Source organism: Hippocampus guttulatus, chromosome 9 (genome assembly GCF_054856545.1).
Source record: "Hippocampus guttulatus isolate MCC_2025c chromosome 9, RoL_Hgut_1.0, whole genome shotgun sequence".
In the NCBI taxonomy this organism is placed as follows: Eukaryota; Metazoa; Chordata; class Actinopteri; order Syngnathiformes; family Syngnathidae; genus Hippocampus; species Hippocampus guttulatus.
In genome coordinates this window covers 2,452,232-2,574,127 of record NC_141269.1, presented here as the reverse complement: position 1 = coordinate 2,574,127, position 121,896 = coordinate 2,452,232, and the positions used below count along the sequence as shown (strand labels likewise).

Sequence of the window (121,896 nt, the reverse complement as noted above, 5' to 3'; positions counted from 1 at the left end):
ATTTGTGAAGCAATCAATCAGAGGAAAAGGGGCTTGTCTCCCTTCGCAGTTTTCCACCCGAAATGTGGGTATTGCAAAAGCTGCGTAATGCGGTCCGGCTGCAAATTATTGGCGATTTAATTTGTGTGTGTGTGTGTGTGTGTGGGGCACACCGCCTGTGGAAAATTTGGCTCTCCTCCCTACATTTGTGGAATCTCTGCGTTTTCTGCATCTGGTAATGTCTGCATAAAATTGTAACGTCCCACATTGAAAACTGTTGAATCATTTTATAATGTTCCACATTTTGGGATGTCGGCCTGAAACTGCCCTTGAGCGAAGCCACACAACAAAAAGCGACAGAGCGGCGTGAAATATATCTCGCTTTATTTTGCATATTATGAACAATTCCTGATATCCATGCATACAGTATAATGAGATCACAGGATGGCCTGGTTTCTAAAATATATGTTCCACATCATGAATGGGGGCGGGGAGCTTGTATTGCAGGGCGTAATAAGAATAAGACAGCACTTCATTAAGTGTTACAATGTCACAAATGAGCTTATTCTTCAATGTTTTGTCTTGGCGTGGCTTGGGTGGAACCTGATGTATATAGATATATTCATATATACTGCATTACTAATATAGCTACATAGAAAATAAATATGATGATACCATCAGTGTAAACAAAAGGTTGGACATATGTTGACCGGACTACATCTACAAAGCAAAAAGTGCCTGATAAGATCAGAAAAGGTGAACCCTGTTGTACCACCGGAGGCGGGGCATCAGAAGTTGCTTCTGATCAATAGCAAATGCTAGCGGACTTCTAGAAACTGCTATGATAGTGGACCGCCTGTAGTTGCTACACCACCAGGAGTTCGTGCAGACTACTAATCGACTTCTAGTAGTTGCAAGCAGGCCACTGGAGGTTTCTAGAGGACCACCCGGACCTTCCCCAACATCGAGAGTTGCTAGAAGATCACTAGGAATTGCTAGCAAACAACTAGAAGTTGCGAGTGGACCATCAGGAGTTTCTTGTGGACCGCCAGGAGCTGCTTCAACACTCAGAGTTGCTAACAGACAACTAGAAGATATTAGTGATCACCAGTGGTGGCTAGTGCACCACCAGATCTTTGTACACCACCAAGAGTTGCTACAAGACCACGAGGAGTTGCTTGCAATCCACTTGCGGAGGAGCCGTTTCAACTCTCAGCGTTGCTAATAGCTAGCTAGAGGATAGCAGTGATCACCAGCAGTCACTAATGGACTAGCTTGAGTCGCAACAACATCAGGAGTTGCTAGCAGACTACGAGCAGACCACCAGGAGGTCCAAGAAACTACAATACAATGACAATGAGTGTGAACTCCTACTAAGAGTTGCTTGTGGACTACTAGCGGGCCTCGTAGACCACTGGGAGTTTCTAAAAGATTACTAAGGCTTGCTAGTTGACCACGAGTAGTTACTAGATGACTTCAAGGATGTGATATCCAACCACTCGGAGTTGCTCGGAATGTCAGAAATTGCCTACAGACTACAGGGAACTGTTAGTGGTGCACCAGCGCTTACTGGCTGACTTATAGAAATTGCTAGCAGACTACTGGCTGTTGTTCACAGGCTAATAGCAGATAGAAGGACCTAGCGCAATACCAGGAGTTGCTTGTGAACAAATCGAAGTTGATAGTGGACCACCGGGAGCTTCTACATGGCCAGGAAATAGTAGTGGACCACTAGAAGCTGCTAGTCGACGACTAGCCGCCACCCAGCTCCCAAAGCAGACCACCAGAAGTTACTAGCTGACGTCTCGTAGTTGCTGCCAGACTCCAAGTGTTGTTTGCAGACTACAAGCTGACCACTTGGGAGCTCCTGGCGGACCAGCAGAAAATTGGGTCCAGCAATCATCCAGCTTCAAAGCAAAGTGTCTGATAATAAGATAATATAATAATATGCACCGCTGTTGTAGTGATTGTGGAGGTCAGATTAGCACCGTGTCACAGTCACTTGAGGCTTTTCCATTATTTCATATTTGGTTATTTTTTTATTTTTTTCTCATGTCCATTTTTTCATACCGAATCCACCTTGACGCGGTTATTGTTTGTCGTAAGCGGCGAGGGCTTGCTCTTGAGCCTGTCGCCGCCAGCGCCGGCCTGGTCGTTGGAGCTGTCCTGGAAGAAAAGTCTGGCGGTGCAAAGCGACACCACGATGCGCTTGTACTCGCGGCGGAAGTTCTGGTTGAGCACGCCGTAAACGATGGCGTTAAGGCAGCTGTTGAAGTAGGCCATGAAATAGCTGGCCACAAACAGCCACTCGGGTACCAGGGGCAGCGCCACCTCGGGCCGGATGGCCACCGCCAAGCCGATGAGGTTGAGGGGCGCCCAGCACACGGCGAAGAGCACGAAGACCACAAACATGGTGACAAAGTTGCGGACGTCGTGAGGCGTCAGCTTGGGCCGGTTGTCGGGTTTGACTCGGCGTCGCACCTGGATCACCAGGATCCAAATGCGCAGGTAGCAATAGGTGACGATCATGATGGGCAGGATGAAGTGGAAGAAGACCACGGCGATGGTGTACGCCGAGCTGGCCGACTGCTCGAAGGTGCACGAGTAGACGCGCGGGTCGTAGCGCAGCGAGCCCACGAACAAGTTGGGCACGATGGCCACCACCGTCAGAGCCCAGATGAGCACCACGTAGCACAGCGAGTTCTTGTCGCTGTACAGCTTGTCGTACTTGAGGCTGTGGCAGATGTAGCAGTAGCGGTTGAGGGCAATGCCGGTGATGTTGAAGATGGAGCCGATGACGCTGACGCCCGTCAGGAAGCCGCTGATCTGGCAGTGGGCGTAGCCCAGGTTCCAGCCGTTGTGGAAAATGGAGGCCAGCACCAGCGGATACGGGTAGATGGCCACCACCAGGTCGGCCACCGCCAGGCTCACCACAAAGACGTTGCCTGTGCCGCACACGGATACAAAGCGCGAGTGAGCGATGGCTGTGCAATTCACACACGTTACTTTTTCCCCAGACACACTGTCCAGACAATACGACTTGTTGAAAAATAAATATATATACTGTATACTATGTAATAATATCACCCAGGCCAGCGTTATCTCCAGAGCGTCAGGAAAAAAAGCACGATGCGAGCAGGCCATTTCATTTGTGCGGCATATTTATTCTTTTAATTTAGTTTGGATTAGTTTTAATATTAGTTTTTCATTTTTGCATAGTGTTTGTCAAGTGCAAGATTCAAAATAAAAAAAGCCAATCAATATTGTGTCATTAAATCCACGAAAATTATGAAATGATCTTTGGAACTTCTTTCTTCTCTATGGGCGTTCAGCAGTACTGAAATAAATTCGTTTAAAATGAATCCTGAAAGCTCACGCATGATATTAGCCGACAAAGATGAAAACGAAGGACGATTGTTATTTTTAGTCAATTTATGAACCTAAATTGCCATTTCAGTTAGTTTTTGATTTTTCATTTTTATTTTATTTTGGTCATGAAATACCCCCCCCCCCCAATTTTTGTTGTGGTTAATGTGGGGTTTTTTTTTTTGCTACTTATAATAACCTCGGTCTGGACACGCATACGCAAGTGAAAGGTCTCGATCTGTCCGTTCACATATATTCGTATTGTAAACATGTCTGTCCATTCGCATAAATGCATGTTCACATCAATCAGTCTCAGCATTCACATGCACGCGTGCACACACACACACACACACACACACACACACAAAACCAAGTTTTGGTCACGCGCAGAAGAATCTTCCAGTTCGGATGCTGACGCTTCGACAGCGACAGCATCAGTGCTGGAAGCGACTTACGCTGACTGTCCATGCGTCTGTCAGCAAGCCCGCAGCTAATCTGTGGCGACACACTAATAGCTGAGATCTCGATCTGCTTTCACGACTGGTCTTCTCCCGGGGGCGGGCCCGGCATCGAAACGCTACACTGGATTGTTGCAGTTCGCCAGCAGCCTTGACCTTGGCAAGGATACGAGCGGCTAGCCCTTTTAGCTTTTCTTTAGCGCGAGGCTAACCTCTAAAACCAAACCATTTATCTCACATTGTCATCAAGATTAATCTGCTTGTGATTGTTAAAAAAATAAAAATAAATATATGCCAGGAAGACCGTGAAAAAAAATGATCGCTTATCAAATAATATTGGAAGCTGCAGGGGAGGAATGACAAATCAAATTTTCAAATCGTTCAGCCATGTGTTCAGGCTAGCCTGTTTGCTAGCGCACGCAAAGTGTCCGTTCACGCTCCAAAGAATGACAACATTAAGTCTCGTCACTCGCATCCCCGTATGAACCGTGGTCTACCGATCCCCCGTATGAAAGATTGAAATGAGGCGCTTTTATTTTTTTGCTCAGTCGAGAACAACGTGAGACAACAGCGGGCAGCAACGCGGTGGCCTTTCAAAATGTTCCTTTTTTTTCTCCGTTCTCCCTGGGATTTACTGAGTCATCCGAAGGCTGCTGTCACTTCTGGGGCATCCCCCCCCCCCCTCCCCCCAGATGAGCCGACGGCCTCCAACATAGCTTGACCGTCGCCGAGAAATATCCGCACCGATAAGCGACAACTACGCTGTCCATATTTATTCGGCCAGCGTGTAGCTTGGGTTTGCTCATGTTCAAGGCAATTTCTGTAGTTTCTAATAAATTTCCGTCTGGATTTCCGCTAACATTTCATTGGCATTTGAAGAGCCAATTCCATGGATGTTTTTCCAACTTTGATAAAGTGCAAAAATCCCGCAAGCCTGTGTGTGTAGCTAATGCCATGAACATCTTCGCCTGCATGCGTTCTCGTGACTCGGGTCCATCGATTTGCGACGGCGGCATCGCCAGCCGTTTAGCATTCATGGAAATCCAAGAATCAGAGACACACAGAGGACACTCCACCACTCTCTGTCCAAGACGTGCACAAAAATGTCCCGAAAGATCAACTCCGACGTCACTTAACTCAGCAAACTTCATGTGGCGTTGTCATTTAGGATAGGCTGCCTTTCCTTAAAATAAAAAAAATAATAAAATAAAATAAAATCCCAAGGTCGATGAAGGACAAAGTTGTTGCTGTCGGGGTGGAACATGGTTTCTTTTCCAAAGTTATTTCAAATGGCGTCCAACATGGGGCCCCAAAATCCCCAAACCTCAGTTGAGGTACTTCCGGTGGACATAGAAAGCTGTTGTCTACAAAGCTCATAGTTTAAAAAAAAAAAAAAAAGTGGAAACATTTGGATTCAGATATGCACAAACTTCAGTTGAATAGTTAAAAATAAATAAATAAATAAAAAAGAAAAGATACCCAAACACACCAATTCAATGTTCAGCAACTTCCCGATCCTCCAAATCTCAACTCAGCTACTTCCCAAGAGCACAACGTGGTACATACCCGTATAAAAATATCCTGGTAAATATTCTATTTATTTATTGATTTATTTCGAATGGAACAACCCCCCCCCCTAAAAAAAAATCACAATAAATTTCGATTTGGCACAAACCCGATCCTCCAAAATACCTGGTTGTGTATTTCCCCGAAAGACAGAAGAAAATAGTTGATTAAAAAAAAAAAGTAAATTGATGGAACACTCCGCCAATCTGTCTGTGGTTACTTCACGCTGCAAAACATCCCCACAAAACTTCTGCGCATCATCAGAAATCGTGGCTGGTATCGATGTCGAGCGCACGCCACGTGACGCGGTGCTCAAATGTGCTTTTGGACTTGGCGCAAGAGTTCTTTCAAAAGCAAAACATCTCCAGCCACCTGTCAAATCTCTGTTGGGCCATTTCCTCAGCCTCCAAATCCCAGCTCAGGCACTCACCAAGGACAAAAGGACACAGTTGGTGTTGTTGGAAAGCTCACACTGCAAAATGCACTCGGGAAACTTTTGAGAGCTTTACCGCAACCTTCATTTCATCGTCTCCAACAAAACCCCCCAAAAGTCTGTCCAATCCATGTTCAGCTACTTCCTGATGCCCAACAACGCAGTCCGGGTTCTCCCTAACGGGCAAAAAAAAAAAATGGGGCTCATAAGCGCATTCGGTTCTTGACCAAATTTCCTTTTCAAAGTGAATTTTACCCCACAAAAGGGCCAAATTTGACTACTTGCTCATCTTGAAAACCAAAGTTTGGGTTCAGGTGAGGTACACAGAAGAACATCCGGAAGACGCTCCCTTGTAAAACAGAAATGCAGCCCAAAACCTGCCAAGTATGTGCAGGATTCCTTTTCCGATCCACAAAAACAGCGCAGGTCCTGTCCTCACGTCAGAGAAGGTGTTGGGTAAGGTTTGAAAGGCTGCAACGAAAACATGCTCAGCACGTACCTCAGACGAAACTGAGTTGCGCAACCTAAGCCAACAAACGCGCGTTGGACCACTTCCCCCGGTCCCCAGTCGAGGCGCCTCCCCAGGACACGGCAGGACCGTCAGCGTCGAAAAAAAAACCCCCACCAAAAAAACCAAAACAACAACCAAATCATCTGCTGCCAAAATCCCTGTTTGGCCACTTCCCAATTTTCAAAATCCCAGCCTGAGCACTTCCCAATGTCGTCGACGGACGTGACCGCTACCGCCTCAAAGCTCGCGTCTCAAAGTCTGCGGCAAATCTTCCGTTTGATGACTGCCGACCTTCCTTTCAGAGTGACTCCCAAAACGGAACGATGGCCCCCACCAAAAACCATCGCTTGCCATTGTCCGAAATTCCACTTCGCAAGGACACGGCGGCTATTGTTGGAACTGCTCACACCTCTGGAATCGGAGAACTATTTGCTCCATCCGTGCGCTGGGTTTTATTTACCTTGGTCAGCTACTCTGTGGCCCCGCTGTCATTGTGACCTCCCCCAAGGAGACCAACGCCAGCCAAGAGCCTAATTGGACATTAGCTCTGAACGAAGCGTAAGCCAAAACGGCATTTTACGCTTAATCCTGGCCGCTTTCGTTTCATTAGCGGTCGATCTGCACCGAGTCAGTGACTTGGCTGTACAGCTGAGGGGGGGGGAAATAAATAAAGTTCACACTTGGCTGAGTTTAGCGTGTTGAGAAAGGGTATGAGACGGCCACCTCGGCGCGTCTCCGCGGGGATGTTGTTTCGAACGCCGCTGAGCTGTCTCCTTCCGCTGGACCGCGCCGCATCATAACATCGTTAGGCGGGGGGCGCTCGCCGCCGGGAGTCGTGCGGTTTTGCCCGCCGCGGTGACTCGCCGGCGTTCGCATCCGGAGCATCCCAAGTTCAACTTTTGGCTGCTCGTTTCGGCGTGATTTTGGTTTGGAAACAAGAGCAGCTTGACGAGGTTGATATGACGCGGCCGTCTGGGAAGGGGGGGGAGGTGTCGACCGGATTCAGGGCGAGGCCTTGAGTCATTCCAACGCAATTTGACAAGAACATCCGCCGGATTAGAGTGGCTTGCAACTTCACATGGGGGGAAACAGCGACTGAGGAAAGCAGCCATCGTCATTGTCGTCGAGCAGAGGTGAGACTTTTACAAAGCAGGCATTTAATTGTGTTTTTAAAATACCGTACTTCCTTATAAATAAGGCTGAGCAAATGTATGGCTCGAAACCAGGGGTGTCAAACTCATTTTTGTCGCGGGCCACATTTTAGTTACCGATTCCCTTGGAGGGCCGTTAGGACTGAAATCAAATTTAAAAAGTCAATAATTATGGTTTATTGTTTAAGTTGCTGTAATGAGGGGTTTGGTTCCAAGAAAATGCTTACATTATGTCTCTTATTTATTACATATGCGAATTTGAAATTTTGGAAGAGATTTTAGCAAGCATCATGCAAGCTGACATGCTTGATCTGCTTCCGCGGGCCACATCAAATGACGTGGCGGGCCGGATCTGGCCCCCGGGCCTTGAGTTTGACACCAGTGCTCTAAAACGTCACTTCTGAGTGACTTGATTGTCTTATGGCTTGAAAATGTATCCTCACAAGGGTCGCGGGGGCTGCTGGAGCCTATGCCAGCCGTCTTCAAAACAGTGGGCGGGGGACACCCTGAACCGGTCGCTGGCCAATCTCAGGGCACACAGAGACCAACAACCATCCGTGCCCACACTCATGCCGAGAGACAATTTAGATCGTTTAATCAGCCTGCCATGTCTTTGGGATGTGGGAGGAAATTGGAGTACCCGGAGAAAACCCACGCAGGCACGGGGAGAACAAAGCAAACTCCACACAGGGACCCGCGACCTCTGCACTGTGAGGTCGACCACTCGCCCATCAGGCCCACCACAATCTATGAACGCATTTTATGGCTTTCAGACACAAAACAAATCATTATTTAAACAATTTGGATGCTATATTTCTATATCATATTGGTGATTCCCATAAGTGTGCCGCGAGAGGTCTCACGGTGTGCCAAGGGGTAATGATCGAATGTCACTTTATTGGTGAGAAAATGATTTACCAATAACAAACAGAGTCTCTTTGTGCCTCTTTCTACGCCAGCAACTTTGAGTGACAAAAAGAACAAACCAATCATCCTCTATTAGAGGGCAAAAAGTACGAAATTGACAACCCATATCCTTTTTTTGCCTCGGCTCAATAAATCACTGCCTCAGACTACCCCGACGACTTCTGATACGACGAACGCCCGACATCAAGTCTCGTTGGTGGATTAGGAAGGTACAAAAATGAAAAGTGAAAAGTAAGCCCCCCGCCTTCATCATCTCCTGGGCAGAATTTATCGCCAACGGTTCTTTTCATGCATGCTACTGTGCGCGGGAGAAAGTGCACTCCAGCTGTATGAATCCATTTGTGCCCGAGCTTTATATGTTAAATGATTTAAAAAAAATAAATGACACGTATATAATGACAATGTCAGGGCTGGTTTTCGAGAACGTCTGGAGACTCTGAAGGAGTCCCGGGAATGTCGAACAGTTCACAGACCGGGTATGATTTTCAAGTCTAAAAAGACTTTCCGAACACAGTTTCATGATTATTATTTTAGAGGTGCGATGAGTGATCAATTATCGATTGTCAAATTTGTCGCGAGTAATTGTCGATCATAAATAAATCGTTGAGATGAAAAAATGCTCGGAATTTCAGGTTTTTGACGGTATACAGTTTGTTTTTTTTGGGGGGGGGGGGCGTTGTGAAAGCAGATTGCTTTTTGGAATGAATCATCATAAAACATTTGCATTTGTTTGGGAACATTATTTTTGCCAATTTTTGAACCGGCAAGCAAATGATCATTAACTTATTTTGGGGCACTTGCTGCACTCTCGATTTGAAATAATGTCTTTTTTCTTTTTTTTTTTAATGAAGGAATTGGAAAACAAAATTTGAAAAAACAATTTTTAATGAGATTCGTCGATGAATCGATAAAGTAAATGACAGATTGATCATGATTAAAAATTTTGCATTAGCCGCAATCCTCAAATATTTATTTTGATTTTTTTTCTGTTTGGTTTCACTCAAAAACATTCTTTTCACGCTGGCTCCACAAAATAATACACTTTGCGTTTTGGTGATGTGGATAAAGAGATGTTTTTAAAGAGATTTTAGGTAAAAGCCGCAACGTTCCACATGCCGCCTGACCGAAATGGCCCCTGAGATCGGGAAATCCCGAGTAGGAGCAACACGGCGAGGGAAATGGACGCGGTTTGGGAGGGATGACGGTCACACGTTTTGAAAATTGTGTTTATTTATTTTTAAATCATACACTGGTGCCTTGTGATTCGAAGGACCCGAGTTTTTCGAGGTACGACCGTCATTCGGCAGATTCTTGGAGAATTTACGCGCTGTGTCTTTGAAACGTCGCTTTGCCAGAAGGAGCAACATGACGAATGAGACCGAAGTGAACTTCATTCTACCGTCTCTAAACTTTTGAACGGACATGTGCAGGTGTTCAGGGCGGAAATGAACGACAACCACAACAACAACATGTTCAAGGACGTCCACTACTGTGCCTTTCTGTGACTCTTCCAGTCTTTCCGTCTCGCCCTTGCTCCCGACACCGTCACACTCGAAGCTCCGTGGCACTGCGGCATGCCGCTAAAATCATTTCCTATCGCGATTGTCGTAACCAAAATCTTAATGATTTTCTTCGGCATCCAAAGCAACTTTCAAGTGCCCTCGTCCAGTAACTCGCAGGCGCAACAAAAAACGATTCGCATCAGAAAACCCTCGTTTTGATTTCAAAGATGCGAGTGCACCGCCATTCGATCCTCACTCGCAATCCCGAAGGGAACCGAAAATCGAACATTGCAACCCCCCGAGTGAAAAATAAACAAACAGAAATGAATGAATGAACACGCAACGGCTTTCATGACTTCTTGGCGGAGAGCGATCGAGTTCGGCAAATCACACGGCGCGCTCACGGCCCGCACGAGGCGAAGAGCCAGCGCGGGTGCCGGCGTCAGCAAAAGAAGCCAAGCGCTGCCATATTAGCGACAGTTTGACAGAGCCGCACGTCAGCAGAAAGCCTTTCGTCGCGCTCCCCTTCAGACGGGGAATTGCCACGTCGATGTTGTCCTACTTAAGCAAAAAGGACAAAGAGGATGCCTGGCGGACTTTTGCGGTCGCTACGGCGGAAGATGACTCGCGTGACCGGGGAGCAGCTGGACTGACTGGAGAATGTTTGCAGCCACGGTACGCATGCTTCAGCCCAGCCGAGGGGGGGGTGGGGGTTCCGTCCAGTGTCCCACTCGCAGTGACCTTCTGCTCACTGAGACAATAGCGCCATGCTAAAGACAGAGCAAGAGCTTCCGACATGCAAAAATACGGCGACTTACCGACGGCTACAGATGAATACGATTGAAGATGCACTTTTTCAAGCACCAAATTGATCTGATCTATGCACTGTATCGATGAAACAGAGCCGTGACTAATGAGGATTTTACTTCTTAGTCATCGATTATTCTGTCGCTTATTTTGCCGGTGAATCATCGTTTCAAATCGGCGGTGCAAAAACTGCACAAACACGAATTATGACTCAGTTACACCTTTGGTCTGTAACCGCTGGCAAAATGTTGATGAGTGTTTTCCAAAGTAAAAGCAGATAATGCACATATCTTATTTTGGAGAAAAAAAAAAGACAATGGATATTCTTTAAAGGAATATGACAATATTAATTGAAAGGTTGAATAAAAAAAAAAAGGGGTGTGTTTGGGAGATGGAAGGATTTCAGAAGCGAGTGATGTGAATTACGAATGTGGTCACAGGACCAGTTAAACTCGGAAGTCAATTATCATTATTTATTTATTTATTTTTTGTACAACCTGTTCGGCTGGTGCTTGTCGACACACTGAAAGCGTGGAATCAGATTGACAACATGACATGGGACAAGTTTGTCCGGGGGGCTTCCTCTGCGAGACGTGACTGGACCTGTCAGGCTGTCAGACCACCGGCTGTAGGGGTCCGGATGAAATCCGGCGTGGCACCACCGGTGGTGGTTTGTCATCTCGGTGGCCTCGCCGGGGAGAGCGAAAGCCTGTCAGACAGGTACTTTGGAAGATTTGCCCGCAATTACTCACGAGTTGCAGCTACGCCAAGGTTAGCGCACTGAATGAAAATTGAAATTGAAGAAAACAATTTGTTCGCAAAAAAAAAAAAAAAATACATAACTTTTTTTTTTTTAACTAATCGGTCAAAAACTCCAAAACTAATTCCAGCAAAAATGACCATTTTTTGTCAATTAATATTAATAAACTTTTACAGTTCAATTTTAACGCATTTATTGTAGCTTACTAAATAATACTTAAAACTAAAACTAATAAAATCTAAACTGAAACGAACCATTTGAGAGAAAGAAATGCTCTAAACACTAATTAAAAATAAGTGGATTAAAAAAAAATCGAAACGAAATAAAAAGTAGCTATAATGAAAAATCCAAAAGTCAGATTACCCCGAGCTACGCTTCCATCCGTCCAACGAATAAAGCGGAAACTTTCCTGGGGCACGAATTTCGGGCCTTCACCAGGGGCTTGGAGCTCCCGAATGAGACTCGTTTTCCTACCCAAAATTTTTGGGGCCGTGTGGGGTCTGGTAGGCCGCTTGAGGTTAGGGATTACTGGAATTGATTAGGGTTCGGATTTACGTTTTAATATGGGACAGGGTAAGGATTCGGGGTTGCAGCTGGTCAGGGTTGGATTGCGACGAGTGTCATTCATGGTCATTGAAGAGTCAGAGCAGCTCAAGTGTGGAACCGAAACCGTATGTCTCCCTTTTAGTGAAGAGGAGCTTCTATTCTTACCAAATAATTGTCTTTTTATCCGAGTAATCGCCGGGATTTGGTCGTGACAGTCACGGACCACCCCAAAAAAAACAAAAAACCTCACCGGTTCAGTGGATCCAGACAGAACGTGCCACATCGTTAGTCGTCGGAATCAAAGAAAAACACCTCAATCTTTGCTCGCTGCCAAGTGCAAAGCTGAGATTTTCTTCTGCCTGATCGACGCGCACGCAACGGGAAACATTTCGAGCCCACTTGTGGGATGTTTTGACGGGGGCCTCGGTTTGAAAGGCGGCGGCAGGGTAAACGGAACGGGGAAAAGACGCCCGCCCCCGGGGAGACCTGTTTGAAGGCGAGCCTCGGGCGACGGGACCCGCGACATCCCCGGCCTGTCAACCACCTCTCACTGTACCCCCGCGGGCTGATAGCTTATGGATACGGAAACTCGGAGTGTTCAAACCAAATTCATTTGGAAATGTGAAACGCATGCCAAGTCACACCGTGGAAATATTCTTTTTTTTAAAAACCTTTTTAAATAAAAAAGACGGTGTCCCTGTCGCTTTTCTGTTGCTGGCAGAAGATCTCTCTTTTCGGAAACGTACTTGAGAAAAGAGCAAGGCGGAACCGGTTGCTCGCTCCCTAATTGCTATCCAGCGGCGCCTCGAGATTTCAGTTTAATTTGCTCCAATCATCTTTCCCCAAAGATCTCGGATATCTTGATGAACTTGTACGTCGGCTCACTCAAGGGGACTCGAGGTCATTCCCTCATCAGTGAAATGAAAACGAATGACCGAGCCTCGAATCAACCGATGCGTTTCCTTTCTGTGACTCCCCCAGTCTGTCTTTAGTTCTCTTGCAATCTGCCGGCGTCACAATTCAAGTTCAAGTTCAAGTCAACTTTATTGTTAAATGTGCTACATGGGTACAGCACGGATGAAATTTCTTTTCTCTCAACCACATGAGAGAGAGGAGCCGCTGCGGGTGCCCGCGCCGCCATCAAAAGAAGAGTTAACATAAAATGACAAAATAATACAACAATGTCCAATGATGTCCACTTCTGTGCCTTTCTGTGACTCCTCCAATCTCTCTGTGTGTCTCTGTTGCGAACCGAGTCCAGCCAGAGACAATACCAAGACTTTCAAAATTGTGCAAGACCGATTTTGAGTGTTCCAAAAACAAATTGACAGTGTACACAAACAATCAAAAAGCCCTCAAGAAGCAACAGTAGAGCGCAAGGCAAAAAAATAAAAAATGAAAAATGGCCACATTGTGCTTCGAATGCGTACTCACTTTTTCCAGCAGGTTTTCTCCTCTGTTCAGTAACACGAGTGAGGGCGACTTGAGGGGAAAAAAAAGCGCCCATCACACACCAAATTGTCAAACATGATGAACGGGGGGATATGAATTGGGGTTTTTGGGCCCCGCGGTGAGTCGGAGAGAGCAGAATAAGGCACGGCGACACACAATGCAGAAAAATTATCTGCTGAAAACAGACTTTTCATGCTCGTCCTCACCCGGCTGGCCCGACGGAAAACATTTCATCCCCGTTTTGCACACCGTCTCGCTATTTGACGGCCAGGTCGGAGCGTGGCCTGTCTTGAAAGGCCGAGGCCTGGCGGGGGAGGGGCTTACGGGCTGACCCAGTTAGGAGCTCGCTCTGCCGTTGACCAATGATTCGGCCTTTCAAAAAGAATACCCAACGAGCCAACAAATTCCAGTTTCAACAACAACAAGCGATCAAACGAGTGCGTCAACCAAGAATCAATTGTCGACGAGATTATCCTGAGTGATTATCCAGTGGTGTGCGAGGGGTGATTTTTACTCCCCGATCTGCTCAGACAACGAACAGGGCCAAAATTCTGAGATGTAAGATTCCGTCAATATTTAGAAATCGCAAATCCAAATCAATGTGCGATGAGCCGATTCTTAACCTCTTTGGGACATTTTTTCACGTTTGTTTTACAAATCTGGGCATTCGATCCCAGGCTTTCGATCCCAGGCAAGCATTTTGTTACGGCTGCAGCGGTAGTGAAAGCGCTATATAAATAAAGCTGTATTGTATTGTATTCCTTTTATCGTCGCTCCATCTAGTGGATGCATAACGCAACCGCAACCACTACTGTGGCTTCTATTTTATGTGCCTTATAATTGGGTGCGCCCAATATATGAAAACAGTTTCAAAATATGCCATTCATTGACGGTGCGCTTTATACTCCGAAGCGCCTTATAGTGCGGAAAATACGGTACTGAAGTGCAGCCAAGAGTGGCCAAATTTATTTTTATTTTTTCGCTCTTTGTGTGGTGCGCCTAACTAACTCGCAATCATGCCGATTCACCGCTGATATGGACAAAAGTGAGTACTACGTAGCGCTCAGTACAGAAAAAGAATAGATGACTGGGGGAAGAAAAAAAAATGGGATGAAGTGAAGGCTTTGTGGTCCTGTGACAACTGCTGCTTAATGAATGGAAAAAGAAAATCAGCCCGAGGGAGTGTTTCTCCAACTGTTACATAAACAGCATGTTGTACAAGACACAGTTTGAGAAATATCACGCACCGATGCTTTACTTGAGTACCCCCGTGATCTTTTGCTGATTACAAGTGCTGTAACTGCCAACCAGCCGGTCACCAGTCCCCCGAGTTGACCGACTGTGATTTGAACAACACCTTTTAGAAGAAAAAAAAAAACTCACCAAACTCAGAGATGCAATACAAGACATTGTGGCAGCGGTCACTTGCTCTTGCTTTTGTGAGACACGTTCACAAAAAGAAGTAGGCTGGATTTTTTTTTTAAAGCGTCACAAAATGACGGCGAGCAAGCCATAAATCAGCAAGAGAAAAAGAAAAATGCAGAAAACAGTTTACTCTTAGAAAAATAGATAAATAAATAAATGAATCGAATCTAATCTAATCTTAAATCCGCTGCCTTGGATTACACGATAACATGATTCAAGAAACATATATATTTTTTTCACTACCATAATGTCTTGGGGATGATTCTTGTCAAAAATAATCAATGTGGACACAATCCAGTCGCATCGCGCCAGTGACTCTGCGACTGCCGCCATTTCTCGTAACCCTGTAACCTTGAGCGGTGCACCAATGCCCCCGGTGGCGACGTCACACCGCAATCATTAATTAAGTGTGTGAATGAAACGACGTTGTCGAACAGCTTGGAGTTCATTGACGGTAGAAAGAACAAGAACAGTCCACTAATGAAGCCAGTTTTCATTTTTACCCTTTACGACTACCCAATCAGCCATATCCGAGAGATCTCACTTATATTCTCGAATCTCCCAAAAAAAATAAAATAATGAAGCTCTGAAGATGGTAAGGCCACTAATACACACACACACACACACACACACACAATGAACGACTGTCTTGGACTCCCATTTTGCAATTAGCGAGCAGTTTGATCCTGTCAGAAGATTGGAAGCATCCCATTTATGTCATTCGGGTCCCAGGATGGCGAGAGTCTAATGAGGAGCAACTGGCGCTCATTACAGAACGAGCACACGCATACTCGTTGGGCTTCAAGGTTACGGAGGTTAACGCGCAGCGCAAGCGAGCCTACGACTCATTTTTGGAACGCAGGGCTGCCAAATGGAGAAGTGCTTGCAAAAGGAAGGTGCGAGTCCGAACATGGGAGCCCCCGGGACATGAAATTTAGCCCGTTTTAAGTCGTGGGAATGAACCGAACCCGACCAGGGGCGTCGAAAACCACAGCCGTCAGTTTGTGACCGTTAGCAACATTAGCATTACAAGAAGGCAGCCGTTCTAAGTTGGACGTTCGGTGTGGCGGAAGATGAATAGAGGCCTTAAAAACCACAGGGGTCAGTTAGCAAATGAAGAAGGGAAACAGTAGGGAAAGAGTAAAAGCAGACCAGAGATCTTGAAAACCACAAGTGTCTGTCATCGAACATTAGCAACATTAGCCTTACTGGAAGGGAGCCTCATTGCATGAAATGTTAGTCTGCTTTAAGTGGAGGGAATGAACAGAAGCTCACTTCGAAGCCTCTAAAGTCAACAGGTTTTTGTTAGCCACCGGTAGCGACGTTCGCATTGCTAGCAGCAGCAAGTCTCTGGAGCTCATTCAATGTTGGGATGTATGAAATTGAATGTGACTCACGTTGAAGCTGGCGATTTAAGAGTCGCAAAAGTCCAACGAAAATGCGAAAATTTGCGTTATGTTCGGCTGGTATTTAGTGTGCAGCTCATGCGCGACCACATCCCGTAATTGTCACCAAAAGGATTTCCTCGAGGATGGGACAACTAGGGCACATTTATGTGAATGTAAGAAAAATCAACAAGTGCGATCTTGTCCGATTAGAATTTTATGTCTGACGGGCCAACTGGGACAACGACAAGAGCAAACAATCAATGTGATAAGGTATTCATTCAGTATGCGACTGATAAGCAAGAGCATGCCGTACTATCCGCACGAGCGTGTTTGACCAAAGTACACTTGGAGCCAACAGGGGCCCTTTGCCTTCATCAAATTGTTTTTTTTTGGGTTTTTTTTTTAGTGTGCGACTGAGCATCAGCCACACGTCATAATATCCACCGTGTTGTTTAAGAAATGAACATTGTGAACCGACTGGGTCGCCTTGAATGCGCCGTGTTCAGCTCGTGGGGCCGGGACCCCCGCACCGCTGCACAGCTGATGCCCGGCACGTGTTGTTTGTTTTGCCCCACTTTTCTGGTGTGACAGATGTTGGCAACTTGGCCGCTGCGCGTTGTAGGTGAAATGTTAGTGAGCGCTCGTAGCAAACATGAATCAGGCCTTTTTTTCCCCTGCCATCTGTCTCTCACTCCCTCAAAATATGTCAAGTTTGATGACGCATGCCGAGAATGAACAGGATTCATTGTAGATGAGTGCATGTATCCCCTCTTCATTTAGTCCAGGGCCTGAACAAAACTGTGACAAAAGGACAAGAAGAAGCCGGGTGAGGGAATTTCTGGCAAGTGTTGGCAATGTCCTTCACGTGACAGCAATCTCCTGAATTCGTCTTATAGGATGTCTTCGCAGTGGGGGTGGTTGTCACAAAAGCGAACCTGGTCAGAAAGGCTGTGAAGATGCGAAGATAAACGCGGCATGTGCTGGAAGATTTCTGGCAAGTATTGGCAACGTCCTACATGTGACAGCAATCTCCTGAATTCATCTTACAGGATGTCTTGACTGTGGGGTTAGCTGTCACAAAAGGGAACCTGGTCAGAAAGGCTGTGAAGATGTGAAGATAAACGCGACATGAGCCGGAAGATTTCTAGCAAGTATTGGCTGTCGCCTATGCAACACCATAACCCGACCGAAGAGGCGCCGTATTGTCGCAACTCGACTCAATTTAGCTCACCAAAGGCCCATCCCAGGCCTTCGCTAAATTTTGACAAAGCCGTAATGCGGAATCGCTGGCTGTGCATGGCATGTGCTAACAAGCTCCTATATACTCCATATCTGTCTTGACTTCCCAAGATAAAACTTCCTGACCCGACGAAAGCACCCATCTGAGTGATCATGGCACTAATTCTCACTCGAGTACAGCTATAAGCGAAAGAGTCACATCATCGGAAAAAATGGTGGCCTATATGTCGATGTGATATTAAAATGGAGGTCAGGCGGTAATGGAGGTATGACTACCGTGTGCCGCTTTTGACCCCAAGTGACTGGGAAAGGGCTCAGCATATAATCTTTTTACGCTATAGTTAGGATACGGCTGACTTAAATGCTTTTACTCTGTTTTCAGGGCATACATACTGTAGCGTCGCAAAGGCCCCGAACATGATGAGGCGCATGTTATTGCGGCGCTTATCGTGGGCTTAATCTCACATTATTTGTCAGCAGGAGCGTCGGCTTTGGACGCGCTTTCTAATTTCCTATTTTGGGGCGGTAACTGCTAGGGCTCAAAGTCGGGGGAAGGAACGACTGACGATGTCTTATGCGTTCGTAATCCCTTTATTGAGGAAAAAAAAATGTTAGAATCAGCTGCATCATGCCTTTGTTATGTTAATCTAACAAGATCAAACGTGTGACGCACATCGCAAAAGTGCATCGCGTGTCAACGCAACAGCTGGCAGACAGACGTCAATCTCCCGGGCGCTCGCAGACAATCTGCGTCTAGCCTAAAACGATGTTAATATCCGTCGGCTGCGACGGCCAACTGCTGCTCGGCGGACTCGCACGCCGCCGCTACGCTCCAAGGGCGCTTTTGTTGGCTTTAATTGGAGTCTATGGCATTTGAAGTTGATCCGCAACCGGTCGCAAATGATGTCGGCCGAAAACGGCAATTGAAATCTTGACGTAGTTGCTCCGTCAACATTTTATAAGTAGTCTAGAGTCTTCAATTAACCTTGACACAGACATTTGGGGAAGGTGGGAGGCTTCGTTACTGACAGCCGAAGGGTTTGGGGACACTTGTGGCGCCCGGGAGTGCCTGCAACCAATAACAGTAGTCGGACTACCGTATTTTCCGCACTATAAGGCGCTTCGGAGTATAAGGCGCACTTTCAATGAATGGCCTATTTTAAAACGGTTTTCATCTATATCGCGCAGCGCATTATAAGGCGCATAGAATAGAAGCGACAATAGCGGCTGCGATTGCGCTATGCATCCACAAGATGGAGCTATGCTAAAGGCAATACAATACAATACAGCTTTTATTAATATTCGCGACTGCTGCAGCTGTAAGAAAATGCTTTACAGAACATTTAAAATACTACGTCCGAGAAATCAGAATATTGATCCATGTATCCAAGGCCCATCGGATTATAAGGCGCACTGTCGGCTTTTGAGGTAATTGAACGCTTCTTGAATGCATTACAGTGCGGAAAATACCTTAATTACTAGCATTATTGACTTGGAACGTGTTTTTTGAGCTTTCCTTACTAGGGGTTGACCGATCAATTGGCCAGACTATTTAATGGACGGACATTAGCTCATTAATAATCGGCAGAAATTGGACGATTTCTTTATTTTATTTTATTTTTATTATTTTTCCCCCCAATTGTTTTTGTTGGTTTATTTTATTTTGATTTTTTTAACAGATTTAAGGGTTTGACAAAAATAATGACCAGAAGGAAGAAGGGTCCAAAACAAATGTTCTTTGATGAATTCTGTATTTTTTTTAATTAATAGGCCTATTACTCAATTATTGGAATTTTAATCTGACACATAACAGAATCGGACCCCCCCCCCCCAACAAAATAAAATAAACTTGTGCCCTGTTCCTTGCATATGTCCTGTCTTTCTTGTCGTTGCAGCCTTTGTCCTGAGATTGTAGCAACTTCAGCGACATGTCATTTAGCACTTCAGGAAATGAAATTCTTGGTAATCGTATCCCAAAGCCCCCCCCCCCCCCACACACACACACAAGGTTGAGAAGCGTAAACCCATTTAAGATCCAATTCCCTATGCACAGAATCAGCGAGGGTTACGTCACGCCGTGCATTGGTTGACTAATTGAATTCATTTTCAGAACGTGTCGGGTAATTTTTGCTTTCACAACAAATTGAGGCACAGCCAGACATTGTTCACACTCAGCGGGGGGGAGCTGTTCACATCCGTGATCGTAGCGCACCGCTTCCTCGAGGTAAGTCACTAAAAATGCAACAGCGGACGAGGAGATTCAGGAAAAGTTCTGGATATTTTGCAAACAGTTCCGTCTCGAATTCATCGGAAATAATCACCCACGTCAATTTTAGATGGCATACTGTATCTGCCATGTTTTTTCTTTCACTGCTTCGATTTTGCATTTTCAACTTCTATCACATTGGGTATGATAAGAATACAAAAAGTGAACGTTTTCTATTTCGACAGCTACTTTTCCCTCACTTGCTTATCAACTCCGCGACTTCTGTCCAATGTTTGATCCGAAAGCTTCTGGGGTCGAAACTGAAAATTAATTGCTCAACCGCGGCGGTGGGAGAGTCAGCAAAGCGCGTTTTGTGTTCGGTGCCCCACTGCTGTCAGTGAAATCTCTCCATTAATTATTATTATTATTTATTTTATTTTTTTAAATCATGCCAGCGTACTATTTTCCCACATTGGAAGTCACCGAAATGCCACTCCCACGTGTGAGCATCGTACGCGGTAATCACGGCGTTTATGGGCCGGCACAAATGATGCGGCATGCGTAGGGCTCTTCTAATTATTTTTACAAACGTGACAGGTCGACTGGAGCGTGTCATCATCGGGGCTCCTTGGGACACCACATGACAAACTATTTTTCTCCCCTTTCACCTCACTCCTGGCCTCCAAATCGAACCCTGAACGCTAAAACCCCAAATCCTAAAGCGAAGCCTAACATTGACCCTGCCACTGCCAAATATCTCAAACCTGTTCTTCCTCATCGAGTGAGTCTTGGTTCAGATTGTGGGACCAGCTCGATGAAGACAACATGAACTTGCCCCTGCCTTTTTTTTTTTTAAATGTCAGCTAATTCCGATGGCGTGCGAGCCAGGCCGAGGCCAGAGACGCTCACTCCGCCCGGCTAAATGGAGCTCCATTCATTGGAATGGCATCAAATGACATTCACGTGTCGACCAGAATAATCGTCATTACACACCGTTGTGATTCACCACGCCCTCTTCTCGGGCCAAGTGATGGGGCTGGCTGACAACTGCACTCCAACTTACTGCAGCGCTATGTGACAAACGAGGTCATGTTGCAATCTTAGCCACACTGGACTGGATGGACAGATGGAAAAGAAAAGTCAACTATCACACAATAGCGTCAGTTGAGGGTGTTCGTAGTTTGGGGAATGGATGGCAAAAAAGAGAGATGGACTTCGTTTGAACGCAGCTTTTATTTTTTTTCTAACGTCTGCGCCGCAAGTCCCGAACGAGAACACACTTCTTTCCGGCAACGAAAACACTTCAGCCAATCAGACGCAAGCAACACAAGAATGTTTCAGCAATTGTTAAACAGAATATAATTTCGGTAAACGTAACATAAAAGAATATAATGCTCAAATATAAAATTAAAATAATAATTCAACACAAGATTACAATAACATTAAGTAAACTCTCGCACTATAAATATGTTTTTTAAAATTCAACATTTACTCTTGTGATAAGATTGGATGTTTCATTTTGTTTTTGGGTTAAAAAGGTAAACAAACATCAATCACGGATTTGGGCTACGACTGCAGACCGACACACTCACGATGGTCTGCAATAGCTACAAAATAAGTCTAAAATGAGTGACGGCTTTAACGAGTAAAAACTTTAACATCTCACCGAAAACGAACGCCATTATTTTTCGTGTATAATTAACAGTTTTAAAAGCACATTTTGCCAGCGCTGTGAAGTAAAAATGACACCACAAGTAGCCCAGCCGACGATCAATCGAGGCTCAGCTAGCGAACCTCACACGTGCCGCGATTGGTTGTTACCTGAGCACGTGTGACGTCATTATCAGTCGGGCAGCTGTTTTGAATGGTGGTTTTTTTTTTTTTTTGCTCACTCAAAATGTAGACACAACAACATCCACTTGCGTCCATATTTTTCCGGAAAATGGTGCGTTGCCGCTACTACACGCTAAGTAGTAGCCATGTGGAAGTATTGTGTTGAACATTCTACGGCCGGCAAAACCGACTGCATATTTTTCCCCATGAGCGCGCGGCTTTAACAGTTATGCAATGTGACGCATTCGCAGCTGGAAGCCGCTGAAGAGCGCACGCACTCTTCTTTTCTCCACTGCCGGCCGCCGAGTTGCCGGCGACCGACTAAGTGCTTCGTTCAAGGGCACCTTGGCAAAATAACGTACCGGGTGGCGTTGCCCGTTTGCTGGAAGGGGGGAAAGCGCAGGGGGGGCGGGGGATTCAAACCGGCGCCCTTCTCGCCACGTCCCGCGGCCAGCTGCTAGAGCCGTGCGCGCGCACGCGATGGAGTCGTTAGTTAGCGCTCCGCGGTATGCATGCGTGATGCAGAATTCCCCTTGGATGAGCATCGGCTTCTTACTTGATCTCACTGCCCTGAGCATCGGCAACGTGCGTCATGCCGAGCTCCCATCAGGCAGAAACAACTTTTCACTGTAGAGTATTGTAAATACATAAAAATAGCACAGCAGACAGGAATGGTGGAGGGTGGGGGGTGTGGGGGGGGGGTGTTAGGAGTAAGTGTCTGTTCACGCTTTTATGTATGCTTTTTAAATGTGATTTAAAAAAAAAAAAAAGATTTGAGTCAAAGACAATGAGACTAAAGGAGGGAAAAAAGCCGATGGGGTGGGGGCGGGGGTGGGAGTGGGGTGGGGGGTCGCCTACGTTGAAGAGCCTGTTGTCACAGCAGGACTGCAAACGCCTCACCCGGATGCCAATCCAAAAAATATATATATGTGACAGAACATTGCAGCAAAGCATGTCATTTGGCCATTCCTGTTTTCTTGAGTTTATTCCAATAAGACGGACTGCCCCATAAATCCGAGCATCCAAGGTTTAACCCTGTTGTGTGTTTGGCTTTTTCTTCGACCGGAAGCAAAATATAAATAAAATTTAAAAAAAATTTCAAACATGCTTGAAATCATCATCGGCCAATATAATCCTCCAAGACACTTTCATTGAGCTCGCACCCTAAAATCTGGCGGGTGTGTTGTCTCACCAAAAAGTCTCAAGAAAGCCACGCCCGAAAAGAAACGGGAAGTCAGTCGGCCAGTTTGGTTGGAAGCAGCCGTCTCAGGAGGAAAATTCTCACCCCTGTGAAAGGCAAACTTCTCACAAGTCGACTCAAACATGATGACCGATTGTCTTGCCAATGATGAGGTTCCCCACCCCGACGAGACTGATGGGCGCACCCCCAATGGCAGAAGCGAACGGGCTTCGGGCAAAGGATGGTCGAGTTTGATGCAAAGCGCTCGCGTCAAGGGCTCCTCCGCAGGTATGAGGCCTGACACCGTGAGATCTTTGGACCGCAGCGGGGGGGGGGGGGGGGGGGGGGGGGGTTGGAACAGCGCGATGCAAACCGACAGCGTGTCATGTAATATGAAGCCGGCGAGGTCAAAAGGGAAAAGGAAGGCAGCGGCTGGAAAAAAATAAGAGAAGGGGCGGCGGGGTGAAACTCTCAGCAGAATGTAAAACCATAAAAAGATAAAAGCGGGGAAAAGTGAGGCGTTCTCTCGCTGCCGATATCTGGGGGAGGGGCGCATCACGCGTAATATCGCGGCGGGTGCGCAAAGCATATCTTAAAAAGGGATTAGCGCGGGCACGCGGCGTGTACAGATAATCCGGAAAATATGAGAAAAATCATTAAATGGTCTGAGAGCTGAGAGGAGCGTTTGCTTTGCCTGCCGAGTCGACCTAAAAAAGTAAAAAAGAAAAAAAAGAAAAGAAAATTAAAAACGGGAGAGGTGTGTGGGGAGGGGGAAGGGGGGGGGGGTGACAGGCCAACGTGCTCGGGATTCTGCTGTCAAACGGTGAAAAGCCAGCAGTGACGTCACAGTCTATTCCTCAGCATTTAAGTGTGATGCTGCGACCCCCCCCCCCCAAAAAAAAAAAAATGTTGCCTGTGGTGAACATCTTCTTTCCTGTGATTTACGGCAACACCAGAGCTCAACGCTTTCAACTCAACCAAGGAACACAAATGCATGACTCACTGGGACAAGTCAGCTTTTGTTTACTCACTTTAGCTCACGTCTCAAATTTTCTTGTCTGCAGGCTCAAGGAGTCGCATTTATTTAGCCAAAATGTGTACTTTGGTCAAATAATTGAGTCTTTTCATGTGGTATTCTTTTCCATTTTAGTTCAATGCGTTTCCAATACCTGTCTATTTATTTGTCATTCGGGCTGGACGATTCATGGAAATTGGCATCGCAATCTATCAATCCATCCGTCAATTTTCCGATCCACTTTATCCTCACAAGGGTCCCGGGGGGGGGTTGCTGGAGCCAATCCCAGCCGTCTTCGGGGAGTAGGCGGGGGACACCCTGAACCGGTTGCCAGCCCATCGCAGGGCACACAGAGATGAACAACCATCCGCGCTCACACTCACACCGCGGGACAATTTTAGAGTGTTCAATCAGCCTGCCATGCATGTTTTTTTTGGAATGTGGGAGGAAACCGGAGCACCCGGAGAAAACCCACGCAGGCACGGGGGAGAAAATGCAAACTCCACATAGGGAGGAATCGAACCCTGCACCTCTGCACAGTGAGGTCGCCGCACAAACCACTGGCCCACCGGGTCGCCTCATGGCGGTCTGGTAGAAGGCAATTTTCAAATTGTTGGAATTTGATTGATTGTTTATGCCCCCTCTGTAAAATCTGTTCCTGGGCTAAAAAGTAGGGAAACATCGGCTGTCTCTTACTAACACCTCCAAAAAATGTCCCCCCGATTGCACCGTGTTGATTTGAACTCCTCTCCGCTTTCACAGCGCGCGTCTCTTTTCCCGTAGACAAGGTTGTCCAAACAAAAGATAGCATCAAGCAGCGCGGGGAACTGTTACGCCAGAGATCAGCTACCTAATTAGATCTTTGCCTTATCGACAACATTTTAATCCCTGAGACGGTGTCGCTAGGCACGGACGGACGTAATTAGCGACCAACCGCTCGCGCGTTTTTGGAATGCCGCAGGAAGGTTATCAGGTCCAAAGACATTCAGAACCATCAGCAGCCAAGGGGCTGTTCGCAGATCTGTCGTTTGGAATTAAAGGCCCTCGGGGGGGGGGGGGGGGGGGTAAAGAAAGACCGAGCTCCTTATCGTGGCTCTCCCACTTGCCGGCAAACTATAAATTAATTGTCAAGTCATGACCCGCGGCTCTTGTGGGCTCCCTAATTAGTCTGGAGTTTCGTTTTTTTTTTTTCAGTCGTTGGGCCATCTCCCGTCTGAGGCGTCGCCGTTGAGGCACCGCGCCGATGCTTATCGTGGCATTCAGCAGCGTGGTGGGGCCGACCCAGCGAGCATGGCCTCACGAACAGCGGGTCTAAGTGGCCAAATATGCACTTTTAATTAAATAACACCTGCGTACCTTCTGTTTATCCTACCGAGAGCTGGCGGATAAAGACACGCGGCGGTATCATATTCCCGACCGATACTGCGGGATTTGCAGCCGCGCCGTTGTGCTTATTTGGCCAGTCTGGCATGATAATGTGCTCCAAACATAGAGCGGATACATTCCTACTCGTACAAATGTTAGCGTCAAACTGCGTACTTTGGTTTGCTGATGGAAAATACTCGAAATACTGGACTTAGTTTTCATGACCTTTTGGCGCTTCATTTTGAAAGCACAGCACAATATACCATATGGCGATTGAATGACAATAGTATGTATGGAGCAAGTGTCACAAGAGTATCATGATATGACAATTTCAAAATGGTACTGTATGATGACATGTGTCTAAATAGTAAATGGGGAAAAGCCTTGCAAAAAAACCCCAAAAACAAATCATAATCTGGCACGTTTGACAATTTGATGATGGTTTGACAAAAGTATACCGTAACGATAATTTCCTTATACGACTGTGGATTGACAATATTATCACAATATCGTGATCGATTCACAACAGAATCACGATAAGGCGGTAGTATACCCGGACAGATCAGCAAGAATATCATAATAAAGCAATTGTTTCACAATAGTATCACTATACGGCGACAGTGTGACAGTATCACAGTGTGGCAAAGTGATTCACGATACCGTGTTAGTTTGATATTACCAGAGTGATATTCGGCCATTAGTATCATGATACAGTGCTAGTTTGAAATTAGCATACAGTGATAGTTGCCCAACAGTATCACGATACGGTGTCAGTTTGATATTAGCATACAGTGACAGTCGGCCAGTCGTATCACGCACGATACGGTGTTAGTTTGATATTGGCATACAGTGATAGCTGGCTAGTAGTATGACATTTACAGCAAAGGTTTTATCAGTAACCCGGCAATAGTTTGACAATAACATCACAATGTAGCTCTAGTTTAGTTCATGCGAGTTCTGCCTCATAGCTAGCTCACTCATGCAACCGAATTTCCGAAATCAACTCTGTGTTAAATTAACACTCAATGACTCAATCAATTGTTACTTTTGAGAATATTGCTGACAGAATGTGAGAATGTCTCTCGGACTGTTCTTAAATGCTTCCGTGCCAATCGGAGGTTGCCAGTCTTTTCTGAACGTCCAGGGGAAAAACTGAAGGGGGGCTCAGCCGGGCTGACAAAAGAGGCAGCCCTTGTCAGCACAGCACAAGCGCCCCCACTGCCCCCCCCCCCACCCATCCCTCTTGATACCACTACTGCTGGCACCATGCCCGGTGTGCAGCGAAGCTGAACAATGGCTGCCAGGCTGTTCAAACACAAATTAATATTGTCCACGACGAGGTTTATGCGACTGGGACAAACTTAGAAACAGGTGTCTGCTTCCTGAATTCTTTTTTCCAGTTAAATATTTTATTGGAGGCATTTTCTATTGATATCAATTATGTGTCTAGTACGATACATACTGATATTTTACTGATCACCCAACCCTACTGTGATAGTTTTGCAACAGTGTCACACTACAGCAATAGTTTGATAATAATATACGATACAGTCATAGTTTGACAGCAAAAATTTGACACTTGGTATAATGAGAGACTGACACCTTCGTTTCAATAGCAACGTGATGCTGCGATAGTTTGACAATGGTGTGACTATATTATTATGACGTTGCAATAGTTTGATTAAGATTCGCAGGTAGATTAGTTTCCCGATCATTTGACAATAGCATTGCAATGCGCCGATACTTGATGCAGTGATGGTATGACAACAGTATCACGATACGATGCATCTAAATTATGTGTTCTCTCACAGTGATATGTATATATTTTTTGTAATCTGCTAATCGAATAAAATAAAATGTTTGGAAAATGTGACCTACTTGGTGGAGGCATTAATAATCAAAAAAAAAGCCAGAACCTTCAGCAAGGAAAAAAAAAATCTGTTCCATCCTCGAAACTCACACGCGTGCAAAATGGATTGACGTGATAAAAATCAGGTGTAATGGCTGAGTGTTCCTCACAAAGCCTTGGAAATACCTCAAGCAGGAAGCTCACGTTGGACACAAGAGGATTTGTTTTCCTTTCACTCATCCATTTACGCTTTCGTGATCCCATTTCCGTTGAGGATCTTCCCAAAACAAAGCCACTGGATATTTAGAAAACCCTGGAACCTTCCATTTTCAATAGGAGACGTCGTCAAATGCCGCATAATTCCGCATGACTGTTTTTCTTTTTTTTTTTGTGAGTGTGCATGTGTGAAATATTCATTACGCCGAGAGCGACGAGAACGTCAGAGTTTTTTTTTTCTTTTTTAATGAATGGGAAACGGCCGGAAATAACATCTCAGCCGGCACACCGCCAAGTCACGCAATAGCTGAGAGGGTTGAACTTGCGTGTCACATCCAAAACAGTCCAAGGCGACGCCCGAACAACAACAACTAACTCCAAGCTTTGTGTTTTCCTTCGCGCAAGTCGAGCACGTGAACACATCATTTTTGTGTCTTCACTTCTGAATGGCTGGCTTTTGTGAATGATTAGCGCAAACAGATAAAAATGTGTACATTGAGTTGATTGTTAAATTCAGTCAAAGGACATTTCGACTCGCATGTTTATTTGACAATCTTTAACACGGGATATTTCAAATCAGTCAACTAGCGCTAGACGAGATGGGGAAAAAAATGTATCACGATATTGGCCACTTTATATCACGATCATGATATACCACGATATATTTTCAGGTATTTTATTTTAAAAAATGTGTAGAATACACCGACACCTTTACCCAATTTTAAAGTGACAAAACATTTACTGTTTTGCTGTTTATGACGTATTTTTTGTAATAATTTCCTCTCCGGAAAACACTTCTGAAATTGCCTGCTGTTTTGCTGATCAATGGTTGATATGTGCCGCTTTGACGCGGTTCCAGCGAGACCTCTGTGAAGTGTACTCAGTCCCCCAAGAACCTTTGATTCCAGTCTTTCACGTTGACATTACATTAGCTTAGCAGTTAGCATGGCTTCTCTGGATTTCCCTCTGTTAATCACTCCTCGTAATCTCTTGGTAAGAACAATACTTGTAAGGAGTGTAGGGGTTTTTTTTCGCCCCCATGCCGGCGAATTGATGTGGCTGCTGAGCAAAACCGCAACGCGTTTAGTCGGCAGTAATAACCAGCCGAAGCTCGTTGCTGAACTTGCTATCGCTAGCTGCCGCGGCGTCTCGCCTCAATCCTGCCGACAATCTACCCCCCACCCCCCCCCCCCCCACCCCCCGGCTGCAGGTGACATCAGTAGCCCATCGAAGCTATTTGGAAATTCCCCGGCATTTTTGTACTGAACAGCCAGGAAAGATTTGAAGCCTCGCAACATTTCTTTAAGTCCAGCCCGACGGCGGTGGTTGCGCTCAAAATGAGAACGGTTCGTCTGAATGAGATGTTTTGCCAACGTGGAGCGCTTACAGCTGGCCAGCAGTTTGTTTCCACGCCGCTAAATCGCCTCCAATGTACCTGTCAGGCAGCAGATAAGGACTTCACCGATCCGAGTGTAAACGGGAGTAGAAAAATCTACAAAAGATGCCGAGGCTCAGCCTATTTCCGGGAATGTCGCGTGCAGATTGGTGACATTAACGCAGGTGTCAGTCATTTGGATGCTATCTCTGTCTGCTAACTGTGACAGAAAAGGCTTTCCAATTATGTAGGGTTTTTTTTCTTTTTTGAAAGTGTCTGCACAATAATGTGACGCATACTATTGGCAGTATTAGACCAGGAAGAGAACCCATCTGAGAATATATTTCATTTTGCAAAAGCTTACCCGTGTAGCAATAGTTTCAGAGTATTAGTATGTTCTGGCAATAGTTAGCCAGTCAGCCCCTGGCCCTACCTAATAAGGTAGCTGAGGAAGGCACCCACAAAAGTATTCAATAAGAGACAGAAAGTTTATAATTGTACCGTGCCCATCAGAATTTTGGTACGGTATGTTCATGTAGAACATTTTGGTGTTTAAATACACAGTGTTTAATTCTCTCTTGTTGTGTTTGAGGCTGTGTTGCATAAGGAGCAGTTGTTTGAAAGCTTCGAATTCATCTAACATTTATGCTAATTTATGGGAGCCATCTAATGCCGTTTTGCACTCTGTGTTAGCATTAAGATAGCACACCTTTCTAATGATATAGTTTGGTTGAGCATTTTGGTGGTTCAATATAAAGTTTTAATTTTCGCGATGGGCAATTACAGATGCCAGGCTTCGGTATCGGGCCAATATGGCCTTATAGTAAAGCACTGGGTACTCGTGGAGGGTGATTATACCAGCCACCGATACTTAAAGCGAAAAAAAATCTGACATTAAGTCCTCCTCGGCAGTAGTTGGCGCTGTCCGGTGGCACATCAGATCAGATTGGTGAATTGTCACCTGCTCGGTCACATTTTTCTTTGTCTTTGTGTTCAATGAAATTTTTATTCATCAAAAGTACTCAAGGTATCGGTAAGCACTCAAAAAGTGAGTACTTGGAAAAAAAAACTTTTTGTACAATGTTGAATTTTTTTTGGTTTATGGGTCACTTAAACAGCAAACTTCAACTGGAAGTGCCAAGTCAACAACTTGAAGCAAGCGCGCTTGGTCTCTCATTTGGCAAAGTGTGTGAGCAAGTCTTCTTTACATTTCCTCATAGTGATGTGATACGTTAGGCTGAACAGGGTGAGAACAGGGACTAAGGTATGCTTGTTTGTTGAGTAAAGTATGCTTTAAGATTTGTAAATCATGAAGGAGATGTACAACTAAATAAAGAAATGAAGAAATAAATGAATAAATACTTGTATCCGTCTCTGTTGGAATTTTCCACCAAACACAATTGGTCTTACTCGCCTCACCTGCAATGGAAAGGAGATCAATGCACCGCTTATTCTTTCCTTGAAGACACCGCGGATCCACTGAAACAACCTCTGAGGCAAGCGTGGCCGAAAACTATGTCAATCTATCCGTCTGCCAATTTGCATCCAAATCCCCATTCCCAAACAGACAAAAAAAAACAAAAAAAACTGGGCTCGCCGTCGGTTAGGCACGCGTGTCGCCCACCCGATCTGCGATTGGAGAGCGGCACCTCGGAGGCACGGCATCCCGGGACGGCGCCCGCCGCGAAACATGATTAAACAATTACTCAATCGCTTGCTGGAGAGAGATGGAACTTTTCCATGCTGGGGCATTTCATTATTGCCAAGTTAACTGCGTGCGCGGCTGAACTCTGGCGGAGAAGGCGGCTGCATTTAAGACCCCCTTGCATGTAATTAGCCGTAATTAATGGTACTACTTCAAAGAGGCCATTCCCTCTATGTACCTCTTGTACCCCCCCCCCCCCCCCCCCACCAATCTTCCCCCTTGCGGCACACTTCAATGCCTTAGTGCTGGGTTAAGACTCAAGGCTGACAAGCGCATATATCGCGGTGCTGCAGTACTAACGCAAAAAGAGCATGAGGTGGTTGTTTCACGGTGAGACCAGGAGGGCAGCAATGTGGACTCGAAGGAGCTCGACACACTGTGGACACATGATAGACTGTTTTCAGGATTCAAAGCAAAGAAATTGCATATTGTGTTTTCTAAATTTTAATTGAATCTGTGTGACATTTTTCTTTTGTTAGCTTTAGCATTCTGACTCCATAGACTTTTGAAAAGAACACTCACAAAATAATCACTAACTGCCTTCATCTCAGTGTGTAGCTAGCGGGTCGTCTCCGTGAGAACCTAGCTCAATAACCAAAGAGAACATTTGGACTCCGATCTTTAACAACTGAGACAACCAAAGAGCAAAGTTTTTGGGCAGAAACTTGATGACCAAGTCGCATGACCGAATTAGCCATTCGACGATGAATGGTGCAGGGCAAATCTTCCCAAAGAAAACTGTCACGACTTAGTTGCCGTAGATGTGGAAAACGTCCTTTTCTGTCATTATGAGCTGACGACGCACTAAATTCCATCAAAGAACAGTTGCTGGGGGCCACCAATTTTTCACTGAACACTCAAAACCAACTCAGAAGACAATTCAGTCCCTCGAAAAATAAGACGACGAATGTGGAACAACGTTATGAGATCAGACCCCAAAGCTCAGATCTTTCCGGGCGGGTGGTGAACGTCACGGGGAGCATTAATGCCCGGATGCGGCGGGCTTCCCCTTTGGCTTCAGACCGCCAATAATTACTTCAGTTGTTGCTCTTTGCTTGGCCCCGTGCGCTCGCTCACTCGCTCGCTTTGGGGTCATCGAAATTACCTCCGCTTCAAAAAGTAGGCTTCGGCCAGTCCACGCGAGACGCTCGCCACAAAAAGGCCAAATATACACAACAGTGACGTCTCCAACTGGAAGGTGACGAGTGAAGTGGGGGTGGAAATAAACAAAGAGAATAAAACACAACGGTAGAATAGCGAGCTTTGACGGCTCTCTTAGTGGCAAAGAACGTTACGAGATCAGCTTGCGATAAATCGCAACAAATCACAACAAGTAACTGCTCACCGCAACGGCGTTCAGGTCAATATGTCTTTTCAAATCGGAAATGTTTTCAAACATGGCCTTTCTTTTTTTTTTTTTTTTAATAGAATTATAAAAGAGCAGCACAGTTGTACTACCAATTTTAATTTATAACACACAAAAAGGACTGCGTCATTGACCTGAACTGGTCGTCAAACTTCGTTTGAACATAAAAATGATCACATTAAAACGTCAAATTTATCACAATAAAATGGAGGTCATCTTGACAAACGTGAAATCTATCACGTGAAATTAAGAACTGTATCACGTTTAAACATTAGACTTATCACGTTCTCACTTGATGTTGACCCCCCCCCCCCCCATTGGCAGCAATGCACTTTTGTTTTTTTTTCCTGTCTTTCGAGAACATTCAAAAATTAATTGGAAAAATTATGCCTTTCGGCTTACGCTCAATTTACTTGGCGATGAGTCAAATTGAAGGTAACATCCGTGAAGCCTTTAACCCAACAATCCTTAACTGGATCTCAAACGACAGCGACGGCGAGTCAAGAGTCGTCACCTTCTTGCAAACGAACCGATTCATTAAAAAAAAGTGTTCAAATGATTGTAACAAAGTTTTTGTGTTTCGCTCCAATTGCGCGAGGTGTTCCGGAATGCGCCTCACCTGCGTTCCGGAGCTTTTTGTTCCGATAGACGGAGAAGATGACCAGCAGGTTGCCCAGGATGTCCACCACGATGGTGAAGATGAGGAAGCAGCCCAAAGTTGTGGTGACCCACGGCGGGCGGTTGAGAACGGCGGCGGCGGTGTCGTCGTCGTCGGGGTCCGGCGCGGTGCTGTTCAGCTCAGACCCATTTGTGACCATTGTACAGGGAGGACGAACTTGTTTGTCCCGTAAGTGAGCGAGCGTGCCGAGGGGCCGGCCGGCGGGGGGGGGGGGGGGGGGGGGGGGGGGGGGGGGCACGGCGAGCTATCGGCGGGACCCCGCTGCCAACGCCGGGACTCGGTTGCCTGGCGCGGCTCCGGTCCTCATCCTCCACCGTCTCCTTCCTCGCCCTTTCCCGGCTTGAGTGACGGCGAGTCGACTTGTGTTTTCTCCCTGCACCATCCCCTATTGTCCTAATTCATCCCTCGCCCCACGCGGCGCGTCTCTCCTCTCCGGAGTCCACGCGTGTTGTGTGTGACAACTTCCACAAGCCAGAAGCACCACGTTGGGGTTCTCCAACGGTAGTGTGGGGAGGGGCGAAGGGGTGCGGTGGATTTGCGGGCCGAATACTCCCACCCTAAGACCGAGCGGGGGTACTACAGGCTTCATTCATGGTGCCTCAGCCATTCATGTTTTCTACGATGGCGCCTTCTTCATTCAAGTTTTTTCCCCTTCTCTTTCAAGAAAACAGTCAATACAACATCATGGGACGCTGTCCACATTCTATGTCTCATTCAACTCTCCCAGCTCTGTAAAACGGCTACAGAAAACCACTTTAATCCTGGTCGAACTCACAAACTTGGTTTGTTTACATTTTTGGAGCACTATTTCCCGAGGGGAATGAACACTAACGTGAAAAAAAAGCACTTCAGACTGTGACTAAAATGCTTTATTGAAATGTGAAAAAAGCTTTCCGGTCATGCCTGAAAAGTGTGATCAGTCATACCACAAAAATTTGAAGACATCTCTCCTCGGGCCCACGTAAATCTCTGAGGATATCAAAACGATCGGCCCAATTTCCCAAATATTTTGGATTTTATGTACGTTAAGCTTTCTCCTCTCCATTGACGCAATTTTGGATGTAATGGATGTTAGGCCTTTTCCTTTATTGATGCTCACTACAGAGAAGAAACTTAATGTCAGAAAACCGCAATCAGTCATCACCAAATATATGTGGACATCTGTACTTACCACTTCCTCTTCTGAGGTTATTTGAACAATGATCCCAATACTTTGGACTTTACGGAAGTTAAACATTTTCATCATTAAGTGAGCTTACTTCATAGCTTCTGTAGTGAGCTTGCAAAGAGCGATTGAAGTGGACACAAGCAGACAAACTTTGGTGCAGATTGATCATAGCTTTTGGACATCAAGCGACGTTAAGCTTTTCCTATGGGGGGAGACCCATATATAACTATTCATTTCTTTCCCTGCAGTCTACGATGAGCTTTTTATACCGTGTCTTGTGTCGCCATCCTGTGGTTTAGATGCAGTACTACATTCTGACGGCCACTGAGATGAAGCGGTTATTTAACAAGACCTTAAATAATAAAATCAGCATATGAACCAGTGACCCCTCGACAGGAGGCCCTTTTCAAGATTTTGCTTAACTAATGCTTCATCGGTGTTTTCACGAATGACCCAGAAGTTATGACGAAGCCATTAACATCGCATCTCATGAATACAAATGCATTTTCGTTTTAAATTCTCAACTTTGGAGGTCACTGTGTCATCACGCCTCCACCAACTCCATGTCACCTCCGAAGGGAACCAAATCCATCCATCCATTTTCCGAACCGCTTGATCCTCACTAGGGTCGCGGGGGGTGCTGGAGCCTATCCCAGCCATCTCCGGGCAGTAGGCGGGGGACACCCTGAATCAGTTGCCAGCCAATCGCAGGGCACACAGAGACGAACAACCATCCACGCCCACACTCACACCTAGGGACAATTTAGAGTGTCCAATCAACCTGCCATGCATGTCTTTGGAATGTGGGAGGAAACCGGAGCACCCGGAGAAAACCCACGCAGGCCCGGGGAGAACATGCAAACTCCACACAGGGAGGCCGGAGCTGGAATCGAACCCGGTACCTCTGCACTGTGAAGCCGACGTGCTAACCACTGGATACCGGGCCGCCCGGGAACCAAATCATAAATTAAAAATACATTTTGAGGTATGATCGAGAATGGAAAAAAAAATAGATCGGAAAGCTTTGATTTATTGTGATTATTTCAAAATGTTAAACTAAATATTTAAAGAAAATATTTCAATTTATTTGACTTAAAAAGATTTGAGTACAAAGGCTTACACTTTGAAATATCCAGAAATATAAAAACACATGTTAAAATAATACAAGACTTATCTCCATTTATATACTACTGATAATATGTACAGGCATTGTTTTTAAGACAGAAATAGTCACACACCAAAAAAGAAATATGTACATAAGAAAGACACAAACCGCAAAATGTATTTTTTAGGAATAATTTATTGCCAGTAGGAAAGCGTGAGCTGGTGGCAGTAATTCAATAAAAACCTAAACAAGACCGATGCGTCGCTCACGCACACACTTACACACATATACAGAGACATGGGCTGTATCCATGACGACCATAAATATCATCGGGTACCGTTTCCTTGATGGAAAAATAAAAGAGGTTCCAACGTCAACATGTACAAACATTAAAAAAAAAAAGAAAAGAAAAGGAAATCATGACTAATGCAGTCGTTCACCGAAGACCCCGTTTTTGTACTTTTAACAACACTTTTTTCCCCCATATGAACGTTAGCACAGTAAGGCCGATCATGTCACACCGTTTCTTCAAAATAAAAGCACTGAATATCTACAAAACCTACTTTGAAATCAAAACTGTACAATGACATTTACACTGAAAATCACCACTTGTAGAAAATGTTCTATTGATAGAAACTGTTGCGGATTTCTCTTTATTATTCTCGTTTTCTTTTTCATTCCCTCTCCGACTGTTGAAACGGACACTACACTTCCTGTGAGTCGGGTCTTAAGTCTTTTTTTTTATCCACTTGCAAACCATACTTGCCAATTTTCCCCATTAAAAAAAACAAAAAAAACGTCACTTTTAATAACGCAATAAATGGCAAAACAGTTGAAGAGACAACTATTTACTGGCTTCTAATTTCAAAATTACCTAGCCGTGAATTTGTCGTGTAGATCATGTAGAAACTACGCGCATCATAATTCTTCATGGGGTCACAGGCAGGGAAATCGTAACTCTGATATGGCCCACAACAAAAACGAGCTTGACACCCCTGGTCTAAATTCGCTAACTAAACCCGTCTCGGGTGAAATTGCAAACTTTTGGCAGCACAAAAAATACCGGAAAAATGGAAAATGCGGAATATGTGGTCAAATCGGAAGGGTGACGGAATGTTCCTTAATGTTGCGGGTATTAACCCACAGGCTGTTTGCAAAACTTCAATTTAGCGAAAATATCTGTTTTCCTGGAAAAAGAAAAAAACGGAGGGTTACAGAAGCTCGCAAGTAGTCCCAAATTCCGTTTGCATATTATTATTATTATTTTTTTTTTGCAATCGCAACCATCAGGAGGAATGTGAAACTTGTCGTAAGTCATAGAATACGGCAGGGTTGTAAATCCCGCGAACACCTGGTCTCAAGTAGCGAGCGAATACAGCGAAACTTTTGGCAATCTTTTAACAAGAGAAATGAGGCGCAGTAAAATCTGCAAAGATTGGCAAGTATGCATCGGTCCGAACATCCCCTTGTGGACTCAGATCGTACCAGCAAAACAAACAAACAAACAACAACAACAGCAACAAAAAAACCACGAGAGCGGCTTCAGGCACTTTTTGTGGGGATCCAGTGTCAGACTTCAGTGTGCTGTTGGGAGCCCAGCGGCGGGATGGACAGACAGTCAAAATGGCTGTCGTCGCCGCTCTCGTAGTCGCTGATCATGGCCTCGGACTCCTCGCAGCACGCCGACATGTCCGAGCAAGAGGCGGTGGACGCGTACAGCGACAGCGACATGTCGTCAAAGTCCCGACCCGGAGGGAAGTCGGCGGTGGCCGCGGTGGACGACGGCGGGGCGGAGTCGCCGTCGCCCCGCGGGGCCATGTACCGGCCCAGGCTGTACAGTTCCGGCAGGGCGGGACGGCGGCGGATCCCGTCGGTGGTGGTGGACCGCAGCGTGTCGCCGTACTCGGGCGGCGGCGGCGGCAGCGGCAGCTCGTCGCTGGACGGGAAGTCATCGGGCGGCGGCGGGAAGTCGCTCTCGATGTCGTAGCCGCCCGGGTAGTAGTCGGTGTCCATGGCGCTCGGGTCGCTGTACAAAGTGGTGGGAGGTGACTCCACCAGTTCGTACTGCGGGAACTCCTTGATTCCCGGGAGCTGGACACTCGGCATCCAGTCGGATGTGTCCCAGTGGTATCCTGTATGGGAGGGGTGGGGGGTGGGGGGAAATACACATGCGTGAACGTTCTGATGCCAACTTTTCGTTCAGGTTGAAAAGCATGCAACCGCACACCACTTGTTGATGAATACTTGACGACATCGCGAGTAGAACGACATCGGGTCACACCACACAAAGAAACAAAAAAAAAACAAGATTCCGATAATTCTGTAATTCGCACAGTATGCACTTTAAAAAAAAATGTCGAATGACAAACTACAATGAAAATAATTTTGGTTCACATTTGTATTTGTGTTTTTTATTGTTATGAATTAGTCCTAACGTTTCCGATGATTCGGTCAGTTCTGTTTGCATTGGTAGCAAAAATAGCTTCTGGCATCTTGCTGTCTTGATGATTGGTTCACATGGGGAGATTCCGGAACAGTTTTTTAAAATGACATCAAGATTATGTATGAGGAGGAAAAAAATGATTGCTTTTTGGGTTTTTTTCCTTTGTGCACTAGGTTTTATTTTTACATTTCTATTGTCAGAAGATGCAAATGTGCAGAATAAGTGACATCGATGTACCAGCGTGCTTTCGATTTGGGCACATTCAGCCTCGTTAAAAGATGGAGCAACATTTAGAAACAATTTCATGAACTCTTCACATATATTTCTGCTTTGTTGAAATGTGAGGCGGCTAATTCCTTCGTGCCCGGACAAGCCAGCTGTTTAGTTTTGAAAGTGAACTACTGCCCCAGTGGTGGAAACGTGGCAAACAACGAAAAAAATAAATAAAAAAGCATGGGGTTTGCAATTTTGTTTTGTTTACTTTTTGCTAACTTTGGAAAACATGCAACCACAAATTGACTTGTGTATTAATAATACTTGATGACATCCTGAGTGCAACTGTGATGACATTTCGTCATACAGCACAAAAACAAACAAAAAAAAACCAAGCTAGTTTCCGACAAAGCGTGTTTTTTTAAACAATTTTTGAAAACAATAAAAAATTTCTTTTTACATTAAACAATGTCCCATGTTCATAATTTTTTCTTTTCCATGCTATTTTGATGGTATTATAGTTTCTTAACTGACAGTACTGCTATCCCGCCAACGGCCTAGCTCACATTTCAAGTTTTTTTTTTTTTTTTTTGTAGTAGTAACCCGAACTGTAAAGTTTAGCGGCGAAAAAAAGAAACAAAGCAACAAACAATTAGATACCAAACAGAATTCTTTGAAGATCACAAAACCATGCACGGGGAAGGCTAATAAATCTTGACATCACACTTTGGCTTCCAAACCAGAATAAAACAAGCATAACAAGCTCTCGGTGTTAGAGTCGGGTTAGTGATTAGCAGCGTCACACCCACAAAAACACAGACACCAAAGAAAAAGTCACCTCTTGTGTTCTTGAGCTCACGAGCCATAAAAGACTCTTTAATAAGAGTCCAGGAAGAAGAGGAGGAAGAGGAGAAAGAGAAAACACGTTAAAAAAAATGGATGCTAACCAAGCTAACAAAACAGGAGTTTATGTCAAGGCGGCAAAACACGTGGAGGGCTAATTTGGCAGTGTTTCCATTTTCCTAATGAGTGCTTGAGTTTTTCTTTTAATTTTATTGTACGTGTTAGCGAGCTAGCTAAGAAAATGGCGACTCTGCTAGGCACAGGACAACAGCAACAAAGAGAAAAATGGTACCTTCTTCTTCCACCGTGTCAAGCACAGAGTTGACAAAGTGGATGACAGTCACTATGGAGGCTTGCAAGAGGAGAGATGATCCAGCATTAGCATAAATGCTGACAAAAATGCGAAGAACAATACACTTGGAGGGAATGTGACTCTCATGCTAACACAGAATATTGGTGCTTCTAACAAGGAGACAATGACAGATGGCCACTAAGGGTGGGCATGAAGATACAGTATATTCAATGTCATTTTTTAAAAATCTATTTTGTCGTGTTTTACTCAAATACACAAATTGTACTTCATATTAATAGAAACAACCAAGATAATAATAGTACAGATCGGGAGAGCTAATCCATTGTGGAGGCGTTTAGCATTGTTCGTATGATAATAGTGTTGATAGAATATTTGGGGAGGGGGGGTTCCTTTTTTCAATTTTATTTTAAAAATGTACCTTTTTTCAAATATTATTTTGATTATTATTCTCTTCTGGTTTCCCTCAATTTAATTTGAAAAATTGGTTGAAATGCCCACCCGTATTGGTGACTCATCTAAAGGGGGATGAGATTTTTGGATGACATGACATTGTGATTCACAACGAGGTGCTAGTGCTACACGATAGGCAGATAGTTTTGCGTGAAATTCCCCAGAAATTTAAATGGCTCACCCCCCACCACCACCCACCCCCAAAAGGAGAGGAAGGATGTGAGGAAATGAGACACTAATGACCGGTAAATTCAATTTTAGGGCCCATTTTCATTTTGGAGGATGAACAATGACAATTCAGTCTGACGACAAGAATACAAGACTTGTATCAAAAATCTGCTTTTTTTTAACAGTAAAAATGTTTTTAAATTCCACTTTGGCCTTTTTGTATCTTAATAATACCATAAAAATATAGCATGCAGCTCTCAGAGCTGCACATCACTGCTACTGAGTACTACCATATGGCATCCAATATTTCAAAATGGAGCTTTATTGAATACATTAACAACCCAGATTTTTTTTTGATGGGGGTCTTGTACTGCATGTGCATGAAAAATGGTGTTTTAAAAACAACAATGCTCACTGTTGAATTTAAATGGACCTCTTCTTAGATCAATAATGTCATAAAAAATTCACAAATGGATTTCGTTGTGGTGCTGAACAGTTGCACAGCACCGCAAATGACTGAAATGATTAAAATTTGGGTAGTCGATTCCAAAAAAGTGAGTAATATGAACTATTTTTAAAATGCACATTTTTTGATAGGAGCCTTGTGTCATGATGAATGAATGGGAGGACGGAACACTGAGTACCATTGTGATATGTTCCTTCAGGTTTGCTTTAACAAATACAAACAAAAAAGGGGGGCATGCTGAAATCAAATAATCAACGTGCCAGAACTTTCAAACAAAACATGGCTGCCATGGTTATGAAAAAAAAAAAGACATCATGCAAGGGATTTTTTTTTTGTGTCATCCCACGAGAATTCCAACAGCTTTGGAACTTACAGGCCTTTTTTTTAAATTCTAAAAGCGTGTTCTGGACCTGTGGACAGATTTGATCCATATGGGAGCTGAGCCCCGCAGCAATAAGAAGGAAAGAGTGAAAAAAAAAACACAAATACAAAAAAACACAACATGTGACTCAGGAAGCCACGACCATTGGAAAGTTCAGAAAGCAAGTTAGCGTAACAGAAGAAGAACAACGAGGCATCAAAGGAAAAACAAGTTCCGACTGGATTATAAGAGTTGAAAGTCGAGTAGGGGGCGTACCGTTGTCGTCACACGACTCCGACTGGAAGGAGCTGAGCGACTGCACTTCGGACATGCTTTCCCTGGTGTTGAAAGGGTGACATGCGCTCTCCTCCACAGGCTTCTTGGTCACGCAGTCCAGGTCCACCACTTTGGCTGCAGGGCCGAGAGATGCAAAGGGTCATATTCAAACGCAGATTGTATTTTAGGCCTTGGAAAAAAGAATACTACTACTATTATTTCTGGCAAATTTGCAAAAATAAGTGAATTTAGAAAATTAATGTAACTTTAAAAACATTTAATCAAAATAATCAGAATTTTAAAAAATTGAATTTATAGTTCTAAGTGGTACTTTTTTTAAATTGTAAATTGGTGTATATCTTTCACTAGAGATATTTATTTCTTTTTTTTCCCCAAAGTAAATTTTTTTTAAACAGCGCGAGTAGCTCAAAATTTAGTGATTTTGTTTTTAGTTGTTTTATTTCTTTTTTTTTTTTGCTCATACAAAAATATTACGTTTGTTCTGGTTTAAAAAATCTATATGTTTTTTGGGACAGCGGATGCATCACCATTCTGTAACTTGTCATTAAAAAAAAAAAAAGTGGAGTTTGTTGTTGTTTTTTTTAATAAGAAACACAAATCAAAAAGATATTGATAAATTAAATTGATTGATTTTCATTCCTTTTCCTGGAACATACATTTTCTCCTCTGAATACAGATATAAGAAACGCAAATAATGTTTATGGTCTATATATATGAGATATAAAATGTATCTACAACAGTTCGTACAACTGTTGTTCTTTTTCGATGAGATGTATGGTTATGGAACCATACATGCGTGCATCCGGCATGACAACGGTGGCCTCCAAACTCACCGTCGTAGTCGTAATCCCAGCTGGGCTTCTGGATGGAGTCGCTATCCGACACGGAGTTGGAGGGGGGCGGCGGCGGCAGATTGGGCGCCACGCTGCACACGGCCACCGTCTTGCGGTGGCCGTGCGCGGCGTCCGGGTTGAAGGTGCTGAACTCGGGGTGCTCCGGGATGGCTGAGCCCTCGAAGGAGTTGCGGTCCAGGTTGTTGCGCGAGTCGCTGGGGATGCTGGGCGTGTAAGAGATGGGCCGCACGGGCACCTGCGGCGGGATGTCCGAGTAGACGTTCTTGTTGAACTTGGCGTCGAAGTAGGGCCTCTGGAGGAAGGAGTGCGGCACGCCGGAACCGCCTCGCTTATCGTCGTCCTCCGCCTTGGACTTGGCGCGGCACGCCTTTTTGCGCAGGATGACGAAGAAGAGCACCAGGATGAAGATGCTGGAGACGAAGATCACGATGCCCACCACCTCCTCCAGGCCGATGTTCCAAGAGGTGGATACGAAGTCATTGCGGACGTCGGCGGCGAGCTCGCACGTGGGACCGCCGAAGCCCAGCGAGCAGTTGCACTTGTAGGAGCCGTACGTGTTGTGGCACTGGCCGCCGTTGGAGCACGGGCTCCTCGAGCACTCGTCCACATCGCTCAGGCACCTGCGCCGGAAAAACTTTTGAGTCCGCATTTGAACGTCATCACGCGCTTGTATTTGTTTCGAGCGCATGCTGACCATGTGCAAAACGTCACAAAGTCTTTCTTGAATTGAACAGATTCCCTTGCAGGGGTTCGCGACCTTTTGGATCGACCCTGAGCAAGGTTATTTATTATCATTCACAAAAACGAAAGAAATAACTCAAATTGAGGGGGGAAAGCATTTCAATGGGATTATCTTTGTCTTATGTTGTAATAATGTGAAAAACAAAATGCGCAAAAATCTGATGAAGTTATGTCCTGATATTTTTTGGACGTCATATTTTACATACCGGTCTCCGTGGAAACCAGCTTCGCATTCGCACACCGGCCCGTCCAGACTGTCGATACACTTGCCGTTGTTCTTACACGGGTTGTCCGTGCAAAAAGGACCCATCTGGCACCTGCGGTCCAAATGTAACACATATGAATTCTGCAGCAAAAGATGATACTGCTCCAGATATCACACTTTTTTAATTTTTATTTTTACCTTTGTCCGGAGTACTCTCCTCTGCACTGGCAGTAGAAGTCGTCCCCCCGGGGTACGCAAGTGCCCCCGTACAAACACGGGTTGGAAGCGCATGGGCTGATGGCCATCTCGCAGTGGGCGCCCATAAAAGAAGCGGGACACTTGCAGAAGTAGCCTGAGGAAGTCCGATAAGACCGCAATCAGCATTTTCCCCCCCCCCCTTCTTTGAACGCGCCGATGAGCTCGTTCACTCACTCAAATGTTCACTGCTGCTTAGCGTGCGCTTTTTGTTTAATTAGGCCGATGGCGAAAGCATCGGATGATTCAAGCGGCCGACGAAGGATTACGACCCCTTTAAAATGTCGAGTGTGCATAACCGGCACATTAACCCGACACACTCCTATTAGTGCGACTGGATGTACTGCCTGGAGGGTGCCCGCCACGGATAACGACGGAAGTTTCATTTCCTGACTGACCAGGGGTTCCGATACTTTTGCAAGCATTGTGCCAAATCATCTGCCTGTTCCCTGTCATTTCTTCTCCAGAATTTCCTTTAATTCTGTGTTGTCCCGATGGAGGCTGGTATGCACAATTTCCTACCTGACACTATTATGGATTGTAAGGAAGATCCCCGCCCCCCCCCCCCAAAAAAAAAACAACTTCGATTGATTTCATTTGTACTTCTTGAGCAGCCAGATGTCCCAAGTGAAGATAAGCGGTTCAGATAATGGATAGGTGAGCCAATCAACTACCTGGCTTGAAAAGATTTTGTCACTGTGGTTCATTGCTTGCCTGCAGTATCAACTTTCCACCAACAGAGGGTGCTCATATACTATAAAAAAAGGAAATGTTTCTCTGCCATCACAGTGCGAGTGAAGCTTTGGGGCAACACATGGCGTTAACATATTTTTGTGTTCGAATTAGTCGACTGCCCCCCCCCCCAGCCCCCACTATTAAGAATATTTTGTCAAGATTTTCCTGAAAATCAACATTTCCCTTATGTCAGTGAGACAAAAGGCGCATAAAAGCTGTAGCCCCTTTTGTCCATAGCATTGTCATGTTCTGGATACCATTTGACAAAATGTACTTTTTTTTTTTTGTTTTGTTTAAAAGTCAATGGGAGAGTTTAGCTCAACATACCTCCACTCGGCCTGGGGGTGCACACGCCCCCGTTGCTGCAGGGATTGCTGGAGCAACTCTCTGGCGGGGTGAGCGCGCAACCCGGCGCCACGTCCTCGATGGCCTCCATGACAGCGTGCGCCCGGCGCGCCTTGGTGTTGAGAGGCAGCTCCTGGCCGTTGAGCGCGATGGCCTCCATGCAGCCACGGAAGCCATTGGCCACAGGCAGGTTGCGTCCGAGGCGGGCGGCCGAGGCGGCGTGCTGGCGGACGTGGCCGCCGAAGTAGACGCTGTTGTCCAGGTTGAGGGTGCGCAGGGTGCCCGGCGCCGTCCCCGAGGCGGCGTGCACGCGGTCCAGCACCAGCTTGGCGTAGTTGCCGTCCACCTCCAAGGAGACCGAGTGCCATTCGCCGTCGTTCACCGTGGCGCTGTGGACCGACACCAGACCGGGGCCGCTGCCGCAGTCGAACTTGTACTGCAGGCGACCGTTCACGATCTGTAGGACAGAAACCAAGAGGAGGTCTTAGGTAAAATGTTCCACTTCCTAAGTGGCCAAGTGTCCCAATTTTTTTTGCCGACAGTGTGCCAATCAACTGCCTGGCATGAATCTTGACTCCATTGAGAACATACATTTTGCATTGTGACATCGTCTCAGGATTTTCCTTAAATTGAATCTTTTCAGCCTGAAGTCTGGCATGCAAGCTTTCATACCAATGTAATCAAATCAACTGTACTTATTGAGCACTTTTAAAAAAAAAAGGAGAAAAAAAGAGCCTTTTTTTTTTTTTAGTTAATCATGACTTGATGCAGAACGTAATTCCATATTTTCATGATTTTTCTTAAAACAATAAGTTTTGCGATGGATTGTGGCACATCAGAGTCCACAACCAGAGAATAAGAGATAGCATTGAGGAACTCATTAAAAACCTGCCACCATTGTGTCCCCTTCCCCAACTTCCTGAAGGTGTCTCAATAATTTTGCAGACATTGTCCATCAGTGTCATACGTGCATGTGGCATGGTGACATCTTTCAAAGCTTTTCCTGAAATCGAACAATGTTCCCTATGGAGTCTGGCCTGTCCTTTTGTGGAATGTGTGGAAAGGTGCTCTGTGCTTCCCTCCCAGCCTGAAAATAACTTCTTTTATTTTTCCAACCCACCAGCCCATTCCCATGGTTCCCCATGCGAACGGCCCATTTTTAGACGGGCATTTTGAGCTGTGAGATGGCCACCGACGTCGGCGCGTGCCTCGCGATTCCGAACTGCGGTGCCACCAACGCACCTCGAGGATGCTGTAGTCGGTGCCCTTGGCGAACATGACGGTGGCGTGTCCAGAAAAGGTGCGCAGGCGCATGGACATCTTCATCTGCTCCTTGTTGTCGTTCTCCATCAGGTGGTACTTCACGTAGCCACTGCCGCTGAATGTCAACGAACGGCCGTCTGAACAGAATGACAAGAGCGGGAAATTAGGGGCGAGAGTTACAATTGGGGAGCCAAGAGCTAAACTTTATTCTCCCAAGATTTCCGGTTGGGATTTTGAGAGTGTTATCGTACCGGTACATTTGCTTGTGGTCCCTTGAGGACACACACACGTGTACTTGGAGTCTCTGTGCCCGTCGGCCGCACAGTCCAAGCCCTCCGGACAAGGGCTGTTGTCACACACGCTGTTCAGCACGGGACAATTGCCACCTGCAGGGCGCCAGGACAAATGGTGATGTCATACATGTGGTCTGTGCCATTTTCCATTCTGTGTGTGCGTGCGTGACCTTGGCACTGGCAGCTGGCATGTCTGTGGTGTCTGGGCGTGACGAAGCTGAGGCGTGCGGTGCTGTAGGTGGACATGGACGTCCTGTCCAGCGAGACCACCTCATCGCAGAAGCGCAGCGGGCAGTCCATGCCCGAGCAGAGCTTCTGAGCCACGCGCACAATACGCACACCCGTCATCTCCTCGATGACGCCCGCTGATGAGTTCAGCTTACGGAACACCACCTGGGGAACAAAAGACGAGGTGTGAAAAGATGGAAGACAGGATTAAGGTTTCTCGTTTCAAAAATAATATTTTTAACAACAACAACAAAAAAAGTACAAATCTTAGTCAAATGAAGAATCTTTTTTTTTTTACAAGATGTATAATTGTAATTTATTATTATTTATTATTTTATTAGATCAAATTATACTTTTATTTAGAAAAAATGACTCTAAAATCACAAAATAAAATCTATACCCTCCCCAATCCTGTAAGAAAAAAACTGTAAAAAAAATCATGTCAGATTATTTTATTTGATGAAATAATAAATTAGTCGAAATAAATTTCTTTTTATGCTTACTAACCCCCCCACCAAATATGACTCTTATCATAGGATTAAAAAAAAAAGTCTATTATTGTAAAATAGGGAAAAAGGTAGTCCCCCGAAATTTTAATCGGAAAAATGCCATAAAAATCACAACCTATCTGAAAAAAAATCTAGAAAATGAGTTTTCGCTGTAATATTCTAAGGTTAAAAAGATGACAAATGTATTCTAAATAAAATAAAAGTTGACTTGTCAAACTGAGAACTGAGCTCCAGACTAACTTTTTTTTTTTTTTTTAAATAAGGAGGAGAGAGGCCCCAAACCTAAAATTTTAGAAGCACAAGTAAAAAAATATTTTAGTCTTATCAAATGACTCGATCAGAATGAAAGCTATTTCACCTCCTGCGACTGGTAGGGACTTCCGGATCTTTCCAGCGCCAGCAGCACATCGAGGTCTCCCTGCTCAGATGGCTGCAGGCTGACCAGCTGCACGTCGTTCCTCCTCACGCCGGCGATGTTCCTCAGCGCCCTCTGGAAGTTCCGCCAGTAGTCTCCGATGAACTCCTCCGGGGCGATACTGGCGAAGCGCACGGCGATGGAGTTGTCGAGGGCCTGGCGGGTCGCCTGCCGCACGTGCACGTTGACGTCGGCGGCCGCCGTGAAGCGCCCGTCCGTCACCGTCACGTTGAGCGGGTAGTGACCGGGGTCCAGCGGCCGCAGGGCGATCACTTTCCCGTCCGACGCCGACACCGAGAAGGACGCCGAAGCCGCCGCGGAGGACGGGGCCAGGCCGTACGTCAGCGTGTCGTAGACGTCCTGGTCGGTGGCGTGGATTTTGCCCAGGACGCCGCCCGCGTACTCGTCGTCGGCGGTGGACACAAAGATGTCGAGCGGGAGGACGGCGGGCGGGTAGACGCTCTCCTCGATGACGCGGACGCTGATGAAGGCGCTGGAGGTGAGCGCCGGTTTGCCGCTGTCGGACACCTGGAAGCCAAACGTTGCATTCAGAAACAAAGTCGACCGCTTTGGGTTTTGGATTGACATGCCGGCCACCCGTACATTGAGGCACCACTGGACATCACGGTGAATAAAATTGATCAAACGAGTCTCCTATATTGTGCTTTTATACGACGCATTCAATGTCTCTTAAGACTTTTTAAAGATCAGCAGAAATCCTGAATTTGTTTGTTGTTGTCCTATCTACAACCAGCAGAGGGCACTGGTGGCATTCGTGAAGCATTGGACCCTATGAAACCCTGATACGCGCATGCATGATACACACACAGATGGTCAAACAGCACAGTTGGAAGGAAAACTGCTGATTAAACAGCAACGTCCGAAAAGACATCACACCTCCGTTTCATCCTTCCATCTTCTCATTCTGTCCTTTGGCACACAATTCAGCCCACTCGAGTCACTCGCTTTTACTGCGGACGCTCGCAACTTGATCACAGATGGACGTTCCGTGTTCAACTGATTGCTCGCTACATGTCACATTTTTCCTCATCGCAAGTCAGTTCAATTCCTTTGTTCCGTTAGGTTGTCTCCTTTTTCTTAACATCACAACCTTAGTGTTGTTATACTGTACTTGTCTCAGGTGCACACTTTATAACATCTTGTAGGCTACATAGCCCCAAAACAAAAAAATTAAATAAAACTAGAAACAGTAACAAGAAGTTGACGCAGACCGAGAACGGATGAGTCAGCGCAAGACAGAATCAATCGAATCTGACCTGAGCTTGAAGCAGGTAGTGTTCCTTGGCTCTCTTGCTAAGAGGCCCCGCCAAGAGCAGCGCTCCGTGCTGGTCAATACGGAACGCGTGGGCCGCATCGCCGCCGGCGATGGAGAAGGCAAAGGGCGGCCCGTTGTGGGAGGCGTCACGGTCGGACACCAGGAGCTGGAGAACGCCGGTGCCCTGAGCTTGGTTCTCCTGCGGGAGAGACAACAACGGATGAGAGCCATCTTGAGGTGGGAATCAAATGATGGAACGGTGATCACCGGGAATTTTGGCAAATATAGTCAACTCCCGCATTATCACGATTCATCTTTCACATGCCGGCCATTTCCCAGCACTGTTTTGGAGGCGGTGAACTCAGCTCACCTCACGTTACAAGAAGCGCTAGCTTGGCAGACAAAGTTCGTCAATATTCTTCCACAGAGAGACTACCAGCTGTTTATTGCCACACTCAGCTGAAGACTACTATCAAACTAAAACAATAAAAATAAGTGAATCCATGTGTGATGGTCCACTCGCATCACAGGGATATATTCTTTATCCTCCGCAAAAACGGACGATTATTACTGCTGCGCTGAGAAGCCGAGAGACGACGGATGTATTTCTTGTACTGCCCCCAGGTGGCCGAGGTGAATACACCAAAATGAGCAGCACAATAAGCAGAAAGTGTGACAAAAACGGTTTCGTTGCTTTGAATTGTATTTAATTATAGTAACGGACCCAAACCAGGAAGCAATTTATTTAAAAAAAAGGTTTTGCATTTTCTGCAATGTCAATTAGGAAAAAATATCCTGTTTTTGAGCATATGGATGGAAATTAAAACGTAGAATCATCGATTAATCGTCAAACAGGTCAACCGATTATTAAAATTGTAGCCCTGAAACTGTTTAATAACTTCCATTCATTTTTATGGCCAGAGGATTTGAACTGCAAGTATTTTTAGTCTCAAATATGGTCAAGGAATGAATCAAACTCAATCTCAAGACACGGCTGTTTCCTTCTTTCACGCCTCCAGCGTTGGCATCTGCTTCAAGTATTTTACCTGGATGATGAGACTGTAGTTGGCCTGGGAGAAGAGCGGCGGGTTGTCGTTGACGTCGGAGATGTCCACGTTGACCACGGCGCTGCCCGACAGCGGCGGCGTCCCGCTGTCCACGGCCAGCACCGTCAGCGTGTAGCCCGACGTCTGGAGAACAGCGTTGTCATGCGTTGATTGAAATGCCAAACGTGAAAAAGCACACGCACGCGTCCAGCATTTTTTCATGCTGCTTTTTCTTTGTATAGGCGGGAGAAGTGAAACATGGATTAAAATCGCAAACCATATTTTTGTGGAGGAAAAAAAAGGGTAATTTTATTTTAAAGGCCGTATCTCGCCAACGCAATAAAGAAAACAGTTTGTAGACATAAAAAAAAATCTTGAATCTATAAAGACCCCAAAATATGTGTTTGTTAACATCAAGGACACGCGAGTCCCAATGACCCTAATATATGCGATTTGCATCATTTCCTAAACATCAACGACTTTCATGTCTAAATTGGGCCGAACATAAATAAGTACTTCTCTAAACTTCAAAGACATTTTAAATTCTTCAGTAATCATGAGATACTTTTTGTCAACATCAAAGTCCATCATGGAAAAATGATCCTCACGTAAATGGGTTGTAAGCAAAGAAATCATTTTCACAAACATGAAAGACAATTTAGTGTCTTAAATGACTAACACGCATTTCCGAAACATCAAAAACCATTTTTAGGACGTAAGACCATCTGGTTATTATACACCTCCAAAATCCAACATCAAAGACAATCGAGTGCCTGAGATTACTTTACACAGTTCAGTAAACAAACGCAATCACTCGACAGTCTTCAACGATGCTAGCATGTTTTTGTCAACATCAAAGACAATCTAGTCTCTGACGACGCCAAGGTATCGTGGTTTTGTATATATCAAAGAGAACCTTGGTAGAGTACAATTTCCAAAACGTCAGAGACAACAGAGAACTCCGTTTCGTAACCACAAAGACAAGTTGGTGTCATATTCACCTGTTCCCGGTCCAGCTGCCGGGCCACTTTGAGCTCGCCTCGTATGGGGTCGATGATGAAGGGGCTGCCGCCGTTGCCGTCCATGACGGCGTAGCGCACGCGGTTGTACGACGGCCCGTCTGCATCCTCGGCCATCACCTGAGAATCAAAACAAAAGCGCAGCGTTCATATCTGGCATCCGCTGCTTCGGTCTAAATGGATTGATTGTGTTTATACAATCGCAACATTTCCTGTCAAACAGCCTTGAAATGGGAAGCGTCCATTATTTGAAGCTGGTCTCACCGTCAAGACAGTCCTGCCCAGCTCGGCGTCTTCGCCGACGACGGCGGCGTAGACGCGCTGGCTGAAGACGGGCGCGTTGTCGTTGACGTCGGTCACGTTGATGTTGACGGTGGCCATGTCGCTGAGGGGCGGCGAGCCCCCGTCGGTGGCCTCCACAGTGATGTAGAAGTCGTGAGACAACTCGTAGTCCAGCGACGCGATCACAAAGATGTCGCCTGAGGAACGCAGGATAACATTTTTTGACGATCAGCTGCCAATCACGGCAGCCCTTCACGCCTCGTGACCATTTTCACACAATTTAGAGTCGCGAATGAACGTGACGTATGAGTTTGGGTCAGAGACAATGTTGAATCTTCAATGAAGCTCGCGTACGAGTTCATGTTAACCTCAAAGACCACATAGTATTTGGGATTCTTTTTTCCAGATTTTTTTTCTCTAGAGACATACAGTATGTTTTAATATTTTTACATGTTCTCTCAATTTTGTACCCCCCCCCCCACCCTCCCAGATTTGCATTGAAATGGGACAGTACATTTCCTTTTTAGCGGTAGGAATTATTGGTTTTCAAACATGCCGCCATGTAGTGGCTGACAGTGGAATTACACCCAAAATAAATAGGAATCAAAACTAACAGAGGTGTAAATGAAAAAATAACCTGTGAAATTGTGTGACTACGACTCCAGAATTAGTTTGGTCCCATACCCGTGCTCGGATCCACGCTGAATGCCCCGTGCTCGTTTCCGCTGACGATGCTATATGCGATCTCCCCGCCGGCCTCCACGTCTCGGCTGGCGGCCTGGACCCTGAGCACCTGTCCGCCCACAGCCGCGTCCTCGGGGACGGCGGCGGCGTACTCGCGCCGTTCGAACACGGGCGGGTTGTCGTTGATGTCCAGCACAGAGACCAGCACGCGGCACGTCGCCCACAGGCGCGGCGAGCCGCGATCGGCGGCGCGGGCCTCCAGCTCGTACAGGGCGCGCGCCTCGCGGTCCAGCGGCCGTTCTAGGCTGATGATGCCGCTCAGCTCGTCGATGCCGAACCAGCCGTCGGCAGAATCCAGCAACGAGTAGACCACGTCGCCATTTAGACCTGGCAGCCCCCCCCCCCGAAAGAAGACAGTCAACACACCGCCAACTTCGACAATAATGTGACATTTTAACAGTCGAATGGGAAGAGAGAGAATAATCGCTCACCGCTGTCGGCGTCGTCGGCCTGCAGCTTAGCCACGAAGGTTCCCGTCTCGGTGTTCTCGAAGACGGTGATGGCGTACGGGTCGGCGGCGAACTCGGGTGCGTTGTCGTTGACGTCACGCACGGACACGTGCACGTTGGCCTCGCAGAAGCGCCCGCCGCCATCCACCGCTCGCACTTTGAAGCGGTACTCGTCGCACTCCTCGCGGTCCAGGGGCTTCAGTGTCTTCAGTTCACCTGAAAGTGACAACGGGATACGTTAAGGACGCACTTTTGGTCTTCAAAAAAAAAGAACACGTCCATAGATGTTTTAAAGTAGTGTTAAAACGTTTTACAAATCAAAAAGATCCTCAATAATGTATATTATGTACTCATGACTTTTTGAAATACAATCGAATCAAATCCAAGGAGATAAACATTAAAATTTTGCGATTTTGGATTGCTAGCATCTCGTAAGCTTTAGTTAATGAAAAAGCTTGACTAGACTGAGACAGGGTTAGTCCGGTTATTCATGCTGTATGGACAAAGGTCATCTAATATATGCATGAATTCAGAAAGAAAAAAACCACCACCTAATTATGTACATTTTCCAGCACCTTGCTATGCAAAAAGCACCCAAAGCATGTAATTAAGCCAGATGGGTACACAATGCCTAAGAGTGCGCTGACACAGTAAAAGGGAACATTAGTGCCTCTTATAGCAGATTTTCTCCGTCTCGTACGCTATGATTTATACATTAACGGCAACTTTATGATGACCCTCCTGGGCGGCAGAGCTAAATGTAGGGGGCTTGATGTCTTATAGTCGAAATGTGCTTTCATGCTTTTAACTTCATTTTGAAGAGGAAAAAAAAGAAGAAAAAAAGAATACACGCACACAAAAGAGTAGCCAGATAAAGTAAATAAATGCGTGGGCACAAAGGTGTTTTGATCGACAGGTCATTTGGCCTCATGCCCGACAGATTGAAGTTTGCAAAAAAAGATCACAAGAGGCCGTTAGTTAAAAGAATATTCTTTTGCGGTTCGAGCAATACACATACGTACAGCACATTTGACAATAAAGTTGTATTCAATTCAATAAAATAGATCGCAGCATTTTTATGGCGACAAATCAATATAAACATACACCGAGCTAATGTTTAGATTTTCCTTTTATGCTCCAGCCTGACAAGGTTAGCAAAAGAAGCATAGAAACAACAATTACATCGGTGTTATGACATCAGTCTGGTTAATTTTGTTTGTTGACACTTTTCGGAATCCGCAATATCGACCAGGCTAGTTACAATAGCTAAGGATGAGTCACAAAAGACGACACATTTTTTCAAAGGAAAACCATTTGTCACCTGCTGCTCTGGAGCTAATTACATATTGTCATAAAGAAGACCTACCCGTCTCGGAGTCAATGAAGAAGAGCTCCGAACCAGGCCCGTTGAGCTCGTAGGAGATTTGCGCATTTGATCGGATATCGGCGTCGGTGGCCGAGACTTGCAGGATGAGTCTGCTGGCTGGCGAGTTCTCCGGAACGCTTTCGCTGTAGAGGGACTTGAGGGGGACACCGAAGGAAAGACTGTCAGACTGTCAGACCGGACTACAGCATGACGGGATTTGGTGTTAAAGTTGCCTTACCTTTTCACACACGGGGCTGTTGTCATTGGCGTCCAGCACTTTGACTTCCACCACGGCTTTGGTCGTAAAGATGCCGTCGCTGGCCGTGATGTTGAGAAGATAATAGTCCGTGGTCTCGCGGTCCAGAGGCTTCCTGACGGACACTTTCCACTCATTCTGAATGTGCTCTATGGCAAACTGTCCCAGCGGATCTCCCGCTGTTGGATGAAAATACGATGCGCTTTTGCTTACGAGCTACATGAATCATTAAAGATGGAGACATTTTTCAATGAGCAATAGAAGAAATCAAAGGCAATCGCCGCTTTAGCTGAAGCAGACAACCCCAACAACAATTCTGTGATGTTTACTAGTCAAATGTTGACAATGGTTTTCAACACCACGGGGCAGGAAAAGCCAGTGTCAGGTGTTACAATCGACACACCGGCATGCCTTAAATATCTGACACCACCTCGCAGTCTACTCACATTAAATCCCGTTAGCATTAGCAGATAGCCACAGCGAAACCGAACAGTAACTCACCTGTAATGAAGTAGTTGACTTGTCTGTTGATGTCCTCCGAGTCTTCGTCGGTGGTACTCAGGATGGCAATGACGCCGCTGGGCGGCGGGTCGTCCTCGCTGACGGTTCCCTTGTAAACTTCCGCCGTGAAGCGGGGCGGGTTGTCGTTGACGTCGGCCACCGTCACCTCCACTCGCGTGCCCGTTGCGCGCTGGACTTTGTCGCCCTGATCAGTGGCGATGACGGCAATGGTGTACTTGTTGCGCTTTTCGCGGTCCAGCTCCTTTAGGGTGGTCAACCAGCCGGTTTCGGCGTTGATGGCAAAGAGCTCGACGATGTCCTGTGAGTTGAGTTTGGCGTCCAAGCTGTACAGAACGAGGCCATTGGTGCCCGAGTCCAGGTCAGTGGCTTTGACTTGAACCACCTGCGCCCCGCCTGGGAGGTTTTCCACCACCACTGCCTGGTAAGGGTCAGACTCAAAGACCGGCTCGTTGTCGTTGAGATCTTTCACTTGAATGTTGACGCTCACGGACGCGACGACGTCAAAGTCATCTCGCTGAGCTTGTGCCCGCAAGGTGAGCTGGTACCACTTGGTGGTCTCGTGGTCCAGGCTCTTCTGGAGTTTCAGGGCGCCGGTGTCTCCGTCCACGATGAAGACCTCATTCTCATTGCTTTCTGGAGTGTTTCCGTTCACGAGGGTGTAAGTAAGTTGCTGCTCGCTCTCAGCCGGGAGCACGTCGATCTCCGTGCCGATTGGTAGGTCTTCAGCCACTGTGTAGCGGTAATGAGGCTCGGCGAACTTGGGGATGGGAGTCTCAGGCGCTACTATTCGGATGTATACCTGCACGACCGAATGCTTTGGCGGGTTTCCGGTGTCCTTCGCCCGGACGAAAAAGGCATAGAGCTCACCCTCGAGACCGATGAGACTCTCTCTCGTTAAGATGACCCCAGATGTGCGGTGAATTTCAAAGTTCTCCGCCACATTTTCGACGTCAGCTTCGATTGAGTACTCGACATCGGCGTTGGTTCCCTCGTCCACATCAGAGGCGGCGATCTTCACCGCTGATGTACCCCGCGGGGCATCTGAGGCGATAGTGACTTTGTACTCGGCAGCCCTAAACTGCGGCGCGTTGTCATTGACGTCAGTGAGGACCACGTTTACCGTACAAAAGCCCACCTTGCCACCTCCGTCTTTGGCCTCGAGAGAGATAGGAATGACCTTCTCCATGCTGCTGTCTCGATCCAGGCTCTCCAAGGTGAAGACATCGCCGTTTTCATTGACCGTGAACTTGTCCTTGGCTACGTCGTTGACGATGCGATATGTGATTTGCCCATATATGCCATCGTCGTCATCTGTGGCTTTGGCTTCAGCTACCATGGTACCGGCGGGGGAGTTTTCCACCAGCTCGACGGCATATTCCACCTGAGAGAATGCAGGGTTGTGGAAGTTGGCACCGATGACAGTGACGTCCACGAGGGCTGAGCTCCGATACACGCCGTCCGACACGGACACGTTGAGGTGGTAGAGCGGCTGCATTTGTGGGAGACGGTGGTTCGAAATAACGATAGCTCCGGTCTGCTTATCGATGGCAAAATTTTGGTCGTCGTTCCCAGAGACAATAGCGAACTCGAGCTTGTCCGAGTCCGAGCTGTCGGCGTCCGAGGCTTGGACTTGGGTGACAAAGTGCCCGCGGGAAGCCAACTCGCTGATGGCTGCCTTGTAGGCCGGCTCAGCGAACATCGGCGCGTTGTCATTCAGGTCTGTGATGTCCACTGTCACCAGGACGTCACCGAAGAGGGCAGGGACCCCTCCATCCACTGCGCGGACCCTGAGATGGCGCTGCGGGGTCTCCTCGTGATCTAGCACTCGCGCCGTCGAGATGAGACCCGTGTCGCGGTCAATGGCAAAGTAATTTGAGCTCTTCCCCTTCTCCTCCACCAACTGGTAGAAGATTTCCTGATTGTGGCCCGTGTCGAAATCTTTGGCCTCCACTTGCAGGACAGATGTACCGATAACGGACGCCTCCGAGATCGTGGCGTAGTAGGACTTTGACAGAAACACCGGGGAGTTGTCATTGATGTCTTCCAGGATGATGTCCACGAATACATCCGAGCGCGACCCAGTCAAGGAGTCGGTAGCCCGGATGTTCAATTTATATGCTGGGTGCGTCTCAAAGTCCAGGGGCTGAGCCACGTGAAGGACCCCCGTGTTGAAGTCAATGGAGAACTGCTTGAAGGGGTCCCCCTCAGAGATGGTGTATACAATACGAGGTCCCTCGGAGTCACTGGCCTGCACGTGGAGAACGGGCGTGTGCACTTGGATATTTTCAGGGATTTCAATGTTGTAAAAGGGTTTCTCAAAAATGGGGACGGCTTGGTTCACCACAGTAATTGGGACTTCCACTTCTGACGACAGTACTGGATCGCCGCCATCCATCGCCACAACAATCACGACAAAGTCCATGTCAAGCGATTCTTTCTCGAGCGTCTTCTTGATGGTGATTTCTCCAGAGGGGTTGATGTCAAAATGCTCATGAGACTCCTTCAGCTCGTAACGGATTTCTGCATTGCGACCACGGTCCTTGTCCACTGCCGTGACCCGCCGTACCGCTTGGCCTTCCTCTGCATCCATCTGGACCAGGGCGCGATAGGGGAGGTTCACAAAGACGGGCGCGTTGTCATTGACGTCCTCCACCGCCACCGTCAAAACAACGTGGGCAGTGTCTTCAGATGGGTCCTCCTTCGTGACCTCCACGACGACATCAAATGTGTCCTCCTTTTCACGATCAAACGCTATTCCGGTGGTCGAAACCACCCCGGACGTCCTCCCGATTTCAAAGCGCTTGTCAGGATTTAAGATTTTGTAGAACAGAGGCTCGTTTACATGGTTACCGACAGCAGCAATGACTTCCAGCGTCCTCCTCTCGGACAAGTTCTCCGGGACAGATGCTCTGTAGGAGTCTCTGGTGAACTTCACCTTGCTCGCTTTGTTCTCCTTCAAGTGGATCTTGACGGCGGCGACGTTGGCAAATCTTCCATCCGAAACCCTGACTTTCAGCTCGTACCTGCTTCTTAGCTGGGTGACGTTCTGAATGAAGATCACCCCAGTGCTCGCGTCCATTTTAAACTTGTCGCCGATGTTGCCCTCGGAGATGGAAAACAGAAGCCTGGCGTTGGGTCTGGAGTCCGAGTCGGTGGCGTTAACTTTGACGACCTCCACGCCTCTGTATGTCGGCAGCACCACAGTTGCCTCATAGACATCCTGGCTGAAAACCGGCGGACAGTCGTTGACGTCAATGACCTTGATCGTCACGTTGGCCGCCATCTCTGCAAACAGACGCGGCGCGCCAAGATCGTGGACCTGCACTGTAAAGCGGTAAACACTCCTTCGCTCATGATCTAAGGTGGTTGTGATCCTGACGGCTCCGGTGCTAGAGTCGACAGCAAAGTAGTTGAGGGCAAAGGGTTCCACGATCTGATAAACCAGCATGGCGTTGCGGTCGCTGTCAGCATCCGAGGCCCGGATGACAAATGGCGCGTTTTCTCGGGTGAGGACAACGCTGTTGATGGCAGCCGACTCGCTGACCACACCTTCAAACTCCCGCTGGAGGAAAATGGGGGCGTTGTCATTTTCATCTTTCAGATGAATCACCAGGGTTGCGTTACTGGCGAGCCCGGCCATGTTGGTGCCCTGGACGACGAGCTTGTACTGCGGGGCCACCTCGTAGTCCAGCTCTTTCTGCGTGACCACCACACCAGAGTTGGGGTTGATGTCAAAGGCGTTGTCCGCGTTTCCGCTTTTGATTTGGTAGAACACAGACGATTGGCTGACCGCCGCCAACGAGCTCACGAAGCTCCCGGGGGCGGCAGACTCGCTGATGTCGGCGGAGAACACCTTCTCCGAGAATCTGGGGGCGGCATTGTCCGAGACAGTGACAGCGATGGAGACGGCGGCGGTGGTGGACAGCGGGGCGGCCCCGCGGTCGGTCGCCTTGACAGTGAGCTCGAAGCGGGTCTTGCCATTTCGACTGAGCTCCTTGGCCACTGTGACGGTGCCCAAAACGGGGTCCACGGCAAAGGAGTTTGCCACATTTCCTGCCAGAAACAATCATTTGAATGAGCCCTTTTTCGGATAGAACGCAATGATAGCTTAACATACAAGTACCCCAAACTTGGATGCCGCTTGCTCAATTTTGTTCTTTTATGTTGCGAGCAAAAGGGGGGCGGGGGGCTAGAACACATTAATGGCATTGGATTAATATTCAACTGAATTGAGTTACGAGCTTGGTCAAGGAACTAATCAAACTCCCAAGTCAAGGACCATTGTACTTGTAGGGGTCATTCTTGACACGAATCCACCAAAAGTCAAACAAAAGCTATGTGTTAAGAAGCTTATTGGGAAAAAATGCGGCCAATTCTGGGGGTTGATCAAATGGCTGACATATTTGGAAACTCCAGACAAAGCCCTTGACGTGGTCCTGAGTATTCCATTCATGAAAAAATAAAAAATAAAAATCCAGTAGGCTGGCTCATGACTTCATTATCGGCAGATTACAATGAAAGCTTTCATTTTGTCGAAATGCTTTAGAGTTGGACAATTTGTAGTTTAGCAACATAATTTTCATGACAAACCTTCTCTGAGGTTTGAAAGTCAGCAAATCAGCATAACTAGCTTGATCTTGACAATGTCCGTTTCGCGTAGTTTTACTTTATTAGGTCGCTACTGTGAGCAAGCAGCTTTTCCTAACCCTAACCCTTATGGCTCTGATGTTTGAAAAACTACAAATATAGACTTGTGCATTAGCGTCTCCTGCAATCTACCTAGTTTGCCTGTCACCAGTGATCCAAGGATAGCCCGTTTCTCGATGCGTGTTTTAATGGTACGAGGCAGACTTTGATTTTAAGTGGAAAAGGCTATTCTTGATTTGCACACTTTGAAGTTCACTTTAACCAGCACATCACGCGTACGAGTGATTTTCGGGGACCATACCTGACTCGATGCTGTAGACGACTTCCGCGTTGCGGCCTTTGTCTTTGTCCAGAGCCGTGACTTGCAGCACGGCCGAGCCAACGGCGGCGGACTCGAACACGCGGCCTGAGTAGGGCGTGCCAACGAACCACGGCGCGTTGTCATTGGCATCCTCCACGTTGACGATCACGCGCACCAGGTTGCGTTTCACGGGGATATCCTGGTCGCGTACCTGGGAATGAACATAGAATAAAATTAATGATGTTGAAATCCCAAATTCTGAATGACCTATTGGGTTGTTGGGATATTGACATCCTATGATACCCTCCTTTTTTAAATCGAGGTCCATGGCTGTACTCTAGAATTGGGCTAGGAAATACCAGCAACCCTATTTATACCTCCAAATGTCATTATGTACACTTACCATAACCGTGAGAACGTGGCTGTGCATGGTCTCGTGATCCAGCAGTTCGGCGGTGTACAGCCTCCCCGTCCCCGGGTCCAACTTGAACTTCTTCAGGCTGAATGGGTCCGTGCTGCTCAGAAGGGTGAAAGTCAACTTGTTCTTCTCGTCCTGGTCGGTGGCATCCACGTGGAGCACTTCGGTGCCCACCGGCACATCCTCGGGCACGCTCACTTCATACTTGGCGCGGGAGAACTGAGGCCGGTGGTTGTTGGTATCGATGACGCGGATGAGCACCTGCCGGGGACGACAGAGGTTTTTTTTTTGTTATTTGGGGTTTTGCAAGATGAATCATAAAGCTTGAGGGCAGAATTACATGCGACAGAATGAATGTAATGACGTAGCAGTGGTGAGCAACAGTTTCAATTACTATCCTTTCACACCCTTGACAACGGTAATATGAGATCTCATTTGAAGATTCAAAACGGGCCTTTGAGATACAGTATACTGATATGAAAAATAAATTAACTTGTATTATGCAGTTGGCTGGCAACCGGTTCAGGGTGTCCCCAGCCAACTGCCCGAAGACGGCTGGGATAGGCTGCAGCACCCCCCCCCCCCACCCCACCCTTGTGAGGATAAAGCAGATCGGAAAATGGATGGATGTCAAATGACATCATAAAAGAATCCATTTAAAATATTTTTAAGAGAACTAATAGCCTTTTATAAATTACATGAAAAAAATATGAATATCTCAAGAAATACCCTGTAATGCAAACAGAAACGTGATGCGTTCCCAAAAAATGTCATTTGTGTAATTTAGCTTTGAAAATAATCTTTATTTTTTCTTACACAGTTTTTATCATTTCAAAACAATGAGCCGGATTCACTCAAGGATTGCGTGGCTTCCGCGTGCCGCCGACCGGTAAAAATGGAGCCAACAGATTGAGTCTAATTCACAAAGCATGCATTGATGGCAAAAGGCGTCATTCGCTGCCCCGCAAAACACAACGGGTCTTATTGCGCCGGCGTTATATGTGAATGGTGTCATGTGCATATATTTGGTGGGGAAATTGCCCACCTCGAAGCAAATGCACCTTCTTGATAACGTCGACTTCACTAACACCAGCGCTAATAGTTTTGAGTGAAGCAGAGGCTCTGCTGCGGATCCTGGCTGCAGTAGCGCGCCGACATCTGCCCAACGTGAGCCAACGCTCCGACATGTACGAGAGATGTCGTCCTGAATTACCCACTCACGTCGACAAAGTAATTTTAGGCCGCGCAAGTCAGCCTTTTGGCCGAGGCATTCCCGGCAAATCAAGTACGAACACTCTGATATTGCTGTTGACATGTTCTGTCCGCGCCTTTCTTTGTGAATTTGGCCCAGAATAGACGAGATTACAACTTTGACATGAAATGAAAGCATGCAACTTACATACATAAAAATACACGTGGATGTCAAATGGGTTCGAAATATGTCAATATCCAAGCATTTAATTGTAATATTAAAAAGAAATGTGCAAATAGCAACATTTTAATTTCCCAAATCCAAGTTTTCACAACCCCTGAAATATGTTGTTTTCATATCCCATATGAACATTTTGATGATGCTGTACTGAAAGTGTCTTGTCTTAAATCACCGGTGTCAAAGTCAAGGCCCGAGGACCAGATCTGGCCCGCCACATCATTTTATGTGGCCCGCGAAAGCAAATCGAACATGGCAACTTCCCTGATGCTTGCTAAAATATGGACAAAGATTGTCAAATTCTTATATGTAATGAATAAGAGAGATATTGTAAGCATTTTCTTGTTGCCAGACACCTCATTACAGTAACTTCAACAATAATTGAATAAACCGTTCTATGCTTGACTTCTTTATAGGATTTCCGTCATAATGACCCTCCAAGGGAAACGGTAACTAAAATGTGGCCCTTCCATGACTGCTTCACCACGTCAAAATGATGGATGGGGTGTGAATCACTGAACAAGCAAAATTTTCATGTGTTCTCAATGTGTTTCGGATGAAAAAAAAAAAAAGAACAAAAATGCTTTTCATCGGACAGGCAACGATGCATCTGAATGGATAAAAGGCCTCCACTCATTCCCAAATCCCGCTCCAAAGTAAAACCTGCGACTCAAATGTCCATACATGTGCCTCTCCGCCTTTGATCATCAGGAAAAAAAAAAAGGGTGCTGCTTTTGTGTACTCCAAACATCATCCACCAAGCTGTAAAATTCCACCGGGAGAGTGTTTTATCAACACCAGCCACTCGTCTGCTGGACTTCCGACAGAGGATTACGAAGAGCTGCTGGAATGCCATCTCTGCTTCCCAGTGAGCGGCGAGGGGGGGCTTCGAGCGTTGCCAAACATGAGGAACAAAGGGATCAGGCCCGATTAGACACCTGCATACCAGACACCAGGGGTTGATATCCCTTAAGGGGGTAGGGACGAAATGAAAAAAAGAGACAAAAGCTGCGCTGCTCCACCTTAAAGCAGACCGCAATCGGTTGTGATCCTGTTTGCCGAGCGCCACGACGCACTTCTGGGCGCAACCTGAGAGGAGCGATAGCACGGCGCGATGCCGGCAACGCAGCGGAGGCATGGGGAGTCGTGGTGATGTTAAGTGTTGAGTCAAGAGCAGCTACTGCTAATCACAAAGTGCCACGCAATGCGAAAGCTGGCAAGTCATCAAACTGGCTCTGCCCACACTCAAGGAAAGATAATTCGAGTCCCTCGCAATTCCATGCTGCCCATCTGTCGAGTATATCTGGTCCAAATTTAATTGCAAGCGGCCGAAGTCTTTAAAGGAGTTTCATAAATGAAAAAGAAGTGTGATAAAATATCTGCTTCCAGCCACACTGGCTTTATTTCTGAGCCTTTTCGGGCTTGGAATCACAAGAGTTTTTGTGGGTCTATTCTTGATAGAGATCCACGTAAAATGTCATGTTGCTGAGTAAATCTGGGTTGGAGGGCTGAAATATATTTCAAACTCGGATCAAGTCGACTTGCGGCTTTGGACCAAAATAGCAGAATTCCTGCATCTTTTTTTTTTTTGGTGGGTCTATTCCTATTAAACATGTCTAGCAAATCTGGCTTTGCGAGTTGAATTATGACAATTTTTTGTGGCTCTGCTCATGACAGACATTCTCCTAAATTTCACATCGCTAGTTGAAACAAGTCGCTGGCCACTTTTTGGAGTTTCGTGTTTCACGCCGAATGGAGACAAAACAAAATGACAGCCTTTGAATGATTTTTGGGCATTTTGATACTTTACAGTGTGTCTACTTATTGCCAACCAAACATCCTGCTGTTGAGTAAAACCGGCCTCAGGGGCTGAATTTTGTGAAACCTCTGGACGGTGGGCTCCCGAGCCTCTTCCTTTGGGGGGCCTTTCACATCGCACTCTCTTGCTCAAAAGAGCCACTCGGGAATGGGGCCTGCGTTGCATGGCTGCGCCTTTAAGCAGCGATTCCAGGCATGTCTTCTCATGTCCTGCCAGACATCATAAAGCAGCAGATCCCTGATGTCTCACAACACACACGCACGCACACAAACACACACACACACAGCCATAGACCTGCTTCAAGTGACCCAATTACCACTTTGTTGGAATATGTTACCGTACGGAATCACCACTTCGCTCACCGCAAACCAGACATCATCGACAAAAGGACTCCGCGACAAAAACGACTACATCACCAACAATAACGGAAATGCTAACGTTGCGTGTGAATGAGTGTGCGCGTGTCGCCTCCTCTGGGGAATGCTGTGCCGAGGCGTGACTGTGACTGTGTGTACATATGACAGATGGAGGCACAGTGAAGGACGGGTAGGGGTGGTGGGGGGGTGGGGGGGGGCTGTGAGGATGAAATGAGATGGAGGCGAAAAAAAAGGTCAAATTTAGAAAAACACATGCTTTTGCTTGAAAGGTGTGAAAACAAAAGGGTTGAGAAAAAACAACAACACGGGAATGGGAACGGGCTTAGCATGTTAGCGTTCGGTTATTTTGCCATTCAAAATGGTACTACGGCTGTGAAGCAGAATCAAATCCTTTTGTGAACAGCCTTCGAGCTTTCATGTCTTCGATTCAACGTGAAACATGTCAAAGCGGTCTTAGGAAGGAAGACGGAAAATAGGAAGGTGCAGGGGCAGCGGGGGGATTAAAAAAAAAAATTTTTTTTAATGCTGGTGCACCCTAAACTTGGCCTGGTTTTGGAAGGACGGAGACCCCCCTCCGCCAGGTGGCAGGTTGTGGGCACTGGCAGAGGGCATGCACACATGTTCCCAAAACAGGATTAACACACATTCTCTTCCCGTCATGTAACGAAAAGATCTCTCGGCGCACACGTGAAAGCAGATTGGTACAAAAAGTGAGGAAAGCGAGTGAAACTAGGCCAAGGAGTCTCGCAAAGTTTCCACAAGACTGATTTGAGGATGAGATACCGGAGCGCCTTCACGAGGTCGCCTTTTGCAGAATGAGTGTGATCCACCCACCCCGACTCATTTGGAGACAAACTCAGCGAGACCAAACGGCAAACAAAACGCAAATGTTGTCGGCGCGGAATCAAGTTTGCATCACCGACTCACCATTTTGCGGTGTGCTGATGGGTTCCCACCGAGATCCACGGATTGTGTGTTTTGGTCACGCAATGACTAAATTTGCGCGGGAAACGATCCAAATGAAAGTTGAAGTCAATTCGCTCAACGGCGAAAAAAAAAAAAAGACAAATCTCTTGAAAATGGATTAATCTCTGCGTTTTACTGTTTTTTTTTTCTTCAAGGAAAAGCTCGACATTAAAGATGAGGGTTGGATTTTTTTGTGTCTCCAAAAGGATACTTGAAAGGGGAATTTGTCTCATACATACACATTACCTTTAAATATTTAAGGAAGTAATCTGAATTAAAATTTGAGACATAGATTCAAACTGTACTCATTTATGTGTGACGTTTTTGGTCTCCGAAGGGTGTTTTCACTTCTATAGCATCATTTAGAAATGTTCACAGTTTTCCAGCTCACCTTAAATTCGTCAAGGAAATGATCAGTTTTAAAACTGACAACAGTTTAAAAGTACACCAATTAAAGCTAGTTATTTACTCGTTAGGACTTTGTGTTCAATAAACGATGGGGGGTAAAAAAAAAATTGTAAATTTTCGCTTTTTGACAATATTCCTTCCACAAAATGATTTTAGAATTTCAATGGAAAAAAAAATACTTGGAGCAAATTATGTTTGTGGTGAGTCAATTAAAAAAGTGAAATAGAAAAATAAAAGAAAATTGGAAAACGTCACCAGTTTGCCTCTTACGCATCCAGGCGATGGCAAGAACTCATGCTAAAGTTCACCAATGAGCGCCAGTCATTGATGTACCAGTTGAGGATTGTCGCCGGGGCTCTTAAGAAAGTAGCGAGCAAAAAAAAGAAGCGGCGCACGAAATGAAAGGACGCGCTGCGGATGAGCGAGGGCGGCTCGGCTCTGCTTCAACAGAGCCAGCAGAAGAAGAAGAACAAGAAGCAGCAGCGGCGGCGCGATGATGAAAGGCCGCATTCATGGCCAGCGACAACAAACGGATTCTTTCGCAGCCGAGGACAAAGGGCTGCAAAGGCGGACCGTGGAAGACACCACGAAACTAGCATGTAGCGACAGTGCAAAATCTCGCGGACAAGGCGTGACCGTGAGAAGGGCAACTGAAGTAAAACGCAGACGCGTCGCTGCGAGCGACGAGATGCACATTTGCGTATTCATTGACATCAGGGAAAGTCGTACTCAAAGATCACATTTACTGTATTCTCCCCCCGCCCCCCCCCAAGTTTAAGGATTAAGAACAGCTACTTAGCTACGAGTACCGCTTATTTTTGCACTTACAAACTATCATATGTTCTTCAATTTCTTCATTTTAATGTCCGGTGCCACCAAATGTGTATCGAGGAATTAACTGACACAAAAGAAACAATGGAATGCCTAAAAGCATTGTTTGTAGCAATATTAGAGCTATCAAAAAAATTGAGAAGTGATTTTCGTCTCGATCGGCACTTAATTCAATTCTTATGAGTTGTTTTTGTACCTTCATTTGTTACTGGACATTTAAAATGAACAGGAAATGAAAGTTTAAAATGAACAGAAATTTTTGTCTATGGCTGCATATGCTAAATGCCATAATTTATGCCAAAACGCTGTTCAGCTTTTGGGATCTGCGTCACAAATTTTGTGAAAAAGGACAAACATACAACCGCAAAAAAAATAAAAAAAAATTAAAAAGTTATCACCACAGGCTGTCCTCAAAAGATTTTCACAATTTCTCCCCCTAATCTGTAAATTACTTTGTAATTAGCGGAAAAAGAAAAAAAAACAGCTAAGTGATGAGTTCAGTAATAAAAATGACAATCATTCAACAAAAACAAGGAACTTTTTTTTGTCATGTTTTATCATCAAAAACAAATGATAATTTATATGCTAATGCTGAAATGTTGCGCTAAATATGACCTTGACACAACTGAAGTCTTATGATCATGAAATTCCAACTGCGAGGATAGATTAATTCTATTCCCATTGTTCCTCAAATTTCAGGAAAAAAAAAATCTCTCTTTTTAATTGACGCTGTGTGCTAATTAGCGCAGTTAAAACATGTCAGTTTTCATTACCGCAAGTCTCGTTGTACAGAATTGATTTGCGTCATAATCAACAGACAACTGATTAACCACTGCCCTCACCCTACCTTCACTACTTGGCAGGCAAACTTTATTATCTCGGAACTAGACAAACCTAATTATCTACGCGCTAGGCAAATCTAATTACCCGAGATGGCTGAATATGACTGTTGATGGTCAAGTCACGTACAGATGCATAAATACAGATCTTGAATCCGTTTCCTCTCCCGTGCTAAGTTTCGTTACCTGCGTGCTAACCGTCCTGTTCCCGTCTGTGGCCTCCACCGTCAGGTTGTAGTTGGACTTCTGCTCGGCGTCCAGCGGCCTCGCCACAATAAGGGTTCCGCTGGCCTTGCCCACGTCGAAGCGGCTGTCGTAGTTTCCACCTGGACAAAGGACAAGCGGCGCCGGTCATGGCGTGAAACGGGGCAAACAAACATCTTGCGATGACTCTTGTGGATGTAAAAAATGAAAGTTGTGTCACACTGGAAGCAAAGATAATCAGGGGAGGTGGTGTTTAAACAACACGCATTGTGCCGTACTGATAATGGGTGTGGAAAAAAAGGGAGGGGGCTGATTGGGACATTCATTTATATGACAACCGTGTTTTTTTTTTTTTTTGTTTTAATTAAGAGACAAACAATTGCTGTTGCACTTTCCAAAGAAAAAGACTAAGGGAAACTCAGAAAAAGTTTCTGCCCCATCCAAATAAAAATGTCAAACTAACCAATTCATTTGTCGTGGTGCTGTGTGTCATTACAAAGTGACACTGCCCCCTATGGGCCTGGCATGCACATTACAGTGTTCTGTCCTGTTTTTGTTGTCATGTAAACGTGCCCAAGGTAAGACAACAGAATACACTCAACTCAATAGAAAAAGGGGATAAGGGCATACTGATAGCATGAAAATGAACACCAAAAGACAAATGACGCTTGAATGAAATCAAAGTGGTGGGCCAAGATGAGGTACGATACGAGACTGAGCATACAGTGTACACCGTGTTTGTCAGCAGCTACCTTCTGCTGTACAGTTGTGGTCGCAAGCCATCTGAAGGACGTAAAACATCTCAGTGTCCTCCATGCTGCCTTGAAAGCACAACAACGCACCGGGGAGGAAAGAAAGAATTCAAAGGATAGCGGTTGAAGAGAAGAAGAAAAGGTGTCAGGAAAGGTCAATCTTGTTTTAGAGGGAAGAAAATGGACTCCCTTAGTGTTGCCGTCAACAAAATCTACGAGTTATTTCGTGTATTTCAAAAGCAGATGCCACTCGAAGACTCATACGAGTTGGAGTGTGCAACTTTGACATAAACCTAAAATGCACAGAACCATGAAAGGTGCCTCGGATTTGACCTTCTTGAAACTTGTGATGTTCAGAGGTTCAAATGTTCAGTACTTTTCACATCACTTTCTGTCCTTGAACAAGGACCTGAGTGGCAAAATACAAAAAAAAAAAAAACGAATTCCCAGGACGCCCTCATCCATGCCTTTCTGTGACTCTTCCAGTCTCTCTGCTGCAACCTGCTGATGTCACTGACCACAAGAACGGACCAATAAATTTCACACAAAAGCTGGATATCTCTCTCTTTTTTTTTTTAAAAAAAAGAAAGTACGACACAAACGTCACTTGAGCGCGGCGGCTACCTGTGATCTCGAACCACACGGGAACGTCCGACGACTCGGTGGCCACGACGCCAACCATGTGCGCCACGGGGTCGCTCTCCATCACGGAGAAGGAGAAAGGCGACTCCTCGAAGACCAGCGGGGCGGCGTCCTCCGGTACCTCCGGCTTGGGGATCCACTCGATGTGGAGGCGACACGTCGACGACTTCTGAGGGCGCCCGTTGTCCACCGCTTTGATCTGTTCCCGTCGGGTAACGAGAGTGCATTAGCGTCATCGACGGACGCCGTTTTATTGCTTTAATACTTTTTTTTTTTTTTTAGTTATTGAAGCTAGACTGTTTCACTGCCTTCACATTTCGACAGTCGACAATTTTAAGATGTTTTTTTTTCCCCCGGTATGTTGATTTCTTCTTCAAGATAAACCGTCTTTTCGTACATTCGTACGGCAATGGAAAAATACCAATATTTGCACTGTCATGATGAGTGAGGACTACGCTCCCCCAGAGTAATATTGAAGTTAGAACAAATACTGCATGTGGACATCATAATGCAGTCTTGTATCTCATATGTATGGGCGACACACAGGTAGTGATCTACATATGGATTTTTAGTCTGATGCAAAGAGTCAAGCAGATTGGCAGCTCAGACAATCTTTCTTGTGCCGTAACTCCCTGAGAGACTCTCAAGGCGAGGGCGCCTGTCTGCAACTTTCAAAAACTCACCGTGAGGATGTCGTACTCCCCCGCCGTGGAGAACTTCTTGGATGAAACGGCTCCCGTCTTGGGTTCGATGAAAAACTTCCCGTGCTCATCGCCGTCCTCCACGCTGTACGAGATCTCGGCGTTGGCGCCGTGGTCGCGGTCGGAGGCCACCACCCGGTACACGGGGTCCCTCCGGGCGGCGGGCCGCTCCTTCTCGGGGGTACGTTCGCGCTCCGGAAGCTTGATCTTGTAGATCTTCTCCAGGAACAGAGGACGGTTGTCGTTCTCGTCCAGCACGCGCACGATGACACGCACCGTGGTGGATTTGGCTGGAACGCCGTGGTCAGTGATGGTGACCTGGGGAGGAGAAATAATCACAATATAAAACCATTTTGAATAACTGTAATGCTTTTGGAAGCCGTCATGTTAAAAAAACACAGATTTTTTTTTTCAAAGGTAATTGGACAACTTTGTGGGAAAACAGGGCTACTACTAGGAATGCTTCCCGGATGTATCCCCTTTTGGTAACTGCCTACTTCCTGGTAAATGTGGAAATATGGATGGGTGGTTTTGTTTTTGATATCTTGAGTTCTGGGATAGACTAACCCTGCCACCTTTGTGCTTCAATCGGGAAAAATAAATAAAATGTGAAACATTTTCTGATATTTCGCAAAAATTGGGATTGCACAGCGTAAGTAGCTGGCTACTTCCTGGTTGTATTAAGATGATATATAAACGCATGGTTTTGTTTTTTCTGGGATGGACTGTACCATTTATGCCATCATGACTTATTAACACAAATAACTTTAAAATTGTAACGATGTTTTGCCAAAATCAGTCATGTAATCCTTGTGGTTGCTGATTACTTCCTGGTTCTTGATGCCTGGGATAGACGGCTGAATATTGACGCTTGTGTGGACGCAAAACACGTAAATGTAAAAGTAATTTAACTCACAGCGAAATAGCATGGGGTTTCCCTCGCAAATAAATGTGTGAAATTCTCTAACGTCCGCCTCTTGGTCGCATGCTAACTTCCTGGTTCATCGAGCGGTGGTTGTATTTTGGCTCTGGGGGTATGTTACAATTGCCAAAGTGGTGAACATTCCGAATTTCGCACCAAGAACAGATGCAGCTTCATGTGTCATTAACGAGGCTTTTACTCGGGGAATGAAAAAAAAATTGTCTGAGGACAATTGAACGTAGTCACAGGACTGCTGGCAAGAGACGCCGCAAGGGCACAACAAATGCCGTCGCCGTAGAGAAGCATCTGCCAGCCACACACCATTTACTAGCGCCATTTCAATTAGCTTGCTAATGTAGTTGTTTGGGACATCCGCAGATGTCCGCCAAAATGCACCATCGATACAATCCCGATGTCTCTCTCGAGAGAGAAGGATTGGCCGACTAGTTCTATTAGCTGTTAGCACGTTCGGTGATAATGATGGGAATTAACCTGGGCTCGTGATATTGAAAACAAGATGTTAATTGAATATAATTGCGTTTTTAAAATGAGAATTGAATGACCCTTTGAAGCAGTAACACACTTTGATGACAATGTTCTAATTTCACAATTATGTTGAGTGAGGAGACCAGTTCATGAGTTTTACATTTGTTTGAGATTTTTTTTAAGGTTTCTTTCTTTTTCAAGTGTATTGCTTTTTGATTTTTTTTTTTAAAAGGAAGACTGTTTTGTCCTTTTTTGGTTTTACAAGTGGTGGGTCGACCGTTTTGTTGTTTGTAAAATGGTTTAAATTCTTACACTTCAATGGCGGTAACTCACATTTGACGGTGGCTAACTAACTTCTTTTAAGTAGACTGCACATTTTGCTAGTCACAGTGGTTAGGGTTTTTTTTTTCTCCATGCAACTTTTGGTCATACATATGAGGTCATTGCATCACGTAAGACTGTGTGTTTGCACAGACGTGAAGCACCCAGGTAGTGATCTACTTTGTGCTAAATGCATGCTGTGTAAACCCACTGTTCACAGCAGATGTTCAGCCCCCCCCTCTCCCCCCGCACCCTCCTTCTGTTGTTTCTTCTTTCCACTCTTCCCGGTCCAGGGACCTGATTCCTTAGCATGCCCCGACATGTCCTACTTTGCTTCACCCCCTCCCCCCAACCTCTCCCATCCAGACCAACGAGCTGGCCGATCTGCTCTCTGTCTTTTACACCCAGACATACGAATCTACCAACCCCCCCTTGCGCCACCAATCGCCTCTCTGGTCATAAAAGCGATAGAAGCCCCCCTACTACCGTCATAACCCGGGGCCAGAGTTACCCACGTGCTCATGCTTCTAAAGCGTCATGAAAGTGCAGTGTGAGAAAATGGCTTCCGGATTCCAACACACACACACACACACACACACACACACGCACACGCACACACACACACACACACACACCGGCGGGCACAAACACATGCCTTAGGTCGCCATGGTAGTACATGAACCTAAACACGTGTTCCTTTCATCTCTTTGAACTCTGCAATGCGGAATTCGACCCAAATTTGTCTGCAAAAGCAAGCCTTTAAAGTAGCACTAAACTTCGTAAGAGTGCAGTTCAGTTTTGTGAGCGCCTTTTTTCTGGGTATTTATACCCACTGATAGATAGACAGTTCCGGGAGGAGAACAACATCTACTTTTATTGTAAGATGGTGGATCCAAACAATGAAATTGGTTCTTTGAGAGTCTCTCATCAGTCCAGATAGGGACAGCATAAAACACAGATAACAGTGTTTTCAGCACAAAAACAACAGAACTTGCCAGTTAAAGTGGCAACGCAAGATGGCTGCTCTGTGGCTTACACCGTTGGGGCCTATGGATTGTCCATTGATATATTTGTCCACCATCTAGCCATCGTATGACCCTGGAACTGATTAGTTCCACTAAGACTCCACTGTAGATAAAATAGTTTGGTCACATCAGTGATTTTAAAGTGTATATTCACAGTTAGGAGTGACACACTGTATGAGTCTATTTACAGGTCTTGTGTCTAATCTACCACGTCTTATGCATTGTATTTGGCCTCTTGTACCCTTTTTTTCACACACTCCTTTTTAAAAAAATTTTTTTTGTATTGTCTGTGAAAATTGCTATTGAACTCCAATTTAGAGCTATAATTGAAAAATGTGACACAATCTGAGGATGACAAATAACGCAGCTCAGGCAGCAGATGTACGAGCAGCTGAACGCCGCTGCTCTCGACTGTAATTAAAAGCCCAACGAGAAGAAGTTGGAGGCGGGGGGGGCAATTAAAATGCCTCCATTAGCAACTGTGGTTTGTGCGGCGAGCAAAGATGGAGCGGCCGAGGTCAATTAAAAGCCTAGAGTGTAGAACATCGACTGCAGCTCTCTAGTGTAGGAGACAGAGTGGGGGGTTCGATTTGGGGGTTTGCAACCTACTACCACTGATACTGCTCCACCCAAAAACATATGATTATATGATATATGGCCCTGCAGCTCTACCCGAAGAAGACACCAACCTAAAATGAGGGAGAGACTCTTTGGTGTTCACCACATAATTATAAATGTTTACACTTTATAACTTGGACAAGAGTTAGCTAGCTAGCTAGCACCTCTCCAGAAATTGACAAAAGATATCTGCGCCCCAAATCAGTTTCACCTCGCATCTAATCTCACATGATTTTGGGTAGGCATGTCTATCATGAGCTGACTCACAAAAAGTCTCAAGGACCCACGGTGTAAAATAAAACAAACAGCGAGCCTGCCATGTTGGTTTGGAAGCAGCCTCACGATACTGTTTTCAAATCCACCCAATGAAGACAGTTTCACACAGCCATGTCCATCATGAGTTTAACGGGTAATTGCCGAAAAGGGACAGGAAATCTGATCTGCCATTTTGGTTTAAAGTGAACATTTTGGTCCAGAAGCGCACTCAAGATTTGGGGGGGGGGGGGGGGGGGGAGGATTCACAGTCAAAAGAATTCCAGCAATAAAAAAAGTTGGGATCTGTCATTTTTTTGAAGAAAGAGAATTTCTTTCAGCGACATGAAATTGAATAGCCATGTGAATGATGAGTTACCCCCCCCCCACCACACACACACGAAACGTCGCAAGAACCCATTTAAAAAAAAACAAGCAAAAAAAAAAGAGAATTAAACCAGTAACTGACATTTCTATTTGAAGCGCCAAGTTTGGATTAGTAACATTCAATTCAACATTGGTGATTTTTTTTTGAACCGATAGACAGTTTTACACAGCAAGAAGAAATTTATTCTTCTGAAAAGAAAGTCCAATGAACCTCCAAAAACATAAAGCCATGCATCTGTAGTGTCCTCTACAATTTGGGAGGGAAAATCAACCCCTTAAGACAGTTTCCCTGAGCAACATGAAACTTAATTGCCCATGCCTTACCTCAAGAATGTGCTCATCCTGCTGCTCCCTGTCCAGCTTCCTTGACGTAGTCATAACTAGGCCTGTAGGGAGAAGAAAAAAAATCATCATTACTACACTTCATTTCAAAATAATGTAAAATGCCACCCAAAATTCAAAATATGCACAGGTGTAGGAACGAAAAGATTTCTCGCTGTTAACTTTTGGCAGCTGGCAGACGGACACGTGTGAAATGTCGCAAAGACCCGCGGAGAGCCGCTCAAATAGCTCAGCTGGGTAACGTTTAATTCCCACGCAAGCTGAACAAACATGACACTAAAACCGTCTAAAACGGAGAAGGGACACAACAAAATTAGCAAGAGTCCTTTTGCGCTCTTAACATTAAAAATGTGCAGGCAAAACAATGCTGTTCTTTTAGTTTGAAAACATTTGACCCAAAAAGAGTCACTTTAGCACCACATTTGTTCGACAGATAGTTTCTCTTTTTGACTAGACCGTAATCCGCCAAAACATGTCCCATTCAAAATGGATTCTCTCCAAACCAGCTAGCGAATTTTGTCACCAATTAATGTCACCCGTTAACTAATTTACAGAGAGACATCCATCCATTATCCGAATCGCTTATCTTCACAAGGATCGCGGGCGTGTTGGGGCCTATCCCAGTTGTCTGCTTCAAGCAGCAGGCGGGGGTACACCCTGAACTGGTTGCCGGCTAATTGCAGGGCACACGTAGACAAACAACAACCATTCAGACAAAGCAAACAATTTATGACAAAACAAATATTTTTTGTCCATCGATTTATCACGGAACCCTAAAAGAAGATCTGTTTCATTTATTTGAATCTTAACACCCACGCATCTGAAAATAGCCTGCTAACAGACAGAAGAAGAAACATTGTGCATGGCTTCACAATCCAGATACTGCCTCATTCTTGTCAGAGCACTCGCTGATTGCAGGACGTGACTTCTCCGCCTTGTCTGTTGCCTTTTTAAGGCGTCTTTTGGCAAATGCTAAGTAAAACCAGCTAGTCTTAACCCATTCACAAACACGCAGACAACGGGGGAAGAAAATCTGGTAGAGCGGCGACGTTCTCAGCGGCATCTCGTGCTCGTCCTGCCAGGGTTAATTGCACCCGAGCACAGAGTAGACGAGCCAGCTCGGACCGCACCAAGAGCTGCCCCGTCGCCGCACCGCGACCCGATTAGCATCAAGCAAAGGATTTCCGAAACCCCAAAAGCCAGCGAGGAACGCGAGGCCCACAACTTACGGCTGCCCAGAAATAGTCGCAGGCTCAGCACTGCAATTAGGAAAACACAAGCCGGCCACCGAACCTACTTTTCCATTTTCAGACTTTCCTTTTTGGCTCTTTTTAATCTTAAACATAAGACGACTGATTTTCATTCAAAGGAAAGAAAAAAAAAACGCACCTAACAAATGTGCTTTATTTTTTTGTTAAATAATCTCCACTCTGACAACAGGAAGAAAAAATCTTTCTTGTACACTTAAGAAATTCAAGCCGGATGACACAAATAAAGTCTGCAGTTCGCTGTCCGATGTGAAACACAACTTTACGTTTTCAATTTCATACACGGTGAAAATTCTTGTTAAAAATTTGTTCCAAAATTTGACGATTGGCGATATCCATTTTACGCTAAAAAGAAAAAACATCACCAAAAGAAAAGAAAATGAATCAAATTTGCGAAGAGTAAAAGTAATAATGCAACACCACAAGAAAAGGTTATTTTGAGAGACAAATTGTGTCACTCAAAGCATTTGTTCCAAAATAGCCTATCAATGGCCTGAGCATGACACAGAGAAATACTGTGCTTGTGTTTCTTTAGCACTGTACATCTCGTCTTGGTTTTGTTGCACATGTTGACAGCAAAAGCAAAAAGCTCAGGATGCGCGGCCAAACCGAACATCTCGGACAATACTTTCATCTATTTAAAAAGCCCGAAAGTTTGATTCCGATCTGGCTTTATTGGACCTAAAATGAATACTTGCGAAATAGAACCGCTCCTTTCATGTAAAGGATACGCGGCTGATCCTGAAAACTGTAAAATGATCGGGTTGGCGAGCCAAAATAAGTCAGCGCTTCCGACACGCAGGCCGTCCTTTTGTCCCGACGCACACAAAGGCCGTGGCGAGGCGTGGGCCAAGGAAAGCTGACGGTAATTATAACCGTGATAGTTGGGCTGAAGGGGGGGGGGGGGGGGGCAAAAGGCAAGCAGTGGTGGAATTCTGTAGTTCCGTGAAACATGGTTAAGAAATTTGACAAAATGGAGACCTGCGAGGAACTTAAGAAGATCTTTTTTTAGGGGTACAGACGGGACGTCCGCTTTTAACATTAAGTGTGGCCGAAGAAAAATCAAAATGTTAAGAGGAAAACACACTAAAAATAATCGACAGTCTCCTATTTTTTGTCCGAAGGAAAAAAATAATCATCATGACCATGATGTATTGGTATAAGAGGGGGAAGGAAAAAAACTCGACATGTAAAAGTCACCAAAAAGTTGACACATTCAATTCATTTCCAACTGTTCGCTCCGCGGGCAGTGTGATCATAGTTTGACCTGTGGACAATAGCAAGGAAGTTGTTGGAGTTATCTTTTCCCTATCTCGTTTCCCGTGATAATGGATGCGTGGCTGTTGAAAAGCTAACAATGAGAAGCATCCCCTATCTGCCGCTATCCTGACGCTTAAACGATATGACTCTCAACTACAGATCCTCCCAAATGCAGGGTAGAAACGCAAAAAAATCAATTTAAACCAATACCAGGTATCGGTATCGGGTCAATACCAGCCTTATTTAAATGTAACCGGGACTCATGGAGGCGACCGATACCAGCCACAGATAAAAGTTTAAAAGTTAAAAACAATAAGGTAAAAAAAAAAATCTGACATCGAGTTAGTCCTCCTCAGCAGTAGTTGGCGCTATCCTGCGGGAGATTTGACAGATCACTGAGTCAGAAAGCAACTTTGTGCCCAATAAAATTTTATATATCAAAATTACAAGAGGTATTGGTACTTGGTATTGGCTGAGTATGAAAGAGTGAATACTTGGAATCGAACACCCCTATTTATTATTATTATTATTGTTGTTGTTTTTGTTGTGCCTGTGGTATTGTCAAATTGACTGTCTATGTCGCTACAATGTTTGTGTTCACATATCTGATAGTTGCTTATTAAAAGAGTTAACTTCTACAACGTCAATGCTCGTGTCATTAGCACATCAATGGCCCGAGTGATAGCATTAAGCTAGCAGAATCGTGAGTTATGTGCTTTGGTTAAATACACAACATGACATTTCCTTTGTTGTTCGCTTCGTTCAACGCGTGGTGGCAACAGGAAGCCGAGGTACCGCTGTTTTGAGCCGTGTAATTTCTAAATAACACAAAGTAAATGTGCAGTACACTTTCAACCCAACCCAACCCTCTGGAGGTTCTGAGGAATCCCTGCCCTAATTGATCTAAAATGGGTGCCACGGTGAAGAGTGATAAGATTGTCATCCGGCCTTGGCAACAGTGTGTTTCCCGTGTTTGGCTTGGTTACCACCGCCAAGCAAACAGGCCATTTACGGCCGCGCTGTTCAAAGTCCAACGACGTCCTGCCACCGCCAACGTTTCAGACGCCGCGCGTCATCAAATGTGGGCGATGTTTAATAAGTGCGTTGACAAATTCTCTATGAAGAGAAAATAAAAGCAGACGTCAAGTGGGACGCCTTGACTGAAGCATACATGAGTCAAGTATGCATGTGGGGAAATCAAATGAATGCTTGTCCGCCCATCACAACACAAATTAGAACAGCCTCGCACATACATTTTAAACCACGGGCAGAGTTGGCAACAGAGTGCCCAGCAACCTGCAAAACAAAAAGAAAACTGGCCAAACCCCATTTTGCAATGTTGATTTTACAATGTAGAGCCACCTTTTATCCAAGTTTTTCCGAGACACACACCACGCCCTTGACGTACCCCTACCCCCAGCACCACTCATATGTAACCGTTCAAAGCAAATGACATTTGAATGCAAAAAATAATAATAATAAAATATTGACACACTGCCTGCTGAGCGACATTGTTTTTATGTTGTAGGACTGCTTTTCCCCTTTAAAAATCGTGACAAAGTTGGCGCAGCCCCATCGTCGCAATGCCTGTTATAAGGCCGTTCTAGTGTAGTGCTTTTTGTTCTTTACACTGGCTCTCCCAGTTTAAAGTTTTGCCACTGGTCTATAAATCACAGATTGATTTGGGTCCCGAAAGCATTAAATAAATGCCGATTTAATATTAACCCAGTAGGGCTTTAGGTGCTGCAGACCACCGGAAATTTTTGCCGTCTCGAGTTCAAAGCAAACAGGGTGAAGCAGCATTTAGCGGTTATGCCGCGCTCAAATTGAATAAGCTGCCAACAGAAGTGAAGTCACCCCAAAATGTCAATGTTTTTAAGCCCAGCTACTTCCACTCCAGCTACTCCTGCCTCTTTTCAAGTCGCATCTGAAGTGAGCTGTTCTGTCCTTTGCTGGTCAGAGACGGTACCATAAAGGAGACCCGGGCCTTCTTAAAAGCGGCGAGTGCGGAGCAGCCACCACCACTACCACCACCCAAGGCGTCGAGAAAAGCCTTGGCGGCTTTGAAGCCTTACGGCCGTAGTGGATGAAGGAGCGCGACTAGCTTGTTAGCTCGGAAACACACGCCGAAGGGGCACATGCACGCACACAAAACATAGGCTTTGGCTTTCATTTATTTTCCCACCCTTTGGTTGACAAGCTTTGCATGAACGCCAAGACTGGGGGCCCTGGACGCAGATTTAGAACGTGTCATTATGGGAAAAAAAAAAGGCCTCGCATGCGGTAAATTTAAACATTTTCAGAAACTGGCAATATGCGGTTGTCGTGTCACATTGACGCATCGAGCATATATATATATATATATATATATATATATGTGTGTATATATAGTCCTTGCACTTCCTTTTTCACGGTAAATCCTCGAAAAGATTCACCTTTAAAGACCAAAACATTGATGTGTCATAAATCTGATTTTTTTTAAGATAGTACGGTAATACATATGAATTTATTGTGATTGTTAATAAAATAAAGACAAAAAATAAAGAAATAGGAAGAGCACCCTGAAAAAAATTTAATCGCAATATTGAGTAGGGAGGTTGAGGGGCTAAAATCACAATTTGATTTTTTTTTTTGAATGATTCTTCACGGAAAAATATGTTTCCAGCTAAATTTCGCAGTGGTTAACAACTTTTTACACTTTTATGACAAATGACGTTTGCTTCCAGTTTACTTCTGGACGAAATGAATTCAATGGGCATGACTTCTTCCTATGGGGGCGCAAACACTTTTTTTCCCCCCTCCTCTATTCGCCAACCTGACACATTTAATCAGCCACCAAAGACGGGCAAATTAAAGTGAGCGTGCTCTTGCATTAATTACTTCCTCCGTCTAGTTGGGAATTCCCAAGCACGATTTATGCCAGGCCCGTTTGGGGAGAAGGAGGTGCGCTACTAATGCTCTACCATCCTTATTTGGTCAGAAAGTGCACGTTTGGCAGTTGTAACAAAAATAACTCTGCAGCTTGTGTTGACGCGACTACCTTTTGGGAGGGAGAGTGGGGGAAGACCACCCACACAAGATCACAAACATGCAAGTGACGACGCAGTGTAGAGGGTACGGGGCGGGTTCGTAAGAAGCCGATGTAATATTAACGGTCACGCCATTTGCAAAGCGCCGCATGAGAAAAGGCACTTTTGGAGCGGAGAGAGGAGCCCTCCGGCACGGCCCGGTATAAGAAAAAACTAAATTGCTTTTTCATTTTCATAAATGAATAGATGCGAGGTATTCGCACAGGCACGTTGATTTGACGACAAGTGTAATATGTGTGAACGTATAATGTGAATTGTGACCCAGCTACAGCAAAAGAAAAAAAAAAGACTTTAAATTCTGAAACGATATGTATTTAAGAAAAGGAGAGGTGCAGTGATTAATCGATAACTAAACGATTAGCAAATTAATCACAAATATTTTTGCTCATCTATTATTCATTTAAGATAAGATAAGAAAACCTTTATTAGTCTCGCAATGGAGAAATTCCCGATTCACAGCAGCAATTTAAAAGTGACCAAACCCACAGAATGGCAGTCTCTCAGTAGTACAAAGTAAACGTTCTGAGATTTCTGTCGTCCTCCATGAAAGCAAACTCAGTATATATTTTTTTTATCCTGGACTTAAATTATCCTCGGAAGAGGATAGTTCGAGCGTGTTTTTTTTTCCCTCTCCCTACCCAGCGTTTTTCCTTTCTGAATTCTGATTGTAATTTCCCCATTGCGGGACAAATAACGGATATCTTAATCTTAATCTTAATCTTTTCCCGCTCTCCATAATAAAACATTGACAAACATCTGCATTTACTTACTGGAAAACAAAACTGGACATTTTTGTTGATTTTCTGACATGCCAATGCCTGAATTATGATTTCTATTTTCTGCCCTGTAACTGTGGGGAATGTGTTTTGAAATACAGGATTTCTCAAGTCAAATAGAACAACTAGAGTCATTGTCAGTGTTGCTATGAAACTGTGGTATGCTAATTAAAACAGCTATTCATCATCGTGCATGGTCTTGCTGGAACCACCCAAAAAAGGGTGCGACCAAATCATGTGCTGGTGCATGTTGTCCTTGGTGCCAACTAGTACCCGCTGGCACGGTGCTTTTGTTGTCGTCTTTTTTTTTACCTTTGCGACAATACATATTAACTCATTTCATGCCAAAATGTCAAAATAAGTTAGCAAAAACCCAATCGTTTAGGGCCAAAAGGTACAAATATGTATTTTAGCGGCAATTGAAACCTTGAGTTTACAAAACCACGGCAGACCTTAAAAACGCTAATCGCCTACATGACGCCTTGAACAAAAATAAGAGACAAGTACGAATCCATGTAGCCCCCCCCCCCCCCAAATCTCCCCTCAAAAGCAACAGCAGTCTTACCTGTCTTGGAATTGATGGCAAAGAAGCCTTGCGGATTACCGCTGGTGATCTTATAGCTGAGTTTATCGCTAGACTTAGCATCCGGGTCCAGCGCCTCTATCTGGATGATGGACACGTCCTTAGGGGAGTTCTCCATCACAGAGGGGTAGTAGACGGGTTCCGACGCTTGGGGCGCGTTATCGTTGACGTCCTGCACTTCGACGTAGACCTCCACGAAGGCGGAGAGGGGAACCACGCCTCGATCCATGGCGTAGACTGTCAGCCAGTAGTGGGGAGTGCTCTCGTGGTCCAGCAGCTCTTGCGTTCGGATGATACCTAAAGAAACAAGGTCATATCGGGAATTTAGCCACAGCCATTTGGGAAAGAGATTTTTCGGAAGTGGAAGTGATTTTTTTAAAAATGTTTAAGCCTTGGTTGATATTGTGTATTTTTCTGTAAACTTTTATACTTGTTTTGTGTGTGTGTGTTTTTAATCAATACACAGTTGGTTTACTTTAGGTTCAGTGAAACTTTACCAAAACGTACACGCAAAACACCGATCTTATAAAAACCCTCCTTCATAAAAATTCAAATGATTAAATAAGTCTTAAATGATGCAGGTGTCGTAAACCACATCTGACATGAATTGAATCATGATTATGTGTATCGAGTACTTTCGACCTAATGATAATTACGTGAACCAACGGAATAACTCGGATTGAACCGAAATGGTTGAACCGACCGGTTTTGTCGTTTTTCAAAAAGCGTTCCACCCCTAATTTGGACCCCTGTTCTAACAAAATTTTAGAGGTTAAATTGAATAAAAGCTTCATGAAAGTCTATTTTTATTTCTTTCTTTTTGTTTTAAATTTTATGTATTTTTTCTGTTGCTAACCTTACCTCCCATAAACGGAGATCTGCGTTTATGATGCATTTCCAGAGGTTGGCGTACAGCGACCATGACAGTTGTTTAAGACCTACAATTTGGCGCAAAAAGCGCGGAAAATGCGACACTAGTCTCGCAAAACACTTTGCATGTTTTAGCCTTGTCTTTTTGATTATTTTTCTTTTTTTGGCCATTTAAATGAATGATTTAACTTCCTACTTTTTCACTTGCATCACATGCAGCATGATACACACTCAACAAGGCTTGGAGGACATCATTTATACGATACGAAAACCTTGAAAACCATAAAAGAAGATTGCAGAAGTTAGGTCTGGGTGTCAACACGCAATAGTATCAACAAGTGCGCTGTTTACATTCGCCGGCAGGGAAGGTTGTTTTACTGCCATGCGGGGGCGATGGACTTCAGCTGAGCAAACAAAAGCGCTACCGCGTGAATTGCACCCACAGACAATGGCGTCAGCTGCAAACGAGGCGAGTGGAGGATGGGCACCTGCGCAAAGTCAAAGAAAGACCAAGCGGCGAGGACGGGCTGGGGCTTTGGAGACACGTGACTGAGTGGAATATGACGAGTCAAAGGCAAGGGAAACATTTCACGGAGGCCGGAGTCAGTACTTGATTGACAAGATGGATGTTCGGCCACTCACGTTGATGTCAACGGTCAAAGAGTTTCTGTAATTGTGCAGCGCAACCTCGAGTGCGCTCGTACGATTCGGAATTCAGCTAAAATGGGAGGAGGAAATATTACTAATTAAAGCAACAGTGCACCGGTGCTTTAGTTGGATGAATTATTTTACTGTGGTTTTTTTCTATTGCCCGATTTTTAATCTAGGCATGTCATAAATTCATGTCAGTGAAAATATTTCGATTTTCATCTTAATTTAACAGGAACAATAAAGAAACGCAAAGATCAACTTTTGGCTTGGTGTGAAATGCTTTAGCCTGTTTTCAGTTTAGATTCTTTTTACATTGCGTTCGCGTCGATGTCCACTTTAAGGGTTCGTCATAAATTATTGTATTTGAAAAGCAGAATCTTGAAGACTGAAATCTCTCAATGCCCTAAAACTCCATTTCAGGAAGAAAAAAAAATTGTGTAATCCAAAAATGACTGAAACATAATCCATCAAATTTCACAAACCCAGAATATTAATTCTGCCCTCGTGTTTGGCCTTTGAGCAACACTTTCGTATTCCTCGAGTGATTTTTTTTTTGGAACTAAGCCCCCCCGCCCACAATTAAACGTGCCAAAAGCTCAAATATACAAATAAATAATTTTAAAAACAAACAAACACATGCATGATATAAAAGGGCCGGGAAAAAAAAGAAAAATATGACTTTATACTTTTCAGGTGACATAAATAGTTAACAGAGGGTGTCGTTTTTGTTGATTGACAACAGCCAGGATTTGGAAGTGAGAGGAGACAAATAGTTGTGGCTTCAGGTCATAAAAAGCTGAAGGAGGAGAGGGACGGTCGAACGGACAGACCAAAAGGTGCAAATGCATGCGCGTAGCATTCTTAGTGCATGAGTTGAATCGAGTTCAGAAGGGAGGACGAACTGGCTTTCATGGATTGACCTGATGTCATAAACGAGTCAAATCATCGAGAACTGCCGCACTAGACTCGACTTTTTCTTTGGCTTTCTCCCCCCTCCCAAAAAGTTGAGCAGCCACAAAGCCTCAACAAGGGCGGTTGTGATCTGATGAGAAAAAAAAAAGGTAGCAGAAAAGTCAAAGTCACGAGGAAAAAGTTCTCATCTTATACAAATAAAGTTGCACGGGTACTCCAAAAAGCTGGAATGTTACTCCAGTGTGGTACGTGGACCGCTGGCGGTGACACCTGATCCTTCCCACCCTGACTGAATAGTTTACGAACAAAGCACGTGAATTCATTCGCCGCGCCCATTCCGCACCGCTATCCTAGCCCGTTAGTAGAAGAAAAAAAAAGAGACCTGCCTTTAGGCCAGGAGAAAAGAAGAACGAGACAAAACCAGATTTGCTTTCCGCTTCTTTTTTTGCGCTCGCATTCCCTGAGGCTTTGTTATTCAAAGTTACCTGAGCTTAGCGAGATGTGAACTGTCATGACCTGCAGCCATTTTTTTTTTTACATGTGTACACTATACTGACACGCATACACGCACACGCACACGCACACACACACACACAAACACACACACACACACACACACACACACACAAAGGCCTCATTCAAACAAGCCACACGGGTAAGGTAGAGCGAGTCGGGATGAAACAGAAACGCTTCCTTGTTTGCAGCAAGGCATTGGGACGCGGCTTTGAACTGCGCTAACGCCGCTGGCCCGCCTTACAACCCGCATTCCCCGAGCCTCCCCGGGCCTCCCGCTCACATGCGTCCATAAAGCAGCCTCGTCGTCTCTGTGCCGCAGACCTGCTGAAATGCTTCACATTCTGCAAGCGTGTTGGGGGGGGAGACTAGGTAAAAGGCCTGAAGTGAACCCCGGCGTTCCCGGGCAACTTCACGTTCTCAAAGGTCCCCCAGACTTCCAAAGAGTTCCCAGACTTCTTGCAGCTAAGCGCCATGCTTCAAACATGAAGCTTATTGGGATTAAGGTCTTATAATTCATGAGGTGGATCGTGATCGATGCCAAGGGCTACCAGTTTCATATTCACTTCGCGGGTTGCTTCAGGTTCAACTACATGTCATGTGAACATACCGCGGCTGCAAATAATTATTTTCAAAACAGAGTGAATTGTCTCGAACAACTTCCATTAATTCATTATGAATCCATTACATGTCAGACTTGAGTCAAAGTTTTCAAAAAGTAAAAGCAGACATTAGCCATTCTCCTATTTTGCTTAAACACAAAAGTCTGTTTAAATAAAAGACGACCAAAATCTGAAAACATTTACAGTTGAGAGGCTGAAATCAGAGGATTTGGAGAATTTTAAATTGAGCAATGGCGCTAAAAGATTGAAGGACACCTGAATGCGAAAAAAATACTAATAATAATAATAATTAATTAATCAGTTATTCCGATTAATTTGTGTATGGAATAAGAGTTAAATTAAATAAAAATTAAATCAAGATTAATCCAAGTATTTCCATTCAACAGGGTGCTGCCCAAACTGCCCTCGGGCTCGCATTGCGAATGTCACGTCACGGCTCATCTGTTTTCTGAGCCTGACAAGAAATTCTTCAGGCTCTGCCAATTCTTATGGACATGCCTTAAGACCGTTCGCACGGAGGGGGCGAACCTTTGCGAGCGTTGGTGAAGGTGGTGAAGGCTGGTTCTCGTCAGGGTTCATCCAATGTCGCAAACGTTCATCGAGAATTCTCCTGACAAACGTCTGCAGAACGTTTGCGGCGACGGCCGAAAACCAAGAGCTCAACATATGTTTGACGCTCAGGCTGCTATCTAGATGTATGTTACCATACCAAATGTTAGCAAGTTAGCATTTTATTACTTCTCATTTGAAATAGTACCAGACCACAGGTCTAGGTGTAAAAGCTTGGTTGGTCTGCCTCACCAGTTTCCATCCACAGGCTGGCCATCTTGCTATGTGTGAGAATAACAACTGTTAGCATGTTAGCATTCGGGCAATTGCCAGATTGAAAAAGTACCCGACTACAGGGCTGAGTGTGAAATTCTGAAGGATCTGTCTTGGCACCTAATGGGCCCTGGTTGGTATGCTTGCAATATGTTAGAATAGCTATTAGCACGATAGCATTTCATCAGTTCTCACTTAAAATAGGACCCGCCGACCTGATGCTAAATTCTTTTCAATCTATTTGTGCACTTCCCGTACTCAAGCGGCTTTCTTACTCCTGTAGAAGCATTCCAGCTATCAACGTGATGGCATTCTAGCGATCTACATTAAGTAAGCTTCAGCTAATTTTCCCGGAATTAACATTGCAATTTCCACAATGCGTATCAGCAGGCAGCAGTGCAAGAAAGCCCATTTGTTTATGCACAGTTGGTCCCTCTGCGTGTTCTTCTTGATTGATTTTGACCCCGCTCCCTTTTCTTTATTCATTGCTTTTCTTCAAGGAAAAAAAGTTACATATAGCCCCAAAATGAAAGTGAATATTAAATTTCCTTTTACAACCACAACAAACAGCAGCATTAATAATACAACAAACAATTGTTCGCCTGTGCCTTGACCGCAAGTGAACTGGCAGGCTTGGGGAAGAAGAAGAAAAAGAAAAGAAAAAAAACCAACCAAAAAATCAGTTTGCCTTCTGATTTAACGCAGTTACGTAGCATGCCGGCCAGCCTTGTGATCGCCGGCTGAACAAGTTTACCTCTCCTCTAAATATATAAAATGGCCTTTTAATTCCACTCGAGATGGCCTCTGAGACGAAGCCCCGCTGCTAGCCTATAACACCGGACAGTGTTCTTTAGTCCGCCGGGAGCCGAGCTCACCACCACCACCTGTATACATCCGTTAGTGCTGAAGTAAACACAACGCTAAGTATAGGAATACATATTTTAAAAAAGGAATAACACTCACACACAGACACACACACATTTTCCGGCTGGCTTAGAGGATACTGTATATGTTAATCTTAAACCATGTACAGTAAGCGTGGATTTAGGATTACTTCCTTAGCCCGCTTTTTCAGCGGAACCACGCATCGCTTTTTTTGCAAACATGGCAAGGACACAAAAGTATGTGGTCTGCACCAAAAAGAAGAAAAACGGAAAGTTATGGGTTTCAGCAGCTACGTCAACAAAAATAAAACTACACCTGTACAAAACTTCAGTTTCAATGGCAATATTCCCTTTCATGATAATGATCAAGGTATTACCATGATATTCTCAAATTTTGTGTAAATGGACAATTTATACTCTGAACATTACAACTTTACTTGCTAAAAAGTGATTCCACCCCGTAAAAATGGCAACTTTTTTCTTATAGAGTAAGAATTTATTTTTTTTTTTACATACAAAATTACCACTTCATATACAAAACAATTCTTGCAAAATTACTTTTTCTGGTAGTCGTCTTGGTTTACGGTCATGAATTTACTTTCACCAGTTTTTCAACGCCATTATAACGTTCTCTCCCAATTTGACATTATCCTTTAGTCATTATTTCAGCCCCTCGTTTCTCAAATGTGAGCCTCATACTACTCGCGTCTATCGTGGAGAAACTACACCAATCAGAAAAAAGGAACATTAAAACAAGCCGGAAGGGGATCACAAATACCATAAAATTTGGTCTTTGTACTTTCAGTTGAATATTTAATCATGATTCTGACTAAATGACACTGAAAGGAGTGGGTGGGGGGGGGGGCTATGAGTCAAGCATGACCTGGAGTAATAGGCAAATGAACAACACTTTCTTCCTGTGCAGCAAGATTAAAAATTATTATTATTTTTTTAAAGAAGCGTTCATGGGGTCGGGCTGAGAACTGCCGCTGCATCCTTTTAATGACCAATGTGTGCTTTTCGTTTAGCGGCCGGCAATCAACTTTGTCCCGTCGCGTGCATTCCTGCCGCCGTCTCCACGGCAACGGCACTCAAGCGGCAGCACTGTTTGGATTGGATTCAGGTGGCACTTTGAGGTCTCTGGGGAGTTTATCTAAGCGCTAAATAAAGAGGAAGGGTGCTTAATACCACATCTATCCATTACGGGCCAGACTAAAAAGTTTGAGGTTTGCAGCTAGAAGGGGGCGGGGAGGGGCTGGGGGGAAGCCAAGGACAGGCTTTTTTTTTTTCAACTGCAATGGAAAATACAATAATAGCTTCGCAAAGGAATGTCTTGACGGCATGCTGAGTGAAAGGGCAATGCATATATTAGCACGGGAAGAAAGGGCAATGCATACATGAAACAATCGGGCATCTCGATTCACGCAGAAATGAACAGATTACACCTTTTATTTTTTGGACAAAGAAAAACCTGACGCAGCACTGAAAGGTTTTCCTTCACCAGTAGAAAACAGTTGACTTCGACTTCCGTGATCCCTTGTTGTGCTTAGCCAATGTTAGGCTGTTTGGCTTGCGTTGGTCGCGCTAGCTAGCTATCGCTAAGCTAGCTATCGCTAAGCTAGCCTGTCATCACCAGTCAGGTAAGTGGCCAAACACTTTGGATGCTGCTGTGACGGCGTGAGATTAACATAGACAAAGTCATTGGCACAGTGCCTGGCTGGGCTTTATGGACTTACCTACCGCTGAACAATTTTGGAATTGTATGATCAGTAGCTGGCCAAATATTTCCATACCCAGGCATACATGGGCAAATGTAGCGGACGTGGATGCATGTGGACTCCTGATTTACATTCAGTACATCCCACTGAGACAAAAGTGCCACCCAAACATGCTTCTGAGACAATACACAGGACAAAAATTGATGACCCCCTTCTAACTCGAATCCGAAAATTTTACTTTTTAACGGCCGATTCGGATCTCAATTTGAGTCACCGCCAACTTGTGCACGGCCCTGGTTACAAGAGCACATCTGTCATGCTTGATGACCGCTGAAAATGTGTTCATCCTCATGAATGTTGCGCTATGAAAAGTGGGAAAGGTAGCTAGACAAAACAAGCAGTTAAATGTGAGTCAATGGCAGAGAGAAGTTTAAAAAAAAAAATTGTCGAATGGGTCCCCCCCCATTAAAATTTGTGTGTTGGGGGGTGGAGGCACAAGGTGTGTGGTTCCTGGGATTTCTTTGCTCTTTTGGGGTTTTATTTATTTATTTATTGGTCGGTTTTCTAATTTTGAACAATTCTGGGCACAAGATGCAGCTGTGGCTCTGCATATATATATATATATATATATATATATATATATATATATATATATATAGCCGAGCTGCACATAGCCACTTTCCTTGCTGTGCTTTTTGCTCGCCAAACAAACCACACCCTTCATTCTGGCCAACCTCGCAGGAGGTATGACCGCCTCGGCCGCATTCGGTCGCCCGCTGATCCCGGATATAATCAACGACATTGCAGCCCAACCCTCATGGACAACGCAATCAATATAACTCTGATAATCAATTTAAGATTAGCATCAGGATCTAAGACAGGAAATCAAATCAGGGTCGATGGATCTGAGATTCAAACAGGTGTAACGAATGTCATGCCATCCGTCAATTTTGCAGTTCACACCGGGGAAGACAACTGTTGCGTGAAAGCGGAAGAAACCAATAAAACCGCGAGCATGCCGGTTATCCGCTCGCTCGTAAAACAACATTACACTGCATTATGACCTGGGGGGGGGGGGGGGGGGCAAACACACCACAGCTGACACGCGCAACAACCCCCACGCGTCCCACCGCCGCCCCGTCGTCATGAGATGCTAAATATACCGATCTGAGAGCCAACATTTCCCAAAGGAAAAGGTCTGTGGAAAAATTCACACGTGTATCCAATTCAGAATCCAAAGCGAAACAAATCTAGAAAAAGTGCATGGCTACGCGTTTTAATTACTGTCTTGGGCCTCTATTACATTTGCGTCACAAACGTGCAATGTCACAGGAGCGCAAAACTCCACCGTTTATGAAATGTCGGGGGCAAAAGTGGTCAATTTGGCCGTCCATCTGCTTGTCCTGATGCCATCGGGACTCACTTTGCATATGTTTTTCTGTCTTGATCCAGATCCTCACAAAAGGCTTAGCCCCTCAAGACCCCGCCTCCCGGCCCCCCCCCATGAAAAAAAAAAAGATTCAGTGAAACCAACATTGATCCTGCTATTTGTTTTGATGTTGACATAGCAGAGGTCATTGAAAAAAGTAGTAGTCTCAAGACTTTTTGCTCACTTCACCAGCACAGCAACTTTATCCAGACCTTCACCAAGAGTACAAGCTACTCCGGGACTTTCCTTGACCCATGCACAACCCCTAACACAATCATTTTGTATGTCTTATGGCTGTGCCTTTCCGACTATCTAACAAATATCAGAAAAGATCTGGTGGTGGTCTAAGATTTTACAATGTTTGTGTATCTCGATAGTCCGTACAGACCCTCACCAAAAGGATGAGGCCCCGAGGTTTTTTTTTTCTTCCCCCTGGCCCACCGACCCTCTGCAATCAATAATGAATGGCTTACATCATCTTGCTATCTGTAGCAGTCCTCCTCCTCACCAAAGATCATAAAAACATATGGGTGGTCTGAGACATTGTACACGGTACTACATTCAGGCACATTTACCCAGAAACTCACTAATATGATTGGCCCTTGGAGGAATTTTCCTTGGCTAATACGTCACCCCACTACAATTAGTTTAGCAGTTTCTTACTCAATCCTGCGATCACTGTTATCTTGTGTTTAGAAAAGGGCGTTAAAAAAAAAAAAAAGCCTTTGGTGGTCTTAAACGTATTTTTCTTGTTCCAGACCTGTCAGTTTTGTACCTCCTATATGATCCTTCAAAACAATCTCAGTTGCATATTCTCAAATGATACAAAATTTGTGTTGGCTTGAAAAAAAAAATGCAGTCCTGTATCTTCATCCTGACCCTCACTAAATTTATCAGCCCTAAAGGCTTTTTTCCCTTTAACCCACAAATCTCCCAGCAACAATCAGTTGTGAACGTCTTACTTTATTCTACAATCTGTCCTACAGTTCGTCGTTTCCAATGATCATTAAAAAAAACGCTCGTGGTGGTCTAAAACTTTTACTTAGGACTGTATGAAATCTGGTCTTGCCACACCAAAAGTGGCTTTAAGGAGGTAACAAGCAAGCTCCAAAACAACCAAATCTGCTGGTTGTGAGGTTGCATGGGGGGGAAGGCGTGGGTGCTGTCGGAACTCCTGGAATTCCAGACTGCTTATTTTGGTGCTAATTTGACTCAGCTGTTAAAATGATTACTAGGCAGCGGGGCCACGACGAAAGAATCCCACCAAACAATATTTTATACTGCAATCTGAAAAGATTGAGGGAGAAAGTCTTTCCACGGCCACTGCAAAGAATGTCTGCTCAGGTCTGGCGTGCAGCTGCCCCCCCTGCTTCCAATGCTTCAAAAGAGAGCAGAAGCAGGAATCCTCCCTTCACCTCATTGTTGCACGCCAATCATCCCGAACGGACGCCTGCGTATTCCAAAGGCCGAGTTGTCGAGAAACACAAAATGACTTACCGGTTTCCTCATCAATGGTGAATATCCCCAGGCCGGAACCGTCGCGGATGGAGTATCGGATCTCTCCGTCTCGGCCTTTGTCCTCGTCCTCGGCTCTCACCGTCATGACGGAAGACCCGACAACGGCGTCCTCCTTGATAAATCCTTTCTCCACGAAGGAGCGGAACACCGGCCGGTAGAGGTTTTCGTTGACGTCCACCACGTCCACCTCCACGAAGCAAGTGGACGACAACGACACGGGCTTGCCTTTGTCCTTGGCCTTTGCCGTCAGGTTGTACACCTGCTTGGTCTCGTAGTCCAAATTCCGCACGATCCGCACGGCCCCACTCAGCTTGTCCACTTCAAAGTTTCCATCCCCGTTGTCCATCAGGCCGTAGCGGATCTGACTCGAGGGCCCGACATCGGGGTCGTGGGCCTCCAGCCACATGACCACCGTGCCGACGGGGAGGTCCTCCCTCACCTTGATGCGGTAATTGGGGGGGACGAATTTCGGCGGGTTGTCGTTCACGTCCTCCAGCGTGATCCTCAGCGGCACGGCGGACACGAGCCGGGGCTCCTTTTCGGCCAGGTCACGGGCCGCAATCTTCAAGTCGTACACCGGACGCAGCTCGCGATCCAGCGGCTTGGCGACCGTCACCACGCCGGACTCGGCGTTGATAGCAAAGTGATCCGCGCCGCCCAAAATCGAGTACCTCACCGCGCCGTTCTCGCCTTGATCCCGATCCGTCGAGTCCACCTGGATAATTTCCGTGCCCACCGGAGTGCTCTCGCTAATTTCCACAGAGTAGGACTCCTGCAAAAAACGCGGGATATTGTCGTTGGCGTCCGAGATCTGGACATCGAGCAGCCGCGAGGAGGACTTCTGCGGAATGCCGAGGTCGTAGACCGTGACATTGAGCGTGTAACGGTCTTTCGTTTCCCTGTCGAGAGGCGAATAAACCGAAAGCCAGCCCGTCTCCATCTCGACGAGGAAGCGACTCTCCGCGTCACCTCCCGAGATGACGTACACGAGCTTCCCATTGAAGCCACTGTCCGCGTCGGCGGCACCTAAATGAGCGATGCGGCCCCCGACGGGGAGGTCCTCCCTGACTTCCACGGAGGCGGGGAAGGACTCGGCAAAGCGCGGCGCGTGGCGGTTGATGGAGTGAATGTCCACGAAGTGGTCGTCGGGCTCGGCCTGCGCGTGGACCTTGCTGCCCTGGAGCAGCTTCTCGGCCAACATGGTCGCCACCCCGGTTTCGACGCACTTCACCTGCACGGGCGTCCGGGCAGTTATGACCGTTACGTTCATGTACATGGGTTGCGTCTCGCGTTCGCCGTCGCTCGCCACGATCCGCAAACTGTGAAAGGACCTTTTCGCCGCCTCGCCCTCGCTCAGCGTGTTCCGGAGGGAAAGCACGCCAGAGTTGGAGTTCAGCTCAAACAGATCCAGGTCGTCCCCGGATTGGACGTAGTAGCGCACGAGCTGCAGCTCGTCGGCGTCGATGGCCGACACGGTGGTGATCTGCTCACCCACGCCGTGGTCTCTCGGCACGGTGACGTCACAGTCCACATTTTCGAACAGCGGCCGGTTGTCATTGAGGTTGTTCAGTGTCACGGTGACGACGGCTTCCGCCTCTCGCCGAAAGGGGGATCCCCAGTCCGAGGCTCTGACTTTGAGACTGTAAATCCGGGGCACGAGCTCGTAATCGAGCAGCTCCGAGGTGCTGATGACGCCCGAGAAATAGTCAATGACGAACGGCTGCGGGTCGATATTGGCGATGCTGTACGTCACGTAGCCGTTCTCGCCCCGGTCCGGGTCGACGGCCTTCACCGTCACCACACTGGTCCCGACGGGCGCGTTTTCATCAACGCCGGCCCTGTACGACGTCTGCCGGAACTCGGGCGCGTTGTTATTCACGTCGATGACGTCCACGATGACTTTTGTTGCCGCTTTCCCGCCACTCGCCGTCACGTCCAGTTCGAAGCGGACAGCCGCGTTGGCGCCGATCGGCGCCGCTGTGCTGATCAAGCCGGTGTCGGGGTTGATGGCAAATCGGTCCGTTTTGTGGCCGAAAGCGTATCTGAGCCGAGGGTGCTTTGGGAGAGCGGTCACCATGACAACAGGCGTGTGAACGGGGGCAAATTCGCTCAGGTTGACTCTGTAAACGGCCTTTTCAAAGACAGGGGGTCCCGTTTTGAACTGAGGGGAAGTGACTTGCACCAGTTTGGCTGAGGAAAACCGAGGCGGGCTTCCCTTGTCCTTTGCCTGCAGAGTGAGATTATACCCAAAAGGCTGGCTCTCCCAGTCCACGTTCTTCACCGCTTTTATTTTATACTCCTTGCTCCCCGGGCTGGTTCTCACAGCCCTGAACTGCTGGAGCGGGTCGCCGGCGACAATACTAAGCGACGCGATCTCCCCGTTGGGTCCCGGGTCGCTGTCCTCCACCGTCACAATGGCGTACGTGGGGTCGGGGTCGGCGTCCGAGGGCGTCAGGGTGACGGCGGCGACGACGGGTGCGTTCTCATTGGCCTGCTCCACCCGTACCGTCAGCCTGGCCGTGCTGCTGAAGCCGCTGCTTCCGTAAAGCTTCATGCCGCGGTCCACTGCCAGGATCTCGAGCTCATACAGCTTGGTCTCAGAGTAGTCCAGCCGGCCGGTGAGCGTCACCACGCCGCTGGTCGGGTGCACCGCGAACATGTCCGTCCACTCGCGGAAACTGTAATAGTACTCCCCATTCGTACCGATGTCGGCGTCCGTCGCCGTCACCTTGGCCACGCTGCCGCGTATGGCCGTGTTTTCGGGGAGCGAGATGCTGTACGAGGTCGGCGAGAAGAGCGGCCTCAAATCATTGGTGTCCAGGACCTGCACTCTGACCTGGGCGCGGCACTCCGCGTCGGTGCCCCTCTCGGACGCTTTCACAGTCAGCACGTAGTGGTCTCGAACCTCCCGGTTGAGGATAGCTGTGCTGCCCCCTTTGGTTCTAATGCGCAAAAAGCTAAAATCTCCCAGCGGGTAGTCCTCGGCCTTGAACAAGTTCTCGTTATCCCCGGAGATGATTTTGTAGCGTATCTCCCAGGCGGGGTCGGTGACGTCGATCCCCATCTTGATGTGGCTCTCGAGGTAGGTCTTGGCGGCGGAGTTCTCGTAGATGGTGGCGTTGTACACGGGCTGCGTGAAGTGCAGGGGGGCCGCCCCGGCCGTCCAGACCAGCCGCAGGAGCAGCGAGGCCAGCGAAAGCGCCCACCGTCCCGTCATCGTACCTTTTTCGACGCTGCCGCTGCCTGCACAGACGGGAACATCCATATAAGCGTTTATATGAACGGATTTTTGCCTCATAAGCAGACATCCGTGCGATAAAGAGTAACATTTACACAGATCTGATCGGTTGGATCGGAATGGGAGACATTGTGCATTTTCTTGCAAAATCGATCATTGGTTACAATGTCATAATTTGCCCATTGGTCAATGACGTCATTGATTGTATCCGCAAACACAATCTTGTTCATTCCAGGGACGTTCTGGGCTACCATCGTTCATAATCTCAGCATATACAGTCGAATCTTTTTCACTTTTTTTCCCCAATATTTTTTTTTTTTTTTTTTAAAGGAAGGGGTGGGTTTCAACCCTCATTTTCTGTGTATTGATTGTTTATCAGCGTTTCTGGGAGAATTTTTAGGGTGTAATTGTTATTTTTTCCCAATGCATTTCACCGAGCGTCAGTTATGTGCAGTTTTTGGCTATTCGTGGGCTAATCCCCTGCAAATGGCGGGGTGGACTGCGCAGTAAATGAACACGTTGTTTTTTTAAATAGATTGGTCCATCTTCTGATTGGGTGAGTGATCTTTTTTTTCTGTTCGCTTGCTGATCGGCTCCAGAATCCTCATCATGTAGACAGTACAGGGGCATTAGCTGAACAGTGGCGTATCCAGAGCTTGAACCACGAGTCCCACATTTAGCCTTGCAGGACCAAAAAAAATAAAAAATAAAAAGTGGCCTCAGCAAAGGCTCGTAAGTAAAAGCTATTGCGCTTAAGTGAAATCTGGCTGTTTTCGTCAGACTCATGCTAAAATATATTTTTAGTTCCCCATTAAGAGCCAATCTTGAATTTTGTAAATTCATGGTTTAAACCTGAGTACCTTTAATTCCCACACAAAGTTTCCAATTTTGAAAATTATATGTATACATATCATCGTTCAAAAAAGGCTGGGAAACAATGTCGTGACAGAAGAGCAAAACCGAACCTACGCCAGCTGAATGTGGCATAAAATATTGACAACCGCTTGGAAGGAATTTAATGAAAACGGGGGTGTGAAGACTCATTTCATTGCTACTCATGTAACTGTGCTTGGATTTTTTTTTTCTTAAACTGAACACAAACTGAACAGGGCAGGACACAGTTTCCACACCTATGGACGCATTCCAACCTAAGTAAACGACATGTGTGAAAGCACATAGTTTTCATGCACAGAAATCCATTTTGGGTGCTGGCTTTTAAGATTTCTGTGCATAGAGTGCGTTGGGGTCCCGATTGTTGTTGTTGTTTTTTTTGCAAAATAAAACTCCCCCCACCCCCGTTTTACGTGTTTGTTTGAGCAAAAAACGCTACAATACCATCCATAATATCCAGATGTGAATGTCACAACGTTTTGCCTCAACTCCTCAATGCTGTGTGAAAATCCCATTTCCTCAGCAATGTGCACTTCATAAACGGTGTGACATGTGCTGTGAAAAGCCATCACATCACATCGGTTCCTTGTGTGTGCACGCGCGCGTGTGTGTGTGTGTGGGGGGGGGGGGGGGGGTACAGAATGACTCGTAGGCTCATTTATGCATACACTCGCTGAACGTGCGCGCGCTCCACATTGTCCATAAACCATCGTTGCGCACAGATCCCATTATGCAAATGTATTCCATTTCGCAGACTTATTCCTCTCCATCAATTATGCTACGATGATAAAGAAATTCCGCTATCTAACTGTCCCTGTGCAGTCATGAAAGTAGTTCCCGGGCTCATAAAATGCCAGCAGCAATTATCATTACAGGAGAAATGAGATATCTTGGAATCCCGCACACTATTTACTATTGTAAATTGCTTTCTCGTGTGGCTAATCTGTGTTCACCTTAGATGAGAAACCACATAGCCTGCAGGTACAAAAGAACCATCTGCTGCTCGTGGGCGTCCATTGTGAGCGGATATAAGGGGGGAAAAAACTTTAAATATCCGAGTTCAAACAAGGAGAACAAAAAATCTCGGGTTTTTTCCTTATGGACACGAATTGGGCAGATAAACGTTTTTCCTTGTTTTAAAATATGCTTTTTAAATTGATGTCAAAAGTGAAGCGCTTGAAGAACAGTAAGTTTGAATTCCCATCCCCCAACTCTAAACATCAACCTCATGCAACAAGCCCAGCGAGGAATTTGTTCCAATCGTATGGGGGGGGGGGCTTTTATTTAAACAACGAACGATGAAACCCCACTCAGCGCTTTCAGATAAACACATAGATTGACTTTTCCTCAAGGCTTAGTCTCAACTCAACAGCGATGTGATTTTGTTCACGAAACCATAACAGGCGACCGAACGCGCAACTTTTCTGCACTTTATGCCGCACGGAACGGGACTCCTTCGGGACAAGAACATGCCACGTACCTTTTTTTTCTTTCCCCTCGAAGAAATACAAATTAATCCCGAAGCTTGGGAGGTTTGCTGGGTACTTTAAGTAGTCCAAATGTCGGCATGGTGGTGCATCGAGCTCACACTGGCTCGCCGAACATCCATCTGGTTCAAGCTCGGAGCGGTCTCTCTCGCCCTCTGACTCGTCACCACTTTCCCTCGCTCGCTGCCTCCGCCGCGCACTACCCTCATGCGTTTCTCACGCGGTGTTATATCACTCCGCCCTGCGCGTGGTCTGGAACTACCTTCATTCTGGCAACAAGTGAAGAAATCAAACGATACGGTAAATACGCGTCTACTCGAGTTATTGTTATAATGTACATTTCCTTGAGAACATTTTAAAACGTTTAATATAACCAATCAATAAATTAAAACAAAGTCACATTCTAAAAAAGACATTTATCGCTACTCCCATTCGCACCTGCACTGTTTGGTCGCCTTTTAGCTAACCAGGGTTTGTTCCCCACGGTGGTCCGTGCTGCTTTTATGCAGGTGTGAATACATACAAACGCATCCTGGTACATTGATTGAGCTGCTGTTGACACTCAAAATAATTTTGCAGTTCTAGTAACGGCAGAAATATGCAGAGCAAGAATGTAGCATGTAGAAATTCTCCTCCTTTTCCGAGATCGTACTTTCGATGCCGCCCTCGTCATTTCTATCCAATGGGAGGCACTGCACAAGTAAATGCCTGCCTTGCACATCCTGCCGCACCAAGATGCGATGTTCGTGCACAATGAAAGGTTGAATCGACAGCGCTGTACCCTGCTAAGTGCAGTGTGAAAATGCATTCGAATTGGTGCTTTGGCACCATCTTGTGGTAACTTGGTGCCTTGGACCGACCGTACGTGAGCGTACCTTGAGAAGCTTCATTTACTTGGATTATTTGCTGCCATGTTGTGACATCTATCAGCAGTTATTAGGGGTGATACAGATCCTCCGTGAGTGAGATCGGCCAATGTCGATTCCGATACTGATCACATTGATTAGTTGATAACAGAAAAGTGTACATTTTCTACACGGCTATTGCATCTCGAGGAGATAAGTTACTTCCACAAGTGCAAAGTATGATTCTAACCCCCTTTATATGCCAATGGCCTGACATGCAGATTACAGTATTTTCAGTCATTTGTTTTAATCAGGAAAGGACTCAGAATAAAACCCTGTCCGTCTTCAGGCCTTTGTCCTCAAAACTCCAATGAACAAATAGCATGTTTTCCTTATTGAAAGTTGTGGAAAATAGGAGTCGCTTATCGGGATGCCCTTGAATGCATTAAAAAGCTCACCTCCTGCATGAGGAATGGCTCTGACCTCACACATTCCTCTCCCTTTTTGCCACCAGTGCACGACTCAATATGGATCATCCATTGGCCTACCTCTGCAGCTGTGTTTACTCTACCCAAAATATAATAAGCAAACCTGGCTTTATGTGTTGAAGGAGACACACGGTATTGTGAATTATTTTCACAATTTAAAACGTCCATCCATCCATCCATTATCTGATCCGCTTATCCTCACGAGGGTCGCAAGTGCGCTGGAGCCTATCTGAGCTGTCTTGGGGCAGCAACTGCTTGCCAGCCAATCGCAGGGCACAAATAGACAAACAACCAGTCGCACTCACAATCACACCTCGGGATAATTTAGAGTGCTCCATCGACCTCGCCTGCATGTTTTCGGAATGTGGAAGGAAATTGGAGAACACCCCTGCAGGCACGAGGAGAACATGACAACCTGGCGGCAGTTGGAGCGTTGCAATGATGACAACTCCTCTGAACGCTTATCATGCTAGCTAACGTCATTCTATGCATTCAGTGGTGCTGCTCGTCCATCACTTGAAAGTGGCAGTTTCTTAGCCCACCCTGGCCTTCAAGTCATGTGAGGAGAAGCTTGGCGCGGGGGTGAAATTATGTCCATCGGCACCACTGTTGTTGTTATTGATGGGATGGCAGGCACGCCACAAACGTAAAGTAAAAAAGTATGTTTTGCTAGAAGTTTATTGGCACCGTCCGCAAACTTCTCCTGTTTCTGGCACAATGAATACAACCGCCGCATTTGTCCATGTCAGGATGAGCTGCACTGTTACGTAACAATTCACCCGAAATTTGACCTGCAAAAACATTTCGGTAAATACGCAGCGCATAAGAGGTTTGCTCGGTTGTCTAATTTCCCGTTTGATGTGCGGCCGAGGTTTCCCCGAGACCCGACTATTTGTCTCCACGCCTTTCGTTTTTGTTTTTTTCCACCCGGAATGTCCCCTTTAATATTGCAACATCTCCCAAAAACTGCTCCTGTTGCTGGCACAGTGAACAGCCCTTGTTCCGTCTGCCAATGTCGTCATTGGACACAATTAGCCCCGTTGTTACCCAAACATTCTGGCAAGGCAAAGTTTCACACTTGACGGTCGGGCAGGCACTTCAGAGACACCGACTGTTTGCATCGAGGTTATTAAAAAGTGCAGTTTTCATGATGTGTGTCCCCTTTTGAGTTCCTTGACACCTCCCTCGAAGCGCTCTTGTGTCTGGCACGTAGAATGTACCGTACGTCTGCAAATGTCTCCATTCCGCACACACATACGACTTAAGTCCGACGCCACGCTGTGAAGTGGCCAGCAGAAAAAATGCCCAGGCCGCCTGGAGCCGGCGGTCTGGCGTGAGAATGTGGGCCTCGCGTCCATTCGGCAGGGGCTCATTAAAATCACATTTGCCCACAGGCTGCGGCAACCAACGCGATCTGCGGGCTCTGCGTATGCACGTATGCGGGAGAATTATTGAGCTTGAGAGGGAGGGAAGGAGGAAGAAGAGACTGGGGGGGGGGGGTGGCTGGCGTTCAATGTTTCATCTTCCTCCATCTCAACCTCAGTTTAGTCGGAGACGGCGTTGAGCTTCGTGACCCGCCCCCACCTCCCCTTCTGGTCCGCCTGTAAAGCTTTAATTGAATTCAGGTCAGGTGACGCCCGCGGCTGCTTCCTCGGCTTTGATCCCGGCGAGTGTTTGCGCTCCTCACTGCTGGGGGGGGGGGGTCACGTCCTGCTGCCTTTCGGACCTCGTGGATGGATGCATGATGGACGGACGCGCAGGCTTTTTACACCGGGGGACTAAATCAACCCCCTCCTGCTCTCTCACCAAAGAACAGGAAGTGCTTTATTAACTTGTGACAGTGAGCAGAAACACTTGCGTCCTGGGTGGCTTTTTTTCTTTTGTTTGTTTAGAAAAGCGTGATGACTCTTCTTTGTATCAAGCCGTATTAGTGATGTACAAAAGGGGGGAAAAAAAAACTTTGAGGGTGTTATGACAGTAAAAAGAAGTTTTTGCTAGATCTGCATTTCAAGAAGTGGCGGTATAAACAAACCCTCCCAGAAAAATGGAGGCATCATCAGAAAAATTGCATTTTTAGATTTTATGCAGTTAGCCTCTGGAGCGCTTGCATGATGCCACCCATCAATTGTGAAATTCAATCACAATGTAAGACTTGCTTGCCATTTCCCCAAAATGTTTGCCTGTAAAATCTTTGCCGGGTTGTCACGCAAGCAGCTAACTTTGTCAAATGAAGAAATGGAGCTACAAAATATGCAACTCTGTGTATTGATTGTGCAGCGGTTTCAGGGAGATTTCAAGAGACTTAAATGGCACATTGTAGAATGTCGCAATTGGTTTGTTGCTTCTGTGGCAGATCGTGTTGTTCCCCAAACAATTGATATTCTTTTCATTTCATTTTGGGGGGTGGGGGGGGGGGCGTTATAAAAGTCATGCTTGTTCACGCGCATTTATGACCTAATTCTACGCTCATAGCCTTGCGTCCTCCATTTTGTTTTTGGTTTTCTCTTAATAAGTAAACCTGTCATCTAATTTCATGTTGACAAGTTTTTATATCCTTAATCCGGCTTTGTGACGCGCCACGGTTGCAAGTGGTCTTGCTTCTTCCATGCTATAGAGAGGTTGTTGGAGATTGTGGTAGAGTCAGTCCAGTTTGAGTTTTTGTAGGATTTCCATTGCACGTGCAGTTGCGATTGCAAATTGGGTTACCCCAAACTTTTTTTGACCAATCACTGGCCTTGTAGTGTGTCTCACTCTGCCATTTTCTTCATCACAAAGTCATACAATCCAGATCCTTTTTTTTTTTTTGATAAAGTAGAAATCAATCGGAATTGTGCCGTCCATCGGAAAAAGAGACTTTATTAAGAGATCCTGGGAGCCGGCTATGTCTGGCACGTTGAGTGAGTTATGCCCTGCTTTTTACGGTGACTAATGTCTTTAGCCGTAAGGCCGCCAAACCCCACCGCCACCCCCTCTGGTAACTTGAAACCGGAGATCAGGAAAAGACAGATGACTTGTCGTGCGGCCGCAGCGAAGTCGAGGCGGCTCTCCTGGTTGTACCGCCCCGCTCTCCAGCCGGATTTTAACCGTAAAATAACGAAGGGATTGTATCAGAATAATATAATATGTCGACAAGCCCCGTCGCGAAGACGCCGGCCCCACCGGAGCCACTTGTCGAAAGCGCAGCTCATAACGAGCAGACAGAAAACCAAGCGCAAGGCGATCTCGCGAGCGCGCTCTTATTTTTGCCAGATAAATCCATGTGACACTTTGGCGCTGAGGCCAGTTTAAAGAAAACAACGTGCGAGTAATTTATGGATAATAATAAAGAATTCCAAGCTTCCCCTGTATGCTGGAGACAAACAGCTGTGCTCCGATAGTGAAGTCTTCTGCTGCCTGCAGCAAAAAGCAGGAGATTACAATAGCAAAGCCCCCTACTGCCCCACCCCTCACCGGCGGAAGCGCCCCTAATTACCAAAAGAAATGACAAATAGATACACAGCGCTGTAGAGCAACCTGTTTGCAGACTTCACATAATTGCCTTCTCCCCCCCCCCCCAACCCCTCACTCGTGTGCCGCATTGCAATTGGAAAAGAATTTGTTGTAAATAGACAAGTGCGAATAGCTTTGCATGCAAAGTGAGCCTCAACCTCGGGAACTCAGAAACTCAACTCCATTTCCCTTTGATAGTGTGTAAAATATCTTTCAAGAAGAAACTCTTCCCCCCCCCCCTTTTTTTTTTCTTTTATCATCATGCCCCAAGTCAAGACCTTCTCTGCCAGCCCAACTCTCTCCGTGGAAAGCGAAAATCCATTTATTAGCGAAAGGAAAAGCAGTAATTTCCCCAAATTTACAGTGAATCTGAACAAATTTTTTTTTCCCCTCAGGAAAATAATTCTATCGGCATGTTTTTCAGGAGGAAGGAGCTTAAGTTAGTGTGAGTGGGTATTTTATTTTATATTTTTACATATTTCAGTACGTGTCCCCCCCCCCCCCCCAATGCCGTATGGCTTCCAGAATAACTGCAATTGGCTTTTTTTTTTTCACCCCAAATTTAATTTTTTTTTTTTAAAAGAAAACAAGTATTTGAAAAAAAGAAAACAATGCAGCGTCAACTTTTTGCGTGAAGTTTTATTCTCGCAATGCCCCACATCTCGGCTCACGCATCCCCAATGAACGTACCAGGCCCAAGCACCATACTTTGGACCGTGTCTTCTCCATTGCCCTCCTTTTGCAACGCTCTCCCAAAAATAGCCGTCACAGAAGAACCAGAACATAAGTGCCACGTAAGAATAAGCCAGTCTGGGACTAAATTGCTCCGTCATTTAAAAAAAAACAACCAAGTGGAGCGTGCACAGATGGCATAGAATTTGATGCCAGAATGCGGCGAATAAACACCATTTTCAAAATCTTTTTTTTTTCTCCTTGGTGAGGAGGATGACAGAAGCACTGCGGATTTACTTCAATATTGTTTCCAGTCTGTGCCGCTTTGAATGTCACTGCCGGCGTTTGCGTTCCCACCTGAAAGTTAGATGAGAAGATCACTGATGCACCCAAATTCATAAATTAAAGACACCGTTAAAAACCGACAGCGAGTAGGCTCTTAGTTTAGCATGAAGAGAACGGGGGATGGGGAGGGGGAGCTGGGGGGGGGGCTGTCACAGTAATCCCGAAAACTTTACGGTCGCCTTTTTTTTCCTTATATTTTTTTATTTTCTTTGAAACTCACTTGAAATCACCTCCCGTCTTCTCCTCCTCCGGAGAGTTCCAACGTGGCAGCGCTGATGGCCTGGCTGGTCGCCTCAGGGAGGCCATATTGTTGACGAGAGTGTACTAAACATATAATGACTGCCCACGTTTTGCTAAGATTGTTTTTGTGTATTTCCTACAGAGAGTATTTTTTTTTCAATAATCCAGCAAGGATACCGATTAATTTTTCTTCAAATAAACTGAATATTGTTTCAAGGTATTGTTTCAATTGATATATTTTTAAAGAAAGATATACAACAGGGACGCCACGGTGGAAGTGTGAAAGAACCCCCCCCCCCCCCCCCCAAAAAAAAATTTGAGAAGTATTTCTTTTCTCGGTCCATCAATTAAGCAGTAGGCTGACATTGATATTTATCGTGTACTATTTACTATGTCCCCAGTATGCTTCCCCCCCCCCCCCGACATTGCTCTCATCCCTAATCCCACGTAAATTGTGTCGGGATTATACACAAAAGGCACATTTTGGACACGGATTTTCATGGGTGGATTAGCAAAGCCTTGTAATAGAAGCTCACCATTGTGGAGAAACGCCGGTCGCCGTAATGTGATGCCGTGCTCCACTTTATGCCAACACACATCACTCATCTGCCACCCGGGGAGGCGGCATCATTAAAAGTTGTGCCTTTTTACAATATCGGCCCGAAACAGATGCCGTTGCTTTTTTTTATGGTCTGGCAGCAACATTCATGGACACATCTTAAAAACGGCGAGATAGGGAAGTTGGAGTGCTTTTGAATCCCCCCCGACAACACGGCCTTCTTCTCATCTGACTGGTTAGAGGAGATAAAATTGAAATTAAATCACCAACACCATTTGCTACGGATGACTTTGATTTAATGTCCTACTGACGTTTTGTTTTTCTTCAAATAATGTATTCGATTCTTATAAAAGTTTTGTTCTTGTAAGACGATGACTGTGCAGTATTACATGGCTCATAATCTTTTTGAAATTGGATCGTTTTGAGAAGAAAGTTCAGTTCTTTTTTTTTTTTTTAATCACCCTTTCGGGAACAGCAGTTACTCCAGTGGACCGTTTATCATGTTATTAGGTTACAGTGTGAATGAAAGGGTTAAAATAAGATATTTTTTTTTTGAGGTGGGGTGGGGGGGGTTATTTTAGGAGAAAGATCAGATGTTTGGAGAACAGAGTCAGATTTCTTAAAGGGGAAAAAGAAGTCAGTTTCCAAGAATCAATTCATTAGCCCACTAACAGTCTTTTTTTTTTTTAAGGAAAAAAAAAAAGCAAAATAAAGTGGCATTTTATGCATTGATATTTGAAAGAAAGCATTTAGAGTGCTTTGAACGACGTTGCCTTTCAATGTCATTCTGGCCTCTTACAGAACGATGAAATTGCAAATAGCAGACACCATTTAGTACTTCAGATACTCGACAAGACGCCCGCCTCGCTCCTCAGCGGCGGCTTTGTACGAAAAACAAGCCAATCACACTCATCCGGCAGGGATGTATTATAGATGTACATTTGCTTATCTAATAGCGGCCGCTCAGATTTCCACAGCTTAGGGGAATGTCCACGGGGGCCTCAAAACGCTTCTCCATCCTCAGATCTGGGGTAAGTCAAATCACTCCTGGGATGGAATGAAAGAACCTTAAAGGAAGCAGGAATTGCGCCTGTGCGGAACATGTACGTGACTAGCATGTGGCGTGTACGTCCTTGTCACGGCGATACAAAAAGAGGACGGGGTTGCTTAGTGTAGCATTTTGCATAATCGCCTCCTCTGGCAAGCCGTCATGTTCATGTTATGCTATTAAACATGTGTAATGGTAGCTATTCTTTTGCAAAAAAAAAAAAAAGAGAGCGAGAGAAAAAAAATGTTCCCTTAAATCGTTAATGGAGCAGCCTAAAGCACAAAGCGATATCCTTGCTAGGATTCTATTGACAGCGATTCCCCACCGAGCCGTCTGCATGGCTAAGAAGCGTGTCAGCCATCGGATTTGAAAAATGCCCGCAGCTAAGTACGGTGGTGGTACGATGAGCAGAACGTGAGCCAAGTGTCCGCCGTGCAAGTTTTATGGTGGGTTGTTTGGAGAGTGAGGCCTGTTACACACAGAAAGATAATCGGGCTGAATTTGTCCTGATCTGGCCTTTTCTTGGAAAAGGACGACAAAAAAAATAAATAAAAAAACACCAATGTAACAAATGCAGTGTCTTTGGATGCTATTTCGGAAGCGATATGTCAAATATCGAAGGAAATAAGTCTTCCTTTGTTTGCATCATGACCGTATTTTCCCCACTAAAAGGCGCACCTTCAATGAATGGCCGATTTTGTAAAATTTTTTCATACATTGGGCGCCCCGCATTATAAGACGCAATCTACAATGCATCCACTAGATGGAGCTACGCTCAATGAAACGGCAACGGAACGATCAGATGTCAGTAAAACTTTAATTTAATAAAGCAGCGACGCAGTTCACTGAACCAACAGCAAGTTATAACTTTGACTCGTTAACATTGAACTCTCTTGCCGCTGCTCTATTTTCGTGTTCGACTGCGTAACCGATCGCCTTAAGTTTGAACTCTGCGTTGTCAGCATGTCTCGAGCAAGGAGCCATTTTGGGGGTCGAAATATTACCGTAATGACCATACACGAGGCGCGTCGGACTTTAAGGCGCGCTGTGAGCTTTTAAGAAAATGGAAGGCTTATAGGTGCGCCTTTTAATGCGGAAAATACGGTAGCCGTGTTCAGAAGATGAATCGGATTAAATCTAGCGCGGCCCCTCGTGGTTACACCCTGGCGCTTAAATGAAAGACATTTTTGAATCGGATATCAGTTTATCTTCATCAAATGAACTGAGGGTGAAGCAACTTTGGAAGCCAAGTTCGTGTCTTTTTTTTTTCTTTTCCAGAAAATAAAGCGCACGGGCGGCAAATCACCCACCCCCAGGATGTAATCCTCTCTCGATTCTGTCATATTAAGAAGCCACTAAGACTCGAAGATACAGACTTTATTTATGGGCATGTGTTTGCCGCCCCCGTGGAGGCTCGGCGCAAGAAATCCAGCGGTAGGACAGTGGGCCGAGATTGGCATTCATCAATTTTTGATTGGCTCCGTTCTGAAGCTCAGCGCGGAGACACACAGCGACAAACACGCTCGCACACGCACACGCACGCGGAAATGTCAACATTCCGGCAGGGGAAAGACATCTCAGCGCCGCTTCGGGAATGCAACACAGTCTTGCCGTGTCCCCATTTTGTAGTTCCTCGATGCAATTGCGAGGGGCAGCTGTTACAGTTGAAAGCGGGGGGGGGGGGGGGGGGGGGGGGGGGGGGGGGGGGGCTCGCGTCTGTGATCTCGCATGGAAGTCCTTCCCGCTGTCAACTCGGTGCTTGTTAAAAATGTGGGATGGAAACATGGGAAATTGGGAGAAGTAGACAGCTGAGTGGCCAAAATGGATAAAATATGAATACTACACTTTTTTTTTTGTTTTTGCAGATTGTTAAGGTATTTTTTTTAATATATATATTATTGAAGTTGTAAAACCTAAGGTCAAAAATTTTGTTTTTAGATAAATGGTTAGATTTTCTTGTGGCGAAGGCCAAACATTTTTTTATATACTGTATATTTTAAAGGAAATTTCTCATTATTTCGAGAAAATAATGATTCTTTCAGGATGTTCACTCATTTACATTGTGAATTTTAAAATCAACAACTGTGGAAAGTTATATGTTTGCTCAAAGAAATGTGGGGGGTTTATTTATTTATTTATTTATCTATTTATTTGGGTGGAAAAAGCCGTCATATGACGGGTTGTGCTACCGGAATTGAGGTGCGCCCACTGTTTGAGAAAGCGCATTCTGTGACGTCCAATCACCGTAGCTACATGATCGATAAGGTTAACTTCGATTTGGAGGGGCAAAGTTTTGAAGCACCAATTTTTGTGGGGACTTGAAGGGGGCGCGTGGCTGAAGTGCCGTCTTCATACATTTCTACACGCAAACAGAGTTGAGAAAAACGCCAACGGCAAGTCGCATTGTCGTCATTGATCACTCATCCGAAATCGACAAGTAAACAATGAAAGTACGCTAATGAGCACTGTTTTGGCTCTTTGTGAAGAGAAGTGGCCATTTGCCACAACGGCGGCAGAAGAAATCTTATTGATTGACTCGTCTCCGTGTTTGTTATCAGAGTGGAATGACAAGGGAACGGCGGCACTTTCGTATCGATTGTGCTGGAGGGGGATATCATGTTATTCCTCACCAAATGCGCTCCGTGGAGATTGTATAAAAATAGCTCAACCTTCACCGCGTTCACCTGGAAGATACCGCCAGCATGTAAGATTAAATATTCGTTCCGGATTTGACATTAATTTATCTCGCTGCGCTGGAATGCTCCGCTGCGCTTCATTCATGGATATTTGATGCATCGCAGGGAGGGACGCGGGATTGAGCTGTCGCCGAGGCCAAATGTCAATCATGCAGTCCATTCCTCAAGTGTATCTACTCGGAAGTGATGGCGTTCCCGCGAGGAACTTAGAATTACTCTTCATGTGTCGAGCATCACACCGCGACGCTACCCGACTCAGAAAACCACATTCCAAATCATAACATGGAAGGAAATATGAAAAACTGAGTGTGAATGAACCAAGAGTTGCTGTCTGTCAATGACATATAAAGACTGCTAATCGATTCATGACAGCAAATCGTCGCGAGTAAATCGACGTCATGTGAAAAGGCCTGATGTGATGATGGGTGCGGGTTTTTTTCCTCTGGAAAAAAACCCAAACCCAAAACAACAGTTTTGCCAAGTGTCTAGGCTGACGCAGTTTTGCCATTTCATGGGAACATAAGTTGCGTGCTCAGTTTTTTGGGCAAAAATGTGTTCCAAGTCACAAAAGACATCCGCCATTTTGTCTCCGAAGTCATTCCGGGTTTGTATGGCTCCTCATTTCGAAAGACTCTAGAATAGGGGTGCCCAAACTTTTTGGACCGAAGATCGACTTTTCGATCAACCAACCTCCCGCGATCGACCAGTTAGCGCGCACGTGCACGCACATACACACGCACGCCATGATGAGTAACAGCCTAACACGGAGGCATCCGACGTACTTTGAATGAGAATAATGATAACGATAAAAGACATATCGCAACATCTTTGATCACAAGCTGCAACTGCTGAGCGCTACCAATCCCCCCCCCCCCCCCCACCCAAAAAAATTTTTTTTAACGCGTTTTGCTAGCTCACGGGTCTCATTTTAGCGCTAACCTATTACGCGACCGAGAAGCGCCACCTTCACCTGTGTCAAGAGTGGCATACTGTCCACGGATGTCACGGAAAATCAGGTAATTTTTCAAAATAAAACATCTTTCAGATCGCGAAATCAATAAAAAGTAAATTTATTCTTTCTGTGCGGCCTGGAACCAAATGACCCACGGACTGTTACCGGTCCGCGGGCCGGGGGTTGAGGACTTCTGCTCTAGAAGGTCCGTGACAGAAAGTTTGAAGAGCATTGGGACTTCGAAGATGTTGTTGTTCTTCGTAATAATAAATCAATCGTAAGGTCTCAGTGCTCCATTGCGTAAGGTGTCGAAGTCTTGCTAGAACTTCTTGCCATGAATCTTCGGATCCCAAACCGGTTCGGTGCAGAAGCCTTTACAGCTAACGGCGTGTTCAAGGAAAGAAAAGGCCACGATTTTGGCTGTTGGATTTTAGACACGGGTCTTTTTCGTGTGTCCTCTTGTGACAGACATGTCCACCCAATTTTGTGTCGCTCCGTTTAACTGATGTCTGGGACTGATGTCGTCTCGCTTTCCAGGCCATTTTTTTCTGTTTCAAACCAAAGTGGATGACCCCCTGATCGATTTCGGGCACCGGCGCTTACACTTTTGGTCCCTCCTGTTATGCTAGATACGTTCACCCAATTTCACGTTTATCTGTGAAACCGGTGACTGGGACGTCGGTCCTTGAGCCTTTTTTGGGGGTGGGGGGGGGGCGGATCATGTTCCGATAGACATGTCCATCAAATTACAGATTTGATCTGTGCACCCGATGTCCGAGGCCGGTTTATTTTCTCCCTTTCCCGGCCGGAGCCCCTCTTCGGTGGGATTTGCGGCGTGCTGTTGGGCATTTTCATTAGGACAAAAGCGCTGGCGTTCAGCGCCGATTGCGAAGCAGCGCCACTCTGATAGAGGCGCCACAGTCGGGCCCGTTCCCACGCGCCCTCCTATCAAGGCTCGCAGAGACGACATTTGTTTGAACACCTTAATCCTTCCCAACCTCGGTTTTACCCGCACTTCAAACGCCCTGCCGCCTTTCGACGCGTCCCCTTCAGCGAGGCACCTCTGAAATGTTTTGCACACAAAAGACTCAAAAGGAGAGGAAGCAACTCGCGGGACGTTCAAAGGCAGCCGGACCCGCTTGATGTTCAAACCATGTTTCCAACACAAGCCGGCGTTAGGTTAGAACACACGAGCCGTTTGAGTTGTCACTTTCCACTTTTTCACTGTTGACCTTTTTTAAAAGCGTATGTTGAGGTAAAGCGATCCCGCGGCGGCGAAGAGGTCACCCCTACTGTCAGGCTTGGCGCTGCCTAGTATTTAGTTATTATATGAGCCGGTGGCTCAATAATGTGTGATTTGTCGCGCAAATGCTGAGTCGGCAGCGGGCTAGTGTGTGTGTGTGTGTGTGTGTGTGTGTGTGTGTGTGAGTGACGGCTCATTAGCCGTGTTTGCTACATGGCTGCTTAAGTGCGAGACACGCCAAAACCCCTTGGGGAAAACACACAAACGCACTGTTAGTTTAAAAACTTAACACGTCCCGTGCCTCAGTCTTTCCCAGACTTTTTAATCCCGCGCACCTCCCTGCAGCACCCTCCGGCACACACCACAACCTCCCGCTACCCAGAAACCCCCCCACCCCCCAAAAACATCCCAAAAAAAATCCCATTTAGCATATGTGTCGGTAGCCGTTGAACACTTTTTCCCAAAATGTTTCAAGTCCGTGCGGATGAAACAAAATTGATAGAGTCGTCCCTGCGACGGCGCCGGCGTTTGCAAATGATGCTCAAGTCAAGTGAACCAGCCGTTGGGCACCACTCACTGCCAATGCGCCAAAACGCCATTCAGGCTGCGAGTAAGAAGAGCCAATTCCCACTCCCTGGACCGCTCTGAGAAAATTGATGGCATGACCGAGGATTCTTCCTGAAAGTGGAAAATCCAATCAGTATATGTCCACGCCCTTGCCCCGAAAGTAGAATTGAAATGTATTTAAAAAAAAAAAAATTGTCTCAGTGTCACGTGATTTCTATCATCATTAAGACCGCGTCGATCACTCCTTTGGTTTTGACGCACGGGCCCTCATCAGCATTCAGATATTCACAAAGCATAATGTTTATTTCAGCGCACTGAGAAGTCATGAAATTTGCATGGCCTCGGCAAAAACGAAGTGAATATTTCACGACACCGCAGCCTGCCGGGGAGCCGTCGGTCACGGCTGATGTTGTTGGCGAGTCAAATACTTCAGATAAGGCGGAAATATTCCAGAGTGGAAGGGGATGCGTTGACCCACCGTGTTATTAGCGTCATCGTTTATTTGGTTCTACCTTTAGACCCCCGACCGCTGTCCCACAGAGGCGCCATTTCCCATCTAAAAAATACGTTTGAGGGGTGTTTTGGATTCTTATTTGATGATGAAAACACTGCATAAATCACCAGCGTTCACTGCGGCTCCGTACTGTCAACCCTTTTGATTACTGGAGGAGAGGTACAAATATTGCGAGAGGAAATGTGTCGGGCGAGCGGACCGGAAAGGAAGAAAAACCAATAGATTTGATCGATTTGTTCATCTAACCGTACTCACAATTCAGAGGTTGCCCAAGCGGCAGCCTGCGGGCTGCATGCGGGCCACCTCGTTCTGTGGGGGCCCTTTGATTAACTCATTAAATCCCAGCCATTTTCACTGGAGCAATCCCCTCGATCCCAGCGTTTTACTGGATTTTGACTGATCTTGCAAGGCCCACAGAATATTTGGTTATAATGCTATATAAACATGGAGCCTGCCAAAATAAAGTTTGAACTCTATTTTCAGCAGAAAAAAAAAGTTTGTTTTGTTAAATTTTGTTTCTATCTTTTTCCAGTCTTCAGCAATCGGCATTCCAAAATGGCTCAGTTTCATGAAAATGGCGATTCCTGGGCAAAAAAAACGGAGAAAAGGAGCTTTTTGTAAAAGCATTCATTTCAAGCAGGTGAGGCACCACTTTTTTTTACATTATTTACAATGCAAACGGCTTATTCTCATTCACCGATTGCATCAGACCCTCCTCCTCTTTATAACGCGAAAAAAAGACAGAGTACAAGTATCATTGGTAGGCGGGGCCTAATTTTAAACAGACGTACAAGTACGTCTTGTGGAATTAAAGAGTTAATTTAAAAAATAAAAGATTTTCGGGGGGGGGATTTTTTTCTCTACTACACTTATTCGTGAATTTTTTTTCAACAGATTTTTTTTTCTCTTCATATTTAGGGCTGAGGTGATCAAACCCTTGTTTCTCGTGGAAAATGTAGATTGGAGGTTTATTAGTGGGTTTTTTTCGAATATTTTCTGAGTTTTTGAGGTTTTTTAAATAAATAAATCCCAATACATTTGTATTTATACGCAGACTTTGGCCTGTCCCTATCGTTCACAAATAGCAGTATTCTACTGTATGGTTTTAAATGTCAATATTACCACGAGATAGCAGAGATGGCTTTGTTGAGCTTGCGCTGGGTCTTGCGTGTAATGCCTTACACTAAATGAGTAGGCTTTGGAGTTAATTTCTTGTTTTTGTTTTTTTGCTGATTTGGAATAGATATTACCTGGCAGGATATTACCTGGAATAATATTACAGTTTTGAGGGAGTTCATTTTTGTGTGTGTGTGTGTGTGTGGGGTCGGGGGGGGGGCAATGCAGAAAATGAGTTCTTGCGCGTAATGTTGATTTGCTGTTCAGCGGTTTTGTGCCATCCTTGAATTGTAATTGTTTTTTCCATGAGAGCACTTTGCATTTGGGAAAACATAATCACAGTATGTTTTTGTTGTTGTCAAAAGCCTTTTTGTTGAATGTTGGATCGTTGCGTTGAGAAATATATGATGAAAAATGAATAATCCATCAGTCAGTACGCTGCTGCCCTCCCCGTTCATAATGCATTCAAAATTTGTCCATCCATGGCCTTTTTTGTCGCTCACGCATCCATCCATCCATCCATCCATCCATCTATCCATTTATTCAACAGCTATCCATCATCCCATCAACATCCATATTTCCATGAATAACCCATTGGCCGCATGGGCCCTTTCATCACTCTTTCCATCATCCATCCAGGATTTGTTCTCCTTTACCCGTTACGTCAGCTTGTGGTCCCGCTGATATGAACACCTCGCATTCCACCGTTCCTCAAGTCTGTCTTGGAAAAGCAGATCAAGTTTCAAAACTCCGTGAAATATCATCGTAGCCTCGCGCGAAAGCAAACCAAAGCTTAAAATCAATGAGATTCCATTACAAACGGCGGCATGAGAAGGGGAACGCGCCACTCGAGCAATTAGCGACTATTTGGAGAGGCAATTAGAGAATGTAAATAGACTGCTCTGCCACCACCGCTGAAAACGCACTGCGGCGTAATTAATCATCCTTTACTCCACTGTAGTTTTGTACAAAATTGATCTTCTTTTAGATCTGCTTGTCCCGAAACAACCCCAGAGTGCCACAGTCCTTCTCCTAAGAAATGAAAATGTTTGATTTCAATCGTCAGAAGATTTCCGATCGCTTACGATTTCCGTGAGCCAAATGCTGAAAGGCTTTTATAAACTTTCCAACACTGATGTGAGCCCCTGTTGTGTTTTTTTAATTCCAATCCGTTATTTTGAGTCCCACTGGAGAACACTTTTGCTGTCGTATAGAATTTAGATTCGATTTAAAAAAAAATGTGATTGTTTATTTTTCCCATCTTATTTAATCTAAGTTTGTTGTTATTTACCCAAACATTTCGAGAGAATATGAAAGCTTTCATTGCAGAACCGTAAAACTTTTGCCACTTTTGCCCATCATTACCATACTGTCAGAAACCGAGACACGCCGACTTTTAACTGCGCGCTTCGGAGACAGCGCTGCCCCCCATCGGTGTTCGACCGATGTTCCGTTTACGCACCCGACTAACTTGTCGTAATCATTTTCCGGATGTCAAAAGGTTTTTCGAACCAGAATAAAGCAAAGGCCGCCGTCTCCAAATTGTATTTGCCGGAAAATCCCCGGTATGTTCATCGAATGGTTTTGTCGTTCCTCGGGCCTCACGAGCCACGTAAATTAGCTCGAAACGTGGTGTTCGGGAGACGGCATGAATGAATGCTTAATTCTAACGAGCTGTATTTGTCACTGCAAAGAATGCCACCACAAGGTGGGAAAAAGCAACGGCGGCGGCCCGTTGCAGCTGTGCCGGCGTAGACTTTCTCCCGCAAGCGTCTGGCGCTTGACCTTTCGAGCTGCTCGTCGGCCGCCCGAGTGGCGGCCTGAGAGTAAATAGCGGCTCGGTGGCCGTCACCCGCGTACGACTGCCAAAGTTTATTTGCATGCGCGCGTTTTGACTAGCGGGGCGGGAAGCTCATAAATTCACGACGGGTGGTCCGCTTCCACAAAATGAAGAGAATTTCCATTTGGCCCAAGTTAGCGGGAGCGTAATTGACTAAATGTAAAAGCGGCTGGGAAATCGGCGTCATTTATAAGCAAGCGTAAAACAGCGAGGAATATAAAACATCAAGCTTTTGTGCTCAATTAGTCAGATTTTGCGAGAGCATTAATGAATGCAAAGTTGTGAATGTACAAAAACGACTGAGCAGTGTTGCACAAAAACAACATAACCGATTTCAGCCGTTGCGTGGACGTAATGCTTAACCCCACTATGTTTTATTTTGATTTCTGGGTCGTTAGAGTGTGTAATCGTAACAACATACGAATAAAATGGAAGGATGGTAGGAATGATTGGAAATGAGTAACAAACAAAAAAAAAAATGTCCTCCCTCACGAAACATCAAAGCGCCAAGACTTGAGTTATTGTTTCTTGAGTTGTCTGGCTGGTTAACAGGCTGACGTACGACGGACAACCGACCCCACCCCTCCCCCACCCCCCAAAAAACATTCTAGATTAGAAGCAATCCTCCAGAAACGGTATATTCATCAACAACAAAAATAATTATAAAAAAAAATCAGTCGGTGTGACACTGACGAAGACCAGGGACGGACGGCTACGGCAAAGATTGGCTCCCATGATCAATGCCAGACTGAATATTAAAAAAAAAAAAAATCAATGTATTTTATTTTGTTGTCTTCCACGTTAGACATCAATAGAAGATACACATATCCAAAAATCTACGGTTGACACAGAAGTGGTTTCAGTCAAAGGATTTTTTTTTATTTTGCTTTCAACAAAAGGGGCGATGTGCTGCACAGCGTACAGTATCCAAAATTGGCAGTGACATTTTGATCGTGTTGCTACAATTTCTCCCATCAAGGTGCAAATACATGTTATGATTCTACCTTGTCATCATTGATGGTTTTGCCCCCCCCCCCAAGCTCCACTGAGCTGTAATTTTCCCATCACATGATCCAGCATTCAGGGTAAATCAAGATTCAGCTCGGTGGCCAGCGAGCTGTTTTATGACCTGACGTAAGTGCGGCAAATGAACTCTCCTTTATGGGCGGCCGCCATTTCACAGAAATCGGCGCTCGGATGGCAGATAAATGGGCGCGGGGCCAAAGGGAAAAAGGCACATAAATAGCCATCAAGCAGCCTTTCATCCAGTCAAACGGCGGCACTCTCAGGAATGTCTTTCAAACTGTAAGAAGGGCCGTGTATCATTCTAGAAATGACAATTCAATGAAAGATCCCAGATAGGAATGAATTTAAACGAGTTCTTGTGTTGCTGGGGTCACGTTCGCCACGCGCGATGAATGTAACTGCGGGTGGCTTTGACACTTTATGCAAATATTCATAGTTTTACTCGTGCACCAAATGAATTTCTATTCTTTGCGGCATTGCTTCCTCTCAGGAATGTTTTCCACATCAAAGGAAAAGTGAATACTTGAACTGAGTCGAAATCCATCAAAGTGAATCATTAATCGTGAATCGCATTTAAATCGAACCCTTGTGAATCGAATCGAGTCAAATCCGTCCGTCCATTCTCCGACCCGCTATAACCTGAAATATTTCGGGATTCCTACTACCGCAGGCAGTTAAGTGGGTCGGCGTGTTTATCTCCAGTAGAACCAGAAAAAAAAAACCCACGACTGACAAGACGCAAAAGGTCGCCCGTCCATTTTGATAAGAAGTGGTCATTTTAGGCTGATTTTGGTAATTGGCAGATGATCTTCAAAGACGCAGCTAAAGCCAGTTTCATGAAACAACATGAAATTGGTCGATCCTGAGTACAAAGAGACAGGAAGTCTGCCATTTGGTTTTGAAGCTGCTACTTTAGGGTCATTTTTTTGTCATTCTCTGGAAGTGTAACTGCCGTCGTCTATGAGATTTTGTCCAGATTTGAACCGGATGGACTCTCGAGATGGTCAAAGTTCAATTGTGGACAGGACAAACTCGTTAGTCTGTTCCGCAAGGTCGGACCTTGACTTGCCTTGTGGGTGCTTCCGGTCGCATCCCGAAGAGACTTATGAGCGCCTCCTACAGGCATAAATGTCGAGTCTGACGATTTTGCCCAAAGTTGCCATTCCAGGGCCATTTTCTCCCTTTGCAGGGGTCCTTCACCGATCTTCTTGTTCGAGAAAATGTGTCCGATTGCTACCAAATTTTAGCCCGGTGTACTCCCAAACAGATGGATGATGCTAAATTGTGAAGGATTTTACTTGCGGTCATCAAGTGTGGGCGGGGCATGGCAGTAACGTTTGGTTCTTCGCCATAAAACTGGAAACTCCAATAAGTCAACTCCCCTAAAGTCCAACCGAGAAGTCTCACTCGTATACAACTCGAATGTTCCAGTGGGCCACATGGTGCAGAAACGTCCGACTGCTTCTATCCGAACGCGTAAGAGCGCCAGTGGGAGACATCATCATCATTTCACCCCCGGCAGGTTTTTCGGAACATTTGTTGAAACTCCGCACCAAATTTGGACGGCGGCCTGGCCATTGTTTCGCGGCAGATGTGATGCGCTTAAACACCGAGCTTGGCGCACACTCTAGGAGGGCATGTGGGGGCTTAGCGAACTGGGTCGATTACGGCTGCGATATTATAAAAAAATAAATTAAAAAAAAGTCTTTTTGGGTTTCATTTTAGTGCTTTGTTTCACTCTCCTACCCGGAGAACGTCTTGTTTAAATCCTCCCCTTGTGTGTCCATCTGCTATTTAAATTGAATTCTCCTCCTTGCTTGCACGACACACTGAAACTGTGTGGGAGGGCTAATTAAATGACTCCTAATAAGGCAGAGGACCATCAAGCGATCGCAGTGTCGCGCTTGCCGCCCGCATTTTAATTGAGTCTCTATTTTAAAACAAAACGCTTTCGATTGTTGACGCCGACGCGTTCTTGTTCCTGTTCATTTCCGTCGAGTCCAGCGAGAGTGCGAAACCACATCGAGCGACAGGTGTCCAGTCGTCGGCATTATGAGCGACTTGGGGGAGGTAATGAAGCTCAGTTTTGAGGCTTTTTCATTTCAAACACAATCGTAAAGTCCGGCCGGAACCTTGTGGAAGTTGAGCTCTTCGAGTTTCGTGTTTTACGGCGCAGTAAGTCGTCGCACTCTGGCTGCCGCCATGCTGTGCTTACGCGCAGTGACCAAAACTCGCATTCCTGCCAATTCATCGTGGCCCATCCGTGAGGTTTAAATCATCGGCTACCAAATCTTTAGGGCAAGTTTGTCTTTAAAGAACCCCTGGAAATGTCCGAAATGAGCCTTGAATGACCTTTTCAAAACAGCGTACATCTTGAATGACTGCTTCAAAATGTCAGTCTTGCTGTGTGCTTTCAGGCATTGCGTTTAGATTTTATTTTATTTCTTTAATGGTTTTACTTATGGTCGAGATTCCCACGAAATTTCATGTTGCCAAGTCAAACATGCTTGGCGGGGGGAGACGAGGAAACAGGCTGTGCCTCTCTGTCTCTAATAAATTCGCCGACCCTTACAAAAACAAACGGCTCGCTACTTGGGGGGGGGGGGCAAGGGAATGTTGTGTTATTAAAATGTGCTTCATTGAGTTTTAACTATCTCACACAACTATTAGATGGTCTAATTATGGAGAATACGGCTTTAAATTTTCAGAGCTTTTGCCGATTGCTTTGCCTTGCTTTCATTTATCATGAAAAAAAAAGGATCTATTTTGCATTCACTGGTTTGGTCTGTAACATGTCAGACAGTAGGCAAATATGTTGATCGTTTCCTTTCCGTAGCAAAAGCAGAAGTGTCTTGTTTTGATCAAACAAAGGTCATCTCTGCGTTCACGGAGGCCGACAGAAATCGGAGAATATTTGCTGCTGAGAAGCTGAAATAGGAGAACTTGGACTATTTTAAGTTCCGCGATTGCTCAAACGATGAATCGATGATCAAAGTAAAGAATGCGTTTTCAACAAATTATGACAGCGCGACGGGTGCCACGCTTGTAAACGAATTTGTTATTTTATACGAGCCAAACGCATGCTTTTACACAAACAATGAATCCATATGAAGAGACTGCAAGTACAAGTCACCCTTCAAACTGAGAGTCAAGCAAGGCCAGTATTTTGGCCTATTTTCTTGGACGGGCCCTGAGTTGTGTGGGCAGGCTTGTGATTTTGGGACTGACTACCCTTGACATGCATTTATGTATTTTGGCATCGCTATTTAAAGAAGCAAAAAAAAAAAAAACATCCCCACACACACAGGCAGATCCTTTCCAAAGTTCACAAGAAAAACGGTACGGCGGCAAGGCAAAAAAAAAAAACAAGCAAAGATAAAAATCTTTTTTCGGATTGCCTTAAGGTACAACATCAAAAGACACGGAAGCCTGTTTGGACACTTTGGAGATGTACCCGCATCATTTTCATGTTGGAAGTAGGCGCACAACCTGCATCTTTGCCTCAGGGAAACGCAAACTGATTAGCATTATTTATACAACATACGACATCACGGCAGCCAAGAACAACTCGTGCTAAGTGAGTCCTTTAAAAAGAATGTAAGAAAGAAACAGTCCTGTTTTTGTCTTTCAAGTGACCCATGCCGCAAACGAGCCCCCCCCCACTCTCAAAAAAAAAAAAACAACAACTACATGCTGCAGCAGCACAGGTGTCCAAGCCAAGGCCCGAGGGCCAAATCTGGGCCGCCACACCATTTTATGTGGCCCGTGAAAGCAAACGAAGCATCTCAAGTTCCACAATGCTCGCTAGAGTCTGAACCAACATTTCAAATTGTCATATGTAATCCACAATAACAGTCATTAATCTTGACCTCTGATTGTAAAATTAGTTATTGATCAATTTGTTGTGCTGTGTATGTCATATGTGGAGGGGATTAAACATTTATACCGTTTTCCAAAATTCATAATGACCCTCCGAGGGAAACCATTACGACAATGTGGCCCGCGACAAAAGCGAATTTGACACCCCTGCGCTACAGAATCACAAATTGCTTGGCAACAGCACGGACTTGAAAACATCAACAGCGACTCTGCTTCCTACTCCCTATCCATTTTAACGCTCAACTCCCGCCACCCGACTGGACAAACACCAGTTAGCGATAACACAGGCGCACGAGACCCGGTGTCGCGAGCCAACGCCGACGCTCGCGTGGCCGCGGGGGTTGTTGCTTCACGTCTTCGGTAAATGCAACACAGCGACGCGAGTCACTTGAAACATGTGCAGAGACCAAACAGGAACGGCGCCCTTTGACACGCAGTCTAAATGCAGTCTGACAGAGCCCACTTGGCCGCATAATAACTCTTGTTTGCGAGAGTGAAGACGGACACTGTAATGGCTGACTTTGGAATAAAAACGTGCACTTGCACTTGTCATCGAGAGGTACACTTATACAGTAAATCGTGTGCGTGTGCATGCGTGAGCATGCTGCAAAACAATGGGGAGGCCATTGCTGGCATGGGCACTCCTCTGGACCATTAAACACGGCACACCCGCACTACGCTAGTGGTGGTGGCAAACACACACGGACCCACACCTGCACACACACGGTGGCACGCGCAAACAGGCAGGCACAAAATTGTTGATTTGGTCTAGAAGTACAACATTACATGAAAAGTACATCCTTATGATTATGCAGTGTTACTTTGAATTACGAGTTTAATTTGTACTATAACCAAGATTGTAACTCAACCATTGAAATGAATTGAAATGCCATTCGTTTGTTCCAGATGCCCCCAAAACATAATTTCTTTTGTTACATTGAAAAAAAAGAGAAATAGCAATGTATTGTAAAAAAAAAAGTTCAACACAACTGAAGCTGTACCTAGTCGGTGATGTTTTTGCGTACCACTAGAGGGAGCCCGACACCACGAGTGTCACACATTGAGAATCGCTGAAGACATCATGACGGCTCCGATTGTTTCCAGGCCAACTCATTTTCAACACGTCACAAGATTTGATGTCCTTGCATTCCATTGCGCGCACGCAACCCCCCCCCCCCTTATCTTATCTTTGTCCTCTTCTTTCCAACCTCCATTTTTATTTTATTTTTTTGTCTGCCCACCTGTCTCCTTTCATTCCGTCAGCATGTCCTTCATCCATTTTGCGCCATTATCAGCCCTTCATTCTTCATCATCCATCTGAATTTCATGTAATGTATTCCGAGCTATCCAATCCATCAACGAATCATCCATCCATCGAACAGTCACTCTCTTCATTTTGCCTTTTGGATTCTCCATCTTGCCGTTGTCCTTTTTTGCCCCTCCCTCCCTCCCTGCATCCATCCTTGTGCATTCATCCAGCAGTCGTCCATCCCTTCCTTTCACGATCCATCCAAACCTCGCTGACTTTGTCCATCCATCTGTCTTTCTACAAAGCATCCATCCTTGTTTCTGACAATCCCCCGCCACCCTTCGCTTTTTCTACATCCGTCCTTCTTCCAGCTGTGACTTCCACAGATTCACCCATTTATGCATCCGTCTTTCAATGAATCAATCAGTCCCTCCAAAAATCATCCATCAGTCTGTCTATTTTCCCAGGCATCAATCGCCTCGCTATAAATAAATGTCTCTCCTTGGCTCCTGTTAGGGTGGTTCTGTTTGTGACCAACAGGTGGCGATGTAGGGCTCCTCCTGCAGTGGCACACCTGTTGGTCATTGTTTCAGTAGTGTGTGGTTAAAAGGAGCCCCTGCCCGAACAGTCAGTGTCGGATCATTGCGTGTCTCTGTGCACGTGTCATGTTTTGTTTTCTGTCTTTGGTTTTTGCTACTTTGATTTCTTGTGATTTTGCTGGACTTTATTTGACGGAGTTTCTCCATTTTATTCCTGTGTGTATTTTTGTTGACTACATTTTGGTCAGGGCGGGCCCGGTAGTCGAGTGGTTACACGTCGACTTCACAGTGCAGGGTTCGATTCCAGCTCCGGCCCCCCTGTGTGGAGTTTGCATGCTCTGCGCGGGCCTGCGTGGGTTTTCTCCGGGTCCTCCGGTTTCCTCCCACATTCCGAAACATGCATGGCAGGCTAATTGAACACTCCAAATTGTCCCGCGGTGTGACTGTGTGCGCGGATGGTTGTTCATCTCGGTGTGCTCTGCGATTGGCTGGCAACCGGTTCAGGGTGTCCCCCGCCTACTGCCCGGAGACGGCTGGGTTAGGCTCCAGCACCCCCCGCGACCCGTGTGAGGATAAAGCGTTTCGGAAAATGGATGGATGGATGGATGGATGGGTGGACATTTTGGTCAGCCCACCTGCTGCTCCTCCCTGCCTCCCTGCTTTTTGGGGTCCTCCACCACCACGCAAAGTGACAGCTCCAGTCCTATCGCTCACCCGTCCACCCATTCAGCATGCTTGGAATAATCAAGTCATTAGTCCGGCAATCACCCTTGCGTAGATTCGCCCGGTCCCTATTTATCCATTCATCCATCTGAAAATCTTCCATTTTTCACCCATCTCAGATTTTTCCACTTTCCTGTAAACAATCCAGCAATCGTACATTGGTCCATCAAGCTGTTTCTTCCTTCCCAGCATCCATCCAAGCCAAAGTCCACCTTCCATCAACCAGAAACAATCCAACCATCCACCCAATTCATCCATTCATCAAACCATACCATTAATAATCCACCCATTCCTCAACAATGATCCATCCGCCTGCTTCCCCCCCTCCCTCCCATTGTCCATCTCTTGAGTCCATCCATCTACCCTCGACAAAAGTTATGAAAAACAAAGACCGTACTGATGAAGTTGATTTGTGAGAACTTAAAAAAAAAATTGTCTTGGCACAAACAGAGTTTCAAACGGTTGGAAACTCCTGAATTGAAAGCGCAACGAGGATTTCAAAATGAGGGTTGGAACTGAGTAGATGGGGTGTGACGACCACAACGTTCTGCCAAATGACAAAGACCAGTTATGTGAGTCTTTCAAATCCAGAAGAATGAAACCACCCTTGCTCGTTTGTTTTCCTCTTGGCGCAATGTCAGATTTCTTCTTAGAAAAAAAAAAAAAAAGGAGGTCCATTGTGTGCGAAGGAAGTGATCGACAGAAGCAATCCTGGACTGCGTGGCGTGGCTCCGTCATTTATTATTCAATGAATGTTTCTTTTGTAGGTTCTCCTGCTTTTGTCATTCCAGCTATTCTTATCGCGTAATTCATTCGCCTGTAAGTCCGCCGCTCCGCCGATACATATTTGTATTTATGCTTAGCGACACAGCAGGCACCGTAATAGAATCTGTGTGATTGCAATGAAACGCGGCTTCCGGGCCGGATGCCGCGGGGGCTCCCGGGCCGTGCGCAGAATCGTGTTTCCCGCTCGCGTCGACGCATTTGCACTTAGACTTCCTGCCACGGGAATACGCGCCGCGCACGTTGTCCCGTACGCTGTGAGCGCCAAAGTTTGATGGCCAAGTCGTTGGACGTCACTGCAAAATGGCACGGAATTTTGTCGCTTTTATGGCTTAGTCTTTGCTGTCACATTTGCGAAAGCTGTGAGCGGGAAGGAAAAACAACTCTTGTAATTCAAGTGCAAAAATTCATTCATGTACATCTTTTGTAAATACCGCTAGCAGAAGTGCCGATAACTCCAGCGAGAGAAATCAAAGTTGCCCGACTACGAGGTGAGTCTGGAAAATTCCCAAGAGTTCCTGCTACATTTGCAAAAATTTGGGATAACTGCAGGGAGAACAAACCGAAAATGGTGCCATCTCGCCGCCGGGATGCAAACGTTGAATGTCGCGTGACTTTTGTGAATAGTGGAAGTGACGACAGCGCCATAGAGAGACAAAGTGACAGTTGTCTGAGGTCTCTTTTTGCTTTCCTGGGCCAAAACGTTCCGCTCTGAATGCATTTTATTGACTTTATGATTTGCTAAACGTGTCAAATACTGGAAATCTTTTATTTTTATTTTTTCAAACAGATCATAACTTTAAGACGTGTGAAAATCATGACATCCATGTCAAATTCCTCAACGTCATAGGCGATGCGTCGGTGCATTGCTGATAAAAATAAATAAATAAATAAATTTGGAATGTAGCGACAGTCGTGTTTAAAATCATTATTGTAAAATAGATCCCGTTGTAAAATAGTAGAGAAACACTTTGCGAAGAATAAGTCTCTCCCTTACCAGAACAATCGTCGACTTAGGGCGATCGATTGGTCGATAGAGGCTTTGATCGGATTCACCAATCACAAACTTTTTCACAAATATCGACCGATAATTATCGGCCACGGATAGATCAGAGCATCCCGAATATCTCGGCTTTTTGGAAGGTGTGTGTGTGTGTGTGTGTGTGTGTGTGTGTGTGTGTGTGTGTGTGTGTGTGTGTTTGTTTGTGTGTGTGTCAGTGTCAGACCTCCACATATTCACAAGCAAGTCCAGCAGGTGCATACTGAGTTCATTTATTGTTGGAAATTGACTGCCGGTCCACCTCGAAGCTCAAAACAAAGGCTGGCTTTTCCTCTGCAATGATGTAGTATCCATCTGCTGCAAAGGTGTGTGTGTGTGTGTGTGTGTGTGTGTGTGTGTGTGTGTGTGTGTGTGTGTGTGTGTGTGTGCTGGCCATCTGCTGGCATGGTTATGTAAGGTTGTCGTTTTGTGTAAACACATTTCCGCGGTCAGAAGAGAGTCAATCCTTGTCTTTTCTCGCTTCAACCTTCACAGCTCAGTTGAGCCTTCCGCAGCAATCGAATAGCAGCACAAGTCGGCCGAAACAAAAAGTGCCTGCCCCCCTCCGCCCCCCTCAGCAGATAAATATAATGGTGACTTGAGATATGAGTGACCCGATTCATGAGATTTTCGAGTCACGAGTCGTATACAGCGCATAGCTGTCAACCTCGGCTAATAGCTGCCCTTATAAATGATTACAATTCCCCTTACAAGGCAACAAAAACCCCTACAACGGCTTCCCGCGCATGCGCACATCCTGATTTATCAATCCGACCGTACGCAGCGATGAAAAAAAAAAAATACGATTGAGGATTACTTTTGCTGGTTTGCCGTGACAATAGTAGCGATCGACGACGGCATTGTCGTTGGCTACCAGCAGGTGAGACGATCTGGATTTGAGCCAAAATGGTCTTTGTGAGATCGGTTCATAATTGTCCCGCCCCCCGCCCCCCCTCGTATAAAAGCTGTAATACGCCGTACATGAATTGAAATGATTGAAAAACGTATAAAATACGGGGAAAACGTACAAGTTGACAGGTATGACAGCGGAAGGGGCCAGACCTCGAAAATCTGTTGCAATTTTGCAACAGAATGGGAAAAAAGGGAGAAATGATGCAAACATTTTGCTGTTCTTCTTCTTCTTTTCAACCCCCACAAAAATCTTGAATAAGTGGGGATATACCACCAATGTTTGGGGTTGGGAAAAAAAATGTATCCAAGACAATACAATGCATCCGTTTTTATATTGAGCCGTCACCAAAAATCTGATGAAAGATGAAATCCACGGTTGCCCAACCGCGATTATGAGGGGGTCCGCCTCCTATTTAAACAAACGATGCAACAAAACATTTCGACATTCAAAATAACACGACTCACCATCATGTATTTTTAATCCTCTGCGAGCAGCTGAGACATCTCGACAGTAATGGCGCACATTCCATCTGCCTGTGTGACTGAAACTGCCGCCAAGGGGCCAAAACAACTACGGACAAACAGTTGTTGTCAATTTTGGTTCGCAACGGCGTTCGAATGCGGACACGAGTGAGCTCTCCCCCCACGCTTCCGTGCTCCCTCCTGGACGCCCTCACATTGATCATCAAGTGGCTGGCGTCAGTGCCCCCCCCCCCCCCCCTCTCAGACGCCACCAATTGGCTTATCTGTCACTCATCGGGGCTCATCAGTTTTCACACGTTGCGCATTACGTGCCGTTTATCATGCGGGGCCCCGCAGCTGTCGTTTGCACGTAATTGTCTTTCTCTTTTTTTTTTTCCTCTCAACTCTCGCACGGCGGATAATTTGCTCCAGTCAAAGTTGACACCCCTCATCCGCTTTTATCCTGCACTCCTCCATCCAGATGTCATTTGAAGCCATTGTGGGTTTTTTTTTCTTTTTTCT

General features: G+C 45.7%; 2 protein-coding genes across 7 annotated transcripts; both read right to left on the bottom strand.

Moving 5' to 3' along the window:
* Positions 1-342: 342 nt before the first annotated feature.
* Positions 343-32,521, bottom strand: mtnr1aa (melatonin receptor 1A a). The gene is made up of 2 exons (XM_086120289.1): positions 32,240-32,521; positions 343-2,924 (listed from the first exon to the last, which is right to left on the bottom strand). The coding sequence occupies exons 1-2, from the start codon at positions 32,436-32,438 to the stop codon at positions 2,044-2,046; spliced, it is 1,080 nt and encodes a 359-aa protein (XP_085976415.1). The 5' UTR covers positions 32,439-32,521; the 3' UTR covers positions 343-2,043.
* Positions 32,522-34,749: 2,228 nt separating this feature from the next.
* Positions 34,750-94,306, bottom strand: fat1a (FAT atypical cadherin 1a). Of its 6 annotated transcripts, none has more exons than XR_015101748.1 (32): positions 94,142-94,306; positions 88,512-91,775; positions 78,575-78,889; positions 71,599-71,660; positions 67,246-67,581; positions 66,545-66,761; positions 65,921-65,989; positions 65,151-65,290; positions 58,281-58,556; positions 57,878-58,088; positions 52,909-56,982; positions 52,390-52,586; positions 52,152-52,305; positions 50,768-51,001; positions 50,277-50,663; positions 49,575-49,789; positions 49,293-49,430; positions 48,292-48,435; positions 47,247-47,444; positions 45,913-46,497; positions 44,988-45,210; positions 44,776-44,910; positions 44,504-44,661; positions 43,244-43,718; positions 42,125-42,278; positions 41,928-42,038; positions 40,960-41,600; positions 40,106-40,240; positions 39,647-39,672; positions 38,364-38,423; positions 38,067-38,102; positions 36,644-36,704 (listed from the first exon to the last, which is right to left on the bottom strand). XR_015101748.1 is itself a non-coding variant. In XM_086119251.1 (31 exons), exons 2-31 carry the CDS (start codon positions 91,747-91,749, stop codon positions 36,142-36,144), a joined length of 13,881 nt encoding a protein of 4,626 aa, XP_085975377.1. In that variant the 5' UTR covers positions 91,750-91,775; positions 94,142-94,306; the 3' UTR covers positions 34,750-36,141. The 6 variants fall into 6 exon arrangements, 4 of the variants coding, with proteins under 4 accessions (XP_085975377.1, XP_085975379.1, XP_085975380.1 ...); XR_015101747.1 differs by lacking the exon at positions 39,647-39,672 and adding an exon at positions 39,842-39,906 and having other exon boundaries at positions 36,653-36,704; XM_086119251.1 differs by lacking the exon at positions 39,647-39,672 and having other exon boundaries at positions 34,750-36,704.
* Positions 94,307-121,896: the final 27,590 nt, after the last annotated feature.

Bases quoted from the DNA above. Each gene is read 5' to 3' on its own strand.
- mtnr1aa (XM_086120289.1), bottom strand. From the start codon at position 32,438: ATGGTCACAAATGGGTCTGAGCTGAACAGCACCGCGCCGGACCCCGAC. The intron at 2,925-32,239 runs GTGAGGCGCATT...TGTGCGGCACAG, and splicing joins CAAAAAGCTCCGGAACGCAG to GCAACGTCTTTGTGGTGAGC.
- fat1a (XM_086119251.1), bottom strand. From the start codon at position 91,749: ATGACGGGACGGTGGGCGCTTTCGCTGGCCTCGCTGCTCCTGCGGCTG. The intron at 56,983-57,877 runs GTATGGTCCCCG...TGTTTCTGGCAG, and splicing joins CGTCTACAGCATCGAGTCAG to GAAATGTGGCAAACTCCTTT. The intron at 38,103-38,363 runs GTACCATTTTTC...CTCTTATTAAAG, and splicing joins TGACACGGTGGAAGAAGAAG to AGTCTTTTATGGCTCGTGAG.